The 144,179-nt window shown below is 42.8% G+C and overlaps 4 protein-coding genes and 2 pseudogenes across 9 annotated transcripts; 1 reads left to right on the forward strand and 5 right to left on the reverse strand.

Annotated features, from left to right (window-relative positions):
• Positions 1-1,665: 1,665 nt before the first annotated feature.
• Positions 1,666-72,475, reverse strand: LOC120023845 (signal-induced proliferation-associated 1-like protein 1). The gene is made up of 7 exons (XM_038967962.1): positions 72,261-72,475; positions 7,752-9,307; positions 7,372-7,502; positions 6,131-6,319; positions 5,664-5,838; positions 2,010-2,113; positions 1,666-1,827 (listed from the first exon to the last, which is right to left on the reverse strand). The coding sequence occupies exons 2-7, from the start codon at positions 9,190-9,192 to the stop codon at positions 1,666-1,668; spliced, it is 2,202 nt and encodes a 733-aa protein (XP_038823890.1). The 5' UTR covers positions 9,193-9,307; positions 72,261-72,475.
• A 2,164-nt stretch (positions 72,476-74,639) lies between these two features.
• Positions 74,640-75,357, reverse strand: LOC120023303 (annotated as a pseudogene).
• Positions 75,358-77,013: 1,656 nt separating this feature from the next.
• Positions 77,014-87,003, reverse strand: LOC120023305 (ras-related protein Rab-15-like). Its single transcript, XM_038967329.1, has 7 exons — positions 86,880-87,003; positions 78,665-78,725; positions 78,409-78,469; positions 78,194-78,271; positions 77,931-78,020; positions 77,770-77,835; positions 77,014-77,172 (listed from the first exon to the last, which is right to left on the reverse strand). The coding sequence occupies exons 1-7, from the start codon at positions 87,001-87,003 to the stop codon at positions 77,014-77,016; spliced, it is 639 nt and encodes a 212-aa protein (XP_038823257.1).
• Positions 87,004-96,285: 9,282 nt separating this feature from the next.
• Positions 96,286-112,534, reverse strand: LOC120023545 (protein max-like). Of its 5 annotated transcripts, XR_005472702.1 has the most exons (5): positions 112,366-112,534; positions 97,853-97,960; positions 97,335-97,518; positions 96,850-97,160; positions 96,286-96,557 (listed from the first exon to the last, which is right to left on the reverse strand). XR_005472702.1 is itself a non-coding variant. In XM_038967579.1 (4 exons), exons 1-4 carry the CDS (start codon positions 112,399-112,401, stop codon positions 96,973-96,975), a joined length of 456 nt encoding a protein of 151 aa, XP_038823507.1. In that variant the 5' UTR covers positions 112,402-112,534; the 3' UTR covers positions 96,744-96,972. The 5 variants fall into 5 exon arrangements, 4 of the variants coding, with proteins under 4 accessions (XP_038823507.1, XP_038823505.1, XP_038823506.1 ...); XM_038967579.1 differs by lacking the exon at positions 96,286-96,557 and having other exon boundaries at positions 96,744-97,160; positions 97,380-97,503; XM_038967577.1 differs by lacking the exon at positions 96,286-96,557 and having other exon boundaries at positions 96,744-97,160; positions 97,335-97,503.
• Positions 112,535-120,360: 7,826 nt separating this feature from the next.
• LOC120023306 lies at positions 120,361-122,839 on the forward strand (annotated as a pseudogene).
• Positions 122,840-123,669: 830 nt separating this feature from the next.
• On the reverse strand, positions 123,670-128,584 carry LOC120023428 (sushi domain-containing protein 6-like). 2 transcript variants are annotated; one of them, XM_038967445.1, is made up of 8 exons: positions 128,367-128,584; positions 127,784-127,935; positions 127,118-127,309; positions 126,594-126,983; positions 126,281-126,475; positions 125,944-126,082; positions 125,213-125,604; positions 123,670-125,102 (listed from the first exon to the last, which is right to left on the reverse strand). In XM_038967445.1, the coding sequence occupies exons 2-8, from the start codon at positions 127,899-127,901 to the stop codon at positions 125,077-125,079; spliced, it is 1,452 nt and encodes a 483-aa protein (XP_038823373.1). In that variant the 5' UTR covers positions 127,902-127,935; positions 128,367-128,584; the 3' UTR covers positions 123,670-125,076. The 2 variants fall into 2 exon arrangements, with proteins under 2 accessions (XP_038823373.1, XP_038823372.1); XM_038967444.1 differs by having other exon boundaries at positions 126,594-126,986.
• Positions 128,585-144,179: the final 15,595 nt, after the last annotated feature.

Consider the following 144,179-nt stretch of genomic DNA (forward strand, 5'->3'; position numbering starts at 1 on the left):
CCTACCTACAGTACCCTACCTACAGTACCCTGCCTACAGTCCCTACCTTTAGTAGCCTGCCTACAGTACCCTACCTACAGTACCCTGCCTACAGTCCCTGCCTACAGTACCCTGCCTACAGTCCCTGCCTAAAGTACCCTGCCTGCAGTACCCTGCCTTTAGTACCCTGCCTTTGGTACCCTGGCTATAGTACCCTGCCTATAGTATCCTGCCTATAGTACCCTGCCTGCAGTACCCTGCCTTTAGTACCCTGCCTTTGGTACCCTGGCTATAGTATCCTGCCTATAGTATCCTGCCTATAGTATCCTGCCTATAGTATCCTGCCTATAGTATCCTGCCTATAGTATCCTGCCTATAGTACCCTGCCTATAGTATCCTGCCTATAGTATCCTGCCTATAGTATCCTGCCTATAGTATCCTGCCTATAGTATCCTGCCTATAGTACCCTGCCTATAGTATCCTGCCTATAGTATCCTGCCTATAGTATCCTGCCTATAGTACCCTGCCTATAGTACCCTGCCTATAGTATCCTGCCTATAGTACCCTGCCTATAGTATCCTGCCTATAGTATCCTGCCTATAGTACCCTGCCTATAGTACCCTGCCTATAGTATCCTGCCTACAGTACTCTGCCTATAGTATCCTGCCTATAGTATCCTGCCTACAGTACTCTGCCTATAGTATCCTGCCTATAGTATCCTGCATGGTACCCTGCCTATAGTATCCTGCCTATGCCTATAGTATCCTGACTACAGTACCCTAACTATAGTATCCTGCCTATAGTACCCTGCCTATAGTATCCTGCCTATAGTATCCTGCCTATAGTACCCTGCCTATAGTATCCTGCCTATAGTATCCTGCCTATAGTATCCTGCCTATAGTAGCCTGCCTATAGTATCCTGCCTATAGTACCCTGCCTATAGTATCCTGCCTATAGTATCCTAACTACAGTATCCTGCCTATAGTATCCTGCCTATAGTATCCTGCCTATAGTACCCTGCCTATAGTATCCTGCCTATAGTATCCTGCCTATAGTACCCTGCCTATAGTATCCTGCCTATAGTATCCTGCCTATAGTACTCTGCCTATAGTACCCTGCCTATAGTATCCTGCCTATAGTATCCTGCCTATAGTATCCTGACTACAGTACTCTGCCTATAGTATCCTGCCTATAGTATCCTGCCTACAGTATCCTGCATGGTACCCTGCCTATAGTACCCTGCCTATAGTACCCTGCCTATAGTATCCTGCCTACAGTATCCTGCATGGTACCCTGCCTATAGTACCCTGCCTATAGTACCCTGCCTATAGTATCCTGCCTACAGTATCCTGCATGGTACCCTGCCTATAGTACCCTGCCTATAGTACCCTGCCTATAGTACCCTGCCTATAGTATCCTGCATGGTACCCTGCCTATAGTACCCTGCCTATAGTACCCTGCCTATAGTACCCTGCCTATAGTATCCTGGTTACAGAGAGAAATAAGGAGAGCCAGTAGTTACCCAAGCAAATTTATCTGGGTTGGTGACCATGCCTTCTAGTGGTTCTCGTTCCTCATTATGTTATCTACCTGTGTGAGTTCAAAACAACCACTGTTGTAGTACCAGGGGCTTTCCAGGTTCTTAGTGACCACCAGGCCCTCTAGTGGTCTAAACACGGTTTACACTCACCTATAGCAGGTATTGTCGGAGCAGGGGCTGTGCACACGGACGATGATGAACACGTGTTGGAAGTGGGAGCGGATGGTCTTGGGGGTGAAGGGGAGCGCTCCCGGCTCCTGGAACACTATGGTGACGATGTCATTTCCAATGTGTCTCTTCCTCAGCAACTACAAGGACAAACATGGTATAACCATACAAGAATTACACTATCTCAATGAATATCCTATTCTTCAGCATGGCAGCGATAAACTTGATTAATAATTGAATCCATCTATGGCATATCATGTTATCCTAAAGCATGTCTCTTAGATATTCATGTATTATGTGATATCATAGAACCCTTCCGTACCTGTTGTTTGTTATTGGGTGTGTAGGGCAGCAGGGTAGACACGTGGAACATGATCTCATAGTCCCTGTAGGCCGTGTACAGGGAGTGGCTGCCAGTGGAATCAGCTGGAGGAAGGAAGAGGAGCACCACAATATAAGGCCCCATTGTACTGCTACTGCAACCCAACTCTGTCCTCCAGCAACCTATCTGCTCAGTGCTTTATGTACTAGACTGTCTCCTGTTTCATAGCCCAAACAATAAGCCATGCTAGTGTAGCCTGATCAATGTCTGCCAACATAGTGAGACAGGAAAACAACAACAAATAATTGTAGTAATACAGGTAGAGCCCTATCGATAATACTGTATTGTTGCTCAAAAATACTAAATCTAAAAATGTAGCATTGTAAAGAGTATGCCACAACCAGTCTACTATAACCCTAAGAGCAGAGGTACCCATGTGCTTGTCTCTCATGACAGTAACTGATTTGGTTTTGGGTGCAAGATTACCCAGGCAGCCACCACAATTAAAATGTATGGACAAAAGAGGAATGTTCATATTCATTGAGCTTATGAATAGAGGAAGTGCCAGAAATAGTCTAATGTAATTAAGTGCATAATTGCGATGAGCTGCCATTTCCTGCTCTGCTCTCATTAGGAACATAATGGATGTAGTGGAGCGGGTGGGCCAGCCATTGTGTACCTGATTTAGTCCTCAATACACCAGAGACAGAGGGAGGGAGGGAGGGAGGGAGGGAGGGAGGGAGGGAGGGAGGGAGGGAGGGAGGGAGGGAGGGAGGGAGGGAGGGAGGGAGGGAGGGAGGGAGGGAGGGGTATGACAAAGAGTTGGTCAGAGGAACAGGTATAGTGGAGTGATAAGACTAGCCAGGGGAAATGAGGGGTTACAAGGGAGATTTGAAAGAAAAACAGGCTACATGAAGTAAAAAGTGACTACACATTAAAAAACCCTGCAAGAGACAGGAGAGGAAAACCTATTTCCTGGATTACAGAGATTACCCCAAACCTATTGTTGATAACACACAAGGCAGATCAGAGCACCGCATACAGCAAATATTCAGCAGACTCTACAGCTGTGAGACCTGGGGTGAGGAGGTCAGAGAGAGGGTCAGTAAGGTTCCCACACAGGAGCCTGTCATGCTACATCCTTGGTCAAATAAAAAAGGCCAATCACACTTTTAAATGCACTGTCAGTGCTTTGCTTTGAATGGGAATCAATTGTGTCCCCCCCAAGGTTAGTTAAACACAACTGTGTGTGTGTGTGTGTGTGTGTGTGTGTGTGTGTGTGTGTGTGTGTGTGTGTGTGTGTGTGTGTGTGTGTGTGTGTGTGTGTGTGTGTGTGTGTGTGTGTGTGTGTGTGTGTAGCAAGGCTCAAGCCACGCCCACCTGAGAATACTCCTCTCTTTAGCTATCATGTGGCTGTGTTTGAGAAGTGGATCATCTATTTGTCAACTAATTGTCAATTCACCGATTGATTTCAAAATAAAAATGGACAATATTCATCCTATTACCACCGTTTCCTGGACTTTACTGTTAAGGAAAAGTGTGAAACGATGTCTCAAAAGGATGGGGGTATCATCAGAAATTGAAGACATGGGACAAAGGTTTTGACCCACGTGTTTATAAAGTTGATATACCGATGGGGATTAAACGCACTGACACGGCAACCACATGACAAGAGAGAAGAGGAACCGGTCTACTTACAGTTTGTCTTCCCTTTGTGGGATAAAAAAAGGTTGATGTTTGATTAGATGATAACGTAAACAAAGTTGTCACTCAGAAAAGAAAGTCGACACGAAAAATCCACATATCTTATTCAATCATGCAATTTTGTATCTTTCCCCTATTGTCAAATAAATATGCATTGCTCAAGTGGGTGCTATTTTGATACAAAACATTTCTGCCTCGTAGTTAATATTCTAGATGACAATCATGAATAAGTAATGTTGCACATATTTGGGTAAAAGCAATGGTGAATGTTGACAGGATATTGTGAGGGGGCGTTTACAAATTCTCTTTGGGGTGGTACCTTAGAAATAGCTGGTTGGATAGAGTAACTTCATGCTAATTAATTCAATTATGCCCACATGTACAGTGCATTTGGAAAGTATTCAGACCCCTTGACTTTTTCCATATTTTGTTATGTTACAGCCTTATTCTCAAATGGATTACATAAAACATTTTCCTCATCTGACTCTTCCTGTCAGAGCAAAAACAAAGCCATGAGGTCGAAGGAATTGTCCGTAGAGCTCCTAGACAGGATAGAGTTGAGGCACAGATCTGGGGAAGGGTACCAAGAAATGTCTACATCATTGAAGGTCCCCAAGAACACAGTGGCCTCCATCATTCTTAAATGGAAGAAGTTTGGAACCACCAAGACTCTTCCTACAGCTAGCCGCCTGGCAAACTGAGCAATCGGAGGAGAAGGGCCTTGGTCAGGAAGGTGACCAAGAACCCGATGGCCATTCTGACAGAGCTCCAGAGTTACTCTGTGGAGATGGGAGAACCTTCCAGAAGGACAACCATCTCTTCAGCATTCCACCAATCAGGCCTTAATGGTAGAGTGGCCAGACGGAAGCCACTCCTCAGTAAAAGGCACATGACAGCCTGATTGGAGTTTGCCAAAAGGCACCTAAAGGACTCTCAGACCATGAGAAACAAGATTCTCTGGTCTGATGAAACCAAGATTGAACTCTTTGGCCTGATTGCCAAGCGTCACATCTGGAGGAAACCTGGCACCATCCCTACAGTGAAGCATGGTGGTAGCATCATGCTGTGTGGATGTTTTTCAGCGGCAGGGACTGGGAGACTAGTCACGATCGAGGGAAATATGAATGGAGTAAAGTACAGAAAGATCCCCGATGAAAACCTGCTCCAGAGCGCTCAGGACCTCAGGACTTCTTGTTGGAAGGTTCACCTTCCAACAGGACAGTCTCTGAATGTCCTTGAGTTGCCCAGCCAGAGCCACTTGAACCCGATCGAACATCTCTGGAGAGACCTGAAAATAGCTGTGCAGCAATGCTCCCCATCCAACCTGACAGAGATAGAGAGGATCTGCAGAGAAGAATGGGAAAAACTCCCCAAATACAGGTGTGCCAAGCTTGTAGTGTCATACCCAAGAAGACTCGAGGCTGTAATGTAACAAAATGTGAAAAAAGTCAAGGGGTCTGAATACTTTCCGAATGCACTGTATATGCAAATTAGTTGTTATTTCCGAACGTTATTATTCTATCAATACAATAACAAAACATATGAAAGGTACGTATATGGTTAAAAAATGTTGCCATGTGTCATTTCAAATAAGAAAACATTTTATATTTAACCTTCAATTGAATACCTGAAGTCCCACCAAAATGTCTCGATTCCATAGATTTTCTGTCTCTCATTATACAATTGTGATAAAAAGGATGGATTTTTAAAACTCTAAAATAGTTAATCATCTTATGTAGCTGTTACATTCATCAGAACTGTATTTTTGACCTTTTACCAATTTTTACTACCGTTGCTAGTGTGTGTGTGTGTGTGTGTGTGTGTGTGTGTGTGTGTGTGTGTGTGTGTGTGTGTGTGTGTGTGTGTGTGTGTGTGTGTGTGTGTGTGTGTGTGTGTGTGTGTGTGTGAGCGTGTATATGTGTGTGTGTGTATGTGTGTGTGTGAGCGTACTCTTGGTGTCAAGCTGGGCGCGGTACTTGGTGAAGCCCTGGAGGCGGACTCTCTCCCCCAGCAGCTGTAGGAACTCCTCCAGGGCAGGGCCCGCCGTCTCATTGTTGTACATCTCCTCCTCACTGCTCTGCCCCGCCCTGCAGTACATCACCCCCACCTTCACCTGGAAACTCAGCTAGAGAGGAGGAGAGCGAGAGAGGGGGAGAAAGTGAGGGGGGAGGGAGGAAGAGAGGGGGAAGGGAGGAAGAGAGGAGGAGAGAGTGACAGATTTAACGTTAAAAAATGTTTGCAGTGCAAAAACTATACGAGATCAGACAAGCCTAATTTTATAGCATGATATAGTTCCAACATATAGTGCCAATCAAAATAGCTATGAAATATGATAACTGGCCCAATAACAGCATATAGCTGTAGCACGGCTGGGCTCTTCAGGGAGTGTTTTATGTAGTGTTTATGTATCCTCCTACCCCCTGCTCATCCAGTTTCATCAGCTGTTCTGTGACCTTGGGCGTGTTGAGGGCCAAGCGGAGACAGGGCACATCCAGCTCTGGAAGCAGGTGCTCCAACACCTCCTTCAGGGGCAGCCCCCGGGTAGTGCCATGCTTAGAGGACGAGGGCACCGCATCCTCCAGAATAGACCCCCGGAGTGTGGTCAACTGGATGGAGGGATGAAAATAAGGAGAGAAAGAGAAAGAGGTGTGAGAGGAGGAATGTGCCTCAGGAATCCCCAGTCCATGGAACTTTCACATCAAGATGGAACAAAGTGATAGCCAAAATGAACAGGTCGGTTTTGCTTCCCAAACACCCTATCTTCTCCTGAGTAAGTTCATAACTATTTATCTAAAGGAATCTGACATAAAACAACAGAGAAGAACAAGGTACAGTTATGAATCAAACTTTTGGCCTGGGGGCAGAAAGCTGAGGGTGGGGTTGGGGTTGTTCAGCAACGCATAATATGTGCACAGAGTGTGCATTGTGTTCAGCAGAGGCCGTGAACTCAATCACTTGCTATCATATACAGCTGGAACGGAGGGGAATTTTCTCTCCCACACTCCTAGGAGAGGGCCCTAACAAAAGGACAGTGTTCCCCAGGTTTGGGGCCCTGGGGTGTCTCACACAGAGCTGGAGGGTCTATTCACCCACACCTGGCCACCTTCCAACCCAGGGAAAACCCCCAGACAACCATCTCTGGACACTCCAGGGCAGGTGCCTTAAATCTATAGCTGGAAATGTAATGGTGCTGTGTCGCAGTCACTCCATAACTAAAATCACAACCTTCCAACTTAATGAAGCAAATGATTTTCCAGTGAAATGTAAAAGGAGAGTTCTCTATAGTGGTTTGAGGTTGTGTAGCATTGACAGGCCATGGAGATGTGAAGAGGATGAGAGCGCTTTCTATAGTTTCTTTACACAGTGCTGATCTGAGGGAACAGCTGATGCCCTCTGGGCTTCTTACATAATCAGCAGAGAGGGATGGAGAGCTGAGTTTCACCTCCAGCTAGTCTTACCGTGAAACTACCAGGAAGACAGACACAGGGGAGAGTTACTGATCTACAGAAAAATAAATCTACAGACAATCAACGTGACTGGATTTGATAACAATTCCATAAATCTCAATCTATCTAGCAGGATTATTAACTGCTAACGTTGTTATAAGTGACATGGTCCAGGGAGAGCAGTTGTAAAGCCAGGAGGCTAGCTGTCTGACCTCTGAGGTTCTGAAGATGACCCGGTAGTTGTACTGCTGGCCGTGCTCGTTGTGCTCCTCCTGTTTCTCCCTGCGCAGACTCACAGCCACCGGACCCAGAGCCTCGTCCATCCCAAAGTAGTTCCAGTGTTCTGAGGGAGAGAGAGAAAAGGGGAGAAAGAGAGAGCAAGAGAGAGCGAGAGAAAGGGAAGTAGACAGCTATGTATAAACATACACTTCATGCATTTGAATTTGGAAACTGTATTACACAGTGGGCTGTGTAGGACTATTTGTTTATGTTACACATTCTAGTGTTATAGTACTTCATGTACTGTATAATGTTTGTAACTGAATAAGTTTGAGAGGATACATAAGTGTATGTTCAGCTGAGTCTATCTCACCTCTAAGGTAGAAGAACTTCCTGTAGTAGTAAGCTCCCAGGTCCACATGCTCTACGATGTAGTGTTTGCCTCTGTCACTGAGGGAACTGGGGCTGTCCTTGGGCCCCTCTAGCACTGCCACCCCAGCGTTAGTGCAGTGGGAGCTGAGGGACGACTCAAACTGACTGCCCTCACTTCCCAGGGTCCCCGAGCCCCCACTCCCCTGTTTGGGGGGCCCGGCTCCTGCCGTGCGCCTTCCGTTGGCCCCAATCTCATTGCGGAAGCAGGGGCAGCTGAGGAGCATCTCGTTGCTCTGCTCGTCCCCGGTGCCCATGCTGGGGCTGTCCCTGGCCCCGGCACTGAGCTCCTCCTGGCTGCCAGCGGGAGAGCTGTAGGCCAGGCTCTGGGTGGAGGACACGGTGGAGGTGTTGGAGGCTGCAGCTGCAGCAGACGCCCCTGTGGTGGTGTTCTTCCTCTTCCCCGCCGCCATCTGCCTGCTCTGGATCACCTCATTCAGGTCAAACATCATGCTCTGCACGTCGTAGTGGGAGAAGCCCCTCTGGCACACCCATGGCTTGAGAGGGGTTACCCAGTCCTCTGACCGACCGTCCTCAGCATCAGAGCCGGCCCGTGGTGAGTCCGACTCCCCCCTCACGCTGCGTAGTTTACGGAATATAGACTCTCCCCCTGTCTCTGACTTGGAGCGTCTCTTTGGGGGCTTCTCTCTCTCCTTGACTCTGCTGGACGTCTGGCTCTCACTAGTCTCCTCATGTAGTTCTATGGAGGCCTGCTTGAGCCCAGCAGTCAGCAAGTCCTCTAGTCTGTCTGGTGCAGGGCTGCGCTGGTCAGGCTTGTCCCCCTGGTAGCCCTTCAGCATCTCAAAGAAGCTCTCCCCTGGCGCCCCGTGCTGGTCTATAGAGGAGGTGCTGCCATACTCTCTGTGTAGTGGGGACCACTTTGCCCCTGAGGGGCCCAAGTCCTCCCCACTGTCCCCGCCATCGTCCAGCTCACTGATGGTGATGTCACTGTTGCTGCGCTGGCGGATGCGGCGGATGTTTCTGTGGGAGGGGACTCTGTAGTCTGTGGGGGACAGGTAACGGCTGTCTGGGCTGTAGCTGGCCCCCTGGGTTTTACTCTTCAGTGTGTTGTGGATGCTGCGGAGCATGGATGCGTCCTGGGGGCTCATCAGGTGACATAGTTTCAGGTGGCTCTGCCCACCTCCGGCCAAGGCTGGGGACTCTGGCTCTGTGGTAACCTGCCAGAGAGCACCCAGGTCCTTCCTCGGGGGCCACTCGGCAACCCGTGCCCGTACCCCCATTTTAGGCACCCCCGGGCCCCCTGGAGGGTGGGCGCTGTCTATGCGTGCCCCTCCGTTGGCCAGGTGGCGGGTGTAGAACTCGTCAATGGCTGGGATAGAGCCCCCCACGATGTGGTCTATGGGTGGGCGCTTCAGACTGGTCATGGTGCCAAGGCCAGAGCTGGTCACCAGGGCACTCAGCAGCAAGGCATGGCTAGGCTGGATGCTCAGTGTGTCTGCTACTCCACTGGGCTCTCATCTCACTCCAACTGGCTACAACCTGAAAATAGGTTTGGTATTAGAACATACTGTAAACTCAATAATTGCATACCCTCTCATTTCCTATTAACACCAACTTTCTCTAACCAGGCGAAGAGTGGAAACAGTTGGGGAATGTAAGCTGCCTAACTGGTGTTGAAAATGAAACCAATAGCTCTGGTCTGGAAAGGTAGACAATGACACAGTGACATAGGCTACCTGCCTGATAATTGGCTGTGTGCAGTGCCCTGTTACTGATGTGGCCTCTCTCATGCTCCTAGGTTTTATTGCAGACTAGCAGGCAGCACAGTGGAAAGTATTGGACTGTGTCTAATTAGTTAATCTCCCTTTGGGCCTTGAGTAAGCAAGCTAATGTTCTCCAACTTTAATCATCTGACTGACTGTGTGGGAGTAGGAAATGGCTGCAGAACAAATTTATTTCCCAAATCGAAATTCTTAATAAAAAGTTTTGCTTTTTTTCTCGAGGCATTTGCTAAATTAGAAATGGCCTATCTCTTTCCAGAATTCGGGGTTTTCCAGGCGTACTTTCTCCTGACATGTCCGGGGGGTATTTATGATCGGCAGAGTCAGTCAGATAGATGCTTTTAGGAACTCCAGGACAGCCTTACAAACATGCAGACATTTCTATTCTTCAGGGTTGAAAGGGATATCTAGATTTCACAAACAAGCCTGCAGAGTCATATTTGGAAGGGATTTTTGCCTCCTGGCAAACTGACACAGTAAAAAGTCACTGACATTTCAATTTCATATAATGGCTCTACTTTTCAAACCAATTTCAGCATTAACATCTGGGGTAAACATGAAAGCTCAGCCAAATCCAACCTGAGCAGAATTATGCCTTCAACCTAATCATTACATTCATGTAACAAACTCCCAAAGTAGACTATTAGGTAATTCAATAAACCAATAGAATACACTATTAACTATTTATATATCAAGTGTTAAACAAAATGTGAGGTTTTGATCTATCAACGAATCTTGTCCAGAGTACATTATCTGATCGATATAGCCTAGTGTGTTCAGCTGGGAGGCAGGGCTCCTGTTCCCCTCTCTATGTCACTGACGCTGGACTAGTGATCCCTATGAAGTCCCTTCACATGCTATGGATAGCAGGTTCACCAAATCAAATTGCTGAGATACAGTTTACTGGATCAAACATCCTGAGCCCACATAAAAAAGGCCCTTCGAAAGCCGACAGCAGAGAACTCTGATGTTTCTCCCTGGCAGATTGAGCCAATTTGGCAGCGAGACACTCGGAGAGATTACGGTTCCTCTCAGTCAGTCCTGCAGCACACAAGCTGTGATCACATTAGCCACTGGCTGTCAATGCTGTGATGGGCTTGCATTTCTCCATGCCAAACACATTCACACATCAGAGAAAACTGCTTCATACAGACACATACACTACTTCATACATACAAAACAGTAACACTTTCAGGGGAAATAGACATTGACATGTGTAACCGATGTGAAATGGCTAGCTAGTTAGCGGTGGTGCACGCTAATAGCGTTTCAATCGGTGACGTCACTCGCTTTGAGACCTTGAAGTAGTGGTTCCCCCGCGGCTTTTGTGGAGCGATGGGTAACGATGCTTCGTGGGTGACTGGCGTTGATGTGTGCAGAGGGTCCCTGGTTCGCGCCCGGGTCGGGGTGAGGGGAAGGACTAAAGTTATACTGTTACATTGATGCTGTTGACCCGGATCACTGGTTGCTGCGGAAAAGGAGGAGGTCGAAAGGGGGGTGAGTGTAACCGATGTGAAATGGCTAGCTAGTTAGGGGTGGTGCGCGCTAATAGCGTTTCAATCGGTGACGTCACTTGCTTTGAGACCTTGAAGTAGTGGTTCCCCTTGCTCTGCAAGGGCCGCGGCCTTTGTGGAGCGATGGGTAACGATGCTTCGTGGGTGACTGTTGTGTGCAGAGGGTCCCTGATTCGCGCCCGGGGCGAGGGGACAGACTAAAGTTAAATTGTTACACATGTATGCGAATTGATTTACCTGATGAGACACCAGAAATATGAACACGTTCTCTAAGCATGTTAAATTGAAAATGTGTCAGAAATGATTACAAGCTGAAAGAAAATCAAAAGCAGTATAAATAAATGCTTCTGCCACTAAGAATCTCCAAACACAATAAATGAATAAATACATTTTCTATCCACACAACCAGTCCATATTACCCAGGAGCCATCAGTATTGCTACTGTAAGCCAGTGACCCCAGCGAGATGGGTTAAATTGTCACTCTGAAAGGAGTGCCATACGTACACTCTGCACCAATAGAAATACTGTGAATAAAATACAATACATTAGGAACCAAAACAAATATAGGCTATATTCTATGGCAGGGATCAAGTCTCTTTTTTTTTCTTTTTTTCGTGGGAATACTTGGTGAACGAATTTCCTAAATGAAACACATTTTGTTGCTGAATTCCTGTTGATTTGAGTCTTTTTGTTGTTGTTGCTGAAACCTTTGGGGGGCCGGTTTTGGCCTGCGTGCCTGTCTGTTTCCGAACCGTGCTCTAAAGTTCCTCTGGGGTGCCTAGTGCTCCAGGCTAATCATCCCCAGTGAGCTGATAAACACATTGAGTTCACAAAAGGGAGTTTTTGACACCAAAAGAAAGCTCCTACAACTGTGCACATTGGGCACCAGTCTGAGCCTCCCTCCTGATGTGCTTAATGATCTTATTGGATCTAGTATAAGTAGTGTAAATGCTTGCAGCCAGATTGAGATAAATAATTCCCATGCTAAACAAACAAATAAACAAACAAACTGGATATCACACTGTTTCATTGACTTTTAATCAGAACATGAATACTGCTCGGACTGATGTAGACTCGCTCTATTTCAGGCTCTATATCGAAATCTCAAAATGCACTGCGATTTGCTCCTGCACCAGACAGTCTACAAAAATGATCAAAAATAGCATCTTAATTCATCATAACATAATATCATTATTGTACATGAAGTTCATTATTCCGCATCAGTTTCACATTGGACTGTTAGTAAGTCATATCATGAATGATGAAATCCAAGCTATAATAAATAGGGTAATGGAGACTGTGGTTTGGTGGCGCTCACGGTGCATGAAGAGCAGAGGTTCCTTCCTCCTGGCTGGGCCGGGCTGTGCGGCTAGCGCTCCGCTATAATGGATGGACACTTAGCCATGGCATGGCAAACCTTGTCCTGTTTGCACTCCGCATTTCAATCACTGCAGCTTTGGGCCCGCTGCCTGCCTGCTGCACAGAGCAGAGTCCACAGGGACAGATAAATAGAACCATAACACACACAGCCACAGGCCTTAATCTGGCTTCCAAAAGACATTTTGAGGGGCCGGTGTGTGTGTACATGCATGCATAATGCTATGCTCACGTTTCCTCACATAACCTCAATTTCAGACTTTAGCCAGGGGTGGGGAGAGCCTGAGAATGTGTGAGGAGCACTGAGGAGGAAAAAAACTGGGGGAAAGTGAAAGAAGCTTCTGCTTCTGGCTCCCTACTCCCTATCGGTAGTGTATATTAGCATGTCAGTGGGACATGTCGAGGCACTGTAAGCCTGTTGACTAAGTGAGGTTAACTTCCTGTAATTGGGGCTCTGACCTCCCAGCTGCTCCACTGGGCCTGGGGACAAATGAGTATTAGGCTGCACCACTCAGACAGAGAGAGAGAGACAGGGGTCATGTCATCATGGCTGCCACTGGGGAGACTAGGAGGGGTTGGGTTTGTTGTGCCAGCTAGGGTAATATAGCCTTATGAGTGATCTGCACAGCCAGGTGCTTTCAGTCTACTGTGTTATTAAGCAGATACACAGACCCAGTTACCAAGCACACAACATCAAAGCCACTGGTGAGAACACTTGGGGAATTAATTATTAGAATAATTTGAGATGAGAACCTTGCACTTTTCCAAGGTATTCTAAAAGCTCCCAGTAAAAGCATTTCCTTGTGATTTTCTTGTGAGGGCACATTCAGTAGTGTAGACGTTACCCAGGTAACTCCCAGCCAGGGCTCACTGATGCCAGCTTACAATGGTGAGAGGCACACTCCTGTTGGTCGGCCTGAGCCCCATGGAGGCCAAGCTACGCCCCCATGAGAGAACCAACAACATGTCCGGGAATGCCTAGGAGACCTCTAGCTGTTTCCATGAACAGAGTGGCAGCAGATTCCCAGTGCCCTGCTTCAGTGTTAACAAAACCCCCAACAATGGAGCAGAATAGAACAGAATCCCTGGCCTACAAGCTATAATCACTTCAACTTTAGCTGCTTGGCCTAGTGAGGCTCACTGAATGGGACTGCCTGGCCCACACCACAACTCTTAAAGAGGCATCACTCAGCCTCCCTACCTCTCCCTGTCTCCCTACTCCTCTCCTCCAACAGGCCCACTGGGCTGTGGGCAGCTGGCACAAAGTTCCCTCTGTCCTGTGGAAAACTGGGCCTCATCTCCAGTACAGAGAGGCCTTTGATAAGAGGCTGACCTTGATTGTGTAGGAGCCACTAAGAGGACCTAATGAATCACAGAGAGGAGAGGGGGGAGAGATGGAGAGATGGGAAAGGGAGGTGGGGGAGAGAGGGAGAGATGGGAAAGGGGGTGGGGGAGAGAGGGAGAGATGGGAAAGGGGGGTGGGGGAGAGATGGGAAAGGGAGGTGGCGGAGAGAGGGAGAGATGGGAAAGGGGGTGGGGAGAGAGAGAGATGGAAAGGGGGGTGGGGGAGAGAGGGCGAGATGGGAAATGGGGGTGGGGGGAGAGAGAGAGATGGGAAAGGGGGGTGGGGGGAGAGAGAGATGGGAAGGGGGGGTGGGGGGAGAGAGAGATGGGAAAGGGGGGTGGGGGAGAGAGAGAGATGGGAACGGGGGGTGGGGGAGAGAGAGAGATGGGAAATGGAGGTGGGGGAGAGAGGGAGAGAAGGTGTATGCTAGAACAGTGTTTCTTAACAATGGTCCTCCAGTACCTCCAACAGTACAGTTTAGTTGTAGCCCTGGACAATCACACCTCATTCAACTCCTGAGTGGCACAGCGGTCTAAATCACTGCATCTCAGTGCTAGAGGCGTCACTTACAGACCCTGGTTCGATCCCAGGCTGTATCACAACCAGCCGTGATTGGGCGGCGCACAATTGGCGGCACACAATTGGCCCAGCTTCGTCCGGGTTAGGGGAGGGTTTGGCTGGGGTAGGCCATCATTGTAAAACATAATTTGTTCTTAACTGACTTGCCTAGTTAAATAAAGGTAAAAAAAGGTTTTAAAAAAACTCATTGAGGGCTTGATGATTAGTTGACAAGTTGAAATTAGGGTTACAATAAAAATGTGTACTGTTGGGGGTACTGGAGGACCAGAGTTGGGAAGCACTGTGCTAGAGGCATTAGAAAGGGATGAGAAGAGGATAAATAATCAGAGATAAGCAAAGGAAGGCAAAATGGGACAATCCAAAAAAGGCCATGTCGTGTGTGTGAGTCAAACATTGGGACATGATGAAGTGTGTCTAATCAAGTGAGTCAAGCTCTAATCCCTGACTAACATGACATGCACCTGACACAGCAGATGACTTCTGTCTGACAGATGAGCTGCCAGAGAATGACATGCAACCAACATCACTGGCTAGCCTCGTATTCACAAGGACTAAAACAGAAAACAAACTCACAGCTCAACCACAAACTCCTCCACAGCGAGCAAGGACCAAGAGGTCATGCACCAACTGAGCAGAGAGAATTATAGCTTTGAAAGAAAAAGACTCCTCAGCAATATACTCTCTCCCACACTCCTTCCCTTCCGAGAATGGTAGGAGGAGTACAGGGAAAACGAGAGGTGAGGTAAGGTCTGAGTCAGCCACCACTGTGATGAGAGACCCACTGCTGCAGCCCACGAACAGAGCAGAGGCATAGGAAAATACAAGACAGTAGAGGCCCATATACATCCTCGACTTCACTCACTCTCTGCCTACGGCAGACTAACGGCAGACTAACACTGTTTCAACAGAATTTGTCAATGCATTGGCACGTGAAATCTTTGTGGGAAATGCATTAGATTAGCAAAAAGTAATCAACGTAAACTGTTGTTTTGAGGGTGTCAGGATTATGTCATCAGGGTAATTAATTTTCAACATAGACAAACCTGTTGAATTTGTACTCTGGAAACAACGTCTGATATTCAACGTTATATCCACTATCAGAAAAAAACAGGCTGGGCAGCACCTCCTACTGTACTGCAGGGTTTCTCAAACTCCCTCCCCACCCCCTTAAAGTGTATTAAAAGTTTGATATGATTTAGTCCTATTCTTTAACGCTGATGTTCGGTTGAGATGGAGATGTGAATCCAACATGTCAATTATTAATTTGTAAACAAACTGGATATTGAATTATATCTGGTTTTCAATGCAGCCAAATTTCGCCATTTGAAGGAAATGTACACTACATGAGCAACAGTATGTGGACACCTGCTCGTTGAACATCTCTTTCTGAAAGGCCTGGCTCGCAATCTGCATTCCAATTCATCCCAAAGGTGTTCGATGGGGTTGAGGTCAGGGCTCTGTGCAGGCCAATCAAGTTCCACACCGATCTTGACAAACCATTTCTGTATGGACTTCGCTGTGTGCACAGGGGCATTGTCATGCTGAAACAGGAAATGGCCTTCCCCAAACTGTTGGCACAAAGTTAGAAGCACAGAATCATCTAGGACAGGGGTGAGCAATTCCAGTCCTCAGGGGCCTGATTGGTATCACACTTTTTCTCCATCCCTAGCAAACACAGCTGATTAATCAAATTGCATTCTAAACTGACGATCATGATTAGGTGATTATTGGAGTCAGGTGTGTTAGCTGGGGCTGGGGAAAAACTCTGACACCAATCAGGCCCCGGAGGACTGGAATTTCCCACCCCTGGTCTAGAACGTCATTGTATGTTGTCATTGTATTCCCTTCACTGGAACTAAGGAGCCTAGCATGAACCATGAAAAATAGCCCCAGACCATTATTTCTCTTCCACCAAACTTTACAGTTGGCATTATGCATTGGGGCAGGTAGTGTTCTCCTAGCATCCGCCAAACCCAGATTTGTTCGTCGGACTGCCAGATGGTGAAGCATGATTCATCACGCCAGAGAACACATTTCCACTGCTTCAGAGTCGAATGGCAGCGAGCTTTACACCACTCCAGCCAAAGCTTGGCATTGCACTTGGTGATCTTAGGCTTGTGTGCGACTGCTCGGCCATGGAAACCCATTTCATGAAACTCCCGACAAACAGTTATTGTGCTGACGTTGCTTCCAGGGGCAATTTGGAACTCGGTAGTGAGTGTTGCAATCGAGGACAGATGATTTTAACGTGCTACACGCTTCAGCACTCAGCAGTCCCGCTCGTAGTTGTTTCCACTTCACGACAACATAACTTACAGTTGACCGGGGCAGCTCTAGCAGGGCAGAAATTTGATGAACTTTGATGAAAGTGGCATCCTACGATGGTGCCATGTTGAAAAGACACTGAGCTCTACAGTAAGGCCATTCTACTGCCAATGTTTCCTTATGGAGATTGCATGGCTGTGTCCTCAATTTTATACAGGAGTTAGCCTACATCTCCTTCAAATGTTAATATTTGGTTGCATTGACAACCAAACACAATTCAATATCAGTTTTGAAATACAGTAAATAGCCTATTATCTTGTCGACATGTTAACTAATGATATGTTGGATTCACGTCTCCAACTAAACCAAAAATAAAAGTTAAAGAATATGATCAAGCCAGTGGGTCAGATGAAACTATCCAAGCAATTAGATACATGCCCTTTAAATGTTAATATTTGGTTGCGTTGTCAACCAAATATAATTCAATATTACTTTTGTAATACAATAAATAGTCTAAAGTTAAGGCTATATTACAAACTAATGTAACAGTATTTATTCAACCTTAAAATTAGTAACTCATCAATTGCCACATTGAGTTTATTGTAACTATAAATGTCTTCTTATGTCATCATAGAAAGTGTGTATGTTCAAGATAGCATGCAAAGTTCGCAGGTCTGTGGAAATCTTCACAATTGCTATAATAATCTGCTCAGAATCTTGAGCAGCATTGATCACTTGCACTATATACTTTTAATTTAACGTGAACTGCAATCCAGGTCATTTAGTTGTGCTATTAGATGAAGTACAGTCATAACACATGAAATTGTTGTATACATACAAGATAGCTGACATTGCATTTCCATTTGAACGTTGGTGGTTTTATAATGGTTGAAAGTGCAGTGACAACACATTTAGATGACAGCTAAACAGAAAATCAGATGTTGTTTTTCTATTGGAATTTGGTTGTGCTTTTAAATGGTTGAAAGCATTGGGAATTCAACAAACTTCTGGTTGTCTTTTTGATTGGGTGAATAAAGGTTAAAATCTCATTGATCAACGTCTCAACCATTATTACGCACATTTCCACATTGAAATGACGTGGTTGCAGAGTGGGTGAGAATCTGACACCTCCTGAGAAAAACACACATGCCTACCGTCGGCAAGCAAACGATACACACCCACACCAAACCGCAGGCAGACGGGCTGGAATTTCACCAATTTCATCAATGGAGGAAGTGATGAGTATGTGAGCAAGAGAGGAGAGATAAAAGCAAGCCCAGACAGAGTTAGAGACAGAGAGTGAATAGTACAAGGTCGAGACTGTCTGACAACAGACATTTACAAAGTTACAGTTACAAAGAAAGCAGCACCAAATACCCAAAGAAACCCAAATCCATTTTGATTTCACAATCAGCGCCAATGACATCAGCTTTGATCATGGGAATACTTTCCTCACATGGATTAGCACACCACAAAAAACAGTAATTGGAGCGAGGACTTACTCTACTGACCACACAGACATACAAAAGGCTTGGCATGTGAACACTTCAAAGCAGCACTACTAGCTACAGCACAGCTCACCACCACCAGGGCCTTCAGTGGATGCCCACCACAGTTCAATGAGCAAAGCTAACCACTGACAAAGTGTGATTAACTGAACCCTACACAAGAAGACAGATCTGGAGGCCCGCCAAACGAAGACACTGTCGGTATCTCTGCTAGGGCCCTCGCTCTCTCCTCCTCCTATCCTTGGATCTTCGCTCAACCACATTCAATTGTTTTGTGTTGTGGGCAGTAATGACATAATGGGTGGGTGCACCACTGTCCAAATTACATTTAAGCTCGTGGTATCTGTTTCAACCAAAAGTGGTGTATTTAGAGGTGGGCTGGAGGTTTGGCATGAAGTTGTGTTATTTTGTGGAGGGCCATATTAAACTGCCTAAACGAATAACTGAACTGGTTTTGGCTTATGTGGTCTCACTGTCCAGACAAAAACACACTGCAAGCAAAACAGATCTAAGATCCAAAGTTTGACAAAGCATATGTCTCACGGGGGGATTCTCTCTATGTATAAAAAGTAATTATTCATGTTCTGCTTAATCATTCTATAGATTAATATGATTTATTCACAAGCTGTCTATGTGGTTTAGTGGGTGGAGACGAGACGGTAAAACTGGTCCTATTTAATAGAGGAGCATAAGCTTTATCCGTTTTACAAAGAGGCTCAGACTTCTGAGGTCGTCAACTTTCCCCAGCCTGCTCTGTAGTATAAAGAGCAGTGAAGAGGAAGCAGAGAAAGCATTGGTGCCTGAAAAGGAATGTGAAGCATTCTAATGAGGTGCCTGGCTGCCTCTGTTACTGGCTATAGAGAGCTGCATCAGTCAGTCAGTCAGTCAGTCAGTCAGTCAGTCAGTCAGTCAGTCAGTCAGTCAGTCTGAGCCTGCTGTAGGCTGTACTTTCCCTCTCCCTGCCCTCAATGCCGGCAGCCTCTGAACTTACCTCTCCTCTCTTCCCAACCAGAAGAGTTTTCACTCCATTTGAGAGACAAGAAGCAAGGCAAGACAGGGCCACAGGGGTAATATGCTGCAAGTCACTTCTTCGTACACACACCACAGTAGTACAAAAGGTGAATGGGTTTTATTGACGAAAGGGCTCAGCAGTCTGGGTCCAATCTATCCTCAGTAAAGATTTTCTGATATTGGATATGATATTTCAAATGACTCGATTTGAGTTCTCAAAGAGACTCAATGAATCAGGAAAGTTGGTCTACACAGGTGCATCCATCTGCAAAGTTTATTTTTGCTCCTACATCTGAAAACCCACACTAAGAACAGGAATGGGGTGGTAGTGGTGGTGGGGGTGCAGTAGATTCAAAAGACATCTGGAAGTATTAACTGTGACAACCACATCTCAGTCGTGCTCTAGAGGAAGAACACTGACAGCCATTTTCCATCAAAATTCTCTGCCAACGTCTTACCCTTCCCAGCACCTTAGCTTCCCCTCTGAACTAAACACAGACAAAAGATTCATGACATGTCGCCTTGAGATATGTCTTTGAAATTCAGATCGTTGATGCCAGTGGCACTGCCATGGTTTACTGCAGTCAATTTGTGAGGAGTGATGGGGGGCTTTCTCCACTGTTGTTTTATGCTTATTAGTGTGATTGACTCCCCTTCTACTACCTCTTCTCTACAACTTTCTCACACTCAGTGTCTTTCTCTCACCCAATGTTAGTTTAGAATAGAGGATGTGCATGCAGACTTCACATCAACTCCCTATCCAACCACCCACCTTGCACTCTGAATAGAAACTACTGTGAAACTATGTGCTGCTTTTTCCTACAGGCCACAATACACAATGCAATCAATGTTAGGAGCCATTGACCAAAGTTTGCCTTGCAGGGAGGATTTCGCAACCGGGCCATTCATTTTTTTTGCTAGCTTGAGCAGTTCCCAGAAGCATATGCTGTATAAAAATTAGGCAGAGCAGGATGAGCTAAAAGGGAGTGAATGTCACCTTCCTCAATGCACTCCACAAAGGTAAATAATCCCTTCAAATAATCTGAGGTAAAACTGGACCCATTTGTGATCAAACAAATATCCTCATCTTAACGGATTTGGGGGTGGTGGGTGGATAATGCTATAGCGACACAAACAGGGAGAGATGAGCCTGAAATAGAAGTGATAGATAGCATAGCAGTATAATTAACCCAGGGATGGGGCGGTTGAATCGTTGAGTGTCTGCATCATATAATTCATCCTCTCCAGATGCAAAGCCCTGGTGGCGAGCCAAGCACCAGCCTTCCTTCCCCCAAGGCTGCTATCAACTCGCCCTCAGATGACAGTAATTCAGCATCAAAACAATGGGGAATTTGCACTCAGGCTAAATTTCCAGTAGCCTAGCATAGACTCGTTTAACTGCTACACTGAATCAACGTCAGAACCAATAATACGAGCAGAGAATGCTCACTATGAGAGAATGTATGAACTGTGTTTGGGGAATCTAGTGAAAATGCAAGCAGTTAAACTAATCAACACCTTAATGACAGGCTAGTATTTCCACGATGATGATTAGAACAGAGACATTTCGATTTTGTCCCTTCATTAAGTAGTTCAATAGATGATTGGGTGAGTGTTCGATCCAGGAGCAGTGCATTGACACATGCCTGGGACATTAAGGGCAGCCAGTGTCAGTGCATGTCCGGACTCTGTGCTGGTGCTGTATGGGGGTAGATTTGTGCTGTGTGTGCCAGTCAGCCCGTTAGCGGTAATTTGGTCAACTGCCCAGTGCCAGTCCATACTGGTCCACAACCAAAACACCCATTTTTTTCTCCCACATTGGACGCTGTGGGTCTCAGTACAACAGGGACTGAACAACAGTCCTGGACAACTGTTAAACCATGTACATAATCATATCCATTTCCCACAAAATACACAAATTAACTAAATCACAGAGAGAGAGAGAGAGAGAGAGAGAGAAATTCGTGGTTCTAGTGACAAACTGCAGTATAGCAGCAAGGTCAGTTGACAGTGACCTGACAGATTCCCTCTGCAGAAGTGTCAATATGGCACAGACCTGTGATGTTTGTAAGCCATCCAGCAGCATCCTTTTACACCGTGGGCCAGGGCACAGAGATACAGGGGCTAAAGCACAGCTAAATGAGACAAAAATATCCTTTAAATATCATTAAATTCAGAGTCTAACAAGATACTGAGAATAATATGCTATCTACAGACCTGTTAACTCATGTACTTATTACTCTGTTACTACTAATACTACATAGAGAATATGTCATCCCAATGTTTAGAGTATCTCTGTTACATAAACATAGCATCTGTTGCCATAACACTGACAATGAAATAACTGCATTAATCCTATCAGATTACATAAAATAACACACCTCTAGGTCGTGGGTTACACATTGCTTACTGATAAATATTATATCACATGTATAAACCATGCCATAATGATAAAAAAAAAATATATATATATTTTATTTTAACTTTATATAATACATAAATAAAATCAATTTAGTCTCAAATAAATAATTAAACATGTTCAATTTGGTTTAAATAATGCAAAAACACAGTGTTGGAGAAGAAAGTAAAAGTGCAATATGTGCCATGTAAAAAAGCTAACGTTTAAGTCCCTTGTTCAGAACATGAGAAAATATGAAAGCTGGTGGTTCCTTTTAACATCAGTCTTCAATTTTCTCAGTTAAGAAGTTTTAGGTTGTAGTTATTATAGGAATTATGATGTGTCGACTGTTTCTCTCTATACCATTTGTATTTCATATACCTTTGACTATTGGATCTTCTTATAGGCACTTTAGTATTGCCAGCCTAACCTCGGGAGTTGATAGGCTTGAAGTCATAAACAGCGCTATGCCTCAAGCATTGCTAAGAGCTGTTCGCAAACGCACAAAAGTTTGAATGAATGCTTACGAGCCTGTTGCTGCCTACCACCGCTCAGTCAGACTGCTCTATCAAATATCAAATCATAGACTTAATCATAATAAACACACAGAAATACAAGCCTTAGGTCATTAATATGGTCAAATCCGGAAACTATCATTTCAAAAACAAAACGTTTATTCTTTCAGTGAAATACGGAACCGTTCCGTATTTTATCGAACGGGTGACAACCGTAAGTCTAAATATTGCTGTAACATTGCACAACCTTCAATGTTATGTCATAATTATGTAAAATTCTGGCAAACTAATTACGGTCTTTGTTAGAAAGAAATGGTCTTCACACAGTTCACAATGAGCCAGGCGGCCCAAACTGCTGCATATACCCTGACTGTAACGGTTTTCTTCGTCCTCCTCTGACGAGGAGTAAGAAATGTTGGACCAATGCGCAGCGTGGTATGTGTCCATAATATATTTTAATGAACAAACGAACACAGAAACAAAACAATAAACGATACGTGAAATACAAACCGAAACAGTTCCGTGTGGGACAAACACTGACACGGAAAATAACCACCCACGAAACCCAGGTGGAAAAAGGCTACCTAAGTATGATTCTCAATCAGAGACAACTAACGACACCTGCCTCTGATTGAGAATCATACCAGGCCAAACGAAAAAAACAACATAGAAAAACGAACATAGATAACCCACCCAACTCACGCCCTGACCATACTAAAACAAAGAAATAACAAAAGAACTAAGGTCAGAACGTGACACTGAGTCTGCTTGCACTGAACGCAAGAGATTTCCCTAGTTAATATTGCCTGCTAACATGCATTTATTTGAACTAGATATGCAGGTTTAAAAATACACACTTCTGTGTATTGATTTTAAGAAAGTCATTGATGTTCATGGTTAGGTACATTTGAGCAACGATTGTGCTTTTTTTGCAAATGTGCTTTTGTTAAATCATCACCCGTTTGGCAAAGTTGAAGAAGGCTGTGATTCGATGATAAATTAACAGGCACCACATTGATTATATGCACCGCAGGACAAGCTAGTTAACGTAGCAATATCATCAACCATGTGTAGGTAACTAGTGATTATGTGAAGATTGATTGTTTTTTACAAGATAAGTTTAATGCTAGCTAGCAACTTACCTTGGCTCCTTGCAGCCATGAGGTCCTTTTGATGCTACACTCACGTAACATGTGGTCAGCTTGTCACGCAGTCTCCTCGTGGATTGCAATGTAATCGGCCATAATCGGTGTCCAAAAAGGCAGATTACCGATTGTTATGAAAACTTGAAATCGGCCATAATTAATCCGATTAATTGGTCGACCTCTAGTCTCAACATTAACTGTTCAGAGGAGACTGCATGAATCAGGCCTTCATGGTGAAATTGCTGCAAATAAATCCCTTCTAAAGGACACCAATAAGAAGAAGAGAGTTGCTTGAGCCAAGAAACACGAGCAATGGACATTAGACAAGTGGACATTTTTGGTTCTAACCGCTGTGTCTTTGTGAGACGCAGAGTAGGTGAACAGGTGATCTCTGCATGTGTGGTTCCCACCGTGAAGCATGGGCGAGGAGGTGTGATGGTGTGGGGGTGCTTTGCTGGTGACACTGTCTGTGATTTATTTACAATTCAAGGCACACTTAACCAACATAGCTAACACAGAATTCTGCAGCGATACGCCATCCCATCTGGTTTGTGCTTAGTGGAACTATACTTTGTTTTTCAACATGACAATGACCCAAAACACACCTCCAGGCTGTGTAAGGGCTATTTGACTAATGAGAGTGATGGAGTGCTGCATCAGATGACCTGGCCTCCACAATCACCTGACATCAACCCAATTGAGATGGTTTGGGATGAGTTGGACCGCAGAGTGAAGGAAAAGCCTTCAAGACTGTTGGAAAAGCATTCCAGGTGAAGCTGGTTGAAAGAATGCCAAGTGTACAAAGCTGTCAAGGCAAAGGGTGGCTATTTGAAGAATCTCAAATGTAAAATATATTTTGATTTGTTTAACACTTTTTTGGTTACTACATGATTCCATATGTGTTATTGCATAGTTTTGATGTATTCACTATTATTCTACAATGTAGAAAATAGTAAAAATAAAGAAAAACCCTTGAATGAGTAGGTGGGTCCAAACTTTTAACTGGTACTGTATTTACAGAAATAAGACAGATCCTGCTTCTGTTGCCTGTTTGAGCATTTGTTTAATAGCCTATTCCGTGAGAACCAAGCCTCACACAAGCACAAACTTCACCAATTTGGCTGTTTTAAATCTTTGCTTTCCTCTAATAAAGGCTTTACACTTTTGTTTCGTTAGAACAGCCTCTCTGGTATTATTTAGAATTTATTTTGTGTTGTTTACACTGTTCCAAATTGTGGGAAAATTGTTATTTATAATACAAATAACCCTCCTTTTTCTTTATCTGCTTCTTATTGTTATTATTACTATTATTATTATGATCATCATTATAAAAATAAGTAAAGTAATTATTATTAGTAGGCTTAGTATAGCAGCCCTATATGAGCACTATTGAGCTGTAGGCCTAAGAGCGAATCCTGTTTAGTCTTAATACCGTAACTAAATTAGGCTCATATTTTTTATACTTATATTGGCTACTTAAAAAAATAAAAAATAAATTAAATTCATAATACAAAAATCTACTTACATTGCTACATCAAACATGTTGTCACGTTCCTGACCTGTTTTCTGTTGTTTTTGTATGTGTTTAGTTGGTCAGGGCGTGAGTTGGGGTGGGCATTCTATGTTATGTGTTTCTATGTTGGGTCAAATGTGTTGCCTGATATGGTTCTCAATTAGAGGCAGGTGTTTGACGTTTCCTCTGATTGAGAACCATATTAAGGTATTCTGTTCTCACGGTTTGTTTGTGGGTGATTGTTGCTGTGTCTGTGTTTTGTTGCACCACACGGTACTGTCGCGTTCGTTCATTCGTTTTTCCTGTTCGTGCGTTCTTCGTTATATTGTAGTTCTCATGTTCAGGTCTGTTTAACGTCGTTTGTTGTTTTGTAAATTGTTCAAGTGTTCTTCGTGTTTCGTCTTGTTATTAAATCATCATGTATTTATCACCCGCTGCGTCTTGGTCCACTCTCTCCCCGAAAGACGAACGTTACACATGTCTAGCACACCAAACACAGGTATTAACAATACTCAAACATACAAAAAATATCAATAAAAATTTAAATAATACAAAAAATAAACAATTTAAGTGCAATTATATTCACTCTGAAAAGATCTTATTACAATGATTCATGAAGATGTTATTCTTGTTGTTATTCACTTGGGTTAATGTTTTAATAAGATAATTAAATTCAATCAGAAAAATGTTATTTTTGGTATAGAATTTTGGAATCTTTGTTTGTGTATAAAGTATTTGGCAACAAGAATAAAACAATTAACAATCATTTCAGTGGTTTTGTTATCATTGCAATAGTAACATATTATATATTTTATGTTAAAAATATAGGCAGTGTTCATAATGGTAAATAAGTACTTTGCAAGGTTTTCCCAAAATTCTGACACAAATTTACATTCAAAGAACAAGTGAGACAGATTCTCACCTTCTTTTTCACAGAAAACGCCGATATCATCAATAGCCACACATTTGGAAATCATAGAATTACATGGATATACTGTATCTTATGTAACATTTTGAAGTGCACTTCCTTAACTTTGTTTGGTATACAGTATTTGTAAGGCCTTAACCATGCATTTTTCCAGACAATGTCAGGAATAAGCATGTTCCAGAAAAACTTTCCTCTCGGTGTAAGTTGGTTTTGTGAATGAAGAATTTGTCTTATATATTTATTACAACAAGATTTCTCAAGTAAGCCCACGCCTTCCAATCTGAGTTCTGGATAAACTTTGTGATCATTCCCAAAATTAAGATGACTTTTCATTAGTGTAGTTAGACCACTGGGAACGGCTTTGATCACAGAAATAAACTCTCTGAAAGGTATTGGAAACTCTTTCAATGTTATAAATTGTTCATATGTGAGAATATTACCCTTGTTGTCGAAAATATCAAGAACAAAGTCAATATTCATCTCATGCCAGCTGGGGTAGAACAATGACTTATTCCTTACAGTTATGTCTGAATTATTCCACAAGAGAGCTTTATGAGGGGAAAAATTGTGCAGGAAACATATTTTCCAGGCCATTAAAGCTTGTTGGTGAAACCTAGCCAATTTAGCAGGTAATCTTTCAGGAATATAATTACATTTCAGTAAAAATTGAAGACCTCACAATTTATTAAACACATTATTTGGAATGAAATACCATATTGAATCAGTATCGATAAAACAATTTTTCAACCAGTTTATCTTGAAAGTGTTATTTATGTCAACAAAATCCAACACTTCTAGACAGCCTTCAGCTCTTTTGTTAGAAAGGACAGATTTTTTTAGTTAGTGAGACTTATTTTTCCAGATGAAGTCAAGAAAGGTCTTATTGATCTCTTTACAAGTAGCAGGATTTACACATAACGATAATGAGGGGTACACGAAACGAGACAGTCCCTCTGCCTTGGACAGAAGTACTCTCCCAAGTATAGAAAGATCTCTTTGTAGCCAATTATTAAATATATTTTTAGTTCTCTTAATTTTAGGAGAGAAATTCAAATGTTGTCTGACTAAGTGTTTTTTTGACAGATGTATTCCTAAATATTTAACACATTCCTTTACAGGAATATTTTCAATTTCTTTATCATCAGAGTCAAATAAACATAAGATTTCACATTTAGAAACATTCAGCATTAATCCTGATGCAATAGAAAATGCAGTTCTAGCATTAAGGGCGACCTGGTCTTTGTCTCTTAAGAAAAGAGTAGTATCATCAGCAAGTTGGGAAATTTTGATTTCTTTGTTAAAAATGGTTAAGCCATACAAATTTGCATTATTCAGAATATCTAGAGATAGAAGTTCCACAACCAAAATTAATAAAAATGGCGAAATTGGCATCCCCGTCGTACACTTCTGTTGATACTAAATCTTTTGGAAGTATTAAGGATTAGTAGCACAGAACTATTTATATCTTTGTAAAACATGCAAATTACTTTATTAAAATTTTCACCAAATCCAAAAAGTTTAAGAGACCTAAAGAGAAATTCATGTTCAATTGTGTCAAAGGCTTTACAGAAGTCCAAAAATAGGACAACCGCATCTGAGTCAATTGCATCTGAATAATCTATAAGGTCCAAGACTAAACGAATGTTAGAGCTTATGTGACGGCTCTTCATAAATCCTGTTTGAGTCTCATTTATAAATGGTATCTATTCCTTTCTTTAATCTTTTGGCATAAACCAGAGCAATCAGTTTGTAATCAACATTTAATAAAGTAATTGGTCTCCAATTGTCAATGAGAGAAGGGTCTTTATCAGGCTTCGGAATCAATGAAATAAGGCCCTGTTTCATAGTGGAGAGCATTTCCCCATTTTTAATGCAATCTTGAAACATATTGAAAATCGGGTCTTCTAGCAACTCCCAAAACGGTCTATAGAATTCTGACTGACAGGCCATCAGGGCCAGGTGATTTCCCTTTTTTCATTGAATTCAGAGCCTCTCTAATTTCTCCAATTGACACAGGTGAATCGGAAACTGAGTGGAAATCATCCTCAATTACAGGGACATAATTCTGAATGTGGCAAATGTAGCTTTCACAACCATCTTCCTGAAATTGAGACCTGTAAAGGTTTTCATAAAAGCAATTGACAAATGATGATATTGTAATGAGATCTTTGCATAAAACATTGTTAATTTTGAGTACAGTTATAGATGGTCTTTTGTAGTTTCTCTTTTCAAGTGCAAAAAAGTAACTAGTGTTTCTTTCCCCCTCTTCAATCCATTTTGCTCTTGACCTTACAAAGGCGCCCTTTGCCAGATCCGTGTAAGTCTGTTCTAATTCTAGTTGTAAAGACCTGAACACAGACTCCTCTTCTTCAGATAGATTATCTTTCTTTAGAAAATTGTCAAGCTTGCTCATCATCTCCTTTTCTCTATGGTTCTTTAATTGCATCAGCTCTTTGGCGCGTTTAATGGCTACCACTCTGACTTTATATTTGAAAAATTCCTATCTACTTCCATGTGTCAGGGTTGTGTGCGGAGAATTATCGGAGTCAAGCGCAGGACACAGGTGTTGAGCGAAACCACAGTGTTTTACTCAAAAATTTTGGCAAAAGTTCCACAAATGGAAATAATCACAAACACACACGTATAAACCACAACCACAAACGCACAAACAATCACGGACAAAACAGAAATGAAAGCCAGAGGATTAAATAGGGAACATGATGGGGGAATTGAAACCAGGTGTGTATAATACAGACAAAACAAAACGAAACTGAAAAATGGATCGATGGTGACTAGAAAGCCGGTGACGTCGACCGCCGAACACCACCCGAACAAGGAGAAGGGCCGACTTCGGCGGAAGTCGTGACAGTACCCTCCCCTTGACGCGCGGCTCCAGCAGCGCGACGACACCGGCCTCGGGGACGACCCGGAGGGCGAGGTGCAGGGCGATCCGGGTGGAGACGGTGAAACTCTTGTAACATGGACGGATCTAGAATGCCCTCCACCGGTACCCAGCATCTCTCCTCCGGACCGTACCCCTCCCACTCCACGAGGTACTGAAGGCCCCTCGCCCGACGTCTAGAATCCATGATGGCCCTTACGATATACGCCGGGACCCCCTCGATGTCAAGAGGGGGCGGAGGAACCTCCCGCACCTCAGACTGCTGGAGCGGACCAGCCACCACCGGCCTGAGGAGAGACACATGGAACGAGGGATTAATACGGTAATCAGGGGGGAGTTGTAACCTATAACAAACCTCGTTCAGTCTCCTCAGGACTTTAAATGGCCCCACAAACCGCGGACCCAGCTTCCGGCAGGGCAGGTGAAGGGGTAGGTTTCGGGTCGAGAGCCAGACCCGATCCCCCGGTGCATACACCGGGGCCTCACTGCGGTGGCGGTCGGCACTCGCCTTTTGTCTCCTGATGGCCCGTTGTAACCGCACATGGGCAGCGTTCCAAGTCTCCTATGAGTGCCGAAACCATTCATCCACCGCAGGAGCCTCAATCTGGCTCTGATGCCATGGTGCCAGGACCGGCTGGTAACCTAGCACACACTGAAACGGTGATAGGTTGGTAGAGGAGTGGCGGAGGGAGTTTTGGGCCATCTCCGCCCAGGGGATGTAAGCTGCCCACTCCCCCGGCCGGTCCTGGCAATAGGACCTCAGAAACCTACCCACATCCTGGTTGACTCTTTCCACCTGCCCGTTGCTCTCGGGGTGGAAACCTGAGGTAAGGCTGACCGAGATCCCCAGGCGTTCCATAAACGCCCTCCAGACTCTAGACGTAAATTGGGGACCCCGATCAGAAACTATATCCTCAGGCACCCCGTAGTGCCGGAATACGTGGGTGAACAGAGCCTCCGCAGTTTGTAGAGCCGTAGGGAGACCGGGCAAAGGAAGGAGACGACAGGACTTAGAAAACCGATCCACAAAGACCAGGATCGTGGTGTTACCCCGCGACGGGGGAAGATCCGTCACAAAATCGACCGATAGGTGTGACCACGGTCGCTGTGGAACGGGAAGGGGTTGTAATTTCCCTCTGGGTAGATGTCTAGGTGCCTTGCACTGTGCACATACCGAACAGGAGGAAACATAAACCCGCACGTCCTTAGCTAAAGTGGGCCACCAGTACTTCCCAGCAAGGCAGCGCACCGTCCGACCGATACCAGGATGACCAGAGGAGGGTGACGTATGAGCCCAACAGATCAAACGATCGCGGACATCAAACGGAACGTACAGACGCCCAGCTGGACAGTCAGGTGGAATGGGCTCTGAACGTGACGCCCGTTCGATGTCCGCGTCCACCTCCCATACCACCGGTGCCACCAGGCGAGAGGCTGGAATGATGGGAGTGGGATCTGAGGACCTCTCCTCTGTATCATACAGCCGGGACAGTGCGTCTGCCTTAACGTTCTGGGAACCTGGTTTGTAGGAAAGGGTGAAATCAAAACGGGTGAAAAACATGGCCCACCTTGCCTGGCGAGGGTTCATTCTCCTCGCCGCCCGGATGTACTCCAGATTGCGGTGGTCAGTCCAAATGAGAAAAGGGTGTCTTGCCCCCTCAAGCCAATGTCTCCACGCTTTCAGAGCCATGACAACAGCCAGCAACTCCCGGTCCCCCACATCATAGTTTCGCTCCGCCGGGCTGAGCTTCTTCGAAAAGAATGCACAGGGGCGGAGCTTTAGTGGCGTACCCGAGCGCTGAGACAGCACAGCCCCTATCCCTGCCTCGGACGCGTCCACCTCAACTATGAATGCTAAGGAAGGATCAGGATGAGCCAGCACGGGAGCTGAGGTAAACAGAGCCTTCAGCTGACCAAACGCCCTGTCCGCCCCAGCTGTCCACTGCAGTCGCACCGGTCCTCCCTTCAGCAGTGAGGTAATGGGAGCCGCTACCTGACCAAAACCCCGGATAAATCTCCGGTAGTAGTTGGCAAACCCTAAAAACCGCTGCACTTCCTTTACCGTGGTTGGAGTCGGCCAATTACGCACGGCTGAAATGCGGTCATTCTCCATCTCTACCCCTGACGCTGAAAAGCGGTACCCTAGGAAGGAGATGGACTGTTGGAAGAACAGACATTTCTCTGCCTTGACGTACAGGTCATGCTCCAACAGTCGACCAAGCACCCTGCGCACTAGGGACACATGCTCGGCGCGTGTAGTGGAATATATTAGAATGTCATCTATATACACCACTACACCCTGCCCGTGCAGGTCCCTGAAGATCTCATCCACAAAGGATTGGAAGACTGATGGAGCATTCATTAACCCGTACGGCATGACGAGGTACTCATAATGCCCAGAAGTGGTGCTAAATGCTGTCTTCCACTCATCTCCCCCCTTGATACGCACCAGGTTGTAAGCGCTCCTGAGGTCCAATTTTGTGAAGAAGCGCGCCCCGTGTAATGACTCGGTCATACTGGCTATAAGTGGTAGCGGGTAACTGTATTTTACCGTGATCTTATTTAATCCGCGATAATCAATACACGGGCGCAAACCTCCATCCTTCTTCTTCACAAAAAAGAAACTCGAGGAGACAGGTGAGATGGAAGGCCGAATGTATCCCTGTCCCAGAGATTCGGTGACATATGTCTCCATAGCCACCGTCTCCTCCTGTGACAGAGGATACACGTGACTCCTGGGAAGTGTAGCGTCTACCAAGAGATCTATCGCACAATCCCCCGGTCGATGAGGTGGTAATTGAGTCGCCTTCTTCTTACAGAAGGCGAGTGCCAAATCGGCATATTCGGGAGGAATGTGCATGGTGGAAACCTGGTTTGGACTTTCCACCGTAGTGGCACCTAAGGAAACACCTACACACCTCCCTGAACACTGACAGGACCATCCCTTGAGAGCCCTCTGTTGCCACGAAATAATCGGATCATGAGAGGCCAACCAGGGAAGACCCAACACAACAGGAAACGCAGGAGAGTCGATCAGGAAGAGACTAATTCTCTCCTCGTGATCCCCCTGCGTTCTCATAGCGATGGGCGCTGTGACCTCCCCAACCAGCCCCGACCCCAAAGGACGACTATCTAAGGCATGTACAGGGAAGGGAACATCAACAGGAATAATAGGGATCCCTAAGCTATGAGCCAAAGAGCGGTCAATAAAGTTCCCAGCTGCGCCTGAATCTACTAGCGCCTTATGCTGGGGATGTGGGGAAAACTCAGGAAATTCTATAGGTAACCACATGTGTGCAACAGAAGGCTCTGGGTGAGTTATGTGCCTACTCACCTGAGACGACCCACCAGTGCTCCGCCTGCTACCTCGACTTCCAGGAGAAACACCCCAGCACCGGACAGCAGTGTGCCCTCTGTGTCCACAGATGGTACATGGAGTGGTTCCCCCTCCGGTCTCCCTCCTAGCAGCCCCTCCCAACTCCATAGGGGTTGGATCCAAGGAGCTGGGTAATGGAATGGGCGGACCCCGATCTAGACGCCCGCGGGAGGCCAACAGGTTATCCAGCCGGATAGATAAATCCACCAGCTGGTCCAGGTTGAGAGTGGTGTCCCTGCAGGCTAGCTCCCTACGAACGTCCTCTCGTAGACTACACCTGTAATGATCGATCAGGGCCCGCTCATTCCATCCCGCACCAGCGGCCAGAGTACGGAAGTCCAAGGCGAATTCTTGAGCGCTCCTCATCCCCTGTCTTAGATGGAACAATCGCTCTCCCGCCGCTCTCCCTTCAGGTGGATGATCAAAGACTGCCCGGAAGCGGCGAGAGAAGTCATCATAGTTATCCAGGGTAGAACCCTCTCTTCCCCAGATGGCGTTGGCCCACTCCAGGGCTTTACCAGTCAGGCAAAAGTTCCACAAATGGAAATAATCACAAACACACACGTATAAACCACAACCACAAACGCACAAACAATCACGGACAAAACAGAAATGAAAGCCAGAGGATTAAATAGGGAACATGATGGGGGAATTGAAACCAGGTGTGTATAATACAGACAAAACAAAACGAAACTGAAAAATGGATCGATGGTGACTAGAAAGCCGGTGACGTCGACCGCCGAACACCACCCGAACAAGGAGAAGGGCCGACTTCGGCGGAAGTCGTGACACCATGACCCAAGTCTTTTCTTGCAAAAATATCTTTAGCTAATGATTTGATGTTTTCAATGAGAGCAGTATCTTTAAGAAGTGTATTGTTTAATTTCCAATATCCTCGAGTACCTTTTGATTTTTTAGTAGCTTGTAAATTCAGGGAAATCAAGTGATGATCAGAAAAGGGAGCCAACTGATGATCTACATCTACAACAAATTGTAACAAAAAAGGGGAAATTAGGAATAAATCTATTCTAGATTTACGTGACATAGTTTTGTTGGTCCAGGTATAACCCTTAGCATCCGGATTGAAATAACGCCAGGCATCCTCAACACAGAGATCCTTGCATAATGTAATGGTAATGTTACTATTTTCAGGGTTTTGACTCGTTCTAGGAGGAAAACGGTCAGCAGATGCATCAGGTGTTTCATTAAAATCCCCTGAAATAATTAGAAAAGCCTCTGAGTATTTGTTGCTTAAATCCTGTACTTTCCTGGTAAATTGGGTAAAAAGGGTCTTATTAGGAGCATGTGAGTTATGTCCATATACATTACAGATGATGAAAATAGCATTGTCAAGTTTAACAGTTACTATGACCCATCCCGTCTTGTGAAGATGTGGATTCTAGAATGTCACCTTTAAACTTGTGAATAAGTGTCAAAACACCAGCAGAATGATTTGATCCATGACTGAAATAGGCCATATCTCCCCATTGTGCTTTCCAAAATTTCAATTCACTTTCACCCGAATGAGTTTCCTGAAGAAGAACAAAATCTGTGTTACTGCGTTTACAGTATAAAAATAAAGCTTTCCTTTTTGTAGGATTTCTCAAACCCCTAGCATTCAGACTAACGATATTGAGTGAATTGAAAACGAACTCCTGCATTAAAAAAGAAAGAACACAAATTAGATAACAAGTATTAATGTGAACAATAAAACAAACAGTGAACCTTGAGAGGATTACTCCGACGGAAAACTACGCTCAGCTGAGGTAGCGGTGGTTAACAGAATAACAAATCTATTTACTTCCTTTTCTTTGGCAGGTGTTCATCAGTTGTAGTTCGAACGGTACATTTATTATTGGCAGTACATTAACTGTACTCATGGTAGTACTCACAGTTCCAATTTGGTTAATGTCAACAGAGTTACCCAGTACTCATTCTTCCTTCGATAAACGCGTGTGGGCCCTTGAACCCCGCCTTCTTTCCCTCTTGTCGCGCCTTCTGTATAAGCGGCCACAGTTTCTCTCTGGCAGCCTGATCCTGCGGTATCAGAGCTTCTTTGATGCGGAGTTTCTTCTAGTACAGAAACTTGTTCCCCTTGGCCATTTTCCATATGATGTCCCTGTAATGGCGCATAGTTAAGCGCAAGATGATATTGCGAGGGGGTCCATCAGATCTTCGTTTCCCAAGTCGATGTACCACATCAATCACGTCTCTTAGCCTGTCTTTGATGCATGGTGCCACTTTTCCCAGGATATTAATGACTACTTCTCTAATATCCTCTCCCTATACCTCTTTTACACCTTGGATTTTCAGATTCCACCTGCGAGAGTATCTTTGAGAGTGCATTTTCTTCATCTCATTCTCTAGGAACGTTATCTTTTCCCTGTTCTCGCTCACAATTTTGTGTAGTTGATTGACAGTTTCTGACAAATTATCGATCTTCTTTGATGTTTCTTCCGTAGCCCGCTCTATGATGGACACTTTGGAGAGCGTGGCGTCTTGTTTAGTAGACAGGGACTGGATTGCAGAGAAAAGTTCCGACATGGAAATGTCTTTTACTTTTTTCACCGGTGGATTTTTACTTGGGGTCTGAGGTAAAGAGGTTGCAAGGATTTCATCCTGGTCAGTTTTGTTCTTTCTCTTGCTTGAGTTCGCGGCTTCTTGTGTATCCATGCTGCTCTGGTCCTCATTGTGGCTGGCTAGCATGTCAGCCGTCTTCTGTGAGACTTGGATATTTCGTCTACTTTTGTCTTTCTGTCGTGTTCTTCCCATTCAACTTGACAAAAACTAACTCTAAACTTATCCCATGTCCATAAAAAAAGTTATAGTTAGTTTCTTTCAATATTAATAGTCAATATTTGACTGTTAACCACCTAACCCTCAATATTGCTTTGAAGAGCGAGAAAACACTCCCTCTCACAGCGACGCCATCTTTGCCTTTTCACTTATATTGGCTACTGCATCAATCAATCATTCATTCATGTCATCACACAGCATGAGTTCCCTCTAATTTCCACGGGAATGTCAGCCTGCACTGAGAAGCACGAGATTGAACTTCACTCAACTTTCGAATTTTCACTATCAATGTTTCCCTCTACTGTGGAAATTGTAATTGAATCAACGCAATGTTAGCCACATTCAATGCAACATAGCTAAACAAAACAAACTATCCAAGAGATTTTATTTTACGCAGAGCGCATTGGGAGTAAGATTCTATTGCATTGGCAGGCATGACTCAGGCCCATACTCTACACAGATCGGTGCACCATAACCAATTAGAGCTGCAGTATCCATACACACAAATAGAATATTGCTATATATGGATCTGTACCATTCACTTTGAACTGGACTGTGTTTACAGCAAGAGTGTTTGCAAGTAGATGCGCTTGTTTTGAGGTAAAAGCGAGAGCTTCATGTAGCCATGTGTGTACATTTGTTCATATTCTTTGCTAGTAAGTGAGTTAATAGCCCAGTTATAGCTAATTTCTAGTCAGGTAAAGAGATTTTTTCTGTCTTAAAGGGGCAGTGTTGTATTTTGAGACAGGCTTGAATAAGCTACTGTAAGTAGCCAATAGGCAGAGGGTAGCATAATTTGTCTCATTCTCTGTAATAATGGTATGCATTTTATTTTGTAAACATTTTGTAAACATTTTCTTTTGGAACATTTTCAGTCACCTTGTCTGAAGGATAAACAGGTTAATTTCAATCCCTACATGTTTTTTTCCTACATTGAACACCACACATTGGCTGCTACTGTAGGCTGAAGGATATAACAGCTATTTCCAGGTTAAAATGTTATGGGATACATTTTCTCCATAGTTTTTTATGGTAGGCCACTCTGATAGGCCTTCATTATGATCAAATAGTCACAGCAACCTACTTGGCCACTGTTATAACTGCAACTTAAAGCGGGTGCAGCGTCAGTGTTCACAGTAAACGTGCACCAGAAGTTACACAGAATTTTCACAAAGTTCAAGTGTGCGCTCAGCAGAACAGAAATGTGCTCAATGGTGAAATAATTAGAGGGGACACTGTATATGAGTCATTCGTGATTTGAAGTTCAATCAAGCATTTTAGTTAATAATAAAATAAATAAAATAACAAAGAGAGCCTTGAATAATTAGCATAAACAAAAAATGAACTGTTTGATTTTGGAAATTGCATTCCCGAATGAATGCGACTGTTTTTAGTCTTTGCTGTGATAATGGCTTAACAAAAGAAACGTTACAACAGATTCTGGTACGCTTATAATTGATTTGGTGTTATTAACATTGTTCCAAATCATCAGAAACATTTTATTGTAATCTGATGTAGTGCTTGTTCCTTACCTTATTTTTCTTGATGTCCAGTATTTTCCACAACTAGTCAAATTTATTCCACACATCTGACTTCCCCTTTACCTCCTGAGCAACCAGTAAACATTCCCCCATTTAGAGTTTATTTGTCACGTCCTCTGCATCCATTTTGCTGTCAAGGTGTTCGGAATTTGTTATAACCAATTTATTGATGTGATTATGATATTCTGTAGGTCAGGCCCTATTGGTCATGTGCATGCAATGCATACATGTGTCACGTAAAGAGAGCAAGGGTTGAGGGAATAGGGAATGTTTTTCCTAAACAAATGAGGGATTTCGGTAACAGAACTTTTCAGTCAGGAATGGCTGTAATTATGTTGCAGCTTCAGCAACACAGACAGCGCGATAAACACTGTGGTGGTCGCTGCAGCAGGGAGGAGAGAGCGACAATGGGTGCTAGTCACAGTCACTCACTGTAATTTTAATTAACACATTGCAGCAAGTCTGAGCCGGCCCGGCACAATCAAATCAATTGCGGTCGGGACTCCCTCTAGTCACTTAATTATTACATCAAATATTCTGCTCAAAGCATCAGACAAGCTCAGTGCATATACTGTAATTTGTTTGATTAAAACACATAGGATGTTTCTATACATGGAAAAATACAAGTTTAAAATTTTAAACCAATCAATTGGTCGAAAGAATAGACGACTCTTGGTCGACCAAGATTTTTTTTTCTCGGGGACAGCCCTACAAAAAATACAAATAATAATGAAAATCATTTTAAACGGTTATGACGGTTATTTTATTTGGTCTTCATCCATAATCGTCGGTTACATGATTATACGGTTATTGTGCCACAAACTCTGTGGTGTTTCTAGAATAATAACAGAGTAATAGCATGTGTATGAGGATCATTAAGATACATGTCATTTAGAAAGCCTGACGCAGCAGCACCGTGAGACACACCTTTTCCTTTCCCTGATAACACAGATCTCAAGGTGAAAGCCTCATTAATATCCCCTCACACCGCCAAATAGCTGCTCTGCTGCTCCCATACACTAATTGCTTCTCTACCACACAAGAAGATGTGCTCTGGAAAAGATGAGTACTTTTAATTAACCCATCGAACGACTGTGGATTAACAGTAAGGGGTCTTATCCATTAAAATATCATAGAAGAGTAAGGGCTACTATAACTCTAATGTTCTGCAAGGCCATGTAATAATTTTAGGAACATCAAGTCCTAGCTGCCTGCAGGTGCTCAGGTGCTGACTACAGGATAAATCTGTTGCTGTTAAGAGTCCCAGGCTATGATGAAGGGGAGGAGAAACACTGGATCACCCCACTGAGGAGCCCAGCTGACAGTATATAATCCTACAGCGCACAGAAAGCTGGCTCAGTCAATGAGCTAGATCTAACAGAATGTGGGCACCTTATTGCAGATTCACACAGCATGAAAATGCTGCAATGTGAAGTAAAATACACTACATGACCAATAGTATATGGACATCTGCTCGTCTAACATCTCATTCCAAAATCATGGGCATTAATATGGAGTTGGTCCCCTCTTTGATGCTATAACAGCCTCCACTCTTCTGGGAAGGCTTTCCACTAGATGTTGGAACATTGCTTCGGGGACTTGCTTCCATTCAGCCACCAGAGCATTAGTGATGTCGGGCACTGATGTTGGACGATTAGGCCTGGCTCGCAGTCTGCATTCCAATTCATCCCAAAGGTGTTCGACGGAGTTGAGATCAGGGTTCTGTGCAGGCCAGTCAAGTTCTTCCACACCGATCTCAACAAACCATTTCTGTATGGACCTTGCTTTGTGCATGGGGGCAATGTCATGCTGAAACAGGAAAGGGCCTTCCCCAAACTGTTGCCACAAAGTTGAAAGCGCAGAATCGTCTAGAATGTCACTGTATGCTGTAGCATTAAGATTTCCCTTCACTGGAACTAAGGGACCTTGGCCAAACCATAAAAAACAGCCCCAGACCATTACTCCTCCTCTACCAAACTTTACAGTTGGGACTATGCATTGGGGCAGGTAGCTTTCTACTGGCATCAGCCAAACCCAGATTTGTCCGTCAGACTGCCTGATGGTGAATCGTGATTCATCACTCCAGAGAACACGTTTCCACTGCTCCAGAGTCCAATGGCGGCGAGCTTTACACCACTCCAGCCGACGCTTGGCATTGCGCATGGTGATCTTAGGCTTGTGTGCAGCTGCTCGGCCATGGAAACACATTTCATGAAACCCCCAACAAACAGTTACTGTGCTGACATTGCTTCCAGAGGCAGTTTGGAACTCGGTAGTGTTGCAACCGAGGACAGACGATTTTTACGCGCTACGCACTTCAGCACTTGGCGGTCCTGTTCTGTGAGCTTGCGTGGCCTACCACTTTGTGGCTGAGCCGTTGTTGCTCCTAGACGTTTCCACTTCAAAATAACAGTACTTACAGTTGACTGGGGCAGCTCTAGCAGTGCAGAAATTTGACCAACTGACTTGTTGGAAAGGTGGCATCCTATGACAGTAGTGCCACGTTGAATGTCACTGAGCTCTTCAGTAAGGCCATTCTACTGCCAATGTTTGTCTATGGAGATTGCATGGCTGTTCGCTTGATTGTATACACCTGTCAGCAACAGGTGTGGCTGAAATAGCCAAATCTACTAATTTGAAGGGGTGTCCACATACTTTTGTATATATAGTGTATGTAGGATCAACATATCACACTGTATTATATTAGTCCTATATACCATATTTAAATTCCATAACATTTCCTTTGCATGTGAATTATTTCCAGTCATTTATTTGGGCATGGTTCCAGTTCTGGCTTGATTCACTTTTGCTCCTATTATGTACAATAAAGCCTCAGAGTTAATCAATTCATACAGTGTCATTTGTGCAGCATTCATTCAGGCAGCATTGCATAACGGTAGCCACGCTAAATTACAAATCAAACCTGCATGGTGCGCTGCTGCTGACCTGTACTGCACACACTAGAGGTCGACCGATTAATTGGCATGGCCGATTAATTAGGGCCGATTTCAAGTTTTCATAACAATCGGTAATCTGCATTTTTGGACGCCGATTATGGCCGATTACATTGCAATCCATGAGGAGACTGTGTGACAGGCTGACCACCTGTTACGCGAGTGCAGCAAGGAGCCAAGGTAAGTTGCTAACTAGCATTAAACTTATATTATAAAAAACAATTAATCTTAACATAATCACTAGTTAACTACACATGGTTGATGATATTACTAGTTTAACTAGCTTGTCCTGCAATGCATATAATCAATGCGGTGCCTGTTAATTTATCATCGAATCGCAGCCTACTTCGCCAAAAGGGTGATGATTTAACAAAAGCGTATTCGCGAAGAAAAGCACAATAGTTGCACCAATGAACCTAACAATGAACATCAATGCCTTTCTTAAAATCAATACACAAGAATATTTTTTTAAACCTGCATATTTAGCTAAAAGAAATTCATGTTAGCAGGCAATATTAACTAGGGAGATTGTGCCGCTTCTCTTGCATTCAGTGCAAGTAGAGTCAGGGTATATGCAGCAGTTTGGTGTCACGTTCCTGACCTGTTTTCCTTGTTTTTGTATGTGTTTAGTTGGTCAGGGCGTGAGTTGGGGTGGGCATTCTATGTTATGTGTTTCTATGTTGGGTTAAATGTGTTGCCTGATATGGTTCTCAATTAGAGGCAGGTGTTTGACGTTTCCTCTGATTGAGAACCATATTAAGGTAGGCTGTTCTCACTGTTTGTTTGTGGGTAATTGTTGCTGTGTCTGTGTATGTCGCACCACACGGTACTGTTTCGTTTCGTTTCGTTCTTTCATTCATTTTCGTGTGTTCCTTCCTGTTCGTGCGTTCATGTTATATGTTCTCTAGTTCAGGTTTGTTCACATCGTTTATTGTTTTGTAGTTATCAAGTGTTCTTCGTGTTCGTCGTCTTGATTTAATAAATTCATTATGTATTCAGCACCCGCTGCGCATTGGTCCGCTCAATCACCTATAGACGATCGTTACAGAATCACCCACCAACGAAGGATCAAGCAGCGGGTTAACGGGCAGCAGCAACAGCGCAAGAAGGAGGAATGGACATGGGAGAAAGTTTTGGACGGCAAGGGTTGCTACACATGGGAGGAGATCCTGGCTGGAAGAGATCGCCTCCCATGGGAACAGCTGGAGGCAGTTAGGAGAGCAGAGGCAACCGGAGAGAGGAACCGGCGTTATGAGGGTACGCGGCTAGCACGGAAGCCTGTGAGTCAAGCCCAAAAATCTCTTGGGGGGGGGGCTACAAGGGAGTGTGGCGAAGTCAGGTAGGAGACCTGCGCCAACTCCCCGAGCTTACCGTGGAGAGCGAGAGTACGGGCAGACACCGTGTTATGCGGTAAAGCGCACGGTGTCTCCTGTACGTGTGCTTAGCCCGGTGCGGGTTATTCCACCTCCCCGCACTGGCAGGGCTAGATTGAGTATTGAGCCGGATGTCATGAAGCCGGCCCAACGCATCTGGCCACCAGTGCGTCTCCTCGGGCCGGCATACATGGCACCAGCCTTACGCATGGTGTCCCCGGTTCGCCTACATAGCCCAGTGCGGGTTATTCCACCTCCCCGCACTGGTCGGGCTACGGGGAGCATACAACCAGGTAAGGTTGGGCAGGCTCAGTGCTCAAGGGAGCCAGTACGCCTGCATGGTCCGGTATATCCGGCGCCACCTCCCCGCCCCAGCCCAGTACCACCAGTGCTTACACCACGCACCAGGCTTCCTGTGCGTCTCCAGAGCCCTGATCCTCCTCCACGCACTAGCCCTGAGGTGCGTGTCTCCAGCCCATTACCACCAGTGCCGGCACCACGCACCAAGCCTCCTGTGCGTCTCCAGAGCCCTGTTCCTCCTCCACGCACTAGCCCTATGGTGCGTGTCTCCAGCCCATTACCACCAGTGCCTACACCACGCACCAAGCCTCCTGTGCGCCTCCAGAGTCCTGTGCGTCCTGTTGCTGCTCCCCGCACTAGCCTGAAGGTGCGTGTCCTTAGCCCGGTACCTCCAGTTCCGGCACCACGCACCAGGCCTACAGTGCGCCTCAGCCGGCCAGAGTCTGCCGTCTGCCCAGCGGCGCCTGAACTGCCCGTCTGCTCAACGCCGTCTGAACTGCCCGTCTGCCCAACGCCGTCTGAGCTGTCCGTCTGCCAAGCGCTGCCTGAACTGCCCGTCTGTCCTGAGCCTTCAAAGCCGTCAGCCAGCCATGAGCAGCCAGAGCCGTCAGCCAGCCATGAGCAGCCAGAGCCGTCAGCCAGCCATGAGCAGCCAGAGCCGTCAGCCAGCCATGAGCAGCCAGAGCCGTCAGCCAGCCATGAGCAGCCAGAGCCGTCAGCCAGCCATGAGCAGCCAGAGCCGTCAGCCAGCCATGAGCAGCCCCTCAGTCTGGAGCTGCCCCTCAGTCCGGAGCTGCCCCTCAGTCCGGTGTTGCCCCTCATTCCGGTGTTGCCCCTCATTCCGGTGTTGCCCCTTAGTCCGGTGCTGCCCCTTAATCCAGTGGGGTTAATTTGGAGGGTGGCCATTTGGAGGAAGATACAGAAGCGGGGTTTGACTATGGTGGGGTGGGGACCACGTCCGGAGCCGGAGCCGCCACCGTGGACAGATGCCCACCCAGACCCTCCCCTAGACTTTAGGTGGTGCGCCCGGAGTTCGCACCTTGAGGGGGGGGTTCTGTCACGTTCCTGACCTGTTTTCCTTGTTTTTGTATGTGTTTAGTTGGTCAGGGCGTGAGTTGGGGTGGGCATTCTATGTTATGTGTTTCTATGTTGGGTTAAATGTGTTGCCTGATATGGTTCTCAATTAGAGGCAGGTGTTTGACGTTTCCTCTGATTGAGAACCATATTAAGGTAGGCTGTTCTCACTGTTTGTTTGTGGGTAATTGTTGCTGTGTCTGTGTATGTCGCACCACACGGTACTGTTTCGTTTCGTTTCGTTCTTTCATTCATTTTCGTGTGTTCCTTCCTGTTCGTGCGTTCATGTTATATGTTCTCTAGTTCAGGTTTGTTCACATCGTTTATTGTTTTGTAGTTATCAAGTGTTCTTCGTGTTCGTCGTCTTGATTTAATAAATTCATTATGTATTCAGCACCCGCTGCGCATTGGTCCGCTCAATCACCTATAGACGATCGTTACATTTGGGCCTCCTGGCTCGTTGCAAACTGTGTGAAGACCATTTCTTCCTAACAAAGACCGTAATTAATTTGCCAGAATTTTACATAATTATGACATAACATTGAAGGTTGTGCAATGTAACAGCAATATTTAGACTTAGGGTTGCCACCAGTTCAATAAAATACGGAACGGTTTTGTATTTCACTGAAAGAATAAACATTTTGATTTCGAAATGATCGTTTCTGGTTTTGACCATATTAATGACCTTAGACTCGTATTTCTGTGTGTTTATTATATTATATTTAAGTATATGATTTGATATTTGATAGAGCAGTCTGACTGAGCAGTGGAAGGCAGCAGCAGGCTCGTAAGCATTCATTCAAACAGCACTTTACTGCATTTGCCAGCAGCTCTTCGCAATGCTTGAAGCACAGCGCTGTTTATGACTTCAAGCCTATCAACTCCCGAGATTAGGCTGGCAATACTATAGTGTCTATAAGAATGAAGGTATATGAAATACAAATGGTATAGAGAGAAATAGTCCTATAATTCCTATAATAACTACAACCTAAAACTTCTTAACTGGGAATATTGAAGACTCATGTTAAAAGGAACCACTAGCTTTCATATGTTCTTATGTTTTGAGCAAGGAACTCAAATGTTAGCTTTTTTACATGGCACATATTGCACTTTTACTTTCTTCTCCAACACTGTGTTTTTGCATTATTTAAACCAAATTGAACATGTTTAATTATTTATTTGAGACTACATTTATTTTATTTATGTATGTATTATATAAAGTTAAAATAAAAGTGTTCATTCAGTATTGTTGTAATTGTCATTATTACAAATATATATATAAAAACCGTCCGATTAATCGGTATCGGCTGTTTTTGGTCCTCCAATAATCGGTATCGGCTTTGAAAAATCATAGTCGGTCGACCTCTAGCACACACACTACACTGTAGCTCACACTGTAGACAACTCTGAAACGGTGCTGATCAAAAACCATTTCCATACAAGCCAGAACTGATCTATCTACACAAGACCTAGGGTGGAGTGCATTCCTATTCCCATCAAAAAGAAACGGAAAAATACAGAGAAGTCATTCACAGACAAAAACACCAAAAGGCCTACAGATTAGCATACACTTTATTGGGCTAACAACGTGCAACAGTTGTTCCAATTTTTCTATTGTAGTCTTGGTTCAAGGGACTCAGGAAAAAGCGGAATGCAATTAACACGCCCCACTCATACCCTCACCTCGCTCTAATCAAGGCTCAGAATCCCCAGAAGTCTTGAAGGAAAAAACATGCTGAGGTTTGAGCTCTGTGTGATCCTTAATTTGCATTTGTACAATAACAGGAGCGTCACACACACACACACACACACACACACACACACACACACACACACACACACACACACACACACACACACACATACATTGCATCAGAGCTGTGGAGAGAGCGTCAACCTGGTTCACTACAGACATAGTGATGTCTGTAGTGGTTAACTAACAACATATCAAAGTTAATGTTAACGTTGTGATCCTAAGGTTATCCGTGTTGTTTACAGGGAACCAAGTGGAGCAGAAGGGTGAGAGGCCATGGTGTGCAGGTGTTTTGATTCCAACAGTACTTGATCCCTTGTGACTTCTGCTAATTAGCATTCAAGGCAGGGAGCCACCCCACATAAAAACTATTCCACCAGCCGCAAAAGGCCCACGTCAGAAAGGATCCTCCCAGGGGCCTCCCGGGTGGCACAGTGGTCTAGGGCACTGCATCGCAGTGCTAGCTGCGCCACCAGAGTCTCTGGGTTCGCGCCCAGGCTCTGTCGCAGCCGGCCGCGACCGGGAGGTCCGTGGGGCGACGCACAATTGGGCTAGCGTCGTCCGGGTTAGGGAGGGTTTGGCCGGTAGGGATATCCTTGTCTCATCGCGCTCCAGCGACTCCTGTGGCGGGCCGGGCGCAGTGCGCGCTAACCAAGGGGGCCAGGTGTTTCCTCCAACACATTGGTGCGGCTGGCTTCCGGGTTGGAGGCGCGCTGTGTTAAGAAGCAGTGCGGCTTGGTTGGGTTTTGCTTCGGAGGACGCGTGGCTTTCGACCTTCGTCTCTCCCGAGCCCGTACGGGAGTTGTAGCGATGAGACAAGATAGTAATTACTGGCGATTGGATACCACGAAAATTGGGGAGAAAAGGGGATAAAAAAAAAAAAAAAAAGAAAGGATCCTCCCTGCCTCTAATTGAGCAATAATGGCAGGCAGGCTTTTATGTGATACCCTGCACAGCAGACTGCACACCTCTTTGCCATGCAGTCCCTCCTTAGTTAATGTATTGTAGCAGATGACCACCCTTCAACTCCGCACTTGTTACCTTAACTAAGGGAGAATATCATGATACACCCCTATTTAGATATGAGACACAGTGCTGTCGTTTCAATTGCCATTTCCATAGATCAGATCTAGAGTCAGTCTAGTAGTCTAGCTCCTTGTCCTTGGCTTCAAGAGCAACATCATAAAAACAGACCAAACCTGTCAAAAGTGTATTGCTATTTATTGCTGAGAGGATGAGCTTCCAAATAGGCCTCCATCCAGCAGTTTTGGATTTGGGGAGTTGATGTATGTATCTCATTCCAGCAGCAAAGCTGTAGCCAAGGTATCCAGGAATACATAAATGAAATCAACAGGAAACAGGCTGGGAGGAAAGCCTGGAAAAGCAGCAGTCATGTTTGTTATTGGTCGGGCCCAATCTGCTCTCTCCACCTAGGGACAGATGGAAAGTGTCTCTCTCCAGCAGTTAAACTGTCCCACTCACTCCCTATGAGTTTATCTAGTCAGAAAGTAGGCAAGGCACTCATGTGTTACCAATTTCTACTACTCCTAATCTATGAGGTTGAGTCACTGTCAACCACAAAAGTGAAAAAGTAACACAGAAAGAGAGGGGTGATCCTTGAAGAGTGGGACGCATGAGTTTTTACTAGGGCTGTCCGCGACCCCCAAAAATCTAAGTCAACCGAAAGTCGTTTTTCAGCCTGGGACCCAAATTAGAAATTCTGTGTTTTCCTGGGACCCAAGCTTAGGAACATATGCAACTATACGTAAATAGCGGTACACTTCATTGCCCTTATGGCAAAAAAAATGCAATATAGACAAAAACAAATGACAATGAAATACTTATAAATATCTTTTCATGCTTATTTCCCCCCATTAAAAACACTCTTACATTTATGTCTAGGTTGGAACTGTTGCTGTTAAAATACAATATATAATTTTAATTCTGAACTGGAATAAACGGATTGATCACATCACAGAGATGAATAACAGAACACACACACAGGCTTTTTGATCGTGCAACACTCAGTAACAGTACAGATGAAAAATGATCAGGCCTACTGTACATCTTACTGTATAAATGATTGTTGAAAGAAAGTCTAGGTAGGAACTGTTGCTGTTAAAATACAATACATATGTTTTTATTCTGAACTGGAATAAACTGATTGATGACATCACACAGGTGTAGACCAGAAAACACACACACACAGTCCTAATGAGAGGTGTGTGGCTGGTTGAAGTTTTCAACAAGCATGTCTATTCTGGGCTCCGTTTTTGACAGTGCAACTCTTGAGGTCATGCTCAGCATTGAGACTGTTTCTGTACTTGAGAACCCTGACTTCCCAAACTGGATCAGAACATCTACTGCTTTCTAAGTCAGGCAAGAGACAGCTTCCTACTGTAGATGAGCAACCCAGAACTGTGTGAGTGTTTGCCTCAAAAAGCATCTTACTTCAATCAGTTTATTCCAGTTCAGAATAAAAATGATTACTTGTATTTTAATAGCAACAGTTCCAACCTAGACTTGTTTTCAACAATCATTTCTACAGTAAAATGTACAGTACGCCTGATCATTTTTCATCTTCATCTGTACTGTTTCTTAGGGTTGCACTATCAGTAGCTAGCTAGTTTGCTTTGGCTAACGTTAGCTATTAGCTGTGTAACGTTACAAGGCCAGGGGATTGTTTGAAAGAGAAACTCACATGTACTACTATGAGAGATAGTACTCCCTTATTTCTGCTTATCATCACCTGTTATAAAATGACAACAATGCCTTGCTAGCTGACTTACTTTTCCACTTTCAAAGCACTGTTTCCTGAAGCATTCTGCCCTGTTCTGAAATAACTCCCTGGGTTTACCGTCATGTTGTGCCTGGATGTTTGGTCGGGAAGTGTCATTTTATTAATTTGTTCGTTTTGAGAGACTCATTACTAAGCACTTCCCCAAACAAAACACATTGTGTGTGCACATTGTGTGCGCTAACCTCTTGACGCTAGGGGTCAGATTATTATTTCTTTTTTTAAATAACGTTCCCAAGGTAAACGGACTATTTCTCAGGTCCAGATCGTAGAATATACATATGATTTACAGATTAGGATAGAAAACACTCCAAAGTTTCCAAAACTGTCAAAATATTGTCTGTGAGTATAACAAAACTGATTCTGCAGGCGAAAACCTGAGTAAATCTAACCCGGAAGTGATTATTATTATTATTATTTTTTAAATCTGTGTTTCCTTGCCCGTCTTTCTTCCATTTAAAGGGGTATCAACCAGCTTCCTTTTCCAATGGCTTCCTCAGGCTGTGACCAGGCTTTAGACATAGTTTCAGGCTTTTATTTTGAAAAATGAGCGAGATTTTTCAAAACTAGTCAGGTGTCCTTTGATTAGTTCCTGCGCGCGAGAGGGGTAGCTCTCCATTTTCTTTCTCTCTTTTATTGAATAGGTTACGGTCCGGTTGAAATATTATCAATTATGTTTGTTAAAAACAACCTGGCGATTGATTATAAACATTTTTTGACATGTTTCTACGAACATTACGGATACTTTTTGGAATTTTTGTCGAACGGAACGAGGCTTTGGTTTTCTGAACATAACGCGCAACCCAAATGGCGTTTTTTTGTTATAAAAGTAATATTTATCGAACAAAAATAACATTTATTGTGTAACTGGGAGTCTCGTGAGTGCAAACATCTGAAGATTATCAAAGGTAAGCGATTCATTTTATTGCTTTTCTGACTTTCGTGACCATGCTAATTTGGGGCTAGCTGTTCTAGCATTGATTGATACACTCACAAAAGCTTGGATTGCTTTCGCTGCAAAGCATATTTTCAAAATCTGACACGATAGGTGGATTAACAACAAGCTAAGCTGTGTTTTGGTATATTTCACTTGTGATTGCATGATTATAAATATTTTTAGTAATATTTTTGAATCTGATACGTTTGGGAATTTTCTTCTGCCTTTCAGGACCGGAACGAGGCTGTAGTTCTCTGAACATAACGCGCAACCCAAATGGCGTTTTTTTGTTATAAAAGTAATATTTATCGAACAAAAATAACATTTATTGTGTAACTGGGAGTCTCGTGAGTGCAAACATCCGAAGATTATCAAAGTCCCTGCAATTCAGCGGTTGTTTAGGAAAATGATCCCGCTAAAGGGATCCGTAGCGCAGAGAAGTTAACAGGTCCGCAACCCACTTTTAAGAAACGCTGCCCTAGGTGTTTAAAACTTCGTAGGGATAGGCGTCCCGTCAACGGGACAGTTGTAAATCATGCAGTGCCTTGTGTCACGATCACAGATTTTAGAGAAACAACAAATGTTGGTACATATAAGAGTCTTATATCGGCTGAAGGCTTAAATTCTTGTTAACTTCTTATGGCTGAGATCCCGTTAACTGGATCGACTTGACAACAGCCAGTGAAAGTGCAGGGCACCAAATTCAAGCAACAGAAATCTCATAACTAAAATTCCTCAAACATACAAGTATTTTACACCTTTTTAAAGATAAACTTGTTGTTAATCCCACCACAGTGTCCGATTTCAAAAAGGCTTTACGACGAAAGCACACCAAATGATTATGTTAGGTCAGTACCTAGTCACAGAAAAACGCAGCCATTTTTCCAGCCAAAGAAAGGAGTCACAAAAAGCAGAAATAGAGATAAAATGAATCACTAACCTTTGATGATCTTCATCAGATGACACTCATAGGACTTCATGTTACCCAATACATGTATGTTTTGTTCAATAAAGTTCATATTTATATCCAAAAATCTTAGTTTACATTGGCGCGTTATGTTCAGTAATGTTTTGCCTCCAAAACATCCGGTGATTTTGCAGAGAGCCACATCAATTTACAGAAATACTCATAATAAACATTGACAAAAGATACAAGTATTATACATGGAACTTTAGATAAACTTCTCCTTAATGCAACCGCTGTGTCAGATTTTTAAAAATACTTTACGGAAAAAGCACACCATGCTATAATCTGAGTACAGCGCTCAGAGCCCAAACAAGCCATGCAGATATCCGCCATGTTGTGGAGTCAACAGAAGCCAGAAATAGTATTATAAATATTCACTTACCTTTGATGATCTTCATCAGAATGCACTCCCAGGAATCCCAGTTCCACAATAAATGTTTGTTTTGTTCGATAACGTCCATAATTTATGTCCAAATACCTCCTTTTTGTTTGCGCGTTTAGTACAGTAATCCAAATGCGCAGGCACTAGGTCCAGATAGTCAAAAAAATCCATTACAGTTCGTAGAAACATGTCAAACGATGTATATAATCAATCTTTAGGATGTTTTTAACATAAATCTTCAATAATGTTTCAACAGGAGAATTCCTTTGTCTTCAGAAATGCGATGGAACGCAGGTCGCTCTCACGGGAGGGCGCGTGGTCAGTTCATGCCAGACACCTGACTCAAAGAGCTCTCCTTCCCTCATTCTTCACAGTAGAAGCATCAAACAAGGTTCTAAAGACTGTTGACATCTAGTGGAAGCCTTAGGAAGTGCAATATGACCCCAAAGACACTGTATATTCGATAGGCAAAGCTACAAACCTCAGATTTCCTGGATTTTTTCTCAGGTTTGTGCCTGCCATATGAGTTCTGTTGTATTCACAGACATCATTCAAACAGTTTTAGACACTTCAGAGTGTTTTCTATCCAAATCTACTAATAATATGCATATCTTAGCTTCTGGGACTGAGTAGCAGGCAGTTTACTCTGGGCACCTTATTCATCCAAGCTACTCAATACTGCCCCCAGCCATAAGAAGTTTTAATATAACAGCACTGTTCAATTTACAGTAGCTATTACTGTGAAAAAATGTCATGCTATTGTTTGAGGAGAGCTCCTAACAACACTTTTTTCACCACGATAGGTTTGATAAATTCACCTCTGAAGGTGAAATGTGTACTTACATTCTGAAATCTTGCTCTTATTTATCATCCAAAGGATCCCAGAGATAACATGAAGTGTCGTTTTGTTAGATAAAATGATTTTTCATATCCTAAAAAGGTCCATATAGCATGCACGATCGATTTTGTATTTCCACTCGTTCAATTTGCAAAAAAAAGGAATCTGTGAAAATGTAACCCTAAACATTGTTTCAACCAGTCAAATCACATCCGTATGTATTCCTCAGAGATCCTAGAACGCAACCAGACTTCACTATATCATTACGGGTGTAGTATATCCTATAAGACACCAAATTTGTTCAGAGAGTGATGCCTTCATGGCACTTCAAATAAGCACCAACCGGGGTAAAACAAAGCTAGCTAGATAGCCAATGAGCTGGGCTTTACGGGAGTATCCGGAAACCCTGTATCTGTCGCAAAATGTAGCTGCTAACCTTGTGCAACAGCATGCCTTTTCCTTTTGGACAAAAATTATAAGAATATTCAGAGTTATGAAGTTATGAAAACTGGTTGTTTTGCAAATGTTGAACTTATAATATGGCTACTAATACTGGAAAAGTCCAAGTATACAGATTTGACGATATTCTTGCAGAAAAATGTAATATGAATGCAAATGTCTCCTTCACGATTTGCCCAAATGTACCTAGGTGACTTCACACTAAATGTCATATAGTTTGCTCATACTTCAAGGTATAGCCGTCTGAAACTTTGCACATACACTGCTGCCATCTTGTGGACACCATCGGAATTACAACCAGAGTGATGGCTAGAAGGGGGACCTTTCTGTTGCATTTCAAAGATGGTGGTAGGGGGGAAAAACTGTTGTTTTTTTCTTTGTATTTTCTTCTACCAGATCTATTATGTTATATTCTCCTACTTCAAAGTGTTTCCTTTCAAATGGTACCAATAATATACATATCCTTGCTTCAGGGCCTGAGCTACAGGCAGTTAGATTTGGGTATGTCATTTTAGGCGAAAATTGAAAAAAAGGGGGCTATCCCTAATTAATCAAATCAACTATGTATGCATTGAACTTGTCTGATGCTTTAATAAGCGTACTGTTTGATGAAATAAGACACAAATGACTCAAGAGGGAGCCAGAAAAAAACTTGCCCTTTCCCGACCCTCCTCCTCCCGGTCCTAATGGCTTTTACAGATTCTGTTGCCGGTACACAAGGAGTGACACAAACCTAAAAAGTAACTTCTATTGACAACTATGTAAAAAATAGCCTATAAAGCCAACAAATAAAAACATTGCAGCCTGCAGGTAGAAAACATCCTGATAAAAATAAATATCCTATTAATCACATTGGCTACGCATGGCCTGTCTGCAACCAACTTGAAACATTGTAACTATCAACTTGGGTCTGGCCAAAAGCTCATGCTTGCAAACTTGCAACATTGTATAAAATATTCTGGGCCCTCAGAGATTCCTGCTCTAGTGAGCTTGGGACAGAAACAGCTGTAGGCTATTTGCGCAAGGCATAAGAAGTAATCAGGTAAGCCTATTTTATGATGTTTCCTCTGGATCAGAGCATGACATTATTCCCTTTCACGTTGAGTGGTTTTCAAATGGGAGAGAGCTGGAAAGATTTTTCAAATACATTTAGGGACTATTGTCATTCTCAATGTATGTAAAAACAGACTTTGTTTGCTTGCTGTTTGAGGTGAAGAAAACATTACTTTGAGAAGCTCCACAGCTCATTAGTGGTGGTGCATTAAGACAATCAGAAATACTATCAGATCCCCAAATGGGAACATTTATATGCCAACATTTGCTCGCAGGACAGGTAGGTATAGGCCGACTTCTAGGCGTAATCAGGTGCGCGTCCTCACTCAACATTGACAGGAGCGCTCCAAACAAAAATTGACAAAACTTGTAAATGGAATGAAATAAACCAAAACTTGTTTCTCACAAGTGTAGCATTGGTTGTGCGCTCTACGAACGTGTCCACTCCGACAATGAGAACGGTAAAATACTGGAATAATATTATATTGAATGCATTAAACAGACATTACCGTAACCAAACAAACACTGTAGCTTAGAAATTATACGAATTAACGGTAAATGTACTACTGGTGATATACAGTGCATTTGGAAAGTATTCAGAGCCTTACACTTTTTCCACATTTTGTTACGTTACAGCCTGATTCTAAAATGGATTAAATTACATGTTATCCTCATCAATCTACAGAAAAAAACATGAAGACAACGCAAAAACAACCTTGGATTGGTAGTAGCGCACTACAGTAGCTGATTTACTGTGCAGTTGTGATCATTTCCATCTGACTGGGGACTTCCTCCAATCAACGTCTTATTGTTGGACTCTTCCCCTTATCTCCTGTGCCCAATGCCGCCTCTAGATTATTGCCTCTGGAATCGATCTACTTTAGATTTACATCACTATATCGCTATTGGATTAGCTGACTCTCCCTCAACCAATGAAACGGCCTCTCCCTCTGAAGAGTCTCTGTCCTTGGCTTTTCTTTGGTAGCTAACTCAGCCGTCAATCGGTAAGTCTATGCTCTCTTGACCTTATATTGGCTGGATTTTTGTTGTTGTTGTGTTCTGTGGGTTCCTGCCTGTGCTAGACTAGTTGGTGGTGTTCTCTGGTTTACTACTTGTCAACTGTGGTGGTTGGTTGGCTAGCTAGGCTACTTAGCTGGCTAGGCTAGCTAGCAGTTTAAAATAACTAACTTTAGCTGGCTGGCTTGCTGGCAAACGTAACTGCATATACCGGTAACATTATTGATAATTGGTTAGATGTTGTTATGCATTTCCAAAACACTGGTTTACTTTAATGTAGCTGTAAGCTAGGTGTTGATTGCAACTGACTGACTCATGCAGTGCCAATGTAATGTTAGCAGGTTGGTAGGGCTAACATTAGCAGGCTAGTTGGCTAGCAACCTTGCAAGCTGATTTGTAACAATACATTCATAAAGTATTTGCTTGTAAGTTGGCTGAAAATTTTATTGAAACCAGCAGTGCTAACGATTTGGTTTAATTTTAAGTTATACATTTGGTAGTTATTTCTGTTGGAGTTTACATTCCAGGGAATAGGCTGCCTTGCTGGGTCCTCCATATAACGACACACCCGCAAAAATTATTTCCGGCATGACTTCGGAATTCTGATAGGTTTTATGTAATAACTTGAAAAATAGAAAAGTATGGTGTAACTTTGCATTGGAACTTTTGATGTGTATACTAATGCAAACACATGTTCCATGTGATTATGTTTATGCTATCTACCCTTTAATATTACAGAATTGTCCCCCCTTGTCAGGAAATCATAGCGATATCAGGTGAGAACAGTAAATTGACTATTCCATTGCATTGAATTTCTTCCCCCACTCTCTCTTTGTGTGTTTCAGAGAAGAGCCACTGACATCCTCACACAGGACAAGGAAGGAACTGGAGCCAAGCAGTCTCATTCCTCACCCCCACCATGCCCGGAGCAGAGCAGGAACTTAACTCACAGGATGGAAACGTATTATGTGCTTCGACTACAGAGAGGATGTGAAATCTTGGAGCAATATGAAGTGGGATTTCTGCTGGTCGGGATGCAGGAAACAAAAGGGAGGAGGGGGAACCTGCAACTCTTTCAAAAATGTTGTTAACAAAGATAATATGTTGATAAGATAATATGTTGAAACCCCCAACACACTAAGTTCTGAGGAGAACTCATGCGGTGCTATGGAGCTTGGAATTCCACTGTACGCCATGCTGCTCCTGAAAGTAACAAAAACAGTTCAGCTGTTGAAGTGAAGGACCAGCTGAACAGACCTGTCTGCAGAAAAGGAAAGATTATAACCACAAATAGGTGCTAAGTGGCATAAAAAAATCCAAGTCCATTCAGTGTATTTTAATTTTGACTTATCCCACAAATTATAGGCTTTTTTACTTGAAAACCCACACGGGTGCCTGGACTTGGATTTTTTTATGCCACTTAGCACCTATTTGTGGTTATAATGTTTCCTTTTGCTTTTCTAGTACTAACTCCCTCCAAAATCACCTGTGGTTGTTTTGGAATACCTGAAGCGCCCCTGCTGCTTCTTTTTCTTCAAGACCTGTCTGCAGATTGATATCCTGATTCAGGAATGACCAATCCACATCACATTCCAATCTGCTCATATTTCTGTCCACAGAACAACAGTATAGCTTTGTTGTTCGACCCGTATGGGCAAATAATATGTCACTATTGCATGGCAGACACAGCATGGGGCATCGGCCTTGTTCTCTGTTATTAGACTATGAATAGTAGCAGAGAGAGCCCTGTCAACTACAGTATGTGAGGGAAAGACATGGGGAGTAGGCTTTAAAGTGTGATACCGTATAGAGACTGACTGGCATGTTCAGACAATACCAGACAGATCATCACTATGTCAGGCAAGATTGTGTTGTGTTGCTTCAGACTTTCTCAGGGACCAACATTTCATTACGGAAACCTTTTCTTTCCAAACAGTTTGTTTTTCTCTGTGTTGTTTGTTCCCTGATCCCTGCCCACCACACACTATTTCCAGCACTTGTTGGACCTGAGAGATGGGAATTACAGCCTGTCTGGTGTAGTGGGACTGTGGCTTTGCGTTAGGGTTCGGCTAAGTCATGTTTACAATCACATTTTTTGGCATATCCGATTCAAATTGTCATTGTTCCTGCAGTCTGAACAGTCAAAAGCCACATGAAATCAGATATTTCAAGCAACATTTCAAGCAACATTTCAAACCACCTACGAAGTCAGATACAAATCTGATTCCCGGCCATGCGACTTGTGTCTGAACGGTCATATCTGATTTAGTTGCCCTCAAGTGGTTTTTAGACTGTTATTTGGCATATCTTGTTTCTTGCTAGCTACTCTGTTGACAGTTTGACAAGAACATACATGGTAGCTAACTAGCCAGTTAATTGTTTACAAACAAATTAGTTAATGTGCCAGAAAGCTACCAAGCTAGCTAGTTGACTACTGAGGCTAGTCAAAAATAACTTGTTTTGAAAGTTAGATCATCTTATCTTATTCTTACACTATGATTTTGAACATTCAAAACATTTAAAAAACGGGAAACGTCCATGGCAGGCATTGTTATCGTCAATGTTCCCTCTAAGTTGCGCACGGGGGCTCAGCTCCCCTTGGACTGCTGTGCAGAAGAAAATAAATATGAGCTCGCGCAGAGAAGCACGAGGTTGAACTTCACTCAACTTTTGACAGTTTTCCCCTTTAGTTAACACGATCAACACTTCGCTCTACTGTGGGAATTGTGATCGAATCAATGCAATATTAGCCACTTTCAATGTAATATTCTGAAACAAAATGAACTATGCAAGATTTAATATGCAAAACTAACTGCAAGAGATTTTCTTGTTGGCAGAGCGCATTGGAGTAGGATTCTATTGCGTTGACAGGCACTACTCAGGCCTGTACTCTACACATGTCACGATCGTCTTTCGGTGAGAGAGTGGACCAAGGCGCAGCGTGAAGTGAATACATCTTTTATTTTTAACGAAGACGAAACAAACACTTTTACAAACTAAACAACAAAACAACAAACGACCGTGAAGCTACAAAACGAAAGTGCACACACAAGCTACTAACGTTCAACATAGACAATTACCCACAAACACCTAAAGCCTATGGCTGCCTTAAATATGGCTCCCAATCAGAGACAACAATAAACAGCTGTCTCTGATTGAGAACCAAATCAGGCAACCATAGACTTTCCTAAACACCTACACTGAACACAACCCCATACATACTAAAAAAAAACTTAAACAATACACACACCCTAAACTAGACAAAACACACAAACATCCCCCATGTCACACCCTGACCTAACTAAACTAATAAAGAAAATCAATATAACAGAGGCCAGGGTGTGACAACACAGACAAGTGCGCCATAACCAATCAGAGTTGCAGTAGGCCTATATGCAAATAGTAATTGCCATATGAAGCTGTGCCATTCACTTTGAACTGGACTGTGTTTACAGTATGCTAGTTAGTGAGTTATTAGCCCAGTCATAGCTCATTTCGGGTCAACAATGGGGGAGTGGTTGCTTCCAACAAGAGCACAAAATGTGTACATTTCTAGCCATCTTTGAGCTTTTTTATGTCTTAAAGGGGAAGTGTTGTATTTTGAGACGGTCTTGAATAAGCTAAGTAGCCAATAGACAGAGCGTAGCATAATTTGTCTGATTCTCTGTAATAATGGTCGTAAATATTAATGCATTTTATTTTGTAAAGTGGTTTCTTGCATCAAACACAACATTTTCAGTCACCTCCTTGTCTGATGGACAAGTGGATAAACAGGTTAATGTCAAGCCCTGCACGTTGTTTTTAAAGTCTCATGGAATGTAGGCATTGAACACCACACATAGGCTGCTACTGTAGGCTGAATGATAGAACAGCTATTTCCATGTTAAAATGTTATGGGGTGCGTTTTTCTCTTGTTTTTGATAGTAGGCCACTCTGGTAGGTCTACATTATGATCAAATAGCCACAGTAGCCCTCTTGGCACTGTAACTTTAAGCGGGTACAGCCTCAGTGTTCACAGTAAACGCACGCTGAATGTTGCACAGAATTTCACAAGTTCAAGTTTGCGCTCAGCAGTCCTGAAATTTGCTCAATGCTGAAAAAAATGGAGGGAACTTTGGTTGTCACCCTAGCTTGCTTTATAACTTCTGAGTGATAGGAAGCACGAGCATCACCATCATCAGCCTACACCACTGTGCACACACCCGTCATCACTATGACAACTAGCGTAGCCATGTCAGCAAATGACTGCTGTCTGAACACACACATATACCATTTGGCCAGTCAGTATTCCAAAAAGGATTTGAAAAGCAAAATTGATTTGAGCATTAAGGCATGCAGTGTGAACAAGGCTTTAGTGTGAGGTTACTTGAGTTCATCAGCATTAGCAACAGACTAACAGACTATCAGGGCAGAACAAGAATTGGACTGACACTGTAGGGAATAGGACTATTTGTCAGCTGTGGGAGGACTAGATTAGAATAGACATCTTGTCCCAAATCAGCACATCAACTATGTTGCACCTGCACCACTACATTACATTCTGCCTCATCAGGAGAATAAGTAGGGGGCGTCACAAGGCAAAATATTTGATCTCCACATAAATAATAGTAAAACCACAAAAGCCGATAGCATTTTTGTGAGGTTGACGTTCCCCAAACGTGGTCGAAGGGGCAGTTTTCTTTGTTCATCTGCATGTACTCTGTGACAGTGAGCTGAAAGAGATTACATCATCTCCATTGTGAATACTGAGCTCTCTCGCCGTTTCCATCGGTTGGCATACCCCCGGTAGGCCCAAGCAGACAAAGCCGGTGCATTCCAACAGTTTAATAGGAGACACTACTACAGTCATCCTCATCCCAGTCAGCTTATCACCCCCCTTCAATTCAATGGTGACATCGTAGGGCACTGGAGGACAGATTGCCAAGCCAATCATTTACTCTTCTGCCTTTGGGTCTGACAAACACTGCTTAATCATTTGAACAGTAGCCTACTAATTTTTCCATAATGGTAATACATTTCTAGTCGTTATCTTTTGTGGTTACGAATGGTTGGCCAAAAGGTCAATCCACTTATTTTATTTCACAGTGATGAGTCAGAATAGAAATTAAAAGAAGATGGCCTTGTACTGACACCAGACATGTTGGTGTATCAGTCCATTCAGTGGCACATCCCAGGGTCTGTTATGTCTGTTTTCAGCCTTGACCAACTAACATAAGGAGGGAAGCCATTCAACATTGTCAATTCAAGCAGCACATTACTCGAGGTGAAGAAATGTTTCAAAAGGAGAGAGACGACTTAAGTCTCAAACTCACAGTGGACTAGACAGTGTCTTTCTAATGAGAATTCAAACTGATTATCCTAATTATTGTTGAATGTAAACATTTGAGCACCTTTAATAAATAGGCAGGCGGGCCCGGGTATTTAATTGGCCTGGAATCCTATTCCACTCTGTAATCTTATCATGACATGTTACTGTATACCTTTATACAACGGGTGGTTCTAATCCTGAATGCTGATTGGTTAAAACCGCATTCCAGCCGGTGTCTATTCCACAAGTTACCACTGGCTAAATCTATGACGTTAAAATGCCTATGTACTCTGTTCCATCTGACTGCGCAATCCACTGTCTCATCAGCCCAGCGAGGCAATTTATACACTTGATTTCCACTATAAAAAGCCTCTAGACATTACCTCACATTTCTTTTAGAGTAACATTTAGTTTTTTAAACAGCAGATATTTGTATAACCCTTGCTGTCTGTCTCTCCAAAATTTGCAACATTGTTTCAATATTGAAATTAAATCTCCAGCTGTCCCATAGTAATGAACGTGTCGGGAGTCAGGACAAGATAGACAGACAGGCAGCGTTTCTCTGCCAGTCGAAATCATGAATCACCTGCCATAATTTTAATGGATATATAGCAAGAAATGTAAATTGAAAAAAGGTCAAACGAAATGAAGTGCAGCTAGTTTGCAGTCTTTCCAGCTTCAGTTTGAAGTGATTGTGTTAGCGGTGTTGTGGCTAGCTCCTCTGAACAAGTGTCCTTACGAGAGAGTACATTTTCTATGCCGCCTCATTAGCTCATTGTTATGGATGTATCCAAATAAATGTCACTAGAAAACAGCTTAAACAAATGCAAAGGCAACTACTGTTGTTATTCTGGCTACACTGTTTGACGTGACTGTAAGTTAGCCGTTGTTGGCTAGCTAGCAAGCAAGGGATAAGAACGCTGTTACGGATACAGGTATGCTGTGTGTATCCTGTGTATTTCTTTTTCTCTCCTTCTCCCCTACTCACAGGTGACAATCATCATCCCCCAATCAGTCATCAATCAGTCGCTAATCAGAAGACACCTGCTCCTTTTCTCCTACCCAATCACAGTTCCTTTCCCTTGGTTTAAAAACCCTGTCAGTTGTTTTCTCTGGAGCTCGATCTCTTTGTGTAGCTCAATCTCTCTGTCAATGCCATATGTCTGTAGATCCATTGTGTGGTTTGCAACTACATGTCACTTTGTCCCCACCTGTGAGTATTGGTTTTGTTATGGTGTTTGAGTGTTTCTTTGATAGTGGGAAAAGGGGGTAACCAGACAGTTCGCCCATGGGCATACACTACCCGTAGGTAAACTTTGTTAAAAACACTAGTTAGAACTGGGCGGACCACCCACTGTATTTTTGGTTAGTTAGCTGTTGGTGAAGTACGCTAGTCTAACTTAGGGGTATTTTTGAATACTTATTATTTCTTTCCTTGGGTCCAGCTCAGCCCCTTTTTCCTGCCCCCCTTTACTGTGTGTTTAGAAATAAACCCTGAGTGTTTGACGGTAATTAAGTTGTCTGTGTTATTTCGTTTTCACCGTTACTTTGTCACTGTTATAATTTGCGTGAGTTGTGTTACGGGTCCCATTACCATCCCCCCCCAGACTGTCGGGCCAAAGGGATTCGTAACATAAGTGGGGGCTCATCCGGGATATTGTCATAACTGACACCCATACCGCTTGTGCAGATTGTTTTAGTGGTATAGTTTGGTGTTGAGCGTCATAGTTGATGTAGCATTAGTGTTTGCTATTTGTTGGCTCTGTAGTAGTTCAAAATGGCTACATTTGATTTGAAATCCTTTGTGGATAACCCTTTGTGGGATGTGTTTGATAAATGTCGTAGAGTTGATTTAATGACCTTGGCTGACCATTATTCATTCGTTATCGATTCCGCCGAGTTTAGTTAAAGCGGAGGTTAAACAACTAGTGTTGAATGTTTTGTTGGAAGAGCAGGTGCTTGTATTACCGCTCCCTGAGTCTACTACCCCTGTAGGGGATGCTGCTCCTCTAAGCCCAGTGGTGTCTGAGGGCGAGGCTAAAGCTCCAGCCACATTGCCCCGTTTTGATCCACTCTCCCCACTGTCAACCGGTGATGCCAGGAGGGATGTCCGTTCCATACAGTTCCAACTGGAGGCAGAAGAGAGAGCCCAAATTAGGCGAGAGACTCTCTAGTTGGAGATGTGTAAAATTGAGGCAGAAAAAGAACAGCGGCAGTTGGAGATGTGTAAAATTGAGGCAAAACGAGGACAGTTAGATTTGGAGGAAAGGCGAGAACAGCGGCAGTTAGAGTTGGAGATGTGTAAAATTGAGGCAGAGAAAGAACAACGTCAGATGGAGTTCAAAATGCGCCAGATGGAGCTGAAGGCAGAGACAGCGAGGCTAGCCTCCGGTCCTGCTGTGACTGTTAGTGAGGCGTCCTCACCAGCTGTAGCTTCCAACTCTTTTGACATTAGTAGGCAGATTGCCTTGGTACCTTTATTCAGAGAGTCAGAGGTTGACTCCTATTTTTGTGTATTTGAACGTATAGCCGTAGCATTGAAATGGCCTGAAGAGGTATGGTGCCTATTACTTCAGTGTAAATTAACTGGTAAAGCCCAAGAGGTTTTGTCAGCGCTACCTCTGGAAGACAGTTTGAATTATGAAGTGGTCAAAGCTACTGTTCTTCGCGCCTATGAGCTTGTGCCTGAGGCATACCGACAGAGATTTAGGTCTCATAAGAAGTCTTCTAGTAAGACTTATGTGGAATTTGCTAGAGACAAGGGAAATCTGTTTGATAAATGGCATGCTGCTAGTAAGGTAACTGATTTTAACTCTCTCCGGGAGTAAATCTTGTTGGAAGAGTTTAAAAATTGCTTACCCGAATGCATTGTAGTGTACCTAAACGAACAGAAAGTATCCTCCCTGTCAGAAGCGTCTGTTGGCAGACGAGTTTGTGTTGACGCACAAGAGTGTGTTTTCGGCTCATACTGAGTAGAGCTAATGAGTTGCCTACTTTTAGCCCTAGTCGGCCAGCAGTATATCAAGCACGCCAGAAAAATGAGCGTCCCTGTTTCTATTGTCATAAGGTGGGACATATGATTGATTGCTTCCTGCTAAAACGTAAACAAGGGATGCCTCTTCGTGCCAAGTCACCAACAGGTGTTGGTCTAATTCGTACGGTTGTGAGGTCTGAAACGAAACAGGTGCCTCAGGGTAACTGTTTGAAAGTCCCCGACCGTAGTTATGAACCGTTCATTTGAGGGGTTTGTGTCCCTAACGAATGACGAAGCGTCTCAGCGTCCGGTTAAAATCCTTAGAGATACTGGTGCGGCGCAGTCGTTTATATTGTCTGATGTGTTGCCCTTATCCGACGATACATACTGTGGTTCCAGTGTGTTAGTTCAGGGTATTGAAATGGGTTTTGTCCCAGTGCCATTGCACTTGGTGAAAGTACACTCTGAGTTAATCAGTGGAATATTCAGAGTGGGGGTACGTCTTATGTTGCCAGTAAAAGGTGTGACCTTTATAATGGGTAACGATATTGCCGGAGGAAAGGTAGTACCCGTTTTGGAAGTAATGGATAAAAGTGACCACTCTCTCTCCAATGAGCTGGCACAGAGTTATCCACATGTGTTCCCCGCTTGTGCTGTCACTCGTGCTCAGGCACGACAAGAGGGTGACGTGATAGATTTGTCGAACACTGTTCTGTTCAAAGAGGATGATCAAGAGGATGGGTTGTGTGCTACCTCTGGGAAGCTGATCACCTCTGACAAACAGCCCAGGAAAGAAGTGAAGAATGTTGAACTTATTGCTGATGCAATACAGTTACCAGTCACTCGTGAGCAGCTGATTGCTAACCAAAAGGTTGACAACAAGCTTGCTAAATGTTTTTCTAGTGTTGTCTCATTGGAAGATGTAAAGAAGAAGAACGTTGCTTACTTCATTGATGGTAATCTCCTCATGCGTAAATGGACATCCCATGATGACGCGGACGGAGATTGGAATGCTGTTTACCAAATAGTGATTCCTAGAGCCTTTCGACAAAATGTGTTATCCCTTGCTCATGATCACCAGTGGTCCGGTCATTTAGGAATCACAAAAACTTATGATCGGATCCTTCGCCATATCTTTTGGCCGGGTTTAAAACAAGATGTGGCTCAGTTCTGTCGGACATGCCACACATGTCAGATAACAGGAAAACCAAATCAGGTTATTCCTCCCGCTCCTCTTTGTCCAATACCTGTCATAGGTGAACCATTCGAACATGTGGTTGTTGATTGTGTTGGACCATTACCGAAGATAAAATCGGGTAACCAGTTTCTGTTGACAATTATGTGTATTGGCAGATGCTTTGTCTCGTGTGTGAGAATAATGATGTTTGTATGTTTTGTGTTCGCAATCCCCCCTAGGGTTGCTCTTTTAAGGGTGGGAGTGTTACGGATACAGGTATGCTGTGTGTATCCTGTGTATTTCTTTTTCTCTCCTTCTCCCCTACTCACAGGTGACAATCATCATCTTTATACATACAGTGGTGATGCCAGGAGGGCTTATGTTACGAATCCCTTTGGCCCGACAGTCTGGGGGGATGGTAATGGGACCCGTAACACAACTCACGCAAATTATAACAGTGACAAAGTAATGGTGAGAACGAAATAACACAGACAACTTAATTGAATGATTGACAATGTATCCGTAACAAACGCTGCCAGCCAGTATGGCAATGGAACGTTTAGAACGAACAACTGGGTTGCATCCATAGGTCTCTGGCAACCGAACTGATAGAACGAATAACTAGCCGGCTTGGGTAGCAACCCTAGATTTGTATCAGGACTAGAGGTCGACTGATTAATCGGAATGGCCGATTAATTAGGGCCGATTTCAAGTTTTCATAACAATCGGTAATCAGCATTTTTGGACACCAATTGTGGCCGTTTTTTTTTTAACCTTAATTTAACTAGGCAAGTCCGTTAAGAGCACATTCTTATTTTCAATGACGGCCTAGGAACGGTGGGTTAACTGCCTTGTTCAGGGGTAGAACGACAGATGTTTACCTTATCAGCTCAGGGATTCGATCTTGCAACCTTCCGGTTACTAGTCCAATGCTCTAACCACCTGCCTTACATTGCACTCCACAAGGAGCCTGCGTGGCAGGCTGACTACCTGTTACGCGAGTGCAGCAAGAAGCCAAGGTAAGTTGCTAGCTAGCATTAAACTTATCTTGTAAAAAAAACAATCAATCTTAACATAATCACTAATTAACTACACATGGTTGTTGATATTACTAGTTTATCTAGCGTGTCCTGCGTTGCATATAATCGATACGGTGCCTGTTAATTTCTCATCGAATCACAGCCCTACTTCGCCAAACGGGTGATGATTTAACAAGCGCATTCGCGAAAAAAGCACTGTCGTTGCACCAATGTGTACCTAACCATAAACATCAATGCCTTTCTTTAAAATCAATACACAAGTATATACACTGGCCAAAAAAATAAAGGGAACACTTAAACAACACAATGTAACTCCAAGTCAATCACACTTCTGTGAAATCAAACTGTCCACTTAGGAAGCAACACTGATTGACAATACATTTCACATGCTGTTGTGCAAATGGAATAGACAACAGGTGGAAATTATAGGCAATTAGCAAGACACCCCCCATAAAGGAGTGGTTCTGCAGGTGGTGACCACAGACCACTTCTCAGTTCCTATGCTTCCTGGCTGATGTTTTGGTCACTTTTGAATGCTGGCGGTGCTTTCTCTCTAGTGGAAGCATGAGACGGAGTCTACAACCCACACAAGTGGCTCAGGTAGTGCAGCTCATCCAGGATGGCACATCAATGCGAGCTGTGGCAAGAAGGTTTGCTGTGTCTGTCAGCGTAGTGTCCAGAGCATGGAGGCGCTACCAGGAGACAGGCCAGTACATCAGGAGACGTGGAGGAGGCCGTAGGAGGGCAACAACCCAGCAGCAGGACCGCTACCTCCGCCTTTGTGCAAGGAGAAGCAGGAGGAGCACTGCCAGAGCCCTGCAAAATGACCTCCAGCAGGCCACAAATGTGCATGTGTCTGCTCAAACGGTCAGAAACAGACTCCATGAGGGTGGTATGAGGTCCCGACGTCCACAGGTGGGGGTTGTGCTTACAGCCTAACACCATGCAGGACGTTTGACATTTGCCAGAGAACACCAAGATTGGCAAATTCGCCACTGGCGCCCTGTGCTCTTCACAGATGAAAGCAGGTTCACACTGAGCACATGTGACAGATGTGACAGAGTCTGGAGACGCCGTGGAGAACGTTCTGCTGCCTGCAACATCCTCCAGCATGACCGGTTTGGTGGTGGGTCAGTCATGGTGTGGGGTGGCATTTCTTTGGGGGGCCGCACAGCCCTCCATGTGCTCGCCAGAGGTAGCCTGACTGCCATTAGGTACCGAGATGAGATCCTCAGACCCCTTGTGAGACCATATGCTGGTGCGGTTGGCCCTGGGTTCCTCCTAATGCAAGACAATGCTAGACCTCATGTGGCTGGAGTGTGTCAGCAGTTCCTGCAAGAGGAAGGCATTGATGCTATGGACTGGCCCGCCCGTTCCCCAGACCTGAATCCAATTGAGCACATCTGGGACATCATGTCTCGCTCCATCCACCAACGCCACGTTGCACCACAGACTGTCCAGGAGTTGGCGGATGCTTTAGTCCAGGTCTGGGAGGAGATCCCTCAGGAGACCATCCGCCACCTCATCAGGAGCATGCCCAGGCGTTGTAGGGAGGTCATACAGGCACGTGGAGGCCACACACACTACTGAGCCTCATTTTGACTTGTTTTAAGGACATTACATCAAAGTTGGATCAGCCTGTAGTGTGGTTTTCCACTTTAATTTTGAGTGTGACTCCAAATCCAGACCTCCATGGGTTGATAAATTTGATTTCCATTGATAATATTTGTGTGATTTTGTTGTCAGCACATTCAACTATGTAAAGAAAAAAGTATTTAATAAGAATATTTCATTCATTCAGATCTAGGATGTGTTATTTTAGTGTTCCCTTTATTTTTTTGAGCAGTGTATTTTTAAACCTGCATATTTAGTTAATATTGCCTGCTAACATGAATTTATTGGGTTCCGTGCAAGCAGTCAGGGTATATGCAGCAGTTTGGGCTGCCTGGTCATTTATTCCTAACAAAGACCGTAATTAATTTGCCAGAATTGTACATAATTATGACATAACATTGAAGGTTGTACAATGTAACAGCAATATTTAGACTTAGGGATGCCACCCGTTAGATAAAATACGGAACGGTTCCGTATTTCTCTGAAAGAATAAACGTTTTGTTTTCAAAATGATAGTTTCCGGATTTGACCATGTTAATGACCTAAGGCTCGTATTTCTGTGTTATTATGTTATAATTAATCTATGATTTGACATTTGATAGAGCAGTCTGACTGAGCGGTGGTAGGCAGCAGCAGGCTCGTAAGCATTCATTCAAACAGCACTTTCATGCATTTGCCAGCAGCTCTTCGCTGTGCTTCAAGCATTGAGCTGTTTACCCAAGATTAAGCTGGTGTAACCGATGTGAAATGGTTAGCTAGTTAGCGGGGTGCGCGCTAATAGTGTTTCAATCGGTGACGTCACTCGCTCTGAGACCTTGAAGTAGTTGTTCCCCTTGCTCTGCAAGGGCCGCGGCATTTGTGGAGCGATGGGTAACGATGCTTCGAGGGTGGCTGTTTTCGATGTGTTCCTGGTTCGAGCCCAGGTAGGGGCGAGGAGCGGGACGGAAGCTATACTGCCTCCCGGGTGGCGCAGTGGTCTAGGGCACATATTATTGATGTATTATATTAAGTTAAAATAAGTGTTCATTCAGTATTGTTGTAATTGTTATTATTACAAATAAATAAAAAAATCGGCCGATTAATCGGTATCAGCTTTTTTTGGTCCTCCGATAATCGGTATCGGCGTTGAAAAATCATAATCGGTCGACCTCTAATCAGAACTACAGTATATCTTTTGGAAGAATTAAATAGTATTAATACATGTATCAAAATAAAGTAAATTACAATATGTCAATTATTATTTGAATATGTTGGCAACCCGTTGCATAAAAGTGATAATGCCCTTGAAGCTGGTGTTCGGACAACTGTTCCAATATATCCTCCAAACACTGCCTTCTCTGGCATTATCACTTAATGTCAAAAAGGTGCTATTAAAGGGTTCTTCAGCTGTCCACATAGAAGAACCCTTTTTGGTTACAGGTAGAACCCCTTTTGGATTCCATGTAGGGTTCTACCTGGAACCAAAATGGGTTCTACCTGGAACCAAAAAGGGTTATCCTATGGGGACAGCCAAAGAACTGTTTTGGAACCCATTTTTGGTAGAGTGTAGGCTTACTCTTATGAACAACAAAGCAAACAGTTAGTGTTAGTATTTCACGATGGCTACTCAGAATTGTAGCAAACACATTCCAGAAAGGCACTTTATAAACCTGAACAAAATCGTACCTGCCCTGGAGAGCCTGCCCTGGAGTCCACCTCCCTGACCCTGCTGTTGGCTACTGTCCCTCACTGTAGTCTGCCGTATACTGTGGCTGGGTGTCATGCTCCTCATGACTGACCTGTTCTTAGAGTCTTAGTAATGGCCTACAGTCATCATACTCTGGTGATGAGATGTGAGCTGCATATACAGTCCCTTTGTTAGGGTTTATGCACTATAGCCCGCTAGCATATTGTTTGAAGATGAATATTGTTTTGTTACACACACACACAAACAATACAGATGTGTGTAAAGACTGACCAACATTGAGTGACAGGCCATAAAAGCTGTGGTCAATCTGGAGAGGGGAGGGGTGCATATCTCTAAGCCAACCAGGGAGGGTAGGGCACTGGACAATACCATATTAGGAACTGTTTCAGTGTAGAATCGACAGACACAAGACGGATCTAATCTACCCAACAACCAGATGTGGACAGAAGAGAGCACTAAGGGACTTGGACAAGTCCGGGTGCCAGCATAGGCTGGGCAAAGTCTAAACCGCGCTCAGCCTCTACTGTGATAGGCCAACAGAAGCGTTGGAACTACGTCATCACGGTATAAGAACAGCTGTTTACGTACTTCCTGACAGTTCCCTGTTCTACACTGCGCGGAGATACAGTGAACCCGTATATACGAAAATTGCATTTACCATTTATCGCTTGAGTTTAATTAAAATACTTAAAAATATATTCGGTGACTCTGAATCACATTTTGTCCTGATACCAGATTTGAACTGACAAATCTCTTTCACCTTGCAAAAGTATTCACCCCCCTTGGTGTTTTTCCTATTTTGTTGCATTACAACCTGTCATTTTAATTTTAATTTGGATTTCATGTAATGGACAAACACAAAATAGTCCAAATTGGTGAAATGAAAATAATTACTTGTTTCAAAAAATTCAAAAAATATAAAAAACGTAAAAGTGGTGCGTACATATGTATGTTTGCTATGAAGCCCCTAAATAAGATCTGGTGCAACCAATTACCTTCAGAAGTCACATAATTAGTTTAATAAAGTCCACCTGTGTACAATCTAAGTATCACATGATCTGAGTATATATATACACCTGTTCTGAAAGGCCCCAGAGTCAACATATTCAAATAATGATTGACATATTGTAATTTACTTTATTTTGATACATGTATTAATACTATTTAATTCTTCCAAAAGATATACTGTAGTTCTGATTAGAGGTCGACCGATTATGATTTTTCAACGCCGATACCGATTATCGGAGGACCAAAAAAAGCTGATACCGATTAATCGGCCAATTTTTTTTTATTTTTTTATTTGTAATAATAACAATTACAACAATACTGAATGAACACTTATTTTAACTTAATATAATACATCAATAATATCAATTTAGCCTCAAATAAATAATGAAACAATTTGGTTTAAATAATGCAAAAACAAAGTGTTGGAGAAGAAAGTAAAAGTGCAATATGTGCCATGTAAAAAAAGCTAACGTTTAAGTTCCTTGCTCAGAACATGAGAACATATGAAAGCTGGTGGTTCCTTTTAACATGAATCTTCAATATTACCAGGTAATACGTTTTAGGTTGTAGATATTATAGGAATTATAGGACTATTTCTCTCTATACCATTTGTATTTCATATACCTTTGACTATTGGATGTTCTTATAGGCACTTTAGTATTGCCAGTGTAACAGTATAGCTTCCGTCCCGCTCCTCGCCCCTACCTGGTCTACCACTTTGAAGATGCTAAATATTTTCTATTGTGAAACAAACAACAACAAATAAGACAAAAAAGAAAACTTGTGTGCATATCTATTCACCTCCCCAAAAACAATACTTTGTAGAGCCACCTTTTTCAGCAATTACAGCTGCAAGTCTCATGGGGTATGTCTCTATAAGCTTGGCACATATAGCCACTGGGATTTTTGCCCATTCTTCAAGGCAAAACTGCTCCAGCTCCTTCAAGTTGGATGGGTTCCGCTAGTGTACAGCAATCTTTAAGTCATACCACAGATTCTTAATTGGGCATTAATCAGAGAGGCAACAAAGAGACCAAAGATAACCCTGAAGGAGCTGCAAAGCTCCACAACTGAGATTGGAGTATCTGTCCATAGAACCACTTTAAGCCGTACACTCCACAGAGCTGGGATTTACGGAAGTGGCCAGAAACAAATAAGCAAACATGTTAGGTGTTCACCAAAAGGAATGTAGGAGACTCCCCAAACATATGGAAGAAGGTACTCTGGTCCGATGAGACTAAAATTTTGCTTTTTGGCCATCAGGGAAAACGCTATGTCTGGCACAAACCCAACACCTCTCATTACCCCGAGAACACCATCCCCACAGTGAAGTATGGTGGTGGCAGCATCATGCTGTGGGGATGTTTTTCATCTGCAGGGACTGGGAAACTGGTTAGAATTGAAGGAATGATAGATGGCGCTAAATACAGGGAAATTCTTGAGGGAAACCTGTTTCAGTCTTCCAGAGATTTGAGACTGGGACGGAGGTTCACCTTCCAGCAGGACAATGACCCTAAGCATACTGCTAAAGCAACACTTGAGTGGTTTAAGGGGAACCATTTAAATGTCTTGGAATGGCCTAGTCAAAGCCCAGACCTCAATCCAATTAAGAATCTGTGGTATGACTTAAAGATTGCTGTACACTAGCGGAACCCATCCAACTTGAAGGAGCTGGAGCAGTTTTGCCTTGAAGAATGGGCAAAAATCCCAGTGGCTATATGTGCCAAGCTTATAGAGACATACCCCATGAGACTTGCAGCTGTAATTGCTGAAAAAGGTGGCTCTACAAAGTATTGTTTTTGGGGAGGTGAATAGATATGCACACAAGTTTTCTTTTTTGTCTTATTTGTTGTTTGTTTCACAATAGAAAATATTTAGCATCTTCAAAGTGGTAGACATGTTGTGTAAATCAAATGATACAAACCCCCCAAAAATCAATTTCAATTCCAGGGTGTAAGGCAACAAAATAGAAAAAATGCCAAGGGGGGTGAATACTTTCACAGCCACTGTAGCCTATATTATTGTCTTATGATAACCATGAAGGATATTTTTGTCTATAGCACAAAGTAGACTGGTTTGCCCATCAATGATGATTAAAATAGAAAGATACTTTTTCCCATAGTAGTGTCAGCACTGGATTGATTTAAAGTGAAAACTCCATAATAGGAGGCACTGGTCCAGTTTGCATGATGGCTTCAGCAAAACAATATCAGACTAAATATGAGAGTAATGGTGTAAAGAAAATATGTATTAAACGGCAAAACAGAGGTCTTCAATTGTTATGACTATGGACCTGATTGATGTTATCCCAGTCATCAGTCAGCCAAGTTTATGAAGAATGCTAATATTTTGCCAACTATGCAACTCAATATTCTTTCCTCCCCCTATCTGACACATCCACCATAACCAAGCAGGTTTCCACAGAATAGCATACACCAATACAGATGGACTATTAGGGGGGAATTAAACACTGAAGCTCTTATCTGCATAGGACAGCAAGTACAAATGCAAAGATATACAAAAAAAGAGCAAACAGTGAATGAGTGCTAAACATACTCTATTTGGACTCCTTCTGACAGCTACTGGAACTGTCAGTAACAGCCGGTCATAGAGGTCTAATTCAAATCCTGTGTCCAAGTGAATCCAGATTTGCCACTGTAGGGCTCATTCAATGCCAAAACATTGCCTGCCTTATAAAGTTTCAACCAATAGCGTTATGTAATTCAATAGGCTATTACTTGGTCAGTGAGGCATTTGAATTGCCCCTGAAACTAAGTTCACTGAACAAAAAAATAAACGCAACACAACAATTTAAGATTTTACTGAGTTACAGTTCATATAAGGAGATCAGCCAATTTAAATAAATAAATGAGGCCCTAATATATGGATGTCACATGACTGGAATACAGATATGCATCTGTTGGTCACAGATACCTTTAAAAAAAGGTAGTGGCGTGGATCAGAAAACCAACCGGTTTATGGTAGCGAAATGAACACTCAATTCTCTGGCAATAGCTGGTGGACATTCCTGCAGTCAGCATGCCAATTGCATGCTCAGTCAAAACTTGAGACATCTGTGGCATTGTGTTGTATGACAAAACTACACATTTTAGAGTGGCCTTTTATTGTCCCCAGCACAAGGTGCACCTGTGTAATGATCATGCTGTTTATTCAGCTTCTTGATATGCCGCACCTGTCAGGTGGATGGATTATCTTGGCAAATGAAAAATTCTCACTAACAGGGATGTAAACAAATTTGTGCACAAAATTTGAGAGAAATAAGTTTCTTGTACATATGGAACATTTCTGGGACCTATTTCAGCTCATAAAACATGGGACCAACACTTTACATGTTGCGGTTATATTTTTGTTCAGTGTAATTTCTACCATGTCTCACAGGTTGCACACAAAAATAAACTACATGACCAAAAATATGTGGACACTTGCTGAACATCTCATTCCAAAATCATGGGCATTAATATGGAGTTAGTCCCCCTTTGCTGCTATAACAGCCTCCACTCTTCTGGGAAGGCTTTTCACTAGACGTTGGAACACTGCTGCGGGTAGTGAGCTCGGGCTCTGATGTTGGGTAATTAGGCCTGGCTCGCAGTCAGCGTTCCAATTCATCCCAAAGGTATTCTATGTGGTTGAGGTCAGGGCTCTGTGCAGGGCAGTCAAGTTCTTCCACACCGATCTCAACAAACCATTTCTGTATGGACCTCGCTTTGGGCACGTGGGCTTTGTCATGCTGAAATAGGAAAGGGCCTTCCCCCAAACTGTTGCCACAAAGTTGGAAGCAGAATGTCATTGTATGCTGTAGCGTTAAGATTTCCCTTCACTGGAACTAAGGGGCCTAACCCGAACAATGATAAACAGCCCCAGACCATTATTCCTCATCCACCAAACTTTACAGTTGACACTATGCATTGGGGTTGCCAGATGGTAAAGAGTGATAAATCACTCCAGAGAACATGTTTCCACTGCACCAGAGTCCAATGGCGGCAAGCTTTACACCACTCCAGCCGCCGCTGGGCATTGCGCAGGGTGATCTTAAGCTTGTGTGCAGCTGCTCGACCATGGAAAACCATTTCATGAAGCTCCCGATGAACAGTTCTTGTGCTGACGTTACTTCCAGAGGCAGTTTGGAACTCAGTAGTGAGTATTGCAACTGAGGACAGACGATTTTTACGTACTTCAGTACTTGGTGGTCCTGTTCTGTGAGCGTGTGTGGCCTACCATTTCGTGGCTGAGCCGTTGTTGCTCCTAGACGTTTCCACTTCACAATAACATCATTTACAGGGCAGAAATTTGATGAACTGACTTGTTGGAAAGTTGGCATCCTATGACAGTGCCACATTGAAAGTCACTAAGCTCTTCAGTAAGGCCATTCTACAGCCAATGTGTGTCTATAGAGATTGCATGGTTGTTTGCCGGAATGTATACACCTGTCAGCAACGGGTGTGGCTGAAATAGCTGAATCTACTAATTTGAAGGGGTTTCTCCTAAGTGCACAGTGTTGAGCAATACTGTACAGTTTTTGTACCAAGTAGACAATAGTGTTATCCCTTGTGACAGTCCAAACCACATCAATGGTTGTTGCCTTGCTAATAGCAAGATCCATCAAGCTGCTTCACCACGTAGCCTACTATACTAAATCAAATGTGTTATGCCCAATAGTTTGTTTAACCATTTGGGTTGATAGTGGTGGTCTGTCACTTACAAAGAAACATCAACATTAACCCTTCAGCAACATTAACCCACCACTTGTAGAGGCCCGAACTAACTATATTAATGGTAGAAAATGATGTAGGCTATAGCATATAGCTTGCTAAAGGAGGGGACTACACAGAAAGCTGCAGCATTACACACCTATTACATCGCTATTACAACAAGCCCGTTTGCTCGATGCCACCTGGAAATCACCAAACTCAAGTTGCACCCGAAACAATGCACATCGTCTTTGACGAACGTGATATAATTGCGGATTGCATTGACCAAAATTGACATTTTCCACTCCAGTCACCCGCAGAGTGCGCGTTCTGAACCCACAAAGCAACCTTTCTGGTTCCCTCCTAATTTCGGGAAAGAAAATACCCAGATTGCGCACTCTAATATGGGCTACTTAGGCTACTATAGAACACATACTAATCGGTCAGATGTAGCTGTTTAAAATGTTTATTGGTTGAGGAGACTATCCTGATATTGCTTGCGATCATGTATCTCAAAACATCATGCACATGACATGGATCGTTCCCCAACGTTAAAACGCATGTTTCCCGACTCACCTTTTCTCCTCTTCCCGTCAACCATTGGATGGCATGAACACAATACTAAGCGTTTTTCCCCTTTTGTTTTTCAAGACCCGTCAGTGTAAAAATGCAGCAACACCGTTATGTATATTGCTTTAAACAGTTGTTTCCGTTTCGGTTAAAATCCCAATGATCCGGTTGCCTTCGTCAGATATGTAGAAGTTTGATACAAAGTTACGGGTTTGCTTCGCTGCACTATGCAGCTGCTGTAGAGATGAGATCATACCAACCACCCTCCCTCACTGTAATGGAATCTCGCGAGAGGACTTCATACTATAAAGCAAACGTTACTGTGGTAACAAATCCATTTCTGCTCACCTGGTTGTGTTTCTGCAGTAGCTCTCTTGAATTGGCCCTTCGAAAAGAAAACCCCTATCTAGGACAGAGCATGTGAACTCAACTGCAATACTGTGCAAATCAGTCAATGTGATATGATTAAATGCAATCAATAATTTCTGTGTCATATGAGCTTTCTGTTTCCCATAACAAGTTATAGGCTTCTTATCCTAGAGTTCTTGTACATTTTGGCTATGGGGGTATAGGGACTATGGGTTGTTTCTGGACTGAGCTACAGTATTGCATTAGTCAAGGCACTCATTCTACTTGCAAAAAAACACAGGCTTTAGAGAAAATGCATAGCTACCTCTCAGAGAAGAGTAGCCTAACCTTTCACTGTTGTCACAGATCTCTCCAGGGACTTTCATAACATAAATTACATTAGGGCATTACTCAGCAGCACTGTCTCTCAGTCAGCAGTAGATGGGACTATTTGAGAAGACATGCAATGCTCCGTCTTTTCCTCTACTGCTGGGTGGCTCTGCCAAAACTTCCCATTTATTGGAACTAAAACAATGGGGATCAGAAGAATGACTGGAGGTATTCTAGTGTTCAGTGAGAACACAGGATGGACAGGGTAGACAAGGGGACTGCAATAATGCAGGGGGTGTGATGTTGAGAAACTTGGCACCATTACATATGTAGAGTTTTGTCACTATTACGTATGCTAATGCCTGTAGACACAGAAACAGATTCTATTATAGCAGGCCAGCCTCTGTCATCATGAGGGTGGTTCAGTGCAGGGGAATTACCTGGAAGTACCTTTGACACGATATACAACACCTGTCCTACTAATATATTATTTCTACTCTGCAACACAAAACGTCTTTAAATCTTTAAAATAAAATAACATGTCATGTGAAACTAGACAATGTTCCATTATAACATGATTACTACACATGCTGTATGGTGGAACAATAAGATACTTTTTGGGTAATAAAAGTAGAATACAATAACTTCATTCCAACTACAATTATATGCCAATTTTGACAATAATGTTATTTTTTCCTCAATGAGTCAGTGGCATCACCTGCTGGCCAGCATGGGAATAGAGCGAGGAAAGGGTTCACTAAGTCAGTCACTTATTGTAAATAGGAATAGAATATTAATGTACCATGATTACGCATAATCATAAATGCATTGTGAATAATGATGAATGAGAAAGTTACACAGGCATGTCATATCATGAACTGCATTGTTGGTTAAGGGCTTGTAACTAAGCAATTCACGGTAAGGTGAACCTGTTGTAATCGGCGCAAATCAAAATCAAATTTGATACCAATAGTAGGGAGGTGTGTAATGGTAAGAGGTTAGCATGTTTGGTGGGAATGAACTTACTGTATAGACTAGTAGGCTACTAAATCAAATGTGTAATGCTCAAAACATTTTAATGTCAAAGTAATTTCAGAAATAAGAATATCATTTATTTGCAAAAAAAGTGACTTAAATGACAACACATTTACCATTAATTTCTATTGGGCACAAAATAATAGGAAACAACCAAAACAAACTGCAAATACAACCAACAAGTTTGTATAGTCACAAACTTGACACCTTTAAAAATGTGGGAAGTAGATAAATAAAGTGCATTCATTTCTAAATGGTAAAACAGATAAGTATGAAAATACCCTCAAATAAAAGGTCACATTCTGTGCGGTCGCCTCACAAAAGATTTAATCTCAAATCCAAAATGCTGGAGTATAGAGCCAAATTAAACATCTTCACTTTCCAAATAAATACATAGGGGAGTATATGTTAGAGGAGCAACCAAAATATAGTTGATGCTTTCCATCTTTTCATTACATGATGAGTAAGACAAACTACCGCAGCATGACCGACAACACTTGAGCTTTACAAGGCTTCAGATAATATTCCCATAGGTTTTAAGAATATTACCCTCGTTCAATAAACCTCAAAAGGATGGAGGACACCATAATAGGTCCTCTCTATCATCATAGATGTGAACTCATTTGTGTAGCAGGAAGAGTAGTGCACAAGAAAAACATTTCAATGCTATTTTCAGGTCTTGGTTGGACTCAGTCTTTGGATTTCAGGCTCCATGTTGATAGTTTCAAATTTTTTGCTGTACCGTTTAAAGGGCTCTCCCTCTGGCACAACCAGGAATTTCTCAAAATTCCATGAGATGTCTGTCCTGCTGATGGTACTCCAGGTGAGGAATTTAGGATCCTGGATGAGGGAGTGTGGATCATCATCAGGGTAGGGGAGTTTGTCTTTCAAATAGACGAAGACAGGGTGGGTGTTGGTTCCATTCACGTCACACTTCTCAAAGGCCGTGAAGCCAGGCTGGTAGCCATCTACTGGACGCACATACCTCAATGAGTTAAAATGGGGAGAACCTGAACAGTTCTCCTATAAAACACAAACATTCTCATCCGACATTCATAATTAAATAAATCAACTGATACTGCTAACAGAATATTTGACTAGATTAGCTTGTTTTTATGGATTTCACTGAACCACATAACCAAAAGGCCAAGATGTTGCATACTGAATTGGTAGCCAAACCAATTGCAGGGGAAGCCCAGGACCACTAGCTGGTGAGGGTACTTGCTCTGGAGCAGGTTGAGCTGGCTACAGTCCTGTGTGGTTGTCCCTCAGAGCGATGCCACATTCTCAATGAGGACCAACCGCCCTTCAGAAACACATTGAAGTCTACTGAATCCCCCTCCAGCATTGTGGACTTCAGATCATAGAAGGGCTTAGCAATGAACGTCATGGTCCTGTACTGTGGTCATGCTGGCAGAAGTGAGGACCAGTGTGTCTGTGTTAATCCCACCACAGCGCATCTGACTTCAAATAAATATATGCTACCGTTTTACCTTACCTAGGTGTCAAATAACTGCCGAAAACTGATACACACAGACATGCTCATATTTCAGGTTGTAAACTTGCATAGATCGGTATGAAGAGGGTCATGTTAAATCAAACCTATGGTTATACCTTGCATGTTTTTTTAAAACAGCATAATATCATAACAGGATTAATTGCACACTAAATAGTGTTTCATACAAATTTCATTTAGGCATTTAACATGGCATTTTATATCTTCACCTAGTGGTTTTAGTCAGACTCGGCTATGAATCTGATCTTGTAAAAATGTATTCCACAGTATCAAAGCATTCGCCGGAGATCTAATGTAAAATACAATGCACTGTGGTTGTAGCTATTTACAGTTGTTTGTCATGACTGTTTTTCCTGGGAGAATAATGAGGAAGGGAACCATGTATTATGATATGGGCACAATATTCAGCTTTATGCTAATTCTAGAGCCTATATCAGTTTCTCACCATCAGCCATTTATCAAGTCATTACCTGCCTTTTCCCAGTATATGATTTTTTTTTTTGAATGGACTGTCCTACTTGATCTTCTAGTTCTATTTAAAAACTCAAAGGACCGAGGCTTCACTCAACTCCTCTTTAGTAAATCTCACAACAACAAAAAACAAGATCACCAATAAATTAACGTGGACTTTTAATTTTTCACACAAAATATTACATTTTATAGCTAGCACAGCTATTAAAAAACTTCACCAAAACAGTCAGCAATCAGTGACACTAAATGCCATTTATAATGCTATATAATAGTGTACGCACTTTGTGTACGCCCTTTATAATAGTGTACGCACCAGTGTGGCATTTGCTACAGCTTTTCAACCTGGAAAAAACACTTAGAATTAGCAGTGAAATTCACACAACATACTCAAAGATTGAGTTGAACATAATTTCAGTTTTAGTTTTTGCATTAATGCTTGTCTGAGTAAAGGGTTAGTCTTCCATAGGTAAATTATCCCTTCCAGCTAGCTTGGATTCCATTTCTGTGTATTAATAATTTAGCCTTGCCCTCTGCCCACCCTATCCTCATAAAAGGACCACTCAAGAGCCTCAGATTGTCTTTCACTATAGTCCAACAATTCCTATTTTTAGCAAATTACTTTGTAAGTATACTTTTTGTTATTTCAAGTAGACAGCAAAGTTGTTTGTGATATGAAGCGCAACATTTTGGCAACACAAATTATACAGAAGAAGGCTTAAGTATACCCAGTAACTGAGTATTGCAGACAACAGCCCCTCAGCTGGCAAATGTTCTTATTACATGTGGACTACTTAACTCAGCGTGTCATCAGTTTAGGTGTTGCAGAATAGGGTAATAAACATGAAAAAGCCAAGTAACTATGACATTATGAATGAAGAAAACAGTGAGTAGGCCAAAAAAGGATAATGCATTCATCTGAGCATAAGCAACAGCAATATTCAGTAAGCACAAAACATACTCTCACATTTCTTAAGTTACTCATTGCAATGTCCATTATGTCACAGGGCCAAGGGCATTCTTCTAGCCAAACACCCCCAGGTTGAGAGCTTTTCCCTTCGGCTAACATGTGCAGGGCTTCGGGGAGTTTGCATCACTGTCCTGTTTGTCCTGCTCTCCCCAAAGAGAAGTCATGTCTAGGTATAAATTAGTGGAACCCTGGAACGCATCCATCTCTTTCTTGTGAGCCTGCAGAACCAGCTGTGTCAACCGGATGAATGACTGGAACATGTAGAGAAAATATATCACCACAATTGCCTCATGTTCCCCAACATAACATAAATATACTAAACAAAAATATAAAAACGCAAACACGTAGTGTTGGTCCCATGTTTCATGAGCTGAAGTAAAATATCAAAACATTTCCATACGCACAAAAAGCTTATTTCTCTCAAATATTGGGCACAAATGTGTTTACATCCCTGTTAGTGAGCATTTCTCCTTCACCAAGATAATTCATCCACCCGACAGCCCAGGAGCTCCACATTTAGCTCCTTCACCTGCGGGATCATCTGAGACCAGCCACCCAGACAGCTAATGAAACTGAGGAGTTTTCGGTCCGTAATGAAGCCCTTTTGTGGGGAAAACTCATTCTGATTGGCTGGGCCTGGCTCCCAAGTGGGTGGGCCTATGCCCTCCCATGGCTGTGCCCCTGCCCAGTCATGTGAAATCCATAGATTAGGGCCTAATGAATATATTTCAATTGACTGATTTCCTTCTATGAACTGTAACGCAGAAAAATCGTAGGACTTGTTGCATGTTTCATTTATATTTTTGTTCAATATCCAAGGTATTGACTCATTAAGGCCTACGTCTCACCTCATTTATGTTGCAGTTGGTGCAGGCACTTGTCTCAAAGAATTCCATTCCATAGGTTTTTGCTAGCTGTAACAAGAGCTCATTAAGGATGGAAAATGTTCAACTGTGTATGGAAGAAAATAGTTGTTATGGCTGAGTCAAACAGTTAGATAAAGACCAACCTTGCTTCCTTGTTCTTTAGGAACTTTCCTCATCTGCTCCACATCAGCCTTGTTCCCCACCAGGATCCTCTGCACCTTGTCAGGGGCGAACTGAAATAGTGTGACAGGGTTGAGAAATAGACGACTGGGCACCAGTTCAATGAGAGACGATGTAAATACTAGGTCAGTCAAACACAGAGACCCCGAGAAAAGGAGAAGGGGGACAAAAAGAATGACAGCGTGAATGGAGAGGGCTGTGTTTTATCAGTAGGTATTAGCCTTACCTCATCCACATCACTAGCCCACTTCAAAATGTGCTGAAAGGAGCTCGAACTTGTGATGTCATACACCAGGATAATTCCCTAGTGAAAGATCAAGAGGGGAGGGACTGTCATGACAAATTGTGAGCACATGACTAGGCACTTGATATTGTGTAAACTGTTTTTAACTGGTAGTTATTCATTCCTGAACAGGGATTATTGGTGTATAGAGAACACACCTGTGCCCGTCTGTAGTACTGTCTGGTGATGGTCTGGTATCGTTCCTGGCCAGCAGTATCCCTGCACACAGACAGAGGCAATTCCCAGTTTTACAGGATGTGACCACATTTCAGAATATTTATAATCTTACTCAAATCAACAGGCGAAGCTTATTTCAAACACTGCTTTACAGAACGTAAAATTCACATTTGTGATAGGTGTGTCAATCACTACTGTATTATGGTAAATCATTGTCTGGAAGATCTTTTCACTCACCATATTTGTACTCGTACTTTAATGCCATCTACTTGTAATGTTCTCATTTTGAAATCCACTCCTAAAAAAAGTAAGCAAAATTAAGTTTTGCAAACCAACATGTATTACTCTTGGCTGCATTTTCTATCCATCTTCTCCATCGGCCATCTTGTTGAATTCTGTATCTCCCCCCGGTTTTCCTTACTGAGCTTGTGCCTTCATGTATCTTTATTCTTCATATTTCCATTGCCGGACTGGAGTTTTACCGAAGCCTCAAAGAGTGTAGCCTAATCTCAATATATCCTACTCGTGCATCAAAACAGCCTGTACTAGTCAATAAGTATCCCTAGTTGGTTAACATTTGTACCCCTGGGCTAATGGTAACAGTGACACAAACTTGAAGTGGATACTGATGAGGACTGGGTTACTTAGATACCCACTTAACCCAGTTGAAGGTCCTTTCAAGCAGTCTTTAGAGGTCATCTTGCTAAAGGGAATGAAATTGTTATTTACTACAGTGCATTCCTGCAGGGCCAAGGAAGACGTGACTTGGGTTGTCTATCGACTTCTGCATGAAAAATATACACATTAAATGTTAGTGGTGTGTGTGTGTGAGAGTGATAGCTTCACAGTTGAAGCGTAAAAACCCATCAAATAGTCAGGTGCAAAAGGTCAGCTGCTTGCAACATTACCGTCACAACAACCACACCTGCCAAACACAGTAAACAACAAAGAGCTGAGGCAAACACTTCACACCAGGATATTCTTCAGGTAACAGATTGGCATCATACAGTGCCTTCAGAAAGTATTCATACCCCTTGACTTTTTCCACATTTTGTGTTACAGTCCGAATTCAAAATGGATTAAATAAAATAATCTCACCAATCTACACACAATACCCCATAATGGCAGTGAAAACACGTTTAGAAATGTTTGCAAATGTATTAAATTAAATAAAATCGAATTTATACTGAACAAAAATATAAGACGCAACAATTTCTAAGATCTCACTGAGTTACAGTACATAAGGAAATCAGTCAATTGAAATACTTTCACTAGGCCCCAATATATGGATTTCACATGACTGGGCAGGGGCACAGCCCAAGCCCACCCACTTGGGAGCCAGGCCCGCCCACTGGAGAAACCCAGCCAAGGCAATCAGAATGATTTTTTCCTCCACAAAAGGGCTTTATTACAGGCAGAAATACTTCTGTTTCAAAAACTGTCCAGGTGGCTGTTCTTAGATGATCCCGCAGGTGAAGAAACCAGATGGAGGTCCTGGGCTGATGTGGTTACACGTGGTCTGCGTTTGTGAGGCCGGTTGGACATACTGCCAAAATCTCTAAAATGAAGTTGGAAGCAGCTTACGGTAGAGAAATTAACATTCAATTATCTGGCAACAGCTCTGGTGGACATTCCTGCAGTCAGCATGACAAATGCACACTCTCTCACAACTTTAGGCATCTATGGCATTGTGTTGTGTGACAGAATGGCACATTTTAGAGTGGCCTTTTGTCCCCGGCACAAGGTGCACCTATGTAATGGCCATACTGTTTCATCAGTTTCTTGATATGTCACACCTGTCACGTGGATGAATTATCTTAGCTTGAAGAAATGCTTACTAATAGGGATGTAAACTAATTTATGCACAAAATTTGAGAAATGTTGGCATATGGAACATTTTGGGGATCTTTTATTTCAGCTCATGAAACATGGGACCAACACTTTACAAAGATATAAATGCAACATGTAGAGTGTACAACGTTGTTGATCCATCCTCAGTTCTCTCCTATCACAGCCATTAAACTCTGTAACTGTTTTAAAGTCACCATTGGTCTCATGGTGAAATCCCTGAGCAGTTTCCATCCTCTCCGGCAACGGAGTTAGGAAGGACGCCTGTAACTTTGTAGTGACTGTGTGCATTGTTACACCATCCAAAGTGTAATTAATAACTTCACCATGCTCAAAGGGATATTCAATGTCTGCTCCACCCCCCAACCAGTAGTTGTTCAACTGAGGGACCTTACAGATAATTGTATGAGTGGGGTACAGAGATGAAGTAGTCATTCAAGAATGTTAAAACACTATTATCGCAACTTGTGTGACTTAAGCACATTTTTACTTCTGAACTTTCCATAACAAAACAGGTTGAATACTTAGACTCAAGATATTTCAGCATTTCATTTTTAATTCATTTATAAAAGTCTAAAAACATAATTCATTATGGGGTATTGTGTGTAGGGCAGTGACAAAAAAAAACTACATTTTATCCATTTTAAAATTCAGGCTAACAACAAAATGTGGAAAAAGTCAAGGGGTGTGAATACTTTAAGGCACTGTATGATGCCAATCTGTTACCTGAAGCATATCCTGTTGTGAAGTCTTTGCGTCAGCTCTGTGTTGTTGGTGAATCCAAACTGTGCGTCTAGTAATGTTTGAAACTGTTCTGATTGTCTGTTGACCTTGATTAACAAATGCCAGCTCTAAGTGTTGGAGGCAGCCTTCCCAATTAGTGCCCCAACACTGACACATGGGAGAGAGAGAGCACATTCAAATTTGACACGCTGTACATGTTTCACTACTTTTGCCTGTGTGGTCAGTCTGTCATGGGAAGAGCAGGTGTTCTTACTGTTTTGTACAATGAGTGCATATGCATACACATGTTGGCTGAAAACTTCAGTTATTCCTATATTTAAACCATGTCTTTTTTTCACAAGACAAAATGTTATTAGGATGATAGATCTGAATCTAACCACTTAGGCAAATAACATGACTAATTGTTCCTCTAAATATCAGACTTACCATGGTTCCTCCATGGATATCAGTCTGAAAGAAGTCGCTGTAAAACAGACGCAACACAGCTAGCACAGTGGATCTGGGCCGATTCCGGCTGAGAGTCGGGAAGCTCGACTGTAGGTCAGACCCGGCCTATGTTATGTGGCCCGAGTCTCGGCCGCCTTTGGCAGTATTACTTATGGCTAGGATGCCGGGACTGAGCTCTGGCCGATTCCGGTGTGAGTTATCTGGCCCAAATATATTACTTGGGGTTTGGGCTGATAATTATATAAAGCAGCCAGTGTAAATCAACATTTCATTATTTTCTCATTGTTTGTGATCAAAAAAAACAATTAACATTTAAATGAAATTCTTTAAGTGTCCTGTGCAGTATTTTGATTCCTTTGAAAACCTTTGTGGATGGAGCCTCCTGAGTGGAGGAGCGGTCGAAGTGCAAACGGCGTTGCTACAGATGCTGGTTTGAGACCCGTGCCGGCCGCGACCGGGAGACCCATGAGGAGACTCACAATTGGCCCAGCGTCGTCCGAGTTAGGGGAGGGTTTGGCCGGCCGGGATGTCCTTGTCCCATCGGGCTGTAGCGACTCCTGTGGGCCAGGCGCATGCACGCTGACACAGTTAGCGTGTTTCCGCAAACACAAAATGTTTTTGTGCAGGTATAATAGTAGTATTTAACATAACTAAATTGGGTAATTTTGTATACATTTATTTAAATTTGCATCGGGCAGCTTCTGGGGGGGATTCTGGTAAGATGCCGGAAAAGTCGGCTGAATTCCTGTAGACGGAAACGGCCCGATGTACTTGGGCCGATTCTGGGCAGTCATTCATTTAGATTCTGGGCCGAATCAATCAGTTCCAGCCCCCCGGAAGAGGGCTGCTTCCTCATTGCTAGCTGGGAAAAGTCTCTACAAAGCAGAATGTTGAATAAAATGATATTTAGACTTCCTTTACCGTTTGTACATTAGTGACGGGAATTCCGAGTATTTTGATTGAGCTGGCTCCGTTCAAAATGCTTTAAAAAGTAAATATATAGAACCAAAGAAACTTGTCAAATACCCAATGTAAAGCCCAAAAAGTAGTCCACCATTGTCATAAAATGCTCTTTCAAATACATTTTTACCTGAATAAATTATTAGATCACCTGCAACAACAAAAGTTTTTAAAAAATGCAAAAATGGGCATGGACCAGAATGACGCATTCTCCCCACTATTTATTGTTCATGCATTGAGGATTCCCCCTCTTTAGAGAAATATTTTGTAACTTATTTGAAGGTAAGTAATCGTTGTTTTGAGCTAAAAAAAAAAACTACAGATGAAACGGTATGAAAATTTCATATCACGATTATAGTGACCAAAATTACCGTGATAATACTGATAACCGTGCTATTGTTAAAATGTGCTGCAAATTTTCAAAAAGTGCTGATACACTGAAATGATTTCAGTAAGTTTTATTGAAAATCAACAAACAAATAAAATGAGCAGCACAATGCACTTTGTGTGCATAAACATTTAAATAATAACATTAAAGATGGCACCATGTGGCCATGAGGTAAAAGTTTCCCTAGTGCAGGTTAATGAACACAACCTTAAGTAAGCAAATCAAAATGTGCATATAAAATGCAACACAAGTAAAGCAATGTGCATGTAAGAACAATACAACCATATGTAAACACATCCAATGTGCATGTAAGAACAATACAACCATATGTAAACAAATCCAATGTGCAGGTGTTGACATTAAAATAACACAAAATATTTAAACAAATCTAATGAACAGCACTGATTGTATGTCTGTTCTCTCCTTCATAAAGAAATAAGGTGCTGCTGGCCTAACATCCTGTATGTACGCATCTTTGTTCACTTGAGATTGAGAATGTAAAAATGTCAGCATTTTTACTTTGTCAGGTTTAAGTAGTGATCTGCGAGGGGAGACAATGCGCCCGCTGGCACTGAACACACTGATGGCACGCTGGTTGCTGGGACGCACAAAAGCTTCCTGGCAACCCTGGCAAGGTGAGGCAGCTCTGATGCATGGCCCCTCGTTGTTACATTGTGAATAATAATAATTACTCACACATACAGTCGTGGCCAAACGTTTTGAGAATGACACAAATATTAATTTTCAAAGTCTGCTGCCTCAGTTTGTATGATGGCAACTTGCATATACTCCAGAATATTATGAAGAGTGATCAGATGAATTGCAATTAATTGCAAAGTCCCTCTTTACCATGCAAATGAACTGAATCCCAAAAAAACATTTCCACTGCATTTCAGCCCTGCCACAAAAGGACCGCTGACATCATGTCAGTGATTCTCTCGTTAACACAGGTGTGAGTGTTGACGAGGACAAGGATGGAGATCACTGTCATGCTGATTGAGTTTGAATAACAGACTGAAAGCTTCAAAAGGAGGGTGGTGCTTGGAATCATTGTTCTTCCTCTGTCAACCATGGTTACTTGCAAGGAAACGCGTGCCGTCATCATTGCTTTGCACAAAAAAAGGGCTTCACAGACAAGGATATTGCTGCCAGTAAGATTGCACCTAAATCAACAATTTAACGAATCATCAAGAACTTCAAGGAGAGCGGTTCAATTGTTGTGAAGGCTTCAGGGCACCCAAGAAAGTCCAGCAAGCGCCAGGACCGTCTCCTTTAAGTTGATTCAGCTGCAGGATCGGGGCACCATCAGTACAGAGCTTGCTCAGGAATGGCAGCAGGCAGGTGTGAGTGCATCTGCACACACAGTGAGCCGAAGACTTTTGGAGGATGGACTGGTGTCAAGAAGGGCAGCAAAGAAGACACTTCTCTCCAGGAAAAACATCAAGGACAGACTGATATTCTGCAAAAGGTACAGGGATTGGACTGCTGAGGACTGGGGTAAAGTAGTTCTCTGATGAATCCCCTTTCCGATTGTTTGGGGCATCCGGAAAAAAGCTTGTCCGGAGAAGACAAGGTGAGCGCTACCATCAGTCCTGTGTCATGCCAACAGTAAAGCATCCTGAGACCATTCATGTGTGGGGTTGCTTCTCAGCCAAGGGAGTGGGCTCACTCACAATTTTGCCTAAGAACACAGCCATGAATAAAGAATGGTACCAACACATCCTCCGAGAGCAACTTCTCCCAACCATCCAGGAACAGTTTGGTGACGAACAATGCCTTTTCCAGCATGACGGAGCACCTTGCCATAAGGCAAAAGTGATAAATAAGTGGCTCGGGGAACAAAACATCGATATTTTGGGTCCATGGCCAGGAAACTCCCCAGACCTTAATCCCATTGAGAACTTGTGGTCAATCCTCAAGAGGCGGGTGGACAAACAAAACCCCAAAAATTCAGACAAACTCCAAGCATTGATTATGCAAGAATGGGCTGCCATCAATCAGGATGTGGCCCAGAAGTTAATTGACAGCATGCCAGGGCAGATTGCAGAGGTCTTGAAAAAGAAGGGTCAAACTGCAAATATTGACTCTTTGCATCAACTTCCTGTAATTGTCAATAAAAGCCTTTGACACTTGTAATGCTTGTAATTATACTTCAGTATTCCATAGTAACATCAGACAAAAATATCTAAAGACACTGAAGCCGCAAACTGTGAAAATTAATATTTGTGTCATTCTCAATTTTTGGCCACGACTGTACATACAGTCCATCTTCTGTGTTGCATTTGAGTATATGCAATGACCCCATGTACAATTGACAAAAACAAATGCATCTTTAGACAGTGATAGTAAATGCAATGAGCCCAACAATTGACATAAATACAGGAGTCTTGTATAGGAGTCTATCGTGTTTCTCCTGTTGGAACACTTTTACAACCAATTCGACGACTGACGGATTTTAAATTAACAAAATATGTTGGTTGGGTGACTGAACCACATAACGTGTTATCGTGTGCAATGGGCGAATAGAGTCTGTAGACACACAATGCATACAGCAGCAGAACAACTGTAGTGTTTTACAAGAGTAGGTAACACTGAAAGCTTCAGTTTACATGATTGACAAGCTATTAGTAAGTTAGACAAACCATTACACCCCCCCCCCCCCCCCCCCTTCCGAAGTCCCCACATCATGCATTGAACTAGAAGTTAACTTACCTTGCATTCACTTTAAAGTAGCGGGTGGTGGTCACAAAGATGACAAGAGATTTGAAGTGTTGCCCCCTTTCGCAACGAATTTTTGTTGTTGCAGGTCCTGCAGAAAGGGTGACCATCTTCGATTGAGTTTCCCTCAGCAATCTCATAAAACCCAAAGTACGACCACACTTCAGAGTTGGTCCTCTTAGAAGGCAGAAAAATCTCCCCAGCACTGTCACTGCCTTCCGCAATGTTTTTACACAAAACAAAACCCACAAAGCAACAGTCTGAAGCAGGCGTAGGTTAACTTTGGTTGAGTTTTTTCAAACCACGGTAATCAAAAACGGGTTTAATGATAATTAAAACGGTAATACTAAAACCGTGAAACCGGTAACCGTTTCACCCCTATTAACGACCTTCACTAAACAAATCCGTTCAAAAAGATATGTTTGTTGCCAATGACCGATCACTATTGTACATGCTACTGGTCCTTTTGGTGGTTAGGTGGATATAGGGTATCCACAGGAAAGTGTTGTTTACCCGACTTTTTGAGGCGGCGCTAGCCTCTCGCTCATATTTTCAATCTGTTGAAGCATTGCATGTGATTCACAACACACTAACCGTGTATAGTGGACTGAAGCACGTTTATCCTCGCAATTAGCTGGACGTGTTTGCTATTCAGTAAAGGCGTGGCTATATTGCGAAAGTGTTTTGTCATGTGCGAATTTAATCAGTATTGAAAATTAAAACCAGAAATATAGACAAGAATACTTTAGGTCGGGTTGATAACACTGACATTTTGTATCAGATTACCTCCGACATAGGGACAAAATCCGCGGACAACAGATAAACTAAGTTGAAAATGAGTTCGTTCAACATTCTGTCTTGTAATGGGACTGCTGAGACTGACTACATGTTAGAGACCAGTGAGTACGTATTTCACGCTCAGATTCTGAAAAAAATTGTGACCAAGGCCCTACTCATTTTAAGCCCTTCCTGGGGTGTCTAAACAAACTGTCCATAGCCAGGGCCCAGGGGGAATTACATGTTGAACATGGAAACTGAGAAACAATCACCAGGTTCAAAGATTTGTAGTTGGTTCTCACTCGGTGAAACATTCTCTGTTTAAGTTTGTAGCACTAAAAGACAACCTTTGATACAGTTAGGACTACGGCGTAGTAGCGTTTCAGAAACATGTCTCTCAACAAAGATTTGTGAAGCATCGCATGATAAATCTACAAGAAAGTCCATTCCATCTTTTCGTATTGAATTACTTGCTATTAATCACTTATTGTGGGAGCCGCATATTTTGCGGCAAACTTGCATGAATCAATTGTCAAACTAACTAACCGATTGCAATCAACAACAGCTTACCAATAGTAGAGATATGCGATGAATTAAATTCGTTATCCGTGAACCTGCACAACAAACACGTTTTCCCAACACCGGAATCTCCTAAAACCAGCAACCTGAGCAAAACGTCGTACTGCTTTGCCATGGTGGACAAAACAAACTATGAAATCAAAAATGCCTGTCGCATATTCCAAGGATATAGCATAGTTACTGATGAGGAAATTAGTTGCATTCCTTGTAGGTATTCATGGAGTGTATTCATTACGCCTATTCTGTTGCAAAACGTTTCGTCTGCTGCTAAATGTTTTGCAACAGAAACCGTTTAGTCCAAACGGAAAAGCTTTGACAAACGAGTTTATATTGGACAAATTCCGGTAGGTCCCACGCTGTTTCGTACCATTTGGTTCTTAAACGATAAATGGTTTCCGTTGCAAGACATAATGAATACACCTGTTTCCCTGAGTTTTCCCCTTATTCCCCATTAGTGAGAACCATAGATAAGTATAGAAATCGCAACGTTGTAGGTCTACACGTGCCATTATCGCGTATGTGACAGCATGGGCAGCGTCATTGAGGGTATCTTTAATTTAAAGTAGTACAGTTTCTTCTTAGTTTGATGCACCTGCGATGCTGGAATGTTGAACCAAATATTGTATTTAATTTGTGGCCACTAGATGGCGGTCATATCTTAAAGCCATTTACAAACTACGCAAACCAATTTATAGAAGACAATGCTCTCTGATCATTAGCTGATGGCTCCAACCCGTTTACTTTTCCTACTGGCAATGTCCATGCAAAATTGGTTATTTCCTAGTCATGATCTCTATGGCGAGAACTCACATGCATGTGGGTGGCTCTATCATTTGCAACCCGATCTGACAGAGGGAAGGATCGAACATGCTTTCAAAAGGGCGGTTAGATCAAAGGCTTGGAGAAGCGATGAGCGCACCACGAAAATAAAGTGGTTACAAAATAGCCCATCTCTTTCACAAATGAATCAAACTACATATTTGTTTCATCTCTGTAAAAAGTTTAAAAACAAAATACAAGCAGTATTTCATATTTAAATTTAGTGTCAAATGGTAGCAGTTGGAAAAATGTTTTATTCACGTTGACCTGCACATACTGATTTTCTGAAGAAAGTATTGCTACTTATTACCCTTATCTACCAGATGTTAGTGCTGTTCTATTTCTCATCACAAATACTGGAATTATTTCCTCCTGTTAAGGTTTGATGCCTGCACAGGCATAATTTCAGAAGCACTTTAGCAATATAAGCACATCTTGGTGTTGATAGGCTATTGTAGCAGATAGTGTGGCGTACATGGACATACCAGTCTAACATCCATCCTCTGAGAATATTTTTGTAGAAAAGGCCCATGCATGGAGTTGGTGGAATAATCCTTTAATTGATGGCCACTTACTCAACTGGGCCAGGAAGCTTTAATTAGGTCAGGTGGAAATGACCGACAGATCTCATCCCCATAAGAGGAAAACGCCATCGCTTGATCTCGCTGCTTTCTCTTCCTTAACTCAGTCTGATCCAGAAGTTCTGTGCATCCATGTATCCACGTAAGTCCACCGACTCTGTTACCTTTCACCTGAACTATCTGTTACGATCGGGAGAGTGGGCCATCAGCTATTGTTTGTAGTTATAGCCGCGAAGCGCGGCTTGGAGCGCACGCTTCAAACATATTGTGTAATGTGAATGGTCAATGATCACGGCCCTACCGATCATCATAGGCCAATTATGCAATCGATATGGTTAATATGTAATGAAATTAATTACATGTACACATGAAGACAATTGAAAGGGTGAAATGAGAAACGTCATTGTTTGCTAACTGATCGACTTTGATATCAAACTAATGGGGATTATAGATTGAATAACCAGTCACGGTTTGTATTCTTTCATGATTTATGATAAATAGTTACGAGCCTAAATGACTCACGGATGATTACTATTGACTTCTTAATGAACTGGATTGTTGAATTCCCTAATTATGTTAATAATGACTTGATCTTTGATTATGAATTTGATTGCATACTGTTATTGTTTCCTTTATGCAGCACAGACTACTCAGTAAATATACCACTTTATGGTTAAAGGAATTCCTGCCTCAGTCTCATCCATTCCTCTGTCGCCTGACACGTGACCACCTGTTCACCTTCACTGTCAGTCATCCTACCTGTCCAGCTACCTACACAGATTCCACTAATCTTTCAATTTTCATGAGGCTCATTTACCCAAAACTGAAAGCCAGTGAAGTGTACATACTGAAAGCATCATTTCGAACTTCTTTGAATTGCTAACATGTTTTCAACCTTTGACAAACATCAGTCTTTGATATCCTAGTGTTGATGTGGATGTGTTATGTCATTCCTTTACTCTCTTCACTGTCCGGCGCGGACAGAGATGGCCACCTCGCTTCGCGTTCCTAGGAAACGATGCAGAATTTTGTTTTTATGTATTATTTCTTACATTGTTACCCCAGGTTTTATTACATACAGCCGGGAGGAACTATTGGATATAAGAGCAACGTCAACTCACCAACATTACGACCAGGAATAAAACTTTCCCGAAGCGGATCCTCTGGTCAACCACCCAGGACAATGGATGGATCCCAGCCGGCGACCCAAAACAACGGCGCCGCAGATGGAGCGGTCTTCTGGTCAGGCTCTGTAGACGGGCACATCACGCACCGCTCCCGAGTAGTCGTGGCCAAAAGTTGAGTGACACAAATATTAATTTTCAAAGTCTGCTGCCTCAGTTTGTATGATGGCAACTTGCATATACTCCAGAATGTTATGAAGAGTAATCAGATGAATTGCAATTAATTGCAAAGTCCCTCTTTACCATGCAAATGAATCCCAAAAACACATTTCCACTGCATTTCAGCCCTGCCACAAAAGGACCAGCTGACATGTCAGTGATTCTCTCGTTAACACAGGTGTGAGTGTTGACGAGGACAAGGATGGAGATCACTGTCATGCTGATTGAGTTTGAATAACAGACTGGAAGCTTCAAATCATTGTTCTTCCTCTGTCAACCATGGTTACTTGCAAGGCAACACGTGCAGTCATCATTGCTTTGCACAAAAAAGGGCTTCACATGCAAGGATATTACTGCCAGTAAGATTGCACCTAAATCAACCATTTATCGGCCCATCAAGAACTTCAAGGAGAGCGGTTCAATTGTTGTGAAGGCTTCAGGGCACCCAAGAAAGTCCAGCAAGCGTCAGGACCATCTCCTTTAAGTTGAGTTGATTCAGCTGCGGGATCGGGGCAACATCAGTACAGAGCTTGCTCAGGAATGGCAGCAGGCAGGTGTGAGTGCATCTGCACGCACAGTGAGGCAAAGACTTTTGGAGGATTGCCTGGTGTCAAGAAGGGCAGCAAAGAAGCCACTTCTCTCCAGGAAAAACATCAGGGACAGACTGATATTCTGCAAAAGGTACAGGGATTGGACTGCTGAGGACTGGGGTAAAGTCATTTTCTCGGATGAATCCTTTCTGATTGTTTGGGGCATCCGGAAAAAAGCTTGTCCGGATAAGACAAGGTGAGCGCTACCATCAGTCCTGTGTCATGCCCAACAGTAAAGCATCCTGAGACCATTCATGTGTGGGGTTGCTTCTCAGCCAAGGGAGTGGGCTCACTCACAATTTTGCCTAAGAACACAGCCATGAATAAAGAATGGTACCAACACATCCTCCGAGAGCAACTTCTCCCAACCATCCAGGAACAGTTTGGTGACGAACAATGCCTTTTTCAGCACGACAGAGCACCTGGCCATAAGGCAAAAGTGATAAATAAGTGGCTCGGGGAACAAAACATTGATATTTTGGGTCCATGGCCAGGAAACTCCCCAGACCTTAATCCCATTGAGAACTTGTGGTCAATCCTCAAGAGGCGGGTGGACAAACAAACACACATTCGGACAAACGCCAAGCATTGATTATGCAAGAATGGGCTGCCATCAGTCAGGATGTGGCCCAGAAGTTAATTGACATCATGCCAGGGCGGATTGCAGAGGTCTTGAAAAAGAAGGGTCAACACTGCAAATATTGACTCTTTGCATCAATTTCCTGTAATTGTCAATAAAAGCCTTTGACACTTATGAAAATCTTGTAATTATACTTCAGTATTCCATAGTAACAGCTGACAAATCTAAAGACACTGAAGCAGCAAACTTTGTGGAAATTAATATTTGTCATTCAACTTTTGGCCACGACTGTATACTACTCGCCAGTGTCCAGTCTCTTGACGACAAGGTAGACGAAATCAGAGCAAGGGTTGCCTTCCAGAGAGACAGAGATTGTAACGTTCTTTGTTTCACGGAAACGAGGCTCACTAAGGATACGTTATGTCGGTACAGCCACCTGGTTTCTTCACGCATCACGCCGACAGAAACAAACATCTCTCTGGTAAGAAGGGCGGAGGTGTATGCCTTATGATTAACGAGACGTGGTGTGATCATAACAACATACAGGAACTCAAGTCCTTTTGTTAACCTGACCTAGAATTCCTTGGAATCAAATGCCGGCCGCATTATTTACCAAGAGAATTCTCTTCTATTATTATCACAGTCGTGTATATCCCCCCCCAAGCAGACACAGACGGCCCTGAAAGAACTTCATTGGACTATGTAAACTGGAAACCACATCCTGAGGCTGCATTTATTGTAGCTGGGGATTTTAACAAGGCTAATCTGAAAACAAGGCTCCCTAAATTCTATCAGCATATCTAATATACGACCCGGGCTGGCAAAACACTGGATCGTTGTTATTCTAACTTCTGCGACGCATACAAGCCCTCCCCCTCCCTCCTTTTGGAAAATCTGACCACGACTCCATTTTGTTGCTCCCAGCCTATAGACAGAAACTAAAACAGGAAACGCCCGTGCTCAGGTCTGTTCAACGCTGGTCCGACCAATCGGATTCCACGCTTCAAGATTGCTTCGATCACGTGGACTGGGATATGTTCCGCATAGCGTCGGACAATAACATTGATGAATACGCTGATTCGGTGAGCGAGTTTATTAGCAAGTGCATCAGTGATGTTGTACCCACAGCGACTATTAAAACCTTCCCACCCAGAAACCGTGGACTGATGGCAGCATTCGCGCAAAACTGAAAGCGCAAACTACTGCTTTTAATCAGGGCAAGACGACCGGAAACATGACTGAATACAAACAGTGTAGCTATTTCCTTCACAAGGCAATCAAACTACCTAAGCGTCAGTATAGAGACAAAGTAGTCACAATTTAACAGCACAGACACGAGAGGTATGTGGCAGGGTCTACAGTCAATCACGGACTACAAGAAGAAAACCAGCCCCATCGCGGACCACGATGTCTTGCTCCCAGACAAACTAAACAACTTTGCTCGCGTTGAGGACAATATAGTGCCACCGACACTGCGGGCTCTCCTTCACTGCAGCCAACGTGAGTAAAACATTTAAACGTGTTAACCCTCGCAAGACTGCCGGCCCAGACGGCATCCCTAGCCGCTTCCTCAGAGCATGCGCAGACCAGCTGGCTGGTGTGTTTACAGACATATTCAATCAATCCTTATCCCAGTCTGCTGTTCCCACATGCTTCAAGAGGGCCACCATTGTTCCTGTTACCATGAAATCTAAGGTAACTGAGCTAAATGACTATCGCCCCGTAGCACTCACTTCCTTCATGATGAAGTGCTTTGAGAAACTAGTCAAGGATCATATCACCTCCACCCTACCTGACAACCTAGACCCACTCCAATTTGCTTACCGCCCCAATAGGTCCACATACAACACCAATAGGTCCATAGACAACACAATCGCAATCACACTGCCCTAACCCATCCGGACAAGAGGAATACCTATGTACGAATGCTGTTCATCGACTACAGCTCAGCATTCAACACCATAGTACCCTCAACTCGTCATTAACCCTGGGTCTCGACCCCGCCCTGTGTAACTGGGTCCTGGACTTCCTGACGGGCCGCCCCCAGGTGGTGAGGGTAGGAAACAACATCTCCACCCAGCTGATCCTCAACACTGGGGCCCCACAAGGGTGCGTTCTCAGCCCTCTCCTGTACTCCCTGTTCACTGATGACTGCGTGGCCAAGCACGCCTCCAACTCAATCATCAAGTTTGCAGATGACACGATGAGACGGCCTACTGGGAGGAGGTGAGGGCCCTCGGAGTGTGGTGTCAAGAAAATAACCTCACACTCAATGTCAACAAAACAAAGGAGATGATCGTGGACTTCAGGAAACAGCAGAGGGAGCACCCCCCTATCCACATCGACGGGACAGTAGTGAAGGTGCAAAGTTAAGTTCCTCGGCGTACACATCACGGACATTCTGAAATGGTTCACCTTCAACCTCAGGAGGCTGAAGAAATTCGGCTTGTCACCAAAAGCACTCACAAACTTTTACAGATGCACAATCGAGAGCATCCTGTCGGGCTGTATCACCGCCTGGTACGGCAACTGCTCCGCCCACAACCGTAAGGCTCTCCAGAGGGTAGTGAGGTCTGCACAACGCATCACCGGGGGCAAACTACCTGCCCTCCAGGACACCTACACCACCCGATGTCACAGGAAGGCCAAAAAGATCATCAAGGACAACAACCACCCGAGCCACTGCCTGTTCACCCCGCTATCATTCAGGAGGCGAGGTCAGTACAGGTGCATCAAAGCTGGGACCGAGACAGAAGCTGTTTCTCAATCTCAAGGCTATCGGACTGTTAATCACTAACATTGAGTGGCTTCTGCCAACATACTAACTCATCTCTAGCCACTTTTTAATAATGAAAAATTGGATGTAATAAATGTATCACTAGCCACTTTATATAATGTTTACATACCTACATTACTCATCTCCTATGTATATACTGTACTCTATACCATCTACTGCATCTTGCCCATGCCGTTCGGCCATCGCTCATCCATATATTTTTATGTACATATTCTTATTCATTCCTTTACACTTGTGTTTTATAAGGTAGTTGTTGTGAAATTGTTAGATTACTTGTTAGATATTACTGCATGGTCGGAACTAGAAGCACAAGCATTTCGCTACACTCGCATTAACATCTGCTAACCATGTGTATGTAACAAATAACATTTGATTTGATTAAACAGAACAGGTACTAGCCTACACCACCAGATAAAGATGGCTCCTTTAAAATGCCTGCATGAGGTGTGTGTCAGGTATGTGGATAATCTGAGCTCAGTGCTCACTTCAAATTGGCAGTGGCAATAGGCCGGCCAGCCATCACCATGCAACTCCGTGCTTAGAGCATGTAGGTTTTAAAATGTGGGACAAACATTGACACTAATGGTGCTGGTAAGAACGAAGTACCAAGAAAACTCACCATACAGTAAGGCATTCTTTGACATATTTTAAGCTGCCATCTAGGTCATGTCTCCTTTGTAAAATAGGTATTCTGACCGCATGGTACTTCCTGGATAAGGTAGACTTGGTACACAACCATTTTACATCTGTATTGTAGTCCCCCACTAACAAATGTCATAACAAAAGCTGGAAGATTGTAAGCAAGACCACATTGAAGCAGTCTATCTAGGTTTTCAAACATGTCTTGTCAAACATGTCTTGTCAAACAAGGGTAATCTAGTTGACTGTTCATCTAAAAGTATGCTACGCTATCACAACACCCTATCAGACCAAGAGTTTACCGTTCAAAATAAATGCATCCTGTCACTAAACACAGCACTGGATAAAATAGTTTCATTTATAATAGTTCCTCAGCAAAGGTATGCCTCAACTTGCAAGAATTGTTGGCAGTACTTACAACTGTTATATCAATAGAATTTAAAAGAAATCTAGATTCTTACACTAATTCTGTAAAATAAAAAATCTAAATGACTAACATTCCCAGGACAGGCAAATATTTCGAGGGGTTTTTCTTTGTAGAATGGACAATATTTACAAGTACAGTAATATGCACTACACTGATATGGCCTTTTCCTTTAATACAAATAAAAAGGTTACTACCTTTTAAAATAAAGTATTTATCCATTTTGAAAAAATAAAAATGTAGTCTCCATTTTCTTGAGAATAACAAAATAAAAACATTGCTGAACCTGTGAGGTGAGAATATATTAAATGATGCCAACACTGATGAAGAATCTCCATTGACATGTGGTAAAGTTGAACAAAAATGTACAATATGGGATAAGAAATCAATTTCAACATATCACTTTGAAATATGTGTAATCAAATCCCTATATTTAAAGACTTCAGCCATCCACCCTGATTCCAGAAGATTGCATTACATACATTTTTTTCAAAGCAACTTCACATTCTTTTGTGGAAAAGTACAAATATTAAAAAGGTAAACTATTCCTACGGACATTTTCTTAAAGGTCTGTGTAAGTTTCAACTCTTCGAACAGGTTCATTGAGGTGATCCAAAACGAGACATGGGAGTATTTGTTGTAGCTAGACTAAAGCTGTTCACCTGCTCACCTTCATATCCGATTCTGAATAATGATGTTTTAAAAGCATTATGTCCTTCAAACTGCAGCGCTGTCTCACTTTGGGGGTGTTGAGAGATGTTGGTGCACCATGAGGCGTGACAATACACTGGCAAAGGAGGAGAAAGGTTGAAGAGTTGTATATACACTGCATTCGGAAAGTATTCAGACCCCTTGACTTTTTTCACATTGTTACATTACAGCCGTATTCTAAAATGGATAAAAACATTTCCTCAATCTACACACAATAACCCATAATGACAAAGTGAAAACAGGTTCTTAGTTATGGAGGTCAGGTGCATCCTGTTTCCACTGATCATCCTTGATGTTCCAACAACTTGATTGGAGTCCACTTGTGGTGAATTCAATTCATTGGACATGATTTGGAAAGGCACACACCTGTCTATATAATGTCCCACAGTTGACAGTGCATGTCAGAGCAAAAACCAAGCCATGAGGTCAAAGGGGCAGCAGGGAGCCTTGTGGTTAGAGCGTTGGGCCAGTAACCAAAAGGTTTCAAGATCGAATCCTCAAGCTGACAAGGTAAAAATCTGTCATTCTGCCCCTGAACAATTCAGTTAACCCACTGTTAACTGTCATTGTAAATAATGGTCATTCTGCCAGAGCGCCAGAGTTCCTCTGTGGAGATATGAGAACCTTCCAGAAGGACAACCATCTCTGCAACACTCCACCAATCAGGCCTTAATGGTAGAGACAGACAGAAGCCACTCCTCAGTAAAAAGCACATGACAGCGAAATTGGAGTTTGCCAAAAGGCACCTAAAGGACTCTCAGACCATGTAGAAACAAGATTCTCTGGTCTGATGAAACCAAGATTGAACTCTTTGGCCTGAATGCCAAGTGTCACATCTGGAGGAAACCTGGTACCATACCTACGGTGAAGCATGGTGGTGGCAGCATCATGCTGTGTGGATGTTTTTCATCGGCAGGGACTGGGAGACTAGTCACGATCGAGGGAAAGATGAACGAAGCAAAGTACAGAGATCCTCGATGAAAACCTGCTCAGGACCTCAGACTGGGGTGATAGCTTACCTTCCTACAGGACAAAGACAATGCACCAGTGGCTTCAGGACAAGCCTCAATGTCCTTGAAGGGCCCAGCCAGAGCCCAGACTTGAACCCAATCGAACATCTCTGGAGAGACCTGAAAATAGCTATGCAGCGATGTTCCAAATCCGACCTGACAAGAGCTTGAGGATCTGCAGAGAAGAATGGGAGAAACTCCTCAAATACAGGTGTGCCAAGCTTGTAGCGTCATACACAAGACTCGAGGCTGTAATCGCTGCCAAAGGTGCTTCAACAAAGTACTGAGTAAAGGGTCTGAATACTTGTGTAAATGTGATGTTTATTTTTAATGAATGTGCAACAATGTCTAAAAACCAGTTTTTGCTTTGTCATTATGGGGTAATGCGCATACATTTAAAAAACATTATAATCCATTTTAGAATAAGGCTGTAATGTAACAAAATGTTGGAAAAGCCATGATCACACCTTTCTCACATGGTCTTCCCTCTGTCTCCTGGACTGGCATGAGAAAGATGGAAACAGACTGAACAGGAGGAGGAGGGGGCTGGTGGATAAGAGTCTCTCTGGTGATAACACTGTGGATGGAGTCTAGATGGGCTCCACACGCAGCTTCTTTCTATTGGCCGGCTCCTCTGTCTCTGATTCAGAGCTGGAGTCGGAGCCTCCATCGAAGGCAGACACTGTGCTCCCCTTGGGGTTGGTGTACCAGCTGCTGTCAGAGGAAGAGTAGTTGGCCTGGAGAGTAGTGTTCCCTTTGGCCTTCTCCAGTGCACGGACTAAAATCAACCAGAGAAACACAGAACAATAGGATAAGTATAAGTCTCTCCCTTCTCCACCATGAAACATTGTTCACTGGGATAATGCAATAAAGGCCATCAGAAGCAGAGCGTATGTAGTGCAAGTATGGTTCTGATCAGTAGTGCCCATGACCAAGACACACCATGACTCACCCTCCTGCACCTGCAGTTGTCCCTGGGCCTTGAGCCCACACTCACCCTGCTGCTCTAGCATTGCATTCTGCTTCTTCAGGTCGTCAATGTCCTGCTGGTGTGTGTGGTTTTTCCGTCTCATGTACTGGATGTAGTCTGTGGCTTTGTCTAGGATCTGAGCTCGGGAAGCCTGTTTGACAGATTGCTGTCAGCAGCAAATTAAAAACTCAGCCATGAGGCAATGTTTCATTTGTCCTTATCAGAGCATTACAGATGACACGCACTGCTGGGGCCTAGTTATTCAAGATTAGGCTAAATACTATTAGCTTATTGGAACCAAGTATCATTCCAAGCTGATTTAACTCATGGAAAATAAACCATTCAAAATAATAGGTGAGGCTTATTTGATCATCATTGCTACAGTAGTACATTTAGCATTAATACATTTGGACATTCATACAAACTAACTTCATATTGCATTTGTTTTACAGTCCGACAGAGCTGGAAAGTAGAAAATACCGATTACTAACTTCACTAACCTTCTCCCCTTGTAACACAGGCACAGAGTCCCGTAAACTGCTGAAGCTGTCTTTAATGTGGTCCCTACGTTTGCGCTCCAGCGCATTGTGATGTGCTCGTTTGTCAGCCTGCAAAAAGAGATTCACAGAGGAATCAATGTCAACCCAAACTAGCAATAGGCCTAATAGGTGGCCAAATGTTAAAGCAAATATTTTAAAGTTGGCTTCTTCTTCCAATGTTGAAGTTATTTTTTAAACATAGGCTGTCCATTTTAATCCCCATTATAATCTGAACTCAATGATTTAACACATTAGCCCAACACATTGCTAATGAGTTGATCCTAGAAACAGTAAGGATAAATATAGACTGATGCACGATTTAAAGGGATATTTCACCCAAACTACAAAATTACATTGGTTTCCTTACCCTGTAAGCAGTCTATAGACCAGGTATTGGTGGCACAAAACCCATTAAAGTCATGGGACCAATATTAGCATTTTTCACACATGTTCAAAACATCTAAGTGACTTGAGCTTCACAATACATTTGAGATTTTTTAAGATTTGGACATGTGCGAAAAATGCTAATATTGGTCCCATGACAAATGGGATTTATGCCATAAATGCTAGAACATTAGCATGTGGAAACAGTACAAGGGAAACTAAACCAAAGCATGGATTGCTGTCATACCTTGTCCATAGACTGCTTACAGGGTAAGGAAACCAATGTGTAATTTGGGTGAACTATCCCTTTAAAAGCTACAATATGTAACTTTTTTGGCAACTGACCAAATTCACATAAAAATGTAAGTTATAGATCTGTCATTTTCATTGAAAGCAAGTCTAAGAAGTGTAAATCTGTTCTATGTGCACTATTTCTATGCTTCCAGTTATTAATTTTAACATTCGGTTTTGTACCACATAATGACAAAGTGAAAACAGATTTTAAAAAATCCAAAACAGAATGACCTTATTTACATAAGTATTCAGACCATTTGCTAAGAATCGAAATTGAGCTCAGGTGCATCCTGTTTCCATTGATCATCCTTGAGATATTTCTACAACTTGATTGGATTCCACCTGTGGTAAATTCAATTGTCTATATTAGGTCCCACAGTTGAGAGTGCATGTCAGAGCAAAAACTAAGCCTTGAGGTCGAAGGAATTGTCCGTAGAGCTCAGAGACAGGATTGTGTCAAGGCACAGATCTGGGGAAGGGTACCCAAAAAAATTCTGCAGCATTGAAGGTCCCCAAGAACACAGTGGCCTCCATCATTCTTAAATGGAAGACGTTTGGAACCACCAAGACTCTTCCTAGAGCTGGCTGCCTGGCCAAACTGAACAAATCGGGGGAGAAGGGCCTTGGTCAGGTAGGTGACCAAGAACCCGATGGTCACTCTGACAGAGCTCCAGAGTTCCTCTGTGGAGATGGGAGAACCTTCCAGAAGGACAACTATCTCTGCAGCATTCCAATCAAGCCTTTATGGTAGAGTGGCCAGACCGAAGCCACGCCTCAGTAAAAGGCACATGACAGCCCGCTTGGAGTTTGCCAAAAGGCCCCTAAGACAATGCACTAGTGGCTTCAGGACAAGTCTCTGAATGTTCTTGAGTGGCCCAGCCAGAGCCCGGACTTGAACCCGATCGAACATCTGGAGAGACCTGAAAATAGCTTTGCAGCGACGCTCCCCCTACCAACCTGACAGAGCTTGAGAGGATCTGCAGAGAATGGGAGAAACTCCCCAAATACAGGTGTGCCAAGCTTGTAGTGTCATACCCAAGAAGACTTGAGGCTGTAATCGCTGCCAAAGGTGCTTTAACAAAGTACTGAGTAAAAGGGTCTGAATACGTAGGTAAATGCAATTTCCGTTTTTTCTTATTTTATCAATTTGCTACATTTTCTAAACATGTTTTTGCTTTGTCATGATGGGGTATTGTATGTAGATTGCTGATGAAAAAACGATTGAATCAATTTTAGAACAGGGCTGTAAGGTAACAAAATGTGGAAAAAGTCAAGGGGTCTGAATACTTTCCAAAAGCACTATGTTGCTTTCTGGGCTTTAACAGAAACAAACAGCTGCAAATGCAATGAATGCATTGTCTTTTCACCTATTGATGAAGTGTGAACAACCTGTCAAAAGACTAAATCAATGTGTAATTGTGATGAAGGGACACAATGTATATTATTCCCTCATGGGGGTGCATAGTACACAGCCAAAAATGACATGACTTTTCAATGGCATCCTCTGCATAGTGATACTAGTTTGATACGGAGTTTACCCATCAGACATGTTTATGTTAAGCCGCAAGGTTTACAAGTTTCTTGCAAGAAAACAAACTAAAGGAATGGGTAATTTTGTACTGCTAGCTAGCTAAATATAGGATGTGTTTAGGCATATGATGGAATTACCCTTTCATAAGCCTCAGATACATGTAGCTAGATAAAATTACCTCTAAAAGAGGTACCTAGCTAGCTAACTTTGGAAAAATGGCACTGCCCTTGTACACTTCTCTGCACGAGCTTAGCTGACCTCGCAACCGTGTTGATGGGGTAATATTAACCTTTAGCACCCATTGACCCATTCATAGACACAAACTAACTATAGCACACATTGATAGTATATTCTGGCCAGGGGAGGTTTGTTAATTAAGAGTCCCAACACTTCTCCCGAGTGGCGCAGCGGTCTAAAGCACTGCATCGCAGTGATTGAGGCGTTACTACAGAACCAGGTTCAAACCCGGGCTGTGTCGCTGCCGGCCGTGACCCAGAGACCCATGAGGCAGAGCACAATTGGCCCAGTGTTGTCCGGGTTAGAGGAGGGTTTGTCCGGCAGGGATGTCCCATCGCGCTCTAGCTGGACTCATGCACGCTGACTTCGGTTGCCAGTTGTACCGTGTTTCCTCCGAAACATTGTTGCGGCTGGCTTCCGGGTTAAGCGAGCAGTGGGTCAAGATGCAGTGCGGCTTGGCAGGTTCGTGTTTCAGAGGACGCATGGCTCATGGGAATTGGGAGTTGCAGCGATGGGACAAGACTAACTACCAATTGGATATCACGAAATTGGGGAGGAAAAAATGGGTAAAAAAACAAGTTGTCCCAACTCTCGTTCTGAACATTAAAACGCTTCTCTTAAGGTTTTTGGAAACATAAACATAGAGGTCGACCGATTTTCAAGTTCATAACAATCGGTAATCTGCATTTTTGGACACCGATTATGGCCGATTACATTGCAATCCACGAGGAAACTGTGTGGCAGGCAGACCACCTGTTACGCGAGTGCAGCAAGGTAAGTTGCTAGCTAGCATTAAACTAATCTTATAAAAAACAATCAATCTTCACATAATCACTTAACTACACATGGTTGATGATATTAATAGGTTAACTAGCTTGTCCTGCGTTGCATATAATCAATGCGGTGCCTGTTAATTTATCATCGAATCACAGCCTACTTCGCCAAACGGGGGATGATTTAACAAAAGCGCATTTGCAAAAAAAGCACAATCGTTACACCAATGAACATCAATGCCTTTCTTAAAATCAATACACAGAAGTATGTATATATTTTTAAACCTGCATATTTAGCAGGCAATATTAACTATGGAAATTGTGTCACTTCTCTTGCGTTCATTGCACGCAGAGTCAGGGTACATGCAACAGTTTGGGCCGCCTGGCACGTTGTGAACTAACTTGCCAGACTTTTACATAATAATGACATAACATTGAAGGTTGTTCAATATAAGAGCAATATTTAGACTTAGGGTTGCCGCCCGTTCTATAAAATACAGAACGGTTCCATATTTCACTGAAAGTATATAAAACGTTTTGTTTTCAAAATGATAGTTTCCGGATTGACCATATTCATTTTTATTTCACCTTTATTTAACCAGGTAGGCTACTTGAGAACAAGTTCTCATTTACAACTGCGACCTGGCCAAGATAAAGCAGTGCGACAAACAACAGAGTTACACATGGAATAAACAAACATACAGTCAATAACACAATAGAAAGTCTATATACAGTATGTGCAAATGGTAAGATAAGGAAATAAATAGGCCATAGTGGCAAAATAATAACAATATAGCAATTTAAACACTGGAGTGAGATGTGCAAGTAGAGATACTGGGGTGCAAAGGAGCAACAACAAAAAAATAACAGTATGGGGATGAGGTAGTTGGATGGGCTATGTACAGGTGCAGTGATATGTGAGCTGCTCTGACAGCTGGTGCTTAAAGTTAGTGAGGGAGATATGAGTCTCCAGCTTCAGTGATTTTTGCAATTTGTTCCAGTCGTTGGCAGCAGAGAACTGGAAGGAAAGGCAGCCAAAGGAGGAATTGGCTTTGGGGGTGACCAGTGAAATACACCTGCTGGAGCGCATCCTACGGGTGGGTGCTGCTATGGTGACCAGTGAGCTGAGATAAGCAGGGCTTTAGCTAGCAAAGACTTATAGATGACCTGGAGCCAGTGGGTTTGGCGATGAATATGAAGCGAGGGCCAGCCAACGAGAGCATACAGGTCGCAGTGGTGGTTAGTATATGGGGCTTTGGTGACAAAACGGATGGCTCTGTGATGGACGACATTCAGTTTGCTGAGTAGTGTTGGAGGCCATTTTGTAAATGACATCGCCGAAGTCAAGGATTGGCAGGATAGTCAGTGTTTGGCAGCATGATTGAAGGATGCTTTGTTGTGAAATAGGAAGCCGATTCTAGATTTAATTTTGGATTGGAGATGCTTAATGTGAGTCTGGAAGGAGAGGTTACAGTCTAACCACACACCTAGGTATTTGTAGTTGTCCACATTCTCAGTCAGAACCGTCCAGAGTAGTGATGCTGGACGGGCGGGCAGCGATCGGTTGAAGTACATGCATTTAGTTTTACTTGCATTTAAGAGCAGTTGGGAGGCCATGGATGGATAGTTGTATGGCATTGAAGCTCGTCTGGAGGTTGAACTCTGTCTGCAAAGTAGTTGGTGAACCAGGCAAGGCCGTCATTTGCGAAACCAAGGCTGTTGAGTCTGCTGATAAGAATGTGGTGATTGACAGAGTCGAAAGCCTTGGCCAGGTCGATGAAGACTGCTGCACAGTATTGTCTTTTATCGATGGTGGTTATGATATCGTTTAGGACCTTGAGCGTGGCTGAGGTGCACCCATGGCCAGCTCGGAAACCAGATTGCATAGCGGAGAAGGTGCGGTGGGATTCGAAATGGTCTGTGATCTGTTTTGTTAACTTGGCTTTCAAAGACCTTAGAAAGGCAGGGTAGGATAGATATAGGTCTGTAGCAGTTTGGGTCTAGAGTGTCTCCCCCTTTGAAAAGGGGGATGACCGCGGCAGCTTTCCAATCTATGGGGATCTCAGACGATATGAAAGAGGTTGAACAGGCTAGTAATAGGGGTTGCAAAAATTTCAGCTAATCATTTTTAGAAAGAGGGTCCAGACTGTCTAGCCCTGCTGATTTGTAGGGGTCCAGATTTTGCAGCTCTTTCAGAACATCAGCTATCTGGATTTGGGTGAAGAAGAAATGTGGGAGGCTTGGGCAAGTTGCTGTGGGGGGTGCAGGGCTGTTGACCAGGGAAGGGGTGGCCAGGTGGAAAGCATGGCCAGCTGTAGAAAAATGCTTATTGAAATTCTCAATTATCATGGATTTATCGGTGGCGACAGTGTTTCCTAGCCTCAGTGCAGTGGGCAGCTGGGAAGAGGTGCGCTTATTCGCAATGGACTTTACAGTGCCACAGAATTTTGGGGAATTTGTGCTGCAGGATGCAAATTTCTGTTGAAAAAGATAGCCTTAGCTTTCCTAACTGCCTGTGTATATTGGTTCCTAACATCCCTGAAGTTGCATATCGTGGGTGCTATTCAATGCTAATGCCGTACGCCACAGGATGTTTTTGTGCTGGTCAAGGGCAGTCAGGTCTGGAGTGAACCACGGGCTATATCTGTTCCTGGTTCAAAATGTTTTGAATGGGGCATGCTTATTTAAGATCGTGAGGAATGCACTTTTAAAGAATAACCAGACATCTTCTACTGACGGAATGAGGTCAATATTTTTCCAGGATACGCGGGCCAGGTCGATTAGAAAGGTCTGCTCGCTGAAGTGTTTTAGAGAGCGTTTGACAGTGATGAGGGGTGGTCATTTGACCGCAGACCCATTACGGACACAAGCAATGAGGCAGTGATCGCTGAGATCCTGGTTGAAGACAGCAAAGGTGTATTTGGAGGGCAGGTTGGTTAGGAAGATATCTATGAGGGTGCGGCGGTCTATAGCAAGCGGCAACGATGAGAGACTTGTTTCTAGAAAGGTGGATTTTTAAAAGTAGAAGTTCAAATTGTTTGGGCACAGACCTGGATAGTAAGACAGAACTCTGCAGGCTATCTCTGCAGTAGATTGCAACACCGCCCCCTTTGGCAGTTCTATCTTGTCGGAAAATGTTATAGTTAGGGATGGAAATTTCAGGGGTTTTGGTGGCCTTCCTAAGCCAGGATTCAGACACGGCTAGGACATCCGGGTTGGCAGTGTGCTAAAGCAGTGAATAAAACAAACTTAGGGAGGAGGCTTCTAATGTTAACATGAATGAAACCAAGGCTTTTACTTAATGACCAACGGCTCGTATTTCTGTGTTTATTATATTATAATTAAGTCTATGATTTGATAGAGCAGTCTGACTGAGCGGTGGTAGGCGGCAGAACGCTCGTAAGCATTCATTCAAACTTTACTGTGTTTGCCAGCAGCTCTTACCAATGCTTGCTTCACAGAGCTGTTTATGACTTCAAGCCTATCAACTCCTGAGATTAGGCTGGCAATACTGAAGTGACTATTGGATGTTCTAATAGGCAAAGGTATATGAAATACAAATAGTAAAGAGAAATAGTCGTCACGTCATAATTCCTATAATAACTACAACCTAAAACGTCTTAACTGGGAATATTGAATAACTAGGAATATTGAACCACAAGGTTTCATATGTTCTCATGTTCTGAGCAAGGAACTTAAACGTTAGCTTTTTTACATGGCACATATTGCACTTTTACTTCTCCAACACTGTGTTTAAACATGTTTAATTATTTGAGACTAAATCAATTTTATATGTATTATATGAAGTTAAGTGTTTATTGTTCATTCAGTATTGTTGTAATTGCCATTATTACAAATATATATATATACAAAAATAATGATTAATAAATAAAATTGAAAACGGCTGATTTAATCGGTATCGGCATTTTTTTGGTCCTACAATAATCGGTATTGGGGTTGGAAAATCATAATCGGCCGACCTCTAATTACTACACACCTTTTATAGGGTTACCAGAAGGCCATATCTCCATGTTACAGTGCTTTTTAACGGAAAACAGACAGAGGCGACCACCTGTGCTAATTAGCTATCTAGCGTGCTCTGAACACCTGTGTGTCAGCGTAACTCGAGAAGTGTAGCAAAAGTGTAGTTTTGTTGGCTGTAGGCACCCATAGCTGTATGGATGTGTGCAAAACTGCTACAGTAAGTATCCTTTTTTAAGGAGTATTTCTCGCTGGTGAAAGATAAAGGCCATATGTTTCAAAAGCCTACTCCAAGAAGATTTAAATACTGCTTGTTTTGAAATCAAACATTGTGTCACATAAGTCCTCATGCTAGCTAGCAGTAGCCACAGCAGCCATTATGGAATGGCAGGTCGCGTTTAACAACAAAAGAGGGGTTAATTCCAACGTGGTGGAAGTGTCGACCCACTGTTCACCAGTCTTGGTATACCTGATGGTCAAATGCCAACTCTACCTCCCTAGGGATTTTTCCGCTGTTATTGTTACTTGCTGTATACATTCCACCTCAGGAAAATAAAAAAATAACAAGCTGGCCCTTAACGAACTGTACAAGGCTATAAACAAGCAGGAAACCCTACACCCAGAGGCTGCCTTTCTGGTTGCCTGAGATTTTATTTGGCGTCACCAAGACATGCTATGCCCAACTTCCATCAACACGTCTCCAACACCACTAGGGGGATACAGTCCTAGACCACTGATATTCTACCCACAAGCAAGCATACAAGGCCATCCCTCGTCCGCTAATCGGCAGGTAGCCTATTGGTTAGAGCGTTGGACTAGTAACCGAAAGGTTGCAAGATCGAATCCCCGAGCTGACCAGATAAGAATCTGTCGTTCTGCCTCTGAACAAGGCAGTTAACCTCTCTTGGGTAGGGGGCAGTATTTTGACATCTGGATGAAAAGCATGCCCAAAGTAAACTGCCTGTTACTCAGGCCATGCATATAATTGGTATATTTGGATAGAAAACACTAAAGTTTCTAAAACTGTTAAAATTGTCTGTGAGTATAACAAAACTGATATGGCAGGCGAAACCCCGAGGACAAACCATCCCCCAAAAAATAAATTTCAGCCTCCCACTATTTTCAATGGCTATCACTTTTATTATAAAGGCCAAGTCCTCCCAGATTGCAGTTCCTAGGGCTTCCACTAGATGTCAAAAGTCTTTAGAAAGAGTTTCAGGCTGGTTTTTGGAAAAATGAGCCAGAAATTGTAGTTTTTCTAGGTGGCTCCCATTTTGGCTGTAGTGTTTCCAAGAGCGTGGAAGAGAGCGCGTTCTTTGGTATTTTTCTCCGGTAAAGACAACGATTCTCAGTCTTAAATTTTATAGTTTATTTACGTATTAGGGTACCTAAGGTTTGATTATTAACGTTGTTTTATTTGTTTAGAAAAGTTTATTAGTAACGTTTGGGATTTATTTTGTATGCATTTTGATGGAGGGAAACTGGGTGGATTATTGACTGAAGCGCGCCAGCTAAACTGAGTTTTTATGGATATAAAGGACATTATTGAACAAAAGGACCATTTGTGATGTAACTGGGACCTTGGAGTGCCAACAGAAGATCATCAAAGGTAAGGTATTTTTATATCGTTATTTCTGACTTTCGTGTCGCACCTGCCTGTTTGAAATATGTTTTTCATGTGTTTGCATGCAGGGCGCTGTCCTCAGATAATTGCATGGTGTGCTTTCGCCGTAAAGCCTTTTTGACATCTGATACAGCGGCTGGATTAACAAGAAGTTAAGCTTTATTTTGATGTATTACACTTGTGATTTTATGAAAGTTAAATATTTATAACACTGTAGTTTGAATTTTGCGCTCTGCAATTTCACCGGATGTTGGCCAGGTGGGACGCTACCGTCCCACCTGCCCATAAGAAGTGTTTAACCCAATGTTCCTAGGCCGTCATTGAAAATAAGAATTTGTTCTTAACTGACCTGCCTAGTTAAATAAAAGGTTAAAAACAAAAAAAATATATAGCAAATCACATCAGGCCTCTGTACTCGTGCTTCCTGTTTTACAAGCAGAAGCTGAAACCGGAAGTACCCGTGATTCACTCTGTTGAAAAATGCCCTCCAGAATCAGAGGTTAACCTCTACTTCCTCCCAAACCCGGATCCGGGAGCACCCCCATCAGTAAAAAAGCTGACTAGCATAGCCTAGCATAGCGTCACAAGTAAATACTAGCATCTAAATATCATTAAATCACAAGTCCAAGACACCAGATGAAAGATACATCTTGTGAATCCAGCCATCATTTCTGATTTTTAAAATGTTTTACAGGGAAGACACAATATGTAAATCTATTAGCTAACCACGTTAGCAAAAGACACCACTTTTTTTACTCCACCAGTTTTTTACTCCATCAGTAGCTATCACAAATTCGACCAAATAAAGATATAAATAGCCACTAACCAAGAAACAACTTCATCAGATGATAGTCTGATAACATATTTATTGTATAGCATATGTTTTGTTAGAAAAATTTGCATATTTCAGGTATAAATCATAGTTTACCATTGCAGCCACCATCACAACTCACCAAAGCGACTAGAATAACTACAGAGAGCAACGTGTATTACCTAATTACTCATCATAAAACATTTCTTAAAAATACACAGCGTACAGCAAATGAAAGACACAGATCTTGTGAATCCAGCCAATAGTTCCGATTTTTTTAAGTGTTTTACAGCGAAAACACAATATAGCGTTATATTAGCTTACCACAATAGCAAACATCACAACAGCATTGATTCAAGCCAAAAATAGCGCTAACGTATAAACCACAAATATATTAATTTTTTCACTAACCTTCTCAGAATTCTTCAGATGACAGTCCTATAACATGCATATAGAGTTTGTTCGAAAATGTGCATATTTAGCGGCACAAATCGTGGTTATACAATGAGAAAAGTTGCCAAGCTGCCCAGAAAATGTCAGGAGAAATCTTTGGAGAGGCACCTATTCTAATCAATAAATAATCATAAACTTGACTAAAAAATACAGGTTGGACAGCAAATGAAAGACAAATTAGTTCTTAATGCAATCGCTGTGTTACATTTTTTAAATTAACGCTACTACAACATACAGCGTGCGTTAAAGCGAGGCTACACTGAAATTAATGGCGGCTTATGCATTTAACATTTTTCAACAGAACAACGAATTATCAGCATAAATAGTTCTTACTTTTTGATGAACTCCCATCAGAATCTTGGGAAAGGTGTCCTTTGTCCAAAAGAATCGTTGCTCGGTTGTAGAATGTCGTCTTCAACGTTGCAATTAGCAGTAAACAGTAGCATGTGAGCCAGAGATACCCAACTCCCTAGAACGCTACAAAAATCGCAATATACTGACAAACTGATATAATTCGGTTTAAAATAACAACATTATGATGTCTTTAACGCCTATATCGAATAAAAAACACAGCCGGATATTTCTAAGAGCTATAACCGAAGGTTCTAGTATGATATGCCAAGGTCCTCCCTGCGTCAGAGCGAAGAGGGAAAAGACCAGACACTTCCTTTCCAAGCTATTTATAAACTTTCAGATCTGCGTAGACTCCATTTCAAGTCTCACTATTCGCTAACAACCAGGGGAAGGCGTATGCAGTGCATCTCAACCAATAGAAGACAGGCAGATTTATAAACAGATCTCAGAACAGCTTGCAGAATTCTGCATCCTCACATCCACATAGGAAAATTGCTCTAAGTCCAGTTCTGTTTCACTCACAGATATAATTCAAACGGTTTTAGAAACTAGAGAGTGTTTTCTATCCAATAGTAATAATAATATTGTACGAGCAAGAATTGAGTACGAGGCAGTTTAATTTGGGAACGTAATTATTACAAAGTGCTAACAGCACCCCCTATTGACAAGTTAAGCTACAGGACTACTTTACTAGCGCTGATAGGAATATGTTTAAAGACTCTGCCGATAACATAGATGAGCTAACCACCCGCCACCGGCTTCATTAGAAAATGCATTGGCGACATGGTACCCACGGTGAGGGTTTGCTGCTTCCCCAATCAAAAGCCCTGGATTAACACCAAGGTTGGCGCTAAACTAAAAAGCAGGCATATTCACATTCAATTTTCAACCTCTCCTTGTCCCAGTTTGTAGTCAATCATTCCTGTTCCTAAGAACTAAGGCTTCATGCCACAATGATTACTGCCCTGTAACAGTCACTTCTGTAATCATGAAGTTCTTTGAGAGGCTGGTTATGGCACACATTAACTCCGCCACTCTAGACCCACTCCAATTCCAGTGTTAATGTGCTAAATTCTAATTACTTTGCTAGTATGGCCAATTTATTGCCATACCTCCTCATGCCATTTGCACACACTGTATATAGACTCTTTTTTTCCTATTGTGTTATTGACTGTACGCTTGTTTATTCCATGTGTAACTCTGTTGTTGTTTCTGTCGCACTGCTTTGCTTTATCTTGGCCAGGTCGCAGTTGTAAATGAGAACTTGTTCTCAACTAGCTTACCTGGTTAAATAAAGGTGATATTAAAAATAAAAAAACTAATAAAAATGTGCATACTGCCCAAAAAGATCCATAGACGATGCAATCTCAAATTCTCTCAAAACTACTCACCCACTTAGAAAAGAGGAACACCTATGTGAGAATGCTGTTCATTGACTACAGCTCAGCGTTCAACACCCTTATTCCCTCCAAGCTCGTCACCAAGCTTAGGACTCTGGGTCTGAACCCCTCCCTCTGCAACTGGATCCTGGACTTCCTGATGGGCCAACCCTATGTGGTGAGGGTAGGCAACATCCCTTCAACCACACTGACCCTTAACACAGTGGCCCCACAGGGGTGTGTGCTTAGTCCCCTCCTGTACTCCATGTTCACCCACAACTGTATGGACTCCAACGCCATTATCAAGTCCGCTGACGACACGACAGTGGCAGACCTGATCACCGGCGACAAGTCAGCCTACAGGAAGGAGGTCAGTGACCTGGCAGTGGGGCCGGAGCAAGAACTTCACCCTCAAAGTCAAGAAGACCAAGGAGCTGATTGTGGACTACAGGAAACGAGGGGGGACGAGCACACCCCCACCCACATCAATGGTCGTTGTGGAGCAGGTAGAGCGCTTCAAGTTCCTCGTGTCCAAATCACTAGACTTAAAATGGTCGAAACACACACGCACAGTCACGAAGAAGGCACGACAGTGCCTGTTCCCCCTCAGGAGGCTGAAAAAGTTTGGCCCTCAGAAATGTTTTGGTACCCTTCCCCAGAGCTGTGCCTCGACACAATCCTGTTTCGGCGCTCTATGGACAATTCCGTCGACCTCATGTCTAGGTTTTTGCTCTGGCATGCACTGTCAACTGTGGGACCTTATATAGACAGGTGTGTGCCTTTCCAAATCATGTCCAATCAATTGAATTTACCACAGGTGGACTCCAATCAAAGTTGTAGAAACATCTCAAGGATGATCAATGGAAACAGGATGCACCTGAGCTCAATTTCGAGTCTCATAGCAAAGGGTCTGAATACTTACGTAAATGTGGTATCAGTTTATGCATTAGCAAACATTTCTAAAAGCCTGTTTTTGCTTTGTCATTATTGAGATATTGTATGCAGATTGACGAGGGAAAAAAACATTTTAATCAATTTTAAAATAAGGCTGTAACGTAACAATGTGGAAAAAGTCAAGGGGTCTGAATATTTTCAGAACGCACTGCATGCTCCTTATCTTTCATGTCAGCAATAAATTATATTTCAAATAAAAAAGACTTACTGTGGGAGTTTTGTACAGATCTATATGCTGTGTGTGCCTCCAGTTGACAAACTACACTTTCTCCCACAGTGTACAAACAGGTCAGTTTGGGGAGAACGGCTCCTAATAATGGCTGGAACGGAGTAAATGGAATACTGATACTATTCCACTCCAGACATTACCACGAGCCCATCCTCCCCAATTTAAGGTGCCACCAACCTCTGTAGCAGGTGTTCGGCGGATGCTAGATAGATAATTAGCACAGGTTGTTCGAGAACACTTTTTTTCCTCGAGGCAAGCAGAAGAGGGCGTAGACTTCGGCTACCGACGTCGGCGATTGGTCAACAGTAGGGATTCTTCAATGAAGTGCACGTTGTCATTCAAGGAGAGACGACTCGTCCTCATTCACATTTTTTCACTTGAAATACTGCACCAAACATCCTAGTCAGAAGCAAAATGCGCAACTATGATCTCCTCTACAAAAATGTCAAAATTAATGACAGAACTTGAGGTAATGGACAAACAGTACTACAGTACTATTGCCGGTTTTTTTCTCGCGAAGGTCTTAAGGGAGTATATGCCAGCCGAACGGAAGCATGCTGACGCCTTTGCACACAGGTGTTCGGACCATACTAGATAGCTTATTAGCACAGGTGGTCCCTCTGTCAACACGCGCTGTTCGTGAAGATATGGCAGTGTGGGAACACTAACCCTATAAAAAAGGTGTGTATCAATTGAACATAGTATTAAATGTATTTTCCCCTGATATGAAATAGAAGCTTCTTATCCTCCCAAAACTCGACTGCAAGTGATGCACGTTAATGTTGAGACCAAGTGTCAGGGCTTTTAAAACTCCCCGTACAAAAGACGCCTTCATCCAATGATGCATGTGTAATGTAATGGGACATGAGCTAATCCCATTCCTGCATTGAGGTACGATTTCAGACCCATATCTGGCACCAGCTCCAGGTGTCTTAATGTAACCATGTTTGCGTTCCGACACCAGTGCATCTAAGCATAATTTTGGGGTTATCTTCTTGCAAGATAGAAAACCCCAGTACAAAGCAGCGTAATGGTGGGGTTATCATTTTACAAGATATACAAATCATGCAGCTGGATTTTGCGTCGCAGGCATCGCTGTTTGTTGATGCCCAAGGGTCTAGCCAAGTTAGCTAGGTAGCAAGCGATTTTCATTCAGTTAACCACTTCAAATAGAACAGGCAAGCAAGCTCCGTGTTGGCTAACGCTAGCTAACGTTAACTACATTCTAAAACTGGTAACGCTAACTAACATTAGCTAGTAAGTCAAACGTTTTACATTATCATAGATGGACTTTTTTTTTTTAAATACATAAAATATCGTTTGTTGAGAGAATGTTTGAGCTAACTGGGTTTGCAGGTTACTGGGTCAAATATTTCTGATCTGCCAGTTCAACTACACTAGCTAGCTAGTACACCGGGAAACAACAAGCACGCGTTTCCCTCAAAGGCTCGAGCGAGCACATTAACTTACGTCACTGTCAACGTCGATATCTTCGTTGTCGCTCATTCTTCGGTGAAATGTATGAGAGGGGGAGGGAGTGTTAAAAACAAAGCGAGGTAGCAACCAAAATGAAATCAAGAACGGAGCAACTCTTACAGCAGGGACAAGACGATCAACGGATTCTCTCCACGTGATTCGCCTACACATGGACACAACAGCCTGTAAAGCGCATGTGCGAAAACGAAATGTTTTATGGGTATTGGTGTCCTTGGAGTGACTCATTAATTAAACGCGTACCATCATGTCACCATTTTGTAATTGGACTGTATTATTCCTGACAAAGTTTTAAAATAGCATTACAATATCTGCTTTATAATTTTACCGTACACCTTGTGGTGAATAGGCAGCTGATCCTAATTCAGTGACTAATACAGATACATAGAAAGACAGACAGATTCTGATCAGTAAATTCACATTGATAAATTGTAAATTGTGTTCATTTTTTACCCTTGATTAAGGAGGGATTCTGATGGAATTATCAAACTACATACAGATGAGAGCTCACAGTAATATCACAGATGAAAGGGGGGAAACCTAACAATATCTTTGGTAATATCATCATAGCTGTCTTTACCTGATTATTATTCAGAATTAGGCGTATGTGTGTACAATCTACATTTTTCCTGTTTAAGCATGCATGGTTACCATTCTTGTTTGCAGAGGCCATTGATCACAAGAATAATAGGGGTATAGGCAGGTGGCGATGATAACCAGGCATCTCCGTCTGCAGCCTGTGATTATAAGCCAGATGGCAGCTCAGCTTCAGCAGCCCTCCCCCACTCCCCACCCCGAGCATACACTTCTCTCCATAGGACCTGCATATAGCCATTGTTTCCCTACCAGCACCTGAACATTCCCCTGGCTGCAGTCTGATGGTATGCAACATTGGCAGAACAAGTAAAACATTTTATCGTCTCACAAATGGGTATGATATTTGATAATCAAGGAAATAACTGCACTTTTTAGATATATACTTTTTTGTACTTGTAATACCCCACAAAAAAACAGGCCACCTATAGTATTCATAGTGGGATTATGTTTGGTGTTCACCTAATCAATCAGATAAATAAACATAAATTATCCAACCTGACATTCTGCAATTATGCCATATGATCCTCTGATAGTTAATGGATGATCTTACAGTAGATATATTCTGAAAATAAACACTAAAGAGTGCTTCTTGTATTAGTCATGTTTGACACTGATTCTTTAGCAGTAAAGAGAATGACACTATCAAATGATAAACCTAAGTAGGCTCGACTTTGTCAGATGGGCCAGACCGAGCCCAACTAGACAACTTACATCAACTGAATCAATGTTCATAGAACAACCAGCTCTTTCCAACGCCATATTCATCACCACCCACACCATATGCTACCCTCAACCCTCACTGTCGTTTCCATGAACAAATGGCCAACATACAGCCATTGCCAGCTTGCTGCCTCTCCTCCAAAGAATCCTTTGAAATGTGAAGTTATACACTGAGTATACCAAACATTAAGAACACCTTCCTAATATTGAGCCTCAATTCGTCAGGGCATGGACTCTACAAGGTGTCGAAAGCGTTCAAGATGTTGGCCCATGTTGATTCCAATGCTTCCCACAGTTGTCAAGTTGGCTGGATGTCCTTTGGGTGGTGGACCATTCTTGATACACACGGGAAACTGTTGCGCATGAAAAACACAGCAGCATTGCAGGTCTTGACACAAACGCATCTACTACCATACCCTGTTCAAAAGCACTTAAATATTTTCTCATCTCCATTCATCCTCTGAATGGTACACATACACAATCCATGTCTCAATTGTCTCAAGGCTTAAAAATCCTTATTTGACTGTTTCCTCCCCTTCATCTACACTGATTGAAGTGGATTTAAAAAGGGACATCAATAAGGGATCATAGCTTTCACCTGAATTCACCTGGTCAGTGGTTTGTATTCATGGATACCAAGAGAAGCCAGCCCCCCCCCCCCCCCCCCCCCCCCACACAAAATAATACAAAATAAAACGTAAATAAGTTATCTTACGTCTCTGTGTTACATAATTTTCCTTCAATTTACGGTGTCAGAGGAAGGCCCAAAAAATTGTCAAAGACTCCAGTCACCCAAGTCATAGACTGTTCTCTCTGCTACTGCACGGCAAGCGGTACCGGAGCGCCAAGTCTAGGTCCAAAAGGCTTCTCAACAGCTTCTACCCCCAAGCCATAAGACTGCTGAACAATTAATCAAATGGCCACCTGGACTATTTACATTGACCCCACCCCCCTTTGTTTTTACACTGCTGCTACTCACTGTTTATTATCTATGCATAGTCACTTTACCCCACCTACATGAACAAATTACCTCGACTAACCTGTACCCCCGCACATTGACTCGGTACCCCCTGTATATAACCTCGTTATTGTTATTTTATTGTGTTACTTTTTAGTTTATTTAGTAAATATTTTCAAATCAAAGTTTATTTGTCACGTGCGCCGGATACAACAGGTGTAGTAGACCTTACAGTGAAATGCTTACTTACAGGCTCTAACCAATTAACTGCTTGGTTAAGGGCTTGTAAGTAAGCATTTCACGGCAAGGGCTACACCTGTTGTATCATGCGCATGTGACAAATACAATTTGATTTGATTTGTATCTCACTGGAGAAAGCATCCAAGTGAGCGAAGCAGCGCCCCTCTGTCACTTTGTGTGTAGGCCATCTCTCTCATGCTGCCTGGTCAAAAAGAGTATGACATTGGTTCTGCTCATAGCATTGAATGCAAGGGAAGCAAGCTAGCATTTGGCCTCACTTCATAAAAAATATATATAAATGATAGCCAATCAGTGTTGAGTTCAACTGTGAATGGTCCTGGCGAACCAAAAAAAAAGTGTCAAGAGAAGCCAGTTTGGATTTACATCATTGACAGAAACAACTTGAATTGTTGCATCTTGTTGTGTTGTTGTCCTCTGGTGGCTAGCTAGCTAGGTATAAATTGTACCATTCCTAAATTACCCAAGGATGGAGATAGGGATTTGGACTTGTGGTTTTACTTAATTCTCTGTGTGGTCTATGACTGTCATACAATACACACTTTTATTTTTTGTTGTCCTAGGCTACCTGGCTAAAATGCTTGCTCGCTAGCCTAACTTCCATTCATGGGTAACGTTTTTATTTTATTTAACCTTTATTTAACTAGGCATGTCAGTTAAGAGCAAATTCTTAATTACAATGATGACCTACCAAAAGGCCTCCTGCGTGTACGGGTCTGGGATTAAAAATAAATAAAAATATGGGACAAAACACTCAACACGACATGAAGTGAGACCTAAGACAACTACATAGCATGGCAGCAACACATGACAACAACATTGTAGCAACACAACATGGCAGCAGCACAAAACATCATACAAACAGTATTAGGCACAGACAACAGCAAAAAGGGCAAGAAGGTAGAGACAACAATACAACACCCGATACAGCCACAACTGTCAGTAAGTGTCCACGATTGAGTCTTTGAATGAAGAGATAAAACGGTCCAGTTTGAGGTTTTTTTTCAGCTCGTTCCAGAAAACTGAAAAGAGGAGCAACCCAGGGATGTGTGCACTTTGGGGACCTTTAACATAATGTGACAGTGGGTCGTGCGACAGGTGTCAGAATGGGTGTTGTATATGGAGGATGAGGGCTGTAGTAGATATCTCAGATGGGGGGAGTGAGGCCTAAGAGGGTTTTATAAATAACCTTCAACCAGTGGGTCATGCGACAGGTATACAGAGATGACCAGTTTACAGAGGAGTATAGAGTGCAGTGATGTGTCCTATACGGAGTATTGGTGGCAAATCTGATGGCCGAATGGTAAAGCACATCTAGCCGCTCAAGAGCACCCTTACCTGCTGATCTATAAATTACGTCTCCGTAATCTAGCATGGGTAGGATGCTCATCTGAATCAGGGTTAGTTTGCCAGCTGGGGTGAAGGAGGAGCGATTACGATAGAGGAAACCAAGTCTAGATTTAACCTGCAGCTTTGATATGTGCTGAGAGAAGGACAGTGTAGCCATAGTCCCAAGTACTTGTAACCCTCAGAGGTAATAATCACACCGGTGGGGAGAGGAGCATTCTTCTTACCAAACCACATTACTTTTGTTTTTGAGGTGTTCAGAACAAGGTTAAGGGCAGAGAAAGATTTTTGGACACTAAGAAAGCTTTGTTGTAGAGCGTTTAACACAAAATTCAGGGAGGGGCCAGCTGAGTATAAGACTGTATCATCTGCATATAAATGGATGAGCGAGCTTCCTACTGCCTGAGCTATGTGTTGTTGATGTAAATTGAGAAGAGCGTGGGGCCTAGGATCGAGCCTTGGGGCACTCCCTTGGTGACAGGCAGTGGCTGAGACAGCAGATGTTCTGATTTTATACACCGCACGCTTTGAGAGAGGAAGTTAGCAAACCAGGCTAAAGACCCCTCAGAGACACCAATACTCCTTAGCCAGCCCACAAGAATGAAATGGTCTGCTGCAGGGTTGGGCAATTCCAGTCCTCGAGGGCCTGATTGGTGTCACAGTTTTGCCCCAGCCCAAGCTAACACACCTGACTCCAATAATCACCTAATCATGATCAATTTGATTAATCAGCTGTGGTTGCTAGGGATGGAGACAAAGTGTGACACCAATCAGGCCCTGAAGGACTGGAATTGCCCACCCCTGGTCTACCATATAAAAAGCTTTGGCCAAGTCAATAAAAATAGCAGCACAACATTGCTTAGAATCAAGGGCAATGGTGACATCATATAGGACCTTTAAGGTTGCAGTGACACATCCATAACCTGAGCAGAAACCAGATTTCATACCAGAGAGAATACTATAGACATCAAGAAACCAAGTCAGTTGATTATTGACAAGTTTTTCCAACACTTTTGATTAACAGGGCAAAATAGAAATTGCGATATAACAGTTAGGATCAGCTTGATCTCCCCCTTTAAATAATGGACACACCGTGGCTGCCTTCCAAGCAATGGGAACTTCCCCAGAGAGGAGAGACAGACTAAAAAGGTCAGAGAAAGGCTTGGCGATGATAGGGGCAGCAACTTTAAAGAAGAAAGGGTCTAAACCATCTGACCTTAATGTTTTTTTGGTGTCAAGTTTAAGGAGCTCCTTTAGCACCTCGGACTTAGTGACCGCCTGCAGGGAGAAACTTTGTAGTGTGGCAGGGGAAAAAGTGGGAGGAGCGTTGGGGCTAGTCGCTTTAGAAGGGGTGGGAGATGAGGAAATGTTGGATGGGCAAGGAGGCATGGCTGAGTCAAATAGGAATCCTGACATAATGAAGTGGTGATTTAAAGAGCTCAGCCATGTGCATCTTGTCAGTAACAACCACATCATCAACATTAAGGGACATGGGCAGCTGTGAGGAGGAGGGTTTATTCTCCAGATCTTTAACCATTTTCCAGAACTTCTTGGGGTTAGATCCAGAGAGAGAGAACTGCCCCTTAAAGTAACTAACTTTGGCCTTCCGGATAGTCTGAATGCCGGATAGCCTGAGTATGCGTGTGCCGAGCCTTTTGCCAAATGGAATTTTTGAGGTGGAGTAACTCTGCCAGATCACGGTTGAACCAGGGGCTGAACCTGATTTTAATTCTCATTTTCTTTATGGGCCGTGTTTGTTAACAATACCACTGAAAATATTAAAAAAGAAGGTCCAACTGTCTTCGACAGAGGGGATCAAGCTGATTCTATACCATTTTACAGAGGCCAGTTCATGAAGGAAGGCTTGCTCATTAAAGTTTTTTCGCAAGCGTTTGACAAATCTGGACAGGTCGTTTCACTGAGCAGCCATTACGAAGACAGGCTGTAAAACAGTGATCTCTAAGGTCATTACAGAAAACACCAGACTGATACTGATATATTTGTGAGGATGACATCAAGGAGAGTAGCCTTTTCTGGGTGTTTGGAGTCATACCTTGTGGGATTGGTGATAATCTGAGAAAGATTTAGGGAGTGCCATTGCTTTAGGACTTGGTCAGGTGGTTTAAGCATGTCCCAGTTTAGGTCACCTAGCAGGACAAATTTAGACTTAGTGTAAGGGGCCAGGAGAGATCTTAGGGCATTTAGGATACAGGCCGGCGCTGATGGTGGACGATAACACCCAGCAACAGTCAACAAATAGCTATTTGAAAGTTTAATGCTTAAAACTAGCAAATCAAAATGTTCGGGGACAAACTTGGTGGAGACAACCGAGCACTAAAGGTGTTCCTTGGTAAAGATTGCCACTCCACCACCTTTGGAATATCTGTCTTGCTGAAAAAAGGTTATAACCAGAAAGGTTAACATCAGTGTTCAAAACACTCTTTCTTAACCATGTCTCACTAATGACCAACACGTCTGGAATGGAGCTGTGAACCCACACTTTCAATTGATCGATTTTAGGTAATAAGCTTCTAGTATTTAGGTAATAAGCTTCTAGTGTATATCAAGGGAGGCCAAATACTTGCTGGCTTCCCTTGCATTCAATACTACGTGCAGCAACAATGTCATTCTATTTTTGACCAAACAGCATCAGATAGATAAGCTACACATATTGAGACAGGCTACACATATTGTTTCGTTTGCTGGGATGCTTTCTCTGGTGAGATACAATCGAATTGAAGGAAATTTATGAAACACAGAGAGAGTCGAAAGATAAGTAATTTTGTATGTTTTCGTATTTTTTTCTTGGGAAAGCCTGTGTTGCCTAGGCATCCATGAATACACACCACTGCATGAAAGACAGGAGGATTCCATTACCATTTCTCTACAAGTAGGGTGAGTCAATGTGTTTTTTCTATTTGCACAAACGCACACACACAAATCAGAACCATTGACAGCCACCATATTTAGCTTATTTTGATTGGACTAAACTGTTTTTGGTATTTTTTTAGTTGTCACTGTACTAGACTAAGGATAGGTGATTTGATGTTGTTGAAGTTGAAATGGTGCTGGAATAGTGGAGGCAGTAACTGTTTTCTTTGCGACATGCGGTAGGTAACTCTGCGTGGTTCAAAATCAATAGTTGTTTAGTAGTCTGAAAATGTCGGAAACATTAACTTGCTTGACCATGCTGTAGGTCATGTAACTGCTTGTTACATACAATATGCTTCGTGGAGAAGGAGAATATCTTAGAGCGCTCTGAGAAATGCCAAAGGGTAATATTAACCGCTGCATGGTCAGAACTGAGTGACAATGGCATGCATTTATAGAGTAGTCTACTAACTCTCTGGACTGGTGAGACATAATCTGCATTGCTACAGAGTCATTCAACATTACAGGACATATTTTAATCATATTTTGAGGTGAAATGTCACCTGGTAGCAAAATACATGAATTAATAGTGTTGTTCAAGTTTCATCTTGTATATGAATTGTGCGTTTGAATTGAGTGATACATTATACACTGAGTATACCAAACATTAGGAACACCTTCCTAATATTGAGTTGTACCCCCCCAACCCAGCAGCGTTGCAGTTCTTGACGCAATCTTTTGTCTTGCCCACACATACACAATCCATGTCTCAATTGTCTCAAAGCTTGAAAATCCTTCTTCAACATGCCTTCATCTACAGTGATTGAACAAGTAATTGAACAAGTGACATCAATAAGGGATCATAGCTTTCACCTGGATTGACCTGGTCAGTCTTTGTCATGGAAAGAGCATGGAAATGTCATAGAAAAGGTACGGTATGTTTGAAAAACTCTGTTTTTGTAGCAATTTCAAGTACTAAACTGTCTTATTGTGAAAATAGTAATACTCGTGGAAGTGGATTCAAAGTTTGATCACAACGTTGAAGTGTAACAGAGTAAACAGGATGAGTTTTAACTGCAGTTGATCAAGTCCACGAGACAACAAAGAACCCTTTGCTCTCCATTGACATAGGATATATTTTGTCTGTTTGATTTTTACTTTCTGTGTCTCAAGGTATAATAAATATAAAGTAAATGAACAACTTTGGGATGAATGGCACCATGAACCAGACAGAGGGGCAGCACAGAGACAACTATGACGTTTGGAATGGCAGCAACACCTACAACATCACACTTCTCAATGTAACCGCTGTCTTCCAGTCCCCTCATCCCCCCTGGTCATGGACAAGGCCATCAGTGGCATCACCATCATCATCCTCTTCATCACCATGGTGTCCCTGGGCTGCACCATGGAGATCTCTAAGATCAAGGCCCATATCCTGAAGCCTAAAGCGGTGGCCATTGCAGTGGTGGCCCAGTTTGGTATTATGCCTTTCACTGCCTTCAGCCTGGCCAAAATCTTCCAGCTGGGCCCCATAGAGGGTGTGACCATGCTGATCTGTGGCTGCTGTCCGGGGGGAAAACTCTCCAACATCTTCGCCCTGGCCCTGAAGGGTGACATGAACCTCAGGTGAAACTCATTGATATGTCTGTTGTGAGGAGATTACAGCAGTCTGCTCCATCAGGCTGCTGAGGGTTTTCAGCATATTTACGTCAGGCCACAGAGGCTATTAACATGTCGGACAAAACCTAAATGGTAACTTCTTGAAAGTAAATTTGTTTCACAATAGAAAAATACAAATGTTGAAATAATTTTGCACATGGCATGAATGCTAAACAAAAAAAATCACACAAACTCAGTTAATAAAATATGGAATGGAAATTATAAAAAGTTTCATTCCCCCCTCTCTTTGTATCCTACAGCATTGTAATGACCACATGTTCTACTGTTTTGGCCGTGGGTATGATGCTTCTGCTGCTCTTCCTATATTGCCATGGCTTCAATAACTTGGAAAATGCTGTGCCTTACACCGGCATCACCATAGCTCTCATCATGACACTAGTGCCCTGTGCCATTGGCATAGCCATCAACCATTGTGTACCACAGTACGCTCAGATCATCATCAAGGTAAACTGAAATACAGGGCCCAGATTCACAGTTCTTACACAAAAACTTAAGCTTCTTCAGAAAGAAAATAAGAAGTTCATAATATAGTTCATAAGTTCAATTCCTCAATATCTTAAGATTGAATGATTTTCTCAAAAACTTCTCAAATATATTATTACAATCTTAAAATGTTTGTTGCTAGGCAACCGATTTAGCTAGCTATCTATCTAGCAATGACAATCATGTTAGCATATTTCCTACTGAGATTACTGTTCTAAAACATGTTCTTGGGTTTAAAATAATCAATACTGAAACTCAGATGAAGTTTGTGAGTGAATGAAACATGTTCAATTGCTTTATGAGCGTATTCTCTCACTACCCTGAGTTTAAGAGGGTTTAGCTATTTTAGAATTAAGAACAAATCCAAAAATGTTATTTTAAATAATCGAACTTCTTAACTTTTTGCTTAAGGAGAAACATAAGAAATAGCGCAAGAACATTTCCAATAACCTTTTTGAGGAATAGCAACTTTGCTTAACTTTCTTCATATGTCTATAGTTAATAAAAAAAAAAAATGTCAGTTAAGAATACATTTCTTCTTAAGAAGGTTTTGTGAATCTGGTCCCAGGTCTTGTATTTTTGACCAAAAAAGTGACATGTCTGGAGAGATACACTGAGTGGACAAAACATTAGGAACACCTTCCTAATATTGAGTTGCACCCCCTTTTGCCCTCAGAACAGCCTTCAATTCGTCGGGGCATGGACTCTACAAGGTGTTAAGCGTTCCACAGGGATGCTGGCCCATGTTGACTCTAATACTTCCCACATTTGTGTCAAGTTGGCTGGATGTCCTTTGGGTGGTGGACCATTCTTGATACACACGGGAAACTGTTGAGCGTGAAAAACCCAGCAGCGTTTGCAGTTCTTGACACACTCAAACCGCCTGGCACCTACTAATGTTTTGTACACACAGTGTATAAGAGTGTACCTTTTTATAACATTTTGTTTCTAATGCATCTATACAGCATGTTCTAATTACTAAAGGACATGAATGGATAGCCTCTGTAAAAGCATGCCTGATTTGGCAGAGCTTTTACTCCACAGGTTGGTCTAAGCATCTTACTGATTGCCTACATGGGCATTGGCGTCATGTCAGGCATCTCCATTGGGGGAACAGTGTGGGTGGTTTTCTCACCCCAACTCATGGTTGCACCGATGCCCCTGACAGGCTACCTGCTAGGATACATCATGTCCACCATCTTCAAAGTCAATCATCAGTAAGTGCACTGCTGTATTCATCTGTTCAAGGATGGGGCTAAGGGGCATGTATCCATTCATAGCTATCAATAATAATATACAGTTGAGTGAACCATGTAACAAATATTTTCTCAGATGCAGGACTAGTTCTATGGAGACAGGTTGTCAGAACATCCAGCTGTGTTCCACCATCTTGAAGGTGGCCTTTCACCCGGAGATCATTGGCCCCCTTTATCTGTTCCCACTGATCTACATCATATTCCAGGGAGGCGAGGCGAGGCACTGCTTTTCATCATCCTCTTCAGCTGTTACCAAATCTTCAAGCCACCAGCTTAGGGTAAGTGTCACAGCTGTCTGGATAACACTAAAGTAGGTGTGGCTCACAGAACTTAATGTAGCCGAACCACGCTGTCGTTGGTGTGCCAGACTGTTTGACAAAATAAAGGCAGTCTTTCTTCTAAAATAATCTCTTCTTTCTCTCCCATAGCAAAGCCTGTATACCTGGCAGTGGCTGGTAAAGTGTAGAAAGTAGTAAAGTAGAGTAAATTTGCTATAGGTCCCAGAAGGGAGAAGCCCATAGCAATGGAGAGGGCACAGGAGGACACCAGACCAAATTGAACAGGTCCAGGACAGGAACCACCACAGCAGATGCAACAGAAGACATCAAATGTATGGCATTTTAGGGCAACATAGCTTGTTTGGGATTTGCAGCACAATTTTACCAATGCAACTGTATACTGTAGGTGGAACTAGATACTATCATGTATGGTTGACCCTAGAGTATTTTGACACAACAGGGAATGCCCAGGTATGTTATACTTAGTGTGTAAATCTAAAAAAGTTATAATGTAGATTAAGGTTTGAACCAAATACTAAATGTCATTTCTGTATGACATAAAAGCAGCATATTTGTTCCTTTTGCTGATAGTATGGAATAGCCAAAAATCCATCAGTGTTCCTGTGGCAGTTTTATGAGAAATTGTGTGATGCTTGTAATTACACAAACCTAATTTTCTGCTAATTAATTTTCAAAAAGTAGGTTTTAGAAGTCAATACTATGAATAAAGTAATTCACAATGCCACCTGGTGCTGAAAGAAAGTACACTAACCATAGCTATAAAACTATTCAGTGAAAGAGTTCGGGATTGGTTGACAAGAACAAAATGTTGCACAGCTCAAATTATATTTAATCAAAATTATCACAGGGTATATACAGAGTAAAATTAACTATCTTCACACCAATTGCATTGCTTAGTCCCAAAGGAAATCCAAAGCAACTGAAACCATTTGAATAGGCATGACACTAAGCTTCTGTACATAACAATGACCTGTTTTTCATTAATTATGGTTAACCCAATTAACTTTAGTCTCACATTATGTCCTTATGAGTCCACCAAGGTGGCAAAGTTAAAAGACCCGTCTTAATATAATTTCCCAAGAATTGCAGAAGCGTCAAAGGAACCATGGCTGATCAACAGCATTCTGAACATGAATATATTAAATACTCAATTAAGTTTCCCTATCTAGACTTAATTAAAACAATTTCAAAACAACCCACAAATAAATAGTAAGTATTAGGTGTCCAAGAAACACCAACTATGCTCCAATTTGTTACATCACTAAGCTGTGGCGACTGAAAATGTACATTCATTTTAAAATAATTTTTAGGAATGAAACCCAATACAGATGGTGTTTGTGCATAGAAGTGGAGATCTAAGGCCATTAGAGAAAGAGTGTACTGACATGAATGAGAGAATATGAATGCTAAGCCCAATGTCAATGAGCTGAGAAAAGTTGTGCCTCAACCTTGGGAACACTTGCCTTTAGCAAAATCTTCAAATAAGTGCGTGGGAAAAACATTGAGTTCAAAACCATGATCAGAAAGGATGTGACATCAAATAGTTGTGCCATAAAGAACCCCAATGAGAATATGAAAAGTTAAAATCATACGTTCTTATCATTAAAATGTTAAGAGTAATTGTAAAATCTGTGTATGTGTGAGAATGACTGGTTCAATATAAGTTGCAATGGCCTTCATCATGCCTGTTGTGCTGCAGTGATCATGTAAAAACAGGTTGACATGGTACAAATTGGTGATGGGTGCAATGATTCTCAAAATGTGTTTGCAGCATTAACCATCGAAAAAAAAAAAATACATATGGATTACAAGTAAAGAATTTTCAAAAGGCATATTGAGCCTTTCAAAAAAACCTTCCAACATACTGGGTGCTCTCTCTCTTAGTTTTATGTCTCTGCACTAAGCCAATGGTTAAAAGAGCACGTGTCAGACACTGGACATAGTGTAAGAAGTCCTATAAAATTGCTAAGCATGTATGTACATGTGAAATCCCTCTGTGCCCTTCTCTGGATGGGGGAAGAGGTAACATTCTGCTGAGAATGACACGGCCTCACTTAGTGCCCCAAGAGGAGGTGGGTGGATAGTCTGTTGTGTTGGCAGCTGCTGCAGTGGGGAGCTCCAGACAGGCCTCCGGCTCAACACAGCAGGTCAACAGCAACCCTGTCAGCAACTCTGGGTGTTTCCGTAACATACACCCAAGCGTCTGCAGCATGCTTCAGGCCTCCTTTAACAAAGGCATATCTGCAGGACGAAACAAGATACATCAATACACTATATGCATATACGTGCATTATCAACCAATACATGCATGAAGAGAGGCCTGTTTGGAGAGACATAAATTGACGTCCCACCGTCAGAGTAGTCCATTTCAGAGTTGAGGGGCAGGCTGTGCTGCTCACTGCACGTGGAGTCCCTCCGCTGTGAGGGTGAAGGTGCTGCAGCAGCAGCCTGCTCCAGGCCCCAGCAGGATGAGAGAGAGGAGGAAGAGGCGAAGGATGGTGGTACTGGGTGAACCACTGCCATCTCTGAGAGCTGGGGGAGGGTGGAGGGCCTGGCCTGGGCAATAAGAGGTTCTGTCGTCCCTGCAGCTTGCTGGCCCTCTGACAGCACTATCTGGACCCGGGACTCAGAGCTGAGACTCAGAGCCCCTTCGCCACACACCGCCTCCTCATAGGATGGCAGGGCCACCTGTACCCCCTCCACCATGATGGACACGGGCTGGCCTGACACCCCCTGCTCACGGCTGGGGGAGCAGAGGAGTGGAGCAGTCTTAATACCTAATTACTTTAGACGCTTAAAAAGGAAAGATTCACCCATTTAGAAAGTTATCGTATTTGTACGTTTCTGAGCGATGTACTATCGATCCCCAGGGTCATATCATGCTTTCATGTGTATCTGAGCTATTCATCGTTCAAGCAGATATGAATACAGCCGGAATGAGAAGTTTTGCATCATATGAACTATTTCTGCCTGCTTGAACAGTTATGAGACATGCACACCCCTGGAGTACACACAGCTTTAGTAGGATTAGCCTACTACAGCTGATACTGAATAAGCATGTCTGTGGTTTCAGGCCACTCACCGGCTGTGGTTGAAGGACTTGAGTTTAGGCTGCAGCAGGACAAACAGGACCACTAGCAGCAGGATGAGGGCTACAGAGCTGGCAGTGGAGGCCACAATGGAAAGGGTGGGTATGCCAAACACAGGGGTAGGGTCTCTGTCTGGAAGGGGGGAAGCAGGCAATGAGACCACACTCAAACACTGTCCATTAAAGGACAGACAGTCCTGCCTGAGGCTTCAAAAGGTAGCATAGTATAACTTCATCTTGCAGGTTGATACAACAATAAAACAAATAGTTCAAGCTACCTAACACTGAACTCTGGAGAATAAGACAGTGTAATCACAATATGGTCACCAACCTTGGTCCAGGAGACAGCTAATCTGCATGGAGCCATCCCACTCCCCATCCTGACAGGTCAGGTATTTATAGTCTCCCTTCAGGATGTAGCCTTCATCACAGAAGTACTCGATCACAGTGTGATGGTTTAGTCTATGGCAGGGGGACGGGTGGCAGGTGTAGCCCCCATTCTCTGGCTCAAATGGAGGCAGACACACTGTTGACAAGAAAAAAAAGAGAACCATTATCAGTGAGCGCACAAACCAAATTTTAGACTTAAAAATATGTTAGTGTGTTTGGAATGAATTCAGAGTATTTAGTAAAGCCATTAGTACCATCACTGCGTAAGCAGCGGGGTGGGTCTGAGGACCAGCAGCCCAGGGGGGTGCAGGTGATGATGTTGGGCCCGTCCTCCAGGAAGCCTGGGTCACAGCTGTACTGGAGCACTGTGCCCACGGGGAAGGAACCTCTGTTGGTCTCTGTCAGATTGACTGACCCATGCTGGACCATGAATGGCCTCACACATCCTTGGTTGACACAGCTAATCTGCATGGGGCCATCCCACTCCCCTTCCTGACAGGTAAGATATTTGTATTTGTGGTCTCCCCTCAGGATGTAGCCTTCATCACAGAAGTACTCAATCACAGTGCCCTGGCCTAGCCGGTGGCAGGGAGAGGGGTGGCAGATGTACCTTCCATTCTCGAGCTCAGACGGAGGCCGGCACACTGCTGGTCAGAAACAACACAATCATGTTATAGTTATAATCCTACATTAACTACATTTTGATTTCAACTGGAGAGAAATTATACTCTTCACAATGAGTCATAGTGGTGGCCACATTGTGGAGAGTGCCACTCACCGTCACTCTGTATGCAGCGGGGTGGGTCTGAGGACCAGAGGTTAAGAGGGGTGCAGGTGATGATGCTGGGCCCATCAGCCAGGTAGCCTGGGTCACAGCTGTACTGGAGCACTGTGCCCACAGGGAAGGAACCCCTGTTGGTCTCTGTCAGGTTGACCAGGCTGTTCTGCACCATGAACGGCCTCACACATCCTGAGGAGGGAAGAAAGGGCATATAATTGATGCTAGAATATTCTGATGTTAATGCTCTATTTGAAACAATGTTGTTAAAAAGTATTTCTATGCGAGTGGGTTTTCTGATGCTTATATAATATCAATGAGTCATGAAGGCAGTGGGAGCCGAGTTGGCGCAAGGCAAGAGAGGATCTCTAGCAACAGTTTCAAGACCCCATCCAGCATATTTTACTAATCAGCTATGGGAAGGAGAGGATGTGGGGACTTGACACCTTACTATTGATATTACATGTGGCAGATGTGGGCCAGTTGTTTGCTCAAATAAACCCAATTACGATGTTATAATTGACCACATAGAGCAATGTACATCTAGCATTATTAGACTTAAAGAGAGGAGCTGAATCTTAGCAGGGTAAAAGCAGCAGTAGTGTACGGAAAGGAGGAATGAAGCTGTGTGAGGGAGCCTTTTGCTGAAGATGAGCGATCTCTTACCTGACCCTTGTCCAGTGGATAGCACAGTCAGGAAGAGCAACAGAGAAAGTGACTGCTTGTCTGCTGATGTGGGCAGCCCAAGGGCTTTTGACGTGGACTCTAACATTCCATTGCACATCTTTTACTTCAGCTGCAGAGGTAGTCAGCTCAACCTAGGGGATAGAAGAGCAACCCCGTCCCAGCTCTAGTTATGCTAGCCACATTTGACTGAGTCAATACTAACATTACATTTGATAGCTAGCTAGCCAGCTTGTTACGTTCTGTTAGGTCATACTGTACCCAGGTCCATTTTGTTTTAAGTTAGCTAACTTGAGCCAGTTGTCTTCCTCTCTCGGTTGTTAGCTATCCTTAGCTACATAGTTACACCACAAAACCTGGCAAGCAGCGGTACTAGCTAACGTTATTTATCACCAGACGTCAGCATAATAGCTAACTGCGAATCAAGTAGCTCCAGCTAGAACTAGCTATGCTAACAACAAAACCCTTAGCTATCGACAGTAGCTGCATAGCTAAGTTAGCTCTGCTTGTGGCTAGCAACGTCTGCTATACTATACTTAACTAACGTGTCGCGTTGCATGCTTACCCACACAACAATTCAGCCAGTCAGATCCTCCTCCACCCTCTTCCTCGCTTACTGTGGATACATCTGGATAATAATATCAGTCTCTGTCGAAATACAAAGATAAAAGGCAACTGTACTTCGCCAGATGCATCAACTATGCGCGGTCAGGGGAGACTGGAAATCGTCCCCCGCTAGACTAGTTTGGCGACGGGTAGGCTGAGTTCTTCTTCTGGACTGGGTTCTTCTTCTTTTACGTTTTATGGCAGACTACACCTAATGATGTATTGCCGCCACCTACTGTATAGAATATTGAAACAAAACAAAAACTGTATATTCCCACTCCTTCAGTCACATTCAAATCACACAGTGGTGGAAAAAGTACTCAATTGTCATACTTGAGTAAAAGTAAAGATGTAATAGAAAATAACTCAAGCAAAAGTCACACAGTAAAATACTACTTGAGTAAAAGTCTAAAAGTATTTGGTTTTAAATCTACTTACGTATCAAAAGTAAAAGTATAAACCATTTCAAATTCCTTATATTAAGCAAACCAGACGGCACAATTTTCAAAAAACGTTTTATTGACGGATAACCAGAGGCACACTCCAACACTCAGACATATTTACAAAGCATTTGTGTTTAGTGAGTCCGTCAGATCAGAGGCAGTAGGGATGACCAGGGATGTTCTCTTTAAGTGTGTGAATTGGACCATTGTCTTGTCAAAATGTAACAATTACTTTTGGGTGTCAGGGAAAATGTATGGAGTAAAAAGTACATTATTTTATTTCGGAATGTAGTGAAGTAAAAGTTTGCAAAAATATAAATAGTAAAGTACAGATACCCCAAAAAATGACTTAAGTAGTACTTTAAAGGATTTTTTACTTAAGTACTTTACACCACTGAAATCACATCCCTACCAAGGCTCAGGTGCCTGTGAGGACGGAGCATTCATCGACAGGATTCCTTGTAATACCTCTGCAGAAAATGATAATGCCTGTTTTATTCAAATTTCCTCTCCGCTTGCGTTGTGCAGTTGCTATTTAAATATATGTGTGTATTATTTAACCTTTATTTAACTAGGTAAGTCAGTTAAGAACAAATTCTTATTTACAATGACGGCCTACACCGGCCAAATCCATTGATAACCAAAGTAATAAACACTACAAAGTCCACCTTCTTAACATGTAAAATGTCAGGATCCCTCTGTTGACATTGGACATCATCTTGTGTCTTTACTCCTACTACCATTACTTCTTCAACTACACTCTTGTCAATACTCCGGACAGGAAACATTCTGGACAGCCCTTATTCTTGCCTCCTCCATCTCCTTCACCTTAGCAGAACATTTCAGAAATTTGGGTGGATGTTCACCAACACAATTGCAGCATTTAAGCTCAGCTGGCATATAATACTCCTCCCTTCTACATACACTTGACACATGACCAAATCATTTACATTTATCACACTGCATGGGTTTGGGCACGAAGGCTCTCACAGGGAATATCATATAATCCAAATACATGTGAGAAGGGAGAGACTCTTCATCAAAAACAATAGAATGGATGGAGTGGGCTTCCGCACTCCATCTAGCATGCGGATCAGTCGTTGTTCACCAACCACTTGATCCAATTCTTCACGTATATCCTTTGCATTTACTTCTAGCGCCACCCCAGAGATAACACCCTTGATAGGCGCCCTGTTTGGAAGATCCACACACGACACATTCCAATCCGACATCTTCTTGAGGTGCTCCTTCTCTTCCATAGAAAAACAAAATAAGCCCACTTCTCGTTATTCTCATCGACAGCATCTCATCCAACGCATCCACAATTTTAATAGAAACTTCAAACGGATCTCCCAGATAACAATATCGATCCAAAACCCTTATTCCAACCAAAAAATAATCAGAACTAGGTTTGGATTTATTTGTTTCCACAATCACTTTACTTCTCTTATTTCCTTTTGCATTCACCACTATAATCCAACTAACCCTACACCTACAGTAAATTACCACCCCATTAACTCTTCTGCAGTAAAATCTCATACACCCAGGTACTTCTCTGAAGTTGTGGAATGAATGTGGCTCTGTTGGGCTAAATTGCTGTGAGTGCTGCAGTCTGTCCCGGGATCCTGCTAGATTCCACATAGGGGGAGAGACACGAAAGCCCAGATAGCCTCCTAGTTGGCACGGCGGGTCTCAAATGGAGGCCACTATTGAACGTTTCCAGCGCTGCAAGAGCTGTGTTTACTTTGCTTTGTTCCGGGACAATGTGAAACGCGCTGACTTTCAATGTAGCAATTGCTTGCTTGCGGAGGACTACAGTGGCTTGCGAAAGTATTCAACCCCCTTGGCATTTTCCTATTTTATTGCCTTACAACCTGGAATTAAAATAGATTTTTGGTGGGTTTGTATCATTTGATTTACACAACATGCCTACCACTTTGAAGATGCTAAATATTTTTTTTGTGAAACAAACTTGAGCGAGCATATCTATTCACCCCTCCAAAGTCAATACTTTGTAGAGCCACCTTTTGCAGCAATTACAGCTGCACGTCTCTTGGGGTATGTCTCTATAAGCTTGGCACATCTAGCCACTGGGATTTTTGCCCATTCTTCAAGTCAAAACTTTTCCAGCTCCTTCAAGTTGGATGGGTTCCGCTGGTGTACAGCAATCTTTAAGTCATACCACAGATTCTCAATTGGATTGAGGTCTGGGCTTTGACTAGGCCATTCCAAGACATTTAACTGTTTCCCTTTAAACCACTCGATTGTTGCTTTAGCAGTATGCTTAGGGTCATTGTCCTGCTGGAAGGTGAACCTCCGTCCCAGTCTCAAATCTCTGGAAGACTGAAACAGGTTTCCCCTCAAGAATTTCCCTGTATTTAGTGCCATCCATCATTCCTTCAGTTCTGACCAGTTTCCCAGTCCCTGCCGATTAAAAACATCCCCACAGCATGATGCTGCCACCACCATGCTTCACTGTGGGGATGATGTTCTCGGGGTGATGAGAGGTGTTGGGTTTGCGCCAGACATAGCGTTTTCCGTGATGGCCAAAAAGCTCAATTTTAGTCTCATCTGACCAGAGTACCTTCTTCCAAATGTTTGTGGAGTCATGCCTTTTGGTGAACACCAAATGTGTTTTCTTATTTTTTTCTTTAAGCAATGGCTTTTTTCTGGCCACTCTTCCGTAAAGCCCAGCTCTGTGGAGTGTACGACTTAAAGTGGTTCTATGGACAGATACTCCAATCTCCGCTTTGCAGCTCCTTCAGGTTTATCTTTGGTCTCTTCGTTGCCTCTCTGATTAATGCCCTCCTTGCCTGGTCCGTGAGTTTTGGTGGGCTGCCCTCTCTTGGAAGGTTTGTTGTGGTGCCATATTCTTTCCATTTTCTAATAATGGACTTAATGGTGCTCTGTGGGATGTTCAATGTTTCGGATATTTTTTTATAACCCAACCCTGATCTGTACTTCTCCAAAAATCTGTCCCTGACCTGTTTGGAGAGCTCCTTGGTCTTCATGGTGCCACTTGCTTGGTGGTGCCACTTGCTTAGTGGTGTTGCAAACTCTGGGGCCTTTCAGAACAGGTGTATATATACTGAAATCATGTGACAGATCATGTGACACTTAGATTGCACACAGGTGGGCTTTATTTAACTAATTATGTGACTTCTGAAGGTAATTGGTTGCACCAGATCTAATTTAGGGGCTTCATAGCAAAGGGGGTGAATACATATGCACGCACCACGTTTTTTATTTTTTGAATTTTTGGAAACAAGTAATTTTTTTCATTTCACTTCACCAATTTGAACTATTTTGTGTATGTCCATTACATGAAATCCAAATAAAAATTCATTTAAATTACAGGTTGTAATGCAACAAAATAGCAAAAACACCAAGGTGGATGAATACTTTTGCAAGGCACTGTACAGGAGTGAAGTAGCAACGCTTAGCAAGAAAGTAGCAAACCTACACAAGCTACTGGAGAACCCACGCCCGCCCACTTTTTTATTTTCTTCCACCCCAGTAGCCAGACGCAGCTCTGGTCTGGTGGAAGTTTCGCCACCGTATCGGCTCTCCACAGCCAACTGGCCGGTGCTCGGCAGGGTTCCGTCCCCGAAGGGATCTCCCTTTCCCTGGAGAATGGAGCTGTTCTCGTCCCAACCAACCAGCCATGGAGGTACGTCACTCGCCGTGGAAGTCAACAAAAGCGTTCTCTGGCAACAGGGGTTTCCATGGAGATGTGGAGCCCGGATCTGACACAGACCAGAAACAGCTTTGCCGCCCTGGATCCAGAGGTTCAGGCACCTTCTTCATTGGGAGCTTACCATTCAAGATCGGATCCAGAGGTACATGCGTCTTCGTCCTCAGTTCTGTCTCCCTCTCTGGTGGTTTCTACCTCGGGTTTAGATCCTCAGAGCTTCCACCCTCATCAGACCGTGAGGCTGCCTGAGAGACCGGCCCATTCAACCTCACCAGCTGTCATCATAGGCAGCTTTATGGTGAGAAACATCTCGGTTCCCAAGGCTAAAATCCTGTGCTACCCAGGAGCACGAGTACAGGACATAACAAGGCTGCTTCCGACTGTTCTACCACAGATGCCTGGAGCTGACACTGTCGTAGTCCATGTGGGGTCAAACGACATCAGGAGGGCTAGCTCGGGAACATTTGAAAATGGATTTTAAAGATCTGATTTTAGCATTAAAAGAGTCCAAAAAAAGGCCAATCATTTCAGATCCAGTACCATCGTAGGGCCGCAGGTGTGAACGATTCAGCAGACTGCTGGCATTATACATCTGGCTAAAAGACTACTGTAGCTCTGCTGGAGTCACTTTTATAGATAACTTTGACACCTTCTGGAAACAGAAGATACTCTACAGGAATAACAGAGTCCATCTAAATCATCTTGGCTCCTGGACTCTGTCCACGCATTTCAAGGCTGCATTGAAACAATGACTGGTCAATGATCCAAGACCAGCTCAGTTAATCCCTGCCATTGTGACAATGAGTCGTCATAATGCTGCATCAAATGTACATGATCCTAGGGGTATTGGCAAACACAATATAAGTAATTTAATTTATGTACCCCTAATTGCACCGAATACTTCTGTTTATCCTACAGCTATTGTATGCAGTAATCATGAGCCTATGAACCAGAGTTGCACTGTTAGTCCTGAGGTGGTGTGCCCTAGTAGGAAAACCACTTCGTGAAGCTCACCCTGCTCTATCAGCTCCAATGTAAATAACATGAGTAAGTCTACTTCTGATAAGCTTCCCAGCTTCCCAGTAAAGCATTAAAAACAATCTAGCACCCCAGGAAAGTGCTAAAATAGCCCATATATATGTAGCCTAAGAAACAAGGTCCATGAAGTCAATAACTTGCTTGTAACAGATGACATTCATATTCTGACTATCTCTGAAACTCACTTAGATACCTTTGATGATACAGTGGTAGCAATACATGGTTATAACATCTACCGAAAAAACAGAAATGCCAACGGAGGCGGTGTTGCGGTCTATATTCAGAACCACATTCCTGTAAAGCTTAGAGACGATCTAATGTTAAATACTGTTGAAGTAATATGGCTACAGGTTCATCTGCCTCACCTAAACACGGAAGCTGCTATAGACCACCAAGTGCTAACAGTCAGTATCTAGATAATATGTGTGAAATGCTTGATAATGTATGTGATATCAACAAAGAAGTATATTTTCTGGGTAATTTAAATATTGACAAGCTGCCCACTCAATAATTTAAAAAAAACTGTAACCAGTGCCTGCAACCTGGTTCAGGTTGTCAGTCCACCTGTCACGTGTGATCCCTCTCCGTTCTCTAGGTCACCAAGCTGCTCCTAATGGCGCACACCTGTCACCATCGTTACCCACACCTGCACGTCATCAGACTCACCTGGACTCCATCACTTCTCTGATTACCTTCCCTTTATATGTCACTCCCTTTGGCTCCTTCCCCAGGCGTTATTGTCTCTGTTTCTGTTTCATGGCTGTGTTCTGTTAGTGTTTCTTGTTTTGGATTATGTTCTGTTTATTTTATTAAAACACTCACTCCCTGAACTTGCTTCCTGACTCCCAGCGCACATTGTTACACAACCTACCAGGGTAGTTACAAACAGCACAGCAATTAAATCATCAACATTTATTGATCACATCTTTACTAATGCTGCAGAAATTTGCTTTAAAGCAGTATCCAAATCCATAGGAAGTAGTGATCACAATATAATAGCCATATCAGGGAAAACCAGTTCCAAAGGCTGGGCCTAATATAGTGTATAAGAGGTCATACAAGACGTTTTGTAGTGATTCATATGTTGATGATGTAAAGAATATTTGCTGGTGTGTAATGAGGAGCAACCAGAAGCTGCACTTGACACATTTATGAAACGTCTTATTCCAGTTACTAATAAGCACACACCCATTAAGAACATGACTGTAAAAACTGTTAAATCCCTGTGGATTGATGAGGAATTGAAAAATTGTATGGTTGAGAGGGATGAGGCAAAAGGTATGGCAAATAAGTCTGGCAGCCCAACTGATGGCAAACGTTCTAGAAATTAAGAAATCATGTGACTAAACTAAATAAAAAATAAAAAGAGACTATACTATGAAACAAAGATCAATTGTATAAAGAATGATAGTAAAAAGCTTTGGGGCACCTTACATTACATTTTTGGGGGAAAAAAGCCAACTCGGCTCCATTCATTGAATCAGATGGCTCAGTCATCACAAAGACCACTGATATTGCAAACTACTTTAATGACTTTTTCATTTGCAAGATAAGCAAACTTAGGGATGACATGCCAGCAGCAAACGCTGACACTACACATCCAAGTATATCGGACCACATTTTGAAAGACAGGAATTGTACTTTTGAATTCCGTCAGTGTGGAAGAGGTGAAAAAATTATTATTGTCTTTCAACAATGACAAGCCACCGGGTTCTGACAATCTGGATGGGAAATTACTGAGGATAATAGCAGACGATATTGCCACTCCTATTTGCCATATCTTCAATTTAAGCCTACTAGAAAGTGTGTGTCCTCAGGCTTGGAGGGAAGCTAAAGTCATTCCGCTACCCAAGAATAGTAAAGCTTCCTTTATTGGCTCCAATAGCCGATTAATCAGCTTGTTACCAACCCTTAAAACCTAAAAAATTGTGTTTGACCAGATACAATGCTATTTCACAGTAAACAAATTGACAACAGACTTTCAGCACACTTATAGGGAAGGACATTCAACAAGCACAGCACTTACAAAAATGACTGATGATTGGCTGAGAGAAATTCATGATAAAATTATTGTGGGGGCTGTCTTGTTAGACATCAGTGCAGCTTTTGACATTTTCGATCATAGTCTGCTGCTGGAAAAACATCTGTGTTATGGCTTTACACCCCCTGCTATAATGTGGACAAACAGCTACTTGTCTAACAGAACACAGAGGTTATTCTTCAATGGAAGCCTCTCAAACATAATCCAGGTAGAATCAGGAATTCGACATGCCACTGACTTTGAGTAAATCCAGAGTGCCTATGTACGCGGACGACTCAACACTGTAAACGTCAGCCACTACGGCGACTGAAATGACTGCAACACGTAACAAAGAGCTGCAGTTAGTTTCAGAGTGGGTGGCAAGGAATAAGTTAGCCCTAAATATTTCTAAAACAAAATGCATTGTATTTGGGGCAAATCATTCACTAAACCCTAAACCTCAACTAAATCTTGTAATAAATAATGTGGAAATTGAGCAAGTTTAGATGACTAAACTGCTTGGAGTAACCCTAGATTGTAAACTGTCATGGTCAAAACATATTGATACAATAGTAGCTAAGATGGGGAGGAATCTGTACATAATAAAGCGATGCTCAGCCTTCTTAACAACACTATCAACAAGGCAGGTCCTACAGGCCCTAGTTTTGTCGCACCTTGACTACTGTTCAGTCGTGTGGTCAGGTGCCACAAAAAAGGACTTAGGAAAATTGCAATTGGCTCAGAACAGGGCAGCACGGCTGGCCCTGGATGTACACAAAGAGCTAATATTAATCATATGCATGTCAATCTCTCCTGGCTCAACGTGGAGGAGAGATTGACTTCATCACTACTTATATTTATGAGAGGTATTGACATGTTCAATGCACCGAGCTGTCTGTCTAAACTACCGGCACACAGCTCAGACACCAGAACAGACTATGGGAGGCGCACAGTACCACATAGAGCCATGACTATATGGAACTCTATTCTCCACATCAAGTAACTGATGCAAGCAGTAAAATTAGATTAAAAAACACCTTATGGAACAGCGAGGACTGTGAAGCAACACAAACATAGGCACAGACACACACACACACACACACACACACACACACACACACACACACACACACACACACACACACACACACACACACACACACACACACACACACACACACACACACACACACACACATTATATACACACACACACACACACATTATATACACACACACATACACATGGATTTAGTATTGTAGATATGTGGTAGCAGTGGGGTAGGGGCCTGAAGGCACACAGTGTTCACAGTTAACTGTGAATGTTTTGTAATGTTTTTACAATTGTATAAACTGCCTTAAATTTGCTGGACCCCAGGAAGAATACCTGCTGCCTTGGAAGCAGCTAATGGGGATCCATAATAAATACAAATACAAATACCTACACTCATTAAAAACCCACTTACCTCATTCCACTACTTTGACTCTATCTGTTCCTGCCCATGCCAACAGCCTGGGAGGACAAGACACCACCTCTCAACACAGCCTGTAACTCTTCTGAAGTAAAATTTCGTATACCCAAATACTTCTCTGCTGCTGCCACCACAACATCTATTTTCGGTGATTTACGTTCCATTTCCCTGGTACAGTTGATACTACTCACTGGGATCCTCTTAGGATCCTCTTAGGATCCCTCACCCTCGACCCATTCTCCTCACTGCTTCAGCATACGACACCCGCTGTACTACTCTGACTCTGGCCACTTCAATCTGCCTCTTTCGCACCGGACACTTCCAATCCCAAGCAACATGAGCACCCCTACAATTGGCACACACAACTTCATCCACCGAAACTACACATTCCTCTGTCCCATGCCCTCCTGCACACTTCACACATCTTGGAATCTCCCTCCTCCACACTGCTGCAACATGAACATAAACGTTGCACCTGAAACAACACAGTGGATTCTGCACAAAAGCTCTAACAGGATATCTTAACATGACTTTGTCTGGTTGAGACTCAAAACTCAAAAGGCCTGACAATGACTGCCTCACACCAAATGGCAGGCATCACAAACACCAGGAATTTTCAACTTCAATTGCGCCACCTCCACACAGGATAGAGGGCGCTATTTACACTTTGGGGGAAAATCGTGCCCAATTTAAACGGCCTCATACTCTATTCTTGCTCGTACAATATGCATATTATTATTACTATTGGATAGAAAACACTCTCTAGTTTCTAAAACCGTTTGAATTATATCTGTGAGTAAAACAGAACTCATTTTGCAGCAAACTTCCTGACAGGAAGTGGAAAATCTGAAATCGATGCTCTGTTCTAGGGCCTGCCTATAAATGTGCTTGATATTTATTAGTATACATGCACTTCATACGCCTTCCACTAGATGTCAACAGGCAGTGAGAGTAGAAATGGAGTGTATAACATCATCTGAGGTCGAATAAAAGCTCTTGGCATGACGTGACCCCAATTTCCTGTTTTCTGGAACGCGCGAGAAGTGACCTGGTATTGCCTTCTGTAAAGCTGTCGTTATAGACGACTAAAATCTCCGGCTTTGATTTTATTTGATACATGTGACAATATCATCGTAAAGTATGTTTTTTCAATATAGTTTTATTAGATTATTGAAATTTTTTCGGGACGTTAGGCGTGTTGCTTTGTCTGCATGTATGTATGTTCAGGAAGGAGAGCTTCGCGCCACTTTGCTAGCTTTCCGTGCTAATTGACTGGAGAAGAGGACATTCTAAATCCAAACAACGATTGTTCTGGACAAAGGACCCCTTGTACAACATTCTGATGGAAGATCATCAAAAGTAGGACCCATTTTATGATGCTATTTCATATATCTGTCGAACATGTGAACTAGTAGTTTGCGCCCAGATTTTGGGCATGCTCTCGCCATAACGTAAACTGCATGTCGTAATGAAGTTATTTTTAGAATTCTAACACGGCGATTGCATTAAGAACTAGTGTATCTATCATTTCCTATACAACATGTATTTTTTAGTAATGTTTATGAATAGTTATTTGGTCAGAATATGTGAGTGTCAGAAAAATATCCGGACGTTGTGGGAAAAAGATGCTACGTTAGCACAATGTATAACCACTGATTTCAGCTCTAAATATGCACATTTTCGAACAAAACATAAGTGTATGTATAACCTGATGTTATAGGACTGTCATCTGATGAAGCTTATCAAGGTTAGTCAAAAATTATATATCTTTTGCTGGTTTGTTACGATCGCTAACTTTTGCTGCTGGTAAATGGCTTGTGTTTCTGGCTATTGTGGTAAGCTAATATAATGCTATATTGTGTTTTCGCTGTAAAACACTTAAGAAATCGGAAATATTGGCTGGAATCACAAGATGCCTGTCTTTCATTTGCTGTACACCATGTATTTTTCAGAAATGTTTTATGATGAGTATTTAGGTATTTGACGTTGGTGTCTGTAATTACTCTGGCTGCTTCGGTGCTATTTCTGACGGTAGCTGTGATGGTAGCTGCAATGTAAAACTGATTTATACCTCAAATATGCACATTTTTCGAACAAAACATAGATTTATTGAATAACATGTTATAAGACTGTCATCTGATGAAGTTGTTTCTTGGTTAGTTTGGTTGGTTCTTGGTTAGTAAGGTTGGCTTTGTGCATGCTACCTGTGCTGTGAAAAATGTCTGTCCTTTTTTGTATTTGGTGGTGAGCTAACATAAATATATGTGGTGTTTTCGCTGTAAAACATTTAAAAAATCGGACATGTTGACTGGATTCACAAGATGTGTATCTTTCATTTGCTGTATTGGACTTGTTAATGTGTGAAAGTTAAATATTTCTCAAAAATATTTTTTGAATTTCGCGCTCTGCCTTTTCAGTGGAATGTGGGAGGAGTTCCGCTAGCGGAACGCTGGGGCTAGACAGGTTAACGCTACCCCAGAAATCACTCCTTTCAATGGTGCCCTATTCCTAAGAGCAAAGCAAGAAACAGATCTCGACCCAAGTTGCATGCCATGCACCACCTTCTCCCTCTGGTCAGAAGAAACACAAACAAATATCACAAATCCACTACAGGTTACCTTCACTGATTCAACTGCACCCAACTCCTTTTTCACCCACCCTGAAACCACAAATGGATCTTCCAAAAGGCAAGGGTCCACTTTCTCAAAATATTTCACTCCTATTGGTCCAGATTCTTCTTTATCATGTGTGACGCCATTCTTCCTCAACACGCGTCTTCCCACTACACGTCTTCTTCCTCGCTGTCCATAGCCACGTCTATCTGTTCACCACGCTCTTGCCGCATCTTCATCCGCTGCATTGCTTGCAGAGCACGGATGGTGTTTCCCCAAAACCCAACTTCTGTTCCTTAGCCCACTTTACAAGTCTGGCTATCTCTGACTTCTCCATGCTTCCTCCGTATCCTTCCCGAATCAAAGTTCAATATCTGGGCAAAAGTCCGTCCTTCTCCACCTTCGTCTTTTTCTTCTTCAATGGTATTATGGCGGTCTGCAAACAATCGTTAGAGGTGCATGCCGCCACCTACTGTACGGGTGGTAAACTATATATAGGAAAAATATATTTTTAAAAAGGGAGGAAAAAACCCACATTATCAAAAATAGAAAATATAGACACATTAAAAAACCCATCTCACTTCTTTAGTTACATTCCAATTCAAGTCACATCCCTACACAGTCTGAGGGCAGAACATCCTTTGACAGGAGGCCCAAAAAGTGTTCTACTGCACTCACAATGATTCAAATGTTCTCTGGTTTCTTCTCCGTTTGTGCTGTTCAGTTTATTAACATTGCAATAAATGCTACAAAGTCCATCTTTTTAACATTCAATATATTAGGACCACTCAGTTGCTGAGAAACAATCACTGGTGTAGGCTCTACTACCATTTCTTCTTCAGCTCTACTCGCTCCTTCAACTCTTTTCACCGCTTTCAGGTAGGAGACACATTGGACAGCCCTTACTCTTGCCATCTCTGTCTCCTTCACCCTAACAGGGGAATTCAGGCGCATGTTCGCCACCACAATTGCAACATCTAACCTCCACTGGCATTCGTTCCTCTTCCCGTCTGCATACACTTGACAAGTCCAAATCTTTTGCATTTATGACACTATAGGGGTTTGTGCACAAAAGCTCTTACAGCGTATCTCATGTAGTCCAACTTTACATGAGAAGGGAGAGACTCTTCATCAAAAAACGAAAGTATGGATGAAGTGAATTTCTTCACTCCATCTACTGTCTCCTACGGGTTAGTTGACGTAAACCAACCACTCCACCTACTTCCTCAAGTATTACATCTGCACGCACGGTATGCGCCACCCTAAAGATAACCCCCTTTACAGGTACTCTGCTTTGAAGATCCATACACAAAAAATTCCACTCATATATCTTCTTAAGGCCCAATGCATGCTTCTTCTGCTCCATGGACACAAAAAAGTCTAAATAAGCCCACTTCTTGTGACCCTCACTGACGCCACTTCACCCAATGCATTCATGACATTTATCAAGACTTCAAAAGGATCTCCCAGGTTACATTGGCTCAAAACCCTCACTCCGATTTAAAACGAGTCTAGGGGTTTCCTATTTTCCACCACAACTTTACTTCTCGTTTCCTTTCTTTCTTGCCACTGTAACCCACTCATTCACACTCTCCGTGCTCTCATCTTCACCCAACTAGGCCTGTGAGGACAGGACATTTCCATTCAACACACCCTGCAACTCTTCTGCAGTAAAATCTTGTAATCCCAAGTACTTTTCTGCAGCTGCCACCACAACACCTATTTTCTATGACTTACTTTCCATTCATGCAGTACATTTGATAACCATGGTAATGAACGCTAAAAAGACAACCTTACTGAAGCAAATCTCATTCGTAGGCCTATCGCTCTGTACCGGTAAAGTACCGGGACTTAGGATCCATCACCCTTGACCCATCTCCCTCTACTTTCTTCACTGCCTCAGCATACAACACCTTCTATACAATTCTGACTCTGGCAAACTTAACCTGCCTCTCTCGCATGGACACATCTGATCCCCAGCAACATGGGCACCCCTACAGTTAACACATACTGCTTCTTTCATGATACTACACATTTCTTTGTCCCATGCCCCCCTGCACACTTCTCACATCTCAGAATCTCCCTCCTACATACTGCTGCAACATGACCATAAGCTTGGGACCTGAAACATCCTAGTGGGTTGGGCACAAAAGCTCTCACGGGATAACTGACATATTCTAACGTTACTTTGTCAGGTTAAAGATTCTTATTCAAACAAAATCACATAAATGGTTTGTCGAGATCGGTATGGAAGAACTTGACTGGCCTGCACAGACCCCTGACCTCAACCCCATCGAGCACCTTTGGGATGAATTGGAGCGCCGATTGCGAGTCAGGCCTAATCCCCCAACATCAGTGCCCAACCTCACTGATGCCTAGTGGCTCATTGGAAGAAAGTTCCAGCAGCAATGTTCCAACATCTAATGGAAAGCCTTCCAGGAAGAGTGGAGGCTGTTATAACAGCAAAGGGTGGACCAACTCCATATTAATGCCCATGATTTTGGAATGAGATGTTTGACGAGCAGGTGTCCACATACTTTTGGTCATGTAGTGTAGTTGCTAACAGAGATATGGCTGCCACTGTAGGATTGGTATCTCCCTTTGACCATCAGACTCAATCTTGGGTGGAATACTGTGACGTACTTGGCCCTTTTTCAAGGCAAACGAAATAGAAGATGATGACAAGAAAACAGCCATTCTGTTGAGTTCAGTGGGAAGCCAAACCTGCTACAGTCTTATGAGAAATCTGGTTAGTCTTTGTAAGCCAGGAGATAAACACTTTGAGGAGCTAGTTGCTAAAAGCACATTTCAACCCGAAGCCGAGTGAGATTGTGCAAAGGTTTATTTCAAGGAACAGAAATGGGGACGAGAGTGTTGTGGACTATGTAGCTGTGTTGCGTAAACTGGCACAAGATTACAATTATGGAGACAATCTGACGGAAATGCTGGTCTGCGGCACAAATAATGACCGGATCCAACTGAAGTTATTATCCGAGACTGGACTTACTTTTGATAAAGCATTGGTCCTTGCTCAAGCAATGGAGACTGCCAACAAGGATGTAAAAGAAATCCAGAGATAATGTGTGGACATTGCTAATATGACTTGGAAGCAAGAGACAGGCCAGGGAAGTGTGCACAAGCTAAGCAAGTGGATACAAGGTGCAATGTAACCACAATGAACAGGTCAGAGTTCTTACTCAGAGTTGTGGGACAGTTCCAGACTTAAAGACTTCTTCTCTGCATCTGAAACCGTACACAGGCGAGAGATTAGACACATTAGGTGCAGCTAATGTAACTGTAAAGCACAGAGACACAGTGCCACAGCTACCTGTAGTGGTCGTATCAGGCACCGGACCAAACCTGCTAAGTCAGGCCTAGATAAAAGAACTGAAGTTAGACTGGGGAACAGTAAATCAGATTGATAAAGGTCAACAGTGGACATTGTAAGATGTGTTGACAAAACATGAGAATGTGTTCAAGGAGGAACTTGGAACATTGAAAGGCCCCCAGCTAAAATCTATATAGACAAGGTGGACATACCAAGGTTTTATAAACCAAGACCCGTGTCTTATGCCATGAAGCCAGAGGCAGAGATTGACCGTCTTTTCAAAGAGGACATTATGGAACCAGTCAAATTCTCAGAATGGGCAACTCCCATAGTGCATGTTTTAAAACCTGACAACACTGTGAGAGTCTGTGGGGATTACAAACTGACTGTTAACAGAGTATTCAAGTTAGAGCACTATCCAATTACCAAACCAAGCAGACCAGACCAGGCCGGGGTTTGAGAAGTCAATGAGAGAAGTGAAAAATTCTTACTTAGTTGTTAATTTTCTAAAAATCTAAAAGCACAACCTAAATTCGAGCCAATGTAGTTGAACATGTTATTGCTCCAACCTCATGAAAGTGACAAACTGACACGTTTTCATTTCCATAAAAAATGACTTTATATTGAAGGAGTGCCAGTTTAGCGCAGGACGACTGTTAGACCAGTCATCTTGCACTGACGTGTTTCTGTGCATGAGCTTAGCTGGCCAACGTTGCCATGACATCGCCTACAAGTGTGATAAGAGATTTATATTGGAGAAGCAGTTTCTGCCTTTCTTCATATTGTACCGTCTTTGACAATACCAACCTGGTATTCCACTATAGAGTTGAACTCCCCCCTAGTTTTCATGGAGATGGCAAAGATAAGGAATGTTTTTCTCTGTAGAAATCACATTTAGAGCTAGCTGTTAAGCCATGCAATGACGCTCATGGGCAGGAACTGGCCACATTATTACCAACATGGCTAAGTGGGTATGCTCTGGGCAGGATCCACGAGGGGGCAAAAGGGAGCTTAGCCCCCTCAGTTGAAACTCAGTTTTAGTTTTATGTCCCTATATAAAAATTTCAAAACATTTTAAATGATTGCGTGACAGGTTGGAGCAAAATCTGTATCTCCGCTGCATTGTGTCAGCACAAGCTGCGATGTGTGTTGGGGAGCTATGGGA

The sequence above is a fragment of the Salvelinus namaycush genome, chromosome 28, assembly GCF_016432855.1.
Source record: "Salvelinus namaycush isolate Seneca chromosome 28, SaNama_1.0, whole genome shotgun sequence".
Classification (NCBI taxonomy): domain Eukaryota; kingdom Metazoa; phylum Chordata; class Actinopteri; order Salmoniformes; family Salmonidae; genus Salvelinus; species Salvelinus namaycush.

What these genes read in the sequence shown, in the direction of transcription:
- LOC120023845 (XM_038967962.1), bottom strand. Translation starts at nt 9,192, where the DNA reads ATGACCAGTCTGAAGCGCCCACCCATAGACCACATCGTGGGGGGCTCT. An exon ending in CGCCCAGCTTGACACCAAGA is followed by an intron (nt 2,114 to 5,663) that starts GTACGCTCACAC and finishes TCCTTCCTCCAG; the next exon opens with CTGATTCCACTGGCAGCCAC. An exon ending in CACCCAATAACAAACAACAG is followed by an intron (nt 1,828 to 2,009) that starts GTACGGAAGGGT and finishes TTGTCCTTGTAG; the next exon opens with TTGCTGAGGAAGAGACACAT.
- LOC120023305 (XM_038967329.1), bottom strand. Translation starts at nt 87,003, where the DNA reads ATGGCAAAGCAGTACGACGTTTTGCTCAGGTTGCTGGTTTTAGGAGAT. An exon ending in AGTACTACAGACGGGCACAG is followed by an intron (nt 78,272 to 78,408) that starts GTGTGTTCTCTA and finishes ATCTTTCACTAG; the next exon opens with GGAATTATCCTGGTGTATGA. An exon ending in CCAACTGCAACATAAATGAG is followed by an intron (nt 77,173 to 77,769) that starts GTGAGACGTAGG and finishes TACATGTTCCAG; the next exon opens with TCATTCATCCGGTTGACACA.
- LOC120023545 (XM_038967576.1), bottom strand. Translation starts at nt 112,401, where the DNA reads ATGAGCGACAACGAAGATATCGACGTTGACAGTGAC. An exon ending in ATATCGACGTTGACAGTGAC is followed by an intron (nt 97,961 to 112,365) that starts GTAAGTTAATGT and finishes CTCTTTTTGCAG; the next exon opens with GCTGACAAACGAGCACATCA. An exon ending in ACAACTGCAGGTGCAGGAGG is followed by an intron (nt 97,161 to 97,334) that starts GTGAGTCATGGT and finishes GGTTGATTTTAG; the next exon opens with TCCGTGCACTGGAGAAGGCC.
- LOC120023428 (XM_038967444.1), bottom strand. Translation starts at nt 127,901, where the DNA reads ATGTGCAATGGAATGTTAGAGTCCACGTCAAAAGCCCTTGGGCTGCCC. An exon ending in ATCCACTGGACAAGGGTCAG is followed by an intron (nt 127,310 to 127,783) that starts GTAAGAGATCGC and finishes TTCCCTCCTCAG; the next exon opens with GATGTGTGAGGCCGTTCATG. An exon ending in CCGCTGCTTACGCAGTGATG is followed by an intron (nt 126,476 to 126,593) that starts GTACTAATGGCT and finishes TCTTGTCAACAG; the next exon opens with TGTGTCTGCCTCCATTTGAG.